This window comes from Pelophylax lessonae (assembly GCF_965119305.1).
Source record: "Pelophylax lessonae genome assembly, contig: HAP1_SCAFFOLD_270, whole genome shotgun sequence".
NCBI classification, from domain to species: Eukaryota; Metazoa; Chordata; class Amphibia; order Anura; family Ranidae; genus Pelophylax; species Pelophylax lessonae.
Window position 1 is genome coordinate 22,599 of NW_028120070.1, and position 143,658 is coordinate 166,256.

General features: G+C 44.8%; 21 protein-coding genes across 21 annotated transcripts; 6 read left to right on the forward strand and 15 right to left on the reverse strand.

The window, feature by feature from the left end:
- Positions 1-29,270: 29,270 nt before the first annotated feature.
- LOC309543621 (uncharacterized protein) lies at positions 29,271-29,927 on the forward strand (the record flags this gene model as incomplete). The annotated part of the gene is made up of 1 exon (XM_082276078.1): positions 29,271-29,927. One exon carries the CDS (start codon positions 29,271-29,273, stop codon positions 29,925-29,927), a length of 657 nt encoding a protein of 218 aa, XP_082132204.1.
- Positions 29,928-33,695: 3,768 nt separating this feature from the next.
- On the forward strand, positions 33,696-34,089 carry LOC309543629 (histone H2A type 1-like; the record flags this gene model as incomplete). The annotated part of the gene is made up of 1 exon (XM_082276085.1): positions 33,696-34,089. One exon carries the CDS (start codon positions 33,696-33,698, stop codon positions 34,086-34,088), a length of 393 nt encoding a protein of 130 aa, XP_082132211.1. The 3' UTR covers position 34,089.
- Positions 34,090-35,586: 1,497 nt separating this feature from the next.
- On the reverse strand, positions 35,587-35,898 carry LOC309543636 (histone H4; the record flags this gene model as incomplete). The annotated part of the gene is made up of 1 exon (XM_082276090.1): positions 35,587-35,898. One exon carries the CDS (start codon positions 35,896-35,898, stop codon positions 35,587-35,589), a length of 312 nt encoding a protein of 103 aa, XP_082132216.1.
- Positions 35,899-49,152: 13,254 nt separating this feature from the next.
- LOC309543640 (histone H2B 1.1) lies at positions 49,153-49,533 on the reverse strand (the record flags this gene model as incomplete). Its single annotated transcript, XM_082276094.1, has 1 exon — positions 49,153-49,533. The coding sequence occupies one exon, from the start codon at positions 49,531-49,533 to the stop codon at positions 49,153-49,155; it is 381 nt and encodes a 126-aa protein (XP_082132220.1).
- Positions 49,534-55,122: 5,589 nt separating this feature from the next.
- LOC309543641 (histone H3.2) lies at positions 55,123-55,541 on the forward strand (the record flags this gene model as incomplete). Its single annotated transcript, XM_082276095.1, has 1 exon — positions 55,123-55,541. The coding sequence occupies exon 1, from the start codon at positions 55,131-55,133 to the stop codon at positions 55,539-55,541; it is 411 nt and encodes a 136-aa protein (XP_082132221.1). The 5' UTR covers positions 55,123-55,130.
- A 2,655-nt stretch (positions 55,542-58,196) lies between these two features.
- Positions 58,197-58,841, reverse strand: LOC309543626 (histone H1B-like; the record flags this gene model as incomplete). The annotated part of the gene is made up of 1 exon (XM_082276082.1): positions 58,197-58,841. One exon carries the CDS (start codon positions 58,839-58,841, stop codon positions 58,197-58,199), a length of 645 nt encoding a protein of 214 aa, XP_082132208.1.
- A 6,321-nt stretch (positions 58,842-65,162) lies between these two features.
- Positions 65,163-65,543, reverse strand: LOC309543632 (histone H2B 1.1; the record flags this gene model as incomplete). The annotated part of the gene is made up of 1 exon (XM_082276088.1): positions 65,163-65,543. One exon carries the CDS (start codon positions 65,541-65,543, stop codon positions 65,163-65,165), a length of 381 nt encoding a protein of 126 aa, XP_082132214.1.
- A 4,452-nt stretch (positions 65,544-69,995) lies between these two features.
- LOC309543642 (histone H2B 1.1) lies at positions 69,996-70,376 on the reverse strand (the record flags this gene model as incomplete). The annotated part of the gene is made up of 1 exon (XM_082276096.1): positions 69,996-70,376. One exon carries the CDS (start codon positions 70,374-70,376, stop codon positions 69,996-69,998), a length of 381 nt encoding a protein of 126 aa, XP_082132222.1.
- A 2,138-nt stretch (positions 70,377-72,514) lies between these two features.
- On the reverse strand, positions 72,515-72,826 carry LOC309543637 (histone H4; the record flags this gene model as incomplete). Its single annotated transcript, XM_082276091.1, has 1 exon — positions 72,515-72,826. One exon carries the CDS (start codon positions 72,824-72,826, stop codon positions 72,515-72,517), a length of 312 nt encoding a protein of 103 aa, XP_082132217.1.
- Positions 72,827-75,783: 2,957 nt separating this feature from the next.
- On the forward strand, positions 75,784-76,202 carry LOC309543628 (histone H3.2; the record flags this gene model as incomplete). The annotated part of the gene is made up of 1 exon (XM_082276084.1): positions 75,784-76,202. Exon 1 carries the CDS (start codon positions 75,792-75,794, stop codon positions 76,200-76,202), a length of 411 nt encoding a protein of 136 aa, XP_082132210.1. The 5' UTR covers positions 75,784-75,791.
- A 2,655-nt stretch (positions 76,203-78,857) lies between these two features.
- LOC309543627 (histone H1B-like) lies at positions 78,858-79,502 on the reverse strand (the record flags this gene model as incomplete). The annotated part of the gene is made up of 1 exon (XM_082276083.1): positions 78,858-79,502. The coding sequence occupies one exon, from the start codon at positions 79,500-79,502 to the stop codon at positions 78,858-78,860; it is 645 nt and encodes a 214-aa protein (XP_082132209.1).
- A 6,321-nt stretch (positions 79,503-85,823) lies between these two features.
- Positions 85,824-86,204, reverse strand: LOC309543643 (histone H2B 1.1; the record flags this gene model as incomplete). Its single annotated transcript, XM_082276097.1, has 1 exon — positions 85,824-86,204. The coding sequence occupies one exon, from the start codon at positions 86,202-86,204 to the stop codon at positions 85,824-85,826; it is 381 nt and encodes a 126-aa protein (XP_082132223.1).
- Positions 86,205-88,340: 2,136 nt separating this feature from the next.
- LOC309543638 (histone H4) lies at positions 88,341-88,652 on the reverse strand (the record flags this gene model as incomplete). Its single annotated transcript, XM_082276092.1, has 1 exon — positions 88,341-88,652. The coding sequence occupies one exon, from the start codon at positions 88,650-88,652 to the stop codon at positions 88,341-88,343; it is 312 nt and encodes a 103-aa protein (XP_082132218.1).
- A 2,004-nt stretch (positions 88,653-90,656) lies between these two features.
- On the reverse strand, positions 90,657-91,037 carry LOC309543630 (histone H2B 1.1; the record flags this gene model as incomplete). The annotated part of the gene is made up of 1 exon (XM_082276086.1): positions 90,657-91,037. The coding sequence occupies one exon, from the start codon at positions 91,035-91,037 to the stop codon at positions 90,657-90,659; it is 381 nt and encodes a 126-aa protein (XP_082132212.1).
- Positions 91,038-93,175: 2,138 nt separating this feature from the next.
- Positions 93,176-93,487, reverse strand: LOC309543635 (histone H4; the record flags this gene model as incomplete). The annotated part of the gene is made up of 1 exon (XM_082276089.1): positions 93,176-93,487. One exon carries the CDS (start codon positions 93,485-93,487, stop codon positions 93,176-93,178), a length of 312 nt encoding a protein of 103 aa, XP_082132215.1.
- Positions 93,488-96,443: 2,956 nt separating this feature from the next.
- On the forward strand, positions 96,444-96,859 carry LOC309543644 (histone H3.2; the record flags this gene model as incomplete). The annotated part of the gene is made up of 1 exon (XM_082276098.1): positions 96,444-96,859. Exon 1 carries the CDS (start codon positions 96,449-96,451, stop codon positions 96,857-96,859), a length of 411 nt encoding a protein of 136 aa, XP_082132224.1. The 5' UTR covers positions 96,444-96,448.
- Positions 96,860-99,555: 2,696 nt separating this feature from the next.
- On the reverse strand, positions 99,556-100,200 carry LOC309543625 (histone H1B-like; the record flags this gene model as incomplete). Its single annotated transcript, XM_082276081.1, has 1 exon — positions 99,556-100,200. One exon carries the CDS (start codon positions 100,198-100,200, stop codon positions 99,556-99,558), a length of 645 nt encoding a protein of 214 aa, XP_082132207.1.
- Positions 100,201-106,525: 6,325 nt separating this feature from the next.
- Positions 106,526-106,906, reverse strand: LOC309543631 (histone H2B 1.1; the record flags this gene model as incomplete). The annotated part of the gene is made up of 1 exon (XM_082276087.1): positions 106,526-106,906. One exon carries the CDS (start codon positions 106,904-106,906, stop codon positions 106,526-106,528), a length of 381 nt encoding a protein of 126 aa, XP_082132213.1.
- Positions 106,907-109,048: 2,142 nt separating this feature from the next.
- Positions 109,049-109,360, reverse strand: LOC309543639 (histone H4; the record flags this gene model as incomplete). The annotated part of the gene is made up of 1 exon (XM_082276093.1): positions 109,049-109,360. One exon carries the CDS (start codon positions 109,358-109,360, stop codon positions 109,049-109,051), a length of 312 nt encoding a protein of 103 aa, XP_082132219.1.
- Positions 109,361-112,289: 2,929 nt separating this feature from the next.
- On the forward strand, positions 112,290-112,705 carry LOC309543645 (histone H3.2; the record flags this gene model as incomplete). The annotated part of the gene is made up of 1 exon (XM_082276099.1): positions 112,290-112,705. The coding sequence occupies exon 1, from the start codon at positions 112,295-112,297 to the stop codon at positions 112,703-112,705; it is 411 nt and encodes a 136-aa protein (XP_082132225.1). The 5' UTR covers positions 112,290-112,294.
- A 2,838-nt stretch (positions 112,706-115,543) lies between these two features.
- Positions 115,544-116,188, reverse strand: LOC309543624 (histone H1B-like; the record flags this gene model as incomplete). Its single annotated transcript, XM_082276080.1, has 1 exon — positions 115,544-116,188. The coding sequence occupies one exon, from the start codon at positions 116,186-116,188 to the stop codon at positions 115,544-115,546; it is 645 nt and encodes a 214-aa protein (XP_082132206.1).
- Between the last annotated feature and the right edge of the window lie 27,470 nt (positions 116,189-143,658).

Genomic DNA, 143,658 nt, shown 5'->3' on the forward strand with positions numbered 1-143,658 from the left:
CTTTCAACAGCCAATCAACAAGCATTTAACTGGTGTGCCTAAGCCATCCCAGCCATGCCTACAAATGTATTAGTAGCTGTGATTGGCCGTCTGAAGCATGTGACCAAGTCTTTATAAGTTCGAGGCAGCGCCGCTGCGGCGTCATTCTGCTGTGTACTAGTTCAGGGACAGAGCACACATAAGTGCTGGCTGCTGATTAGGGACAGACAGGCAGGCAAAACTCATTTGTGTCCGCATAGAATTGAGGGACAGGTCGGAGTGTGTTAGGCAGGGCGAGTTGTAGGCATTTTAGGGTGAGGCTGCTGCTGATTTTTAGGGTCAGTGTGTGTCTGGATAGAATTGAGGAACAGGTCGGAGTGTGTTAGGCAGGGCGAGTTGTAGGCATTTTAGGGTGAGGCTGCTGCTGATTTTTAGGGTCAGTGTGTTCTACAAACTACAATCGATATTGCTGTGTGGGGTGGGGTTTTCAGTCACCCGATCTACGATCATCATCTTATCAATCCTTTTAGGGAGAGAGTCTGCTGATTTTTAGGGTCAGTGTGTTCTACAAACTACAATCAATATTGCTGTGTGGGGTGGGGTTTGCAGTCACCCGATCTACGATCATCATCTTATCAATCCTTTTAGGGAGAGAGTCTGCTGATTTTTAGGGTCAGTGTGTTCTGCAAACTACAATCAATATTGCTGTGTGGGGTGGGGTTTGCAGTCACCCGATCTACGATCATCATCTTATCAATCCTTTTAGGGAGAGAGTCTGCTGAATTTTAGGGTCAGTGTGTTCTACAAACTACAATCGATATTGCTGTGTGGGGTGGGGTTTGCAGTCACCCGATCTACGATCATCATCTTATCAATCCTTTTAGGGAGAGAGTCTGCTGATTTTTAGGGTCAGACAGTGTGTTCTACAAACTACAATCGATATTGCTGTGTGGGGTGGGATAGGAGATAGGCAGGTGTCAGTGGTCCACATCCATTTTGCTGTGTGTGGGCTGCAGTGAACACAATCTTTTTGGGGTGCAGTGAACACAATCTTTTGGGGTGCAGTGAACACAATCTTTTTGGGGTGCAGTGAACACAATATTTTTTGCCCACTGAGGAGGAGGGAGAAAAGTATTTTTCTATCAGTCACTGTGTGCAGCATTTTTCCTTCAGTTGTGCTGTGCTGACTGATCATACACTGCTGTGTTCAGTTCACATGTGCTATTATTGAGTGGTTTCAAAAATCATACACTTTTTTCTATTCCACTATTCAATATACAGCCTTGGGTTAAAAAAAAATTAAATTGTGGCCTGAAGCAGAGCTGAATGATATTTGGGGTTTTTGGGGTTCATCTCATACTTCTGAAGATTTGAGGGTGCTGCCTGTTCCATACTCCTCCTACTCCTCATTCAGCCTTTTAGGGGTACAAACAATAGTAATTGGGGCCTAGTGTGCTTCTGTACGTGTGAGATACATACACTTTTTTTGATCATATTTCCTATTCCGCTATTCAATAAAAACCTTTGGGGATCAATTAAATTGCGGGATAGTTTGTGTTGGTACGTGTGAGATCCACCTTTCCAAGTTTTTGGGGTTCATCTCATACTTCTGAAGATTTGAGGGTGCTGCCTGTTCCATACTCCTCCTACTCCTCATTCAGCCTTTTAGGAGTACAAACAATAGTAATTGGGGCCTAGTGTGCTTCTGTACGTGTGAGATACATACACTTTTTTTGATCATATTTTCTATTCCGCTATTTAATCAAAACCTTTGGGTATAAACAATTAAATTGCGGGATAGTCTGTGTCGGTACGTGTGAGATACACCTTTCCAATTTTTGAGATGCATCTCATACTGCCGAGGATTTGAGGGTGCTTCAGTCTGCCTCCTGCCTGTTCCGAACTCCTCCTACTCCTCATCCTGCCTTTAGGGTACAAAAAATTGTAATCGGGGCCTAGTTGGTGTTTGTACGTGTGAGATACACCATTTTGTAAAATTTGTCCTATTCCGCTATTCAATATACACCCTGTTTGAGTGTAAAAAATGAAATTGCGGGATAGTCTGTATCGGTACATGTGAGATACACCTTTTTAAATTTGTTTGGCGCATCTCCTTCTACCGCCGAGGATTGCAGGGCGCTTCAGTTTGCCTCCTGTTCCCAACTCCTCCTACTCCTCTTCCTCATCCTGCCTTTAGGGTACAAAAAATTGTAATCGGGGCCTAGTTGGTGTTTGTACGTGTGAGATACACCGTTTTGTAAAATTTGTCCTATTCCGCTATTCAATATACACCCTGTTTGAGTGTAAAAAATGAAATTGCGGGATAGTCTGTATCGGTACATGTGAGATACACCTTTTTAATTTTTTTTGGCGCATCTCCTTCTACCGCCGAGGATTGCAGGGCGCTTCAGTTTGCCTCCTGTTCCCAACTCCTCCTACTCCTCTTCCTCATCCTGCCTTTAGGGTACAAAAAATTGTAATCGGGGCCTAGTCTGTGTTTGTACGTGTGAGATACACCGTATTATAACATTTTTCCTATTCCGCTATTCAATATACACCCTTTTGGAGTGTAAGAAAATTAAATTACGGCATAGTTTGCATATTTGACTGTCAGATACACCCGTGCAATACTGTTGTTGTTTTGTTCCGCTATTCAATAAACACCTTTCTAGGGCAAGATCATAAATTACAGAAATATGAGGAGACTGTCAAATAGGGGCCGTGGCCTGGGTCGTGGTGCTGCTGGTAGAGCTCCTGTTGCAAGGAGAGGACGTAGTCGATCTGTGCCAGCTACACGCACAAGTGAAACACCTTCCTCAAGTGTTAGTAGGCGACAAAACCTGCATCAGTATTTGGTAGGGCATCATACGCCTCTAGAAGTGATGAGGCCAGAACACAGAGAGGCGATAGTAGATTGGTTTGCTGCTGACAGTGCCTCCAGTTCCTTCACATTGTCTCCCACCCAGTCTACTGCAGAAAGGTCAGAGTTGGCACCTGCAGCCAATGTCCAACTGTCTTTCACCTCACCCCCTTGCAAATCAGGCAAGCAGTCTGAGCCCCAAGCCATACAGCAGTCTCTTCTTCTTTTTGAGGACTCTGTCAGCAGGGTTTCCCAGGGCCATCCACCTAGCCCTGCCCCAGAAGTGGAAGAGATTGAGTGCAGCGATGCCCAACCACTCATTTCTCAAGATGAGTACATGCAAGGACCATCGCAGCACGTCTCCGATGATGTCGAAACGCAGGTGCCAACTGCTGCGGCGTTCAGCATTGTGGAGACCGACAAGGAGGGCAGGGGTGAAGACTGGGTGGAAGATGATGTGGAGGACGATGAGGTCCTCGACCCCACATGGAATGAACGTCATGCAGGTGACCTGAGTAGTTTGGAGGAAGAGGCGGTGGTCGCACAGAGCCACCAGCACAGCAGAAGAGGGAGCAGGGTGCAGAAGCGGAGCGCCCGTGCCCTAGACACTACGCCTGCTACTGCCCAACGCAGCAAGGGAACGAGCGCACCAAAGTCAGCTCAAAGGAGTTCTCTAGCGTGGAAGTTCTTTAGAAAATGTGCTGATGACAGGACACGAGTGGTTTGCACCCTGTGCAATCAGAGCCTGAAGCGAGGCATAAACCTTCTCAACCTGAGCACAACCTGCGTGATCAGGCATCTAAGTGCAAAGCACGAGCTGCAGTGGAGTAGACACCTTCAAAACCAAGAAACGTCTCTGGCTCATCCTGCTTCCTCTTCTGCTGCAGTCTCGGCATTACAAACATGAGCTCACATGGGTTGAACTGACAGTAAAGAACATAGTATATGATGGCTAGAGGTACAGTAGGCGTTCACAGTATACACAAGTTGGTGGCGGGCTGTTTAGGCCGCAAACATGAGCTCACATGGGTTGAACGGACATCTTTTTTTTTCGCTCCAACATTTGAGCCACAGAAGCCTGCCTTTTTCCAGACCAACGTGACGACGGCATCATGGAAGGTTGAGTGTTAGACAACTGTGAGGAGAAGTAGAAGGGGGAGGAGAAAGAGAAGAGGCTGGACGGTGAGAGCATGGAGTGTGGCTTTATGGGTTCTGACAGTTTTGCTCCCACTGGGCTTGGTGATGGGATTTCAGGTGCCTTCTTAAGGCGGTTGTCCCTAGGTGAGTGTTGGGCTTACCGCGACTTATGCATTGACTGCAAAGGCTGCAGATGGCAACACTGGTGTCAGCAACGGACACCCCCCCTCCCATACCCACCACTGTGCACAGTGCAGCTATGCATGAACCTCACCCAGCACTCTACCATCCAGCACCATTCTCCATCCATTGCCACTTGCCAGCCCACTAGCCCAGTACAGTACTGTCTGCTTTGAAGGTGGCACGCACACTGCATTGAAAGGGGGCATGCTGGTCACTACATTGAGGGGCATGTATGCTGGTCACTACATTGAAAGGGGCATGTACAGTGCGCATGCGCGCGGGCACGAGAACGGACATTTTCTAGTCGCGTTCCGCACATCACCACAGACAATCCAGCTAAATACAGCGGCGGGAGGCTAAGTGGTGGCTGGGCTCTCTCCCGGAAGGTTCGTGAGGTGGTCATGCGGCGGGGATCGGGTGGACTGCCCAGGAAAAGGCCCTACAAGCGCGGCAACCAGAGGGATGGACTGCGGCCTATCTCCTCCGGGAAAACTCCCTCCCCAAAGATGGCGCCGGGCAAGCAGAGCGCTCCGTGCGGTCGGGACGCGGCCCTGGAACGGCCTCCCACACCAGCATCTCCCAACTTGGCAGCCGATTCCCCCTCAGCGGAGGACATGGGTGACCCCTTCTCCTCACAGGCATCGGGGGCATCCGGGAGATCTCCGGGCGCCGGGGTGAGTTACCAGCTACCCTCCCACCGCCCCCTCTTACAGCAGGCCCGAAATGTCAGGCTCCCCGGGCTCCTCGATGGACCGGAACATGGCTGAAATGGCGGATTCACTGTTCAGCCAGCCTTTTCGGCTTTGTGGTCCACTCAGGGTCCTTCTCCGTGGCGGCTTAATGCGGCTTTACTTAATGACCCTGGGGTCCTGGGGGAAATTGAACTAGATATTAAACAGTTTTTCCAGGAAAATAGGCCGGGTGATACGTCCCCAACCATTACCTGGGCGGTCCATAAGGCTACTATTCGCGGTAAATTGATTCGGATAGCGGCTAGACTAAAACGTAACCGGGAGAGCACAATAAGAGCGCAAGAGCAAACACTGAGTGCACTACTCCTTGAGCAACGGACACACCCCCACGTAGATATTAGACACAAAATTGATGCGGCCAGGCTGGCGCTGAATTTGACTCTCACGACCCAAGCGGAGAAGTACCTTCGGTGGTCCCGTCATAGATACTATACTATGGGAGATAGGCCTACCACTCTATTGGCGCGGAAGCTGGCCCCTCGCCCCTTTACGGCTGCCCTACCCAGGTTACGGTTGCAGACAGGGGTCCTCTCTCGCAATCCTACCCTGCTTACATCTGAATTCACGAGGTTCTATTCCAAACTTTACCGGGCTCCAACGACCTACGATCGGAGACTAGCCGACGCATTTTTTGCCGACCTGAATCTGCCCTCGCTGTTACAGTCCCACGTCGATCTCATGAATGAGCAGATCACGGAATCGGAGGTACTACAGGCGATTAAGGGATTACATCCCACCAAGGCCCCTGGGCCTGACGGTTTTCCGGGGTGTTTGTGTTCCTGGCCAACGAGTTCAACCTGGTTTTTAATGCAGACTTTAGCGTGTTTGTCCTTTGTGTATACTCCTATGTACCACATATATGCAACCCCATTATATACTTTCTCAGAAACAAGGACATCAAAATGACATTTATGAGTTCTGCTATAAGATTTATGAGTTTTAAAGTGAAGAATGATGTCAGAGTTAACACAATAACTAAATAAACAGAATGATTCATTCATAATCAATAAATCTGGGAATTGGGAATTCTTGTAATTTAAAAATAAGTTTAACACTCAAGTGGACTGGAGCTCAAGCACATGGCGATCTTGGTGACAGCTTTCTAGTTTTGCGCATGTATTCTGTTGTTATTTTACATCTTAAGACTGGATGTTATCATTTGCAGTCCTGACATGAAACTACAAGTGAAGGGCTAACAATGGCAGTACAAGTGAAGGGCTAGAGAAAGTAAGGAAAGGGCCCAAAAGTACACAATGAGGTGTTTCTTAGTTGTGGAGCCTGGCCTCCTATACTATCTGCTGGTTCTAAAAATATTCTTTTATCCCTGCCTGTTGGTCCTGGAATGTTATCTCTTGTGCCATCTATGGGTGCTAGCAGGCTGTTTACACAGACATAGGTGCAACAACTGTACTCAGGTAAACTGTGTTTAGTACTTTCTGCTAGGTGGTAGTGGGTTGTACAATGTGGTGTAATCTAATGTAAAGTCCTTCAGACTTTAGATGGCTAGATTGTGGCCAGTAAGAGTAGAAAATCCTCTGGCAACTCTGAAAATAAACACTGCCTTAGGCTTGATGGTCAATGGGAGTAAATCAAATTACATAGAATCTGTAGTATGTAGGAGGGAGACTATTGCGCCATCACTGGTATCAGAGAGAAGAACAGTACTCCATCATTGGTGTGAGTGGGAGGTTTAGTGCCCCATCATTGGCATCAGTGGGAGGAATAGTGTCCCATCATTAGTATTGACAGTGAGAGAAATAGTGTCCTATCGTTGGTATCAGGGGCAGGAATAGTGTTCCTATCATTGGTATCAGCGAGAGGAATAGTGAACCATCCTTGTTGTTAGTGAGAGGAATAGTGCCACGTTATTGGCATCAGTGGGAGGAATAGTGCCCCATCATTGCTATCATGGGGGGAATCTTGCCCTATCACTGGTATTAGTGGGAGGAACAGTACCCCATCATTGGTATTAGTGGGAGAAATAGTGTCCCATCATTGGTATCAGTGGCAGGAATAGTGCCCCATTATTTTTATCAGTTGGAGGAATAGTGCCCCATCATTGGTGTAGGTGGGAGGAATAGTGTCCCATCATTGTTGTCAGTGGGAGGAATAGAGCCCCATCATTGGTATCAGTGGGAGGAATAGTGTCCCATCATTGGCATCAGTGGGAGGAATAGTGTCCCATCATTGGTATCAGTGGGGGAAATAGTGCCCCATCATTGGTATCAGTGGAGTGGAAGGAAATAGTGCCACATCATTGGTATCAATGAGAGCAATAGTGCCCCATCATTGGTATCAGTGGGAGGAATAGTGTCCTATCATTGGTATCAATGAAAGGAATAGTGCCCTGTCATTGGCATCAGTGGGAGGAATAGTACTCTATTCTTGGTCTCAGCAGGAGGAATAGTGTCCCATCATTGCTATCGGTGGGAGGAATAGTGACCCATCATTGACATCAGTGGGAGGAATAGTACTCTATTCTTGGTCTTAGCAGGAGGAATAGTGCCCCATCATTGGTATCAGTGTGAGGAATAGTGCCCCATCATTGGCATCAATTGGAGGAATAATGCCCCATCATTGGTATCAATGAGAGGAATAGTGTCCGATCATTGGTATCAGTGGGAGGAATAGTGTCCCATCATTGGTATCAATGAAAGGAATAGTGCCTCCATCACTTGTGTTAGTGAGAGGAATAGTGCTCCATCACTTGTGTTAGTGAAATGAATAGCGCCCCATCTTTGGGGCACATATTGATGTGTCCACTCTGTTCACTCCTCTCCTTCCTGTCTCTATCCTCTTGTAGTATTGTGAGCTTGGTTTCTCCCTGACTAAAGAGTGCCCATTGAAAATTGGAAAGAGGCAACCGGTGACCCTAAAACATTGTGAGTACTGACCAGAATTCTGTGCCCCATTGAATACATGCAGATTCTCTTTACTCCAGAAGGCCCTTATATTTGCTGGCTTTGTGGTGTTCTCTTACATGGATTGTTTCAGTTATAATCTTCTGCTCTAGTGTACAGAGACTGCCTAGGAGAAAGAGAAGTGTCCTCTTGTTCTTCATTCTTCCTGGGGTATTCTCTAGTCTACTCTTGTATCTTTTCCAGGTTGTGATTTCATATAAAGTAACAATGTAAGGTGGGTGATTTAAAATTGTAACAATGTTTCTGAGTGCAGCATAAATGTTCACTCAGTGCTGACACCTAGTGGTCAGTCGGGGTATAACACTTTGGTGCGTGTGCAGTAGAATAGAGGAATATATACAGTCAGAATGTGGAGATGATCTCCACGATCCAGAGAGAATCAGGATGCGACTAGAAGAAAATCTGGAGGCATCCAGAGCCCTGCAGAGGAGAGGACACAGCTGAGGCATGAAAGAGGCAGAAATCACAAACGTACAATAAAAATAAATGACTTAAATGTCATAAAAAAAAAAAAAAAAAAAAAAAAAACCTTAATTCTTTTTTTTTATTCCCCCAAACATACCTCAATTCTAATACTGAGCTCCATATTGCTCTGATCGGACAGTTACAGTATTTAGGGGAAATACTGGCACAAAAGATCAACACAACACTGCCACCGTGCGGCCATTTCATCAAACAGCAACAGGATGATTTATTTGTTTACGCTGTAATCGTAGAACAAAGACAATAAATGCGGCTCCAAAGGAAATACATAAAAATCATTGGATCAAACCATTTAAAAATTAAAAAAAAAAAATCTGATTGTTTCAACCCCCTTTAAGTGTGTGTCTACACATTTGTTCATCATTATTATTTTTTTTTCCTAGCAGGAATGTCATTTTCTGATCGTGATGAGTGATTTAATATATTTATTATTACCAAATGTGCATACAATGAAAGTTAGTGAATGTTATAGTGCATGGGGATGGGATGAGAGCTGTGATAGTAGAAATATCGGCTTAGAAGAGTCTTTAGGAGAATGTATTTCCACCCAACCATACAAAGAGCCCCACATATGTGTTTTTTTGTCTCATTTTTTTTTTTTTTTCAAATATCATTTTATTGAAAAGTTTTCCTTCTCTTTTATAAAAAAAAAACAAAAAATCAACAGTACGACCACAATACATGTTTCTCTCATTCTTTATTAATGTGATAAATTGTATTATTACTGTCAGGAAAAGGGCACTCTAAAGGCAAACACTTTGTCTTCTTATTCACACTCAGACTTGTAATACAGGTGAATAGTAATGAGGGGAAATCTCTCATCTCTTTTCATTACAATATATCAGCATTGTTGTTGGGGGATGGGATTGGATCTTCTTATTGTACCAGTGGCGTATTTAGGTTTTGTGCTGCCCTAGGCCTGACTAAACTTGTGCAACCCATAATTTAAATATGCCCCACCCCTTCCTGTAAATGCCACACCCCTTCCTGTTTATGACCCACCCTGTCATCTGTAAACCACAGATCAGTGCCCATCAAGATAGCGTCATCAATTCCCATAAGTTCAGCCTCATCAGTGCAGCCTTATCAGTGCCGCCTTTTTACTGCCCATCAGTGTAGCCTCATCAGTGGTCACCAGTGCAGCCCCATCAGTGCCCATTAGTACAGCCTTATGTCATGGGATTAGTAAGATTACTCTTTTAAGATATTTGGACTTGTGTTTGCTGCCACTAATTATAGGATTATTTCACTTATTTGTATAATAAATAGAAAGTCCATAGTCATTATACAAATAATGAAATATTTTTTCTGCTGCCCCCCTGCAAAGTGCCGCCCTAGGCCTGGGCCTTGTTGGCCTAGGTCAGGATACAGCACTGTATTGTACAACATTACAGGGACTGATCCTCATTGCTCTCCATCCTTTACTTCTGATGGATGATTACATATTCTATACATTCCAAACAAGAATCCTTCCAACTGAAAAGGAACACAAATCTCATCACCTCCTTCACACTCATCAGAAGACAAAATCCTATCTGAAGGAATCTCCCACAACTGCGATTGGATCAACTTTCCAATTCCTTCTTATAAATGGATCCCAGGAATTCCATAGACCGTTACAGTCATCTCCGATCCACTCAGCCGACCTTACCGGGAACATTGATCAACTCAGGGGGATTCATGAACCGAGAATAAGAAATACGTTGGAAATAATAATTTCAGGATGTTTCATTTCACAATACAGAATCCGCCCTGCTATAGAGATCAATGGAAAGTCTACAGAACAAGTATTTTCTGGGCTGAGAACAGAGAGATCTCACAATACATTTCTTTGGACTCCTCATAAGAAGACATTATTACTGGCTGATGAAGGAGACGCCCACAGCTGTGATTGGCTCAGATTTCCAATAGCAGTTTTCAAATTTGCCCGCCAGAATTGTGTAGATCGTTACATAGAAATATTCAGCCCTTTTATACCGCCAAATCCGACACGGAGGAGATCATCAGATGAGACATTTATCGGCTAAATCCCATTATTACTCCAATGCCATTCGTACAGAAGGATTCTCTGTTACTAAACCATGAGAAAACACTTCAATATGTTCTCAGAATCCAGGATCTCACCACTGCTACACACACAGCATGATAGAGAAATGTATTCTATTATAGATCTCTACTTTTCTATATATGATGGGGAAATCATCACATACAGATCTGATCATCAATTTATGTCTCTTTCAGACATTTATCAGTGAAAGATTGTCCTCATATCACAAGCAGAATATGTATAACAAGAAATGTCTGGTAGTAACCATGACACATAAATATGTACAATGAATGAATAAAGAAACTATTTCATGCCTTAAGAACCAGATCGGTTTCCTCTTTGTATCACACAATCCGCCAAATGTTACAAGGTTCTAGAACGTAAAATTCTCTACAGAATACGAATATGTTGTGGCCACGCCCCTTTCGATTAGTCTCCTATCAGGTCCGCTCAGGTTTAATCAGGGAAGAGGTGTTATTCGTATATATAATTTCTTTTTTAGAGTAATATTCTATAAATATGACATCGTTTTTGACAATAATATCTGGTGATTCGGAGGATAAACGCCAACACCTACCCACTTCACCCCAACAAAGGTCCTTCTCAGGGCCACCCACCTTCTCATACAAAGGGCTGTCTATGTTGATATTTATACATTGCTACCGGAGTTATGTGAGTTTCTAGCAATTTTAGTACAAATTTGTGGAGAAAGAAGGTTCTTTTTAGCTGAACATACACTATAAGATCCGATTGTACATTTTTCTTTAGTACAAAACTAAAAGGCACTTTATAGCTAACCGGCGATTTTTAAAAAGATTGCATAGTGTGTGGCCAGTATTTAGAATGGCAGCAGATTTCCGTTAGTATTTGCTGGCTGGAGGTACAGTAGGCATTCACAGTATACAGAAGTGTCGGCCTGTATAGGCTGCAAAAAAATAGCTCACATGGGTTGAACTGACAGCAAAGAACATAGTATTTGATGGCTAGAGGTACATTAGGCATTCACACAGTATACAGAAGTGTGGACCTGTATAGGCTGCAAAAATTAGCTCACATGGGTTGAACTGACAGCAAAGAATGTAGTATTTGCTGGCTGGAGGTACAGTAGGCATTCACAGTATACAGAAGTGTCGGCCTGTATAGGCTGCAAAAAATTAGCTCACATGGGTTGAACTGACAGCAAAGAACATAGTATTTGATGGCTAGAGGTTGTAATGTTCTGGTACCTTTGGGTACCCTAATTACTCTTTCATAAGTGTATGCGCCCCACCATTCTCTTTTGGTAAGATGCGCATACACCTTTAAGACTGATGCTGTCATCACTGAGCGCCGGACTGATGGCTATTTAGATCCCTGGCTCTCACTCACATGTGTTCGTTCAAACTGCTTTGTGCCTTGATGCTAACCTGTCTTGAAGCTCTCATGCTTGCAAGCTTACCTCGCTGTCGGAACCACGCTGCGCTGATCCCTGTATCCCGCTACGGGATCATCCGCTCTTGCCGAACCTCTCCTCTGCTACATTGCTATTAGTGATGAGTACCCCGTAGGGGAAACCTCTATAACTTTCATACTAAAGCTTACACTATCTAGCTCTGCATACTAAGGACTATTACTACATCTGCATTATCTAAGATTGCTAGCTCTTGAGCCTACTACCACCTGTTCTTGCACTGGGTTGATCTCTCTTGTATGTCCACCTGCTACTCTGTCATCTGCTACCATACATGATTGCTAAACCTATCTGCATCTCATCTGCTACTATCTTACTTTCAAGAACATTTCCTTTCAAGTGTCTGTCATCTACCATCTCTACCCAACCTGTCTCTTCAGCCTATCATCACTGTGTTACTATATACATAAGCCACTCTAGGAAACATCTTATTGAGTGTGTGTATTTACTTGCTGAATTGAGATCCTCCACACATGAGGAGTCATTGAGAGTTGGGAATGGTGTCTCAGCGTTTCTCTACATGACTACTGAAGTGGAATATTTCTGCAGCTGAAAATCCACATCATACATAAAACGCAGGAGTGTTACACAAGGACCCTACAGACTGCTGTAGTTACCGCCCCATTTCCCTTTTGAACATAGACCTTAAGTTATACTCCAAAGTGTTAGCTAATAGACTACTACCCCTCATCCCCTCCTGGATTTCCACGGATCAAACCGGATTCATCCCTGGGAGAGAGGCTCGGGACAATTCCCTTCGCGCCCTCTCCTTACTTCATTTTGTCCGCAGTCAATCCCAGCCCACCCTGTTTCTGTCTACGGATGCTGAAAAAGCGTTTGACCGGGTGGACTGGGATTATTTGTTGACAACTCTGCGCTTTTTCGGCTTGGGCCCGCGGGCACTGCACCGTTTTGCGGCCCTTTACGCTCAGCCGACTGCGCAGGTACGCGTTAATGGCCTCCTGAGTACCCCCTTTCCATTACATAATGGCACACGGCAGGGGTGCCCTTTGTCCCCCCTGCTCTTTGCCATTTCCCTCAAACCCTTCTTATCCACTGTTAGACAGTCTGCTGATATCCACGGTGTCAAGGTCGGGCATACAACGCACAAATATGCAGCGTACGCGGATGATATCCTCTTTTTTCATTCAACAACCCCGCATTTCACTGCCAGTGCTACTGCTGGCCTTTGCCGACTTCCGCCAGCTCTCCAATTTTAAAATCAACATGTCTAAATCTGAAATTCTAAATATCAATCTCCCACGCACCTTAGTTGACTCCCTCTCCCCACATTTTCCTTTCCAGTGGTGCCCGTCTAAACTAAAATATCTTGGCATCTATTTAACTCCTAACTTGCACTCCCTATTTCAACATAACTATATCCCCTTGCTGAATGCAATTAAATCAGATCTGAGGAGATGGTCCTCCCTACACCATTCGTGGTTGGGGAGGACCAATATTGTAAAAAATGAATATTTTACCCCGTATTCTTTTCTTTTTCCAAATGCTACCGCTGGGTGTGCCTATTGGCCTCTTTACTTTACTACAATCCCTGATTGCGAAATATGTGTGGCAAGGTAGGCGCCCCAGGATTGCTAGGGCAACACTTTATCGCCCAAAGCGAACTGGGGGGCTTGCACTCCCTAGTATACGTGACTACTTCCGGGCGATCTCGCTCACCCGGGTGTCCGACTGGAAGTATTCATCTCAATCCAAATTGTGGGTTCAGCTGGAATATGACATGTGTGGTGTTGACCTGTCTGTAGCTCCCTGGATCCCTGGATCCGCCCGTGCACTCTCTCCAACCACCTCCCCACTGACCTTAGCTACTTTGTCAGTTTGGGACAGCCTCCATAAGAAGTTCGCCTGGGCCCACAACTCCCCTCTCATGCCACTTTTAAATCATACCTACTTCACCCCTGGTTCTCTGGACACTGGATTTAAACAATGGTCCCCGTAAACCCCACTATTGCTTCATCATGTGATACACTCCAATGCTTTGAAACCTTTACACCTAATTCTGGGCTCCAGATCTGCTACTAATATGGACCGTTGGAGACATAGACAACTGGGTACATTCATTGGTTCTTTGCCACGCCCCTTGCGGGACCTCAAAGACCTTAACCCTATTGAGGCCATCTTACACCCTCGGGACGCCCCTCTCCACTCTACATCTCAGTTTTACAAAGCTCTTCTATCACTGCAAAGTCCACCCTACCCGGACTTTATCCACCAGTGGGAACGGGACCTTGACTCTCAGGTATCTGATGGTAGAAAGGACAAGGTACTCGCCTTAGCACATATTTCTTCTATTTCGACCAGGATGGCTGAGTCCAACTATAAGCTGCTCTCCAGGTGGTATTACACTCCACGGAAATTGCATGGTATTTCTCCGGCCATCTCCCCATTATGTTGGAGGAGCTGCGGAGAAGCCGCCTCACATGCGCACATCTGGTGGCATTGTCCTGTGATTCAGCCATTCTGGTCAGAAATTCTACAGATTATCCAGGATATTACGGAAGAAAAGATCCCTGCTGACCCTATGGTGGTCTTGTTGCATGGTACTACCTTGCCTCTTTCCAAATATAAACGTTCAGTCATACCCCATATGCTTAATGCTGCGAAGGCTTTGATACCTGTCCACTGGGGCACTCCTACCATTCCCACAGTGCGGCATTGGTTACTAAAAGTAGATGCAACTTGTCAGCTGGAAGAACTCACTTTTATTGCCCAAGACAAACTGGACCGCTTCCAATCTACCTGGTACTCATGGTCCACCTTTAAAACCTCCCCGGTTTATATCTCTTTAATCACAAATGGCACCTCCAATACCGCCCCACCCGATTAATGTGTATAGGCTTAAACTTTAGTAGCTCGTGGTCTACCTACCCTCTTCCTTCCCCTTCCTCCCCACTCCCCCACCCTTCTTATCTCCTCTTTTTCTTTTTCTCTTTCTTCTGCTTTTCCTCCGACATGGTTTACGCCTCTCTGCTCATATTGTTTATGATCTGATTGCTCGTCTCTAATTAGAGCTGTGCAGGATATGATGTATGCATTTGTGTTCTGTAGTACTTGCTGGCACTGGCATACGTTGGTCATTTGTACTTCTATTGTTATGACTTTGTAGTTTACCCGCACTTTGCTGTGTTGTATTGTGTTGTTTATGTTCTGTTTAACCATTTTCAATAAAAACAAATTAAACAAAAAAAAAAAACAGGATTTATAAGATCGTAGATCGGGTGACTGCAAACCCCACCCCACACAGCAATGTCGATTGTAGTTTGTAAAACGCACTGTCCCTAAAATCAGCAGACTCTCTCCCTAAAATGCCTACAACTCACCCTGCCTAACACACTCCGACCTGTCCCTCAATTCTATGCGGACACAAATTAGTTTTGCCTGCCTGTCTGTCCCTAATCAGCAGCCAGCACGTTGATGTGTGCTCTCTCCCTGATCTAAACAGCAGAATGACGCCGCAGCGGCGCTGCCTAGAACTTATAAAGACTTGGTCACATGCTTCAGACGGCCAATCACAGCTACTGATACATTTGCAGGCATGGCTGCATGGCTGGGATGGCTTAGGCACACCAGTTAAACGCTTGTTGATTGGCTGTTGAAAGCCCGCCATGAAAAGCGCGCCAAAGCATGCAAAACCCGGAAATAAAACGACCGAACACGGATTTTTACCCGAATATACAGTAAAGTGTTTGTGTCCGTGTTCGGGTAAAAAAATCCAATTATTCGGTACGAACACGAATAATACAGTCCGTGTTCGCTCAACACTAATCGGGAGTGGTATTAGTGTCGAAGAATTCTCGCAATTGGGCCTGTATGTGTGTGAGTGACTCAGGATCAGAGAGGAGAGAATTATTGCATCGCCATACAAAGGAAGAAGGGGTAGTGGGGCTAGTGGATAGTGACATGAGAACCGCAGCGTGGTCGGACCACGTGATAGGGGATATAGAAGTGTCCAGCACAAGCGGTAACAATGTAGAGTCCACTAGGAACATGTCTATCCTAGTGTACGTATTATGGCAAGGTGAAAAAAAGGAATAGTCCCGCTCTTCCGCGTGTTGGTAACGCCACACGTCATGGAGCCCCTCAGCGTGTGCCAGAGAAGCTAGAGAAGGCAGTTTTGATGCGCCCCTGGAGGAGGAGTCCATGACATGGTCCATCACCAAGTTGTAATCACCGCACATGATCAGTCTACCCACTTTTAGTTTAGATACCTTCATACAAAGTTTACGTAAGAACCGTAGTTGGTGTCTATTGGGGGCATACACGTTAACTAAGGTGTACGGACAATTATCTATGACACAAACAAGAATGATGTATCTGCCCTCTGCGTCCTGCACCAGCTTGGAGTAGGAGAAGGATACAGAAGAACGAAGCGCCAGCATCACACCCCTCTTTTTCTCTGTAGAGGAGGCCTGGAAGATGTGAGGATAGTCCGGGTGTGTGCAACGAGGACTGTGGTCTTGTTTAAAGTGCGTCTCTTGTACCGCTAGTACATCTGCCCTAGCTGTAGTCGCCTCCCGCCACATAGAGTAGCGCTTCACGGGGTGATTTAGCCCCTTAGCGTTCAGAGAGAGAAGTTGAAGGGTCATGGTAGCATTGGGTAAAGGGTATGATTGAAGCAGGAGGTGTTGTGCAAAAGTTCAGGAGGCAGCTCCTCCGGCGATGGGTTGCGGCTGGGATGAATGTCATTCCAGTAACAGATGGAATGTGGGAAGGAGCAGATAAGAGAGAGTACCTGAGGCGCCAGTCGTCGTGGGTCTTCGGACAGGATAGTAGCAGTGCATTGCAGGAGCACAAAGAGACAACTCTGGTCCACCCCTGGAGGAAGGCGAAGATGGTGACTCGAGCGAGTGTCAACGAAAGGTTCCAAACCAGGAATCACAGGATGTAACTGCAAAAAATTGGCAAAAACAAAAACGACACACAAAAAACAAGAAAAGAGTAGGGTAGGGTAAAAAATACTTGGCCTTTTACGACCAGGTGTGCAACAGGGGTTGCAAAGGCATCGGGGGTGAAAAGCACGGTGGTATGTGCTCATTCAGCAAATTGGGGTCTGATGCACCCAGAGAGGATAAGGAAAACTGCTGTCACTTGTGGCGTGATCTGGATCTAGAGGATCTTGACACGACGTTCCACTCGGGTTGAACATGCCGGGGCGGAAGTGTGGTGGTGTTGCGTTGGGGATCCTGAGGTTCTGGTACAATTCCCCATTGGCGGAGCAATCGGATCCCTTGATCCAGGGAAGTGATATGGGATGTAGTACCTTGGTGAGTCACGCAGAGTCTCGCAGGATATTTCCATTTATAAACAACTTTGTGGTTGCGGAGGGCCTTGGTGACGGTGTTCAAATTGCGCCTAAGTTGCAGAGTGTATTGAGAATAGTCTGGAAGAACCTGCAGTGATCCAATTTGGTCAGGTAGGCGATCTCTGCGCCTGAAAGCTTCCAGAATTTTTTCTTTGGCTTGAAAGAAATGGATCCTGAGCAGCAGGTCTTTTTGAAAAAGGTCCCTCGCGAAAGACGGTAGTTGGTTAGGTAAAAGTGACTCCGGGACGCCACGGATCTTAAGATTGTTGCGTCTGGATCTGTTTTCCAGATCTGCAATTTTTGCTTGGATTTTGTGGATGTCTTCCTGATGGGAGGCGTGAGAGTCCACTAATACATTATAGGAGGATGTGAATTCCTCCATCTTGTCTTCCAGATTGTGTACCCGGTCCCCCAAGCCATGCAGCTCTTTCTGGCAGTAGGAGATAGATGCAGCAATGTTAGCCTGCATGGAGTTGTTAAGCATGGACATCATCTCCTTGAGCGTGGTGTCCGACACTGGCTGCCCTGTGGTGGTAATGGCAGCAAAGGGGTCTGGAGGCGGTATATAGGCCCAAGGCAGAGGGCTGGTGGATGATTGAGTGCTCACCTCCATGTCCGGTGTTTCATATGTCGCGTGGCTGCTGTCCCATCTAGGCCTGGATTTTGCAGGGCTTTGCGTGGAGGGAGTGGATGGAGAGGAGTCCCCTGTGCGGGATGATCGCATCTGGGTCGGTGAGCCGTGCTGCCCGGGGCTCGCTGTGGCGCCGTCTGATGATGCAGGTGCGGCCGCCGCTAGAGGGCTGGCGCGCTGCAGCAATGACTGGGCAGCCGGCACCATTTTTTTTTAAGACTGGGAGTCGCCGGCCGAAAGAAGTCAGAGAGTTTGCGGACTGTTGGGGCCTCGGTCTTCCGTCTTGCCATCTCTGGGGTGTGCGGGGAGTGATCACGCACTCGTTCACGAAGATCAGGAGCTCCGGCTCTATGCGGCCATACTAGTTGGTGGTCGCCACGCCCCCCCTCTGCCTGTCATGTTTTTTAATTACCCTGTGACAAAAGTCTCTAGAGAATTGCAGTATATCTGGAAAAAGGTATACAACACCTCACTTCAATCTGTGGTATTGGGGGGGCCACAGTTTTATCACACCAGTTATACAAATAATTGGCTAGTAACTGTTGTCACTGTGTGTAGCACAGTTAATACAGCAACAGAGGCCAAATGTTTACAGGACTAAAATACACTCTTAGAAAAGTATACTGTTAAATAACATGCCACTTCAATATGTGGTTTTGGGGGCCACTGGTCTATCACACCAGTTGTTCAAAAAATTGGCCAGGGAGTTTGGCACTGTGTATATCAGATTGAATGCAGCAAAAGAGGCAATATTGTTGCAGGACACAAATACACTCGTAAAAGTATACTCAGATAACACCCCACTGCAATACGTGGTATTGGGGGGGGGGGGGGGCAATTGGTCTATCACACCAGTTATAATACATTAAAAGTGCTTTTGTCACTGTTTGTAGTCAGGGCTAACCTTAGGTGTTCAGGCGCCCTGTGCGAGCTAATCCTGTGCACCTTTTTTGCACTTTATTTGACTTTTCTTTTTTATGATCACTAATAACTTAGCCCCCCTTACATCAGAGAACCCCCGCACACCAGAGACCCCCCACACAAAGTCCCCTTAATTTAGAGCCCCCCTACATCAGAGAGCCCCCCTCACATCAGCGACCCACCTCACATCAGAGACCCCCACACAGAGCCCCCTCACATCAGAGACCCTACACACAGAGCCCTCCCCTAAGGCCGGTCCTGTTTGTAGTATTGCTGCAGCAACGCTCAGTCATCACACTTGTCACAATGCTGCACAGTGCACAATAATACCACTAATCCACTATAATATGCTTTCTACGAACTATATTATACCGTGGATTACCCCCCCCCCCCCCCCCCTATATAGTGCACTGCACAGCAATACCAAAAAAATTGCAGCCCTTTAAATGGCTTTTGTGGACATTAACAGAGTGATTTGTGTGACTGTTGCCGATCTCTAACTTCCCCTAAAGCACAGACTGGATACCTGTCCTTAAACTCAAAAGAGACTGTAGTAGACCTATACCAAAATACCAGCCCTGAAAAGGACTTTTGTGGACATTAACAGAGCGTTTTGTGTCACTGCTGCCGATCTCTAACTGCCCCTAAAGCACCGACTAGTGGATACTAGTAGACCTATACCGAAATACCAGCCCTGAAAAGGACTTTTTTGGATCTTAACAGAGCTATTTTTCCCTTGCAATCTCTCCCTGATGCATACAGCAGACCTCTCCCTACGCTGACAAAAAGCAGAATGTGAAATGGCCGCCTGCTCTGGTCTATTTATAGGATAGGAGGCATGTACATGTGCTGAAATGTTTCAATAACTGTCCCGTTCCACCTGATGGCTGTGTCATGGGTCAAAATTCTCCCCAATGTAAACTAATATGGCCGCCACAAACAACACCATGTGTTCGCAAAATTGGCGGGTAGCGAGCAAGCAAAATTTGCCGCGAACTGACCACCTGGCGAACCGCAAGGCCATCTCTAGTGGGCACCCCTCCAATCAGATATGGTCACTTCTGTTGTCATACAGGTACCTCTGCTGTGACATGGGCCATGTCACAGCAGAGGTACCTGTATGACAACAGAAGTGACCATATTTGATTGGAGGTGCCCACATCACATCAGCATGCCATATTCACACCAGGCCAGCAGTCCTCAAATCACACCAAAAGTGTCCAGACCATACATAGAGCTAAGTGCCTGTAACAAAGCTGTATTAGTCCAGACAAGTAACTGTTATGATTGATCCGTTATGACCATAGACACACATGTTTTCAGCATGGCTCTTTATGATGGAGCAGATGGCAGAGCAGGAGGATGACAGCAAAATGAGGAGTTTTTAATACAGTGGCCTGTGGGTGTCAAACTGGTGGCCCTGCAGCTGTTGCGGAACTACAAGTTCTATCATGCTTCTGCCTGTGGGAGTCATGCTTGTAACTGTCAGCCTCGCAATTCCTCATGGGACTTGTAGTTCTGTAACAGCTGGAGGGCCGCCTGTTTGACACCTGTACAAGGAACCACAGAACCCAGCACTGCCCTGCTACCCTATACTGTATGCTGTAACTAGGATAGATTTACAAATCTTACAGAGCAGAAGATATGTATGTCTGCAGAAAGATGGTCTGTGGGTGGTACTACATTGTTCCTCATTGGTTCTAAAATCATCCTAATAGAGACTATTGTATTAATAAACTCAGAATTCTGTAAAAAAAAAAAAAAAAACATATAAAAAAAATTTGAAAAAAAAAAAAAAATGTGTAGATATTAGTAAAGGTGCTACACATGTCCAATGATAAAGGAAACATTTTCTACTTCAAACTTCTATAAAGGATTGTCTGCTGTCCGAGGTGATATTGTGATCAGATTTGTATGTAGCTGATACTTTGTACATATTTTGTGTCATTTACCTATCAGGCAGCTTATGGCTTTATCTATGGACATCAATCTGCTGTTGATGATGGAAATAGATACAAATAGACTGGGCTGGGCTGATGGAATAGATACAATGTTTCGTTTTTCTTGCTTGTTTTCTCTTGTAAGAATGTGTGAGCGCGGCATAAATGTTTATTCAGCTCTGCCACCTTGTGGCGATTCCTGGTAGAACAGTTGGGTATGTGTGCAGTACAAGGCGATGAATAGGGAATGTATAGAGGCAGAAAGTGGAGATGATCTTCGCAATAAATCTAGAATCAAGATGGGAATAGAAGGAAGGTTCGATCCATTCCCCACAGTACTTCTCTACTAAATGTCATTATTATTAGTTTTCCACCCAAGAGCCGGACATAATTGGGTTTAATTTATTTTCTTTATTAAGTAATATTTTATTGTGATAAATTGTATAATTAAAGTGCACTCTACAGGCAAACACTTTGTCTTCTTATCACACTCAGACTTGTAATACAGGTGAGTAGTAATGAGGGGAAATGTGATCACATAACTTCATTCTCTCATCTCTTTTACTTCCAATCTATCTATGCTGATCGTCTACTCACCGCTAAACTCCTCCATTCAAATCCATCCCTCCTACGTCACATCACATTATAATTCATAGTTCAGGACATTATTTACTCTCTTGGCTATTAATAGACCACGCCTATGATGGATCAGAGTTGCTTCTTTTAAATCTCCCGCCGTTATTCGACTGGCCAATAGGAAGATTCAGCCGCATTATCCCGCTAAACTCGACATTGTAGAAGTTCTATTCATAGATTCGCTCATCTTCCTCCAAATCACATCACTTGTGTCGCTTTTCAGGTTCCAAATATTCAATCAATTATTTTCTATTCCCAAACCCCTCCATCCTTTAATTCTGCTGAATATTTTCTGGAGATCAGAGATCATTGAATATTAAATACCAAACAAACATCCCCCATCTGAAAAGGAACACAGATCTCAGATCCCCCTTCACACTCCTTGGAAGAAAAATACATTTTATTATGGGAAGAAACCGCCCAGAACTGTGATTGGTGCAATTTTCACATTTTATAATTTAAATTTCCCGCCGGAATTCTATGGAACGTTCCAATTATCTCAGATAGAATAATCCGACACTAAAATCTGATATCTTTTCCTCCGGGAACATCGATCATCCGTCCTCTGAATTGTCGGGCAGTTTATCTAACCATAATTAAAGATTAGGTTCAGTTCCAACATAAACGATATATTCTCCTCACCCAGCTCGGAAAATCGGCTCCAACACCTGGAGTGCGGACTCTAAAATCAACTATAACAATACATCAACTGCCCAACCAATGTAATTTGTAATATTGTTCTGTTCTTCCATAGCTTTGGTAAACGTAAAACAGATCGAACAATCAGATCGCAGAGTGTATGGGCAGCTAGACATCCCAGCACTCCATTTCTTAGTGAAAAGAATGAGCGGCAGTTCCTATGGTTACACAATAAATGTGTAGAAATGAGTGTTGGGAGTTGTGAATGATCAGCCCTTTGTGTGAGAAGGTGGGTGGCCCTGAAAAGGACCTTTGTTGTGATGAAGTGGGTAAGCGGTGGGGTTTTTTAACCTCCGAATCCGTAGAGAGTGCGCCCCTGGCGTTTGAGAGCATAGACGACATCCATGGCGGTGACGGTCTTCCTCTTGGCGTGCTCGGTGTAGGTGACGGCATCGCGGATGACATTCTCCAGCAGAGCTGGGACAAGGCCATCCAGCGCCCAGGGCGAAGACACCAAACTGCGCCCCCCCAAGATGTAGGAACATAATGTTTTAGCAATATAAAAAAGAGAATTGAGCACTAATTGGCACACTTAGCCCTAAGAAGATATTCCCTTTCCAAGCCAAATATTTCCACAAACAAATATCCTCCCTCCTCCCAGTACACATCTCTCCCTGCTGAAATCCCCCTCCCTGCACAAATCTTTCCCCCCATCCTCTCTAAGCTCAAAGCCTCTCTCTTCCCAAATGTTCCCTGCTAGCACAACTATCACTACTCAAAAAAGCTCTGTTAGCGCACATTCTCACCCCTCAAATTTCCCCTCCAAACACAAATTCTCCCCTCTCCAAATCCCCCCTCCCAGCACAAATCTTCTCCTCCCCCAAATGTCCCCTCCTAACACAAATACCCATCAATTTTCCTACTAGCACAAATCCTCTCCCCCAAATCCCCCCCCCCCCTCCAAAAAAAATGTTTTCCCTTCTTGCACGAATCCCCCCTCCTAGCACAAATCCTCTTCCCCATCCCCCCAGCACAAACCCCCCAAATTCCTCCTCCTAGCCCATCCCACCAAATCCCCCATCCTAGCACAAATCCCCCCTCTTAGCACAAATCCTCTTCCCCCATCCCCCCAGCACAAACCCCCCAAATTCCTCCTCCTAGCACATCCCACCAAATTCCCCCTCCTAGCACAAATCCTACCCCCAAATTTCCCCTCTAGCACAAATACCCCCAATCATCCCTACTAGCATAAATCCCCCCCTTTCCCATTTCTAACAGCCCAAAAACTCCCCATCCTGGCACAAATACCCCATCACCTCTTCTAGCCAAACCCCCCAAATACCCTCTTAGCCCAAATCCCCCCCATCCCCCCAGCACAAATCCCCCCTCCTGGCACAAATCCTCTTCCCTCCATCCCCACAGCAAAAAATACCCCCTCCTGGCACAAATCCTCTGCCCCCCCCCCTTCCCACAGCACAAATATCCCTCCTGGCACAAATTCTCTTCCCTCCATCCACACAGCAAAAATCCCCCCTCCTGGCACAAATCCTCTCCCCCCCCCCCATCCCAGCAGCACAAATCCCCCCTCCTAGCACAAACCCTCTTCCCCCATCTACCCAGCACATATCCCCCCTCCTGGCACAAATCCTCTTCCCCCAACCCCACCGCATAAGTCCCCCCCTCCTGGCACAAATCCTCCCCCCCCCCCCATCTCCCTAAATCACCCTCCTAGTACCCCCCAAATGTTCCCCTTCTAGAACAAGTCTTAATTTCCCCCTAGCACAAATCCCCCCATCATTCCTACTGGCACAACCCCCCCCCCCCCAAATACCCCTTTTTAACAGCCCCAAGACTTCCTGTTCTGGCACAAATCCCCCCACCCCATCCCAATAATCTCTTCAAAGACAATCCCCAAGTCCCCCCTCCTGGCACAAATCCTCACCCCCCCAGCACCCTCCCCCCAATTTCCCTGCTAGAAGAAATCTTATCTTGTCATCTCTCAAATTCCCCATCCCAGCACATTCCCCCCCCCCCCCCAGGGGAGGACTGGCAAGGGGGGCAGGGTGGCAATTGCCCCCCGGGCCACTCTGAAAAGTGGTAAAAACTAGTAAAAAGGCCACACTCGGGGCTGGATTAATGTAGGGGCCAGACACTGTATACAGCTGTCAGTCCAAACCAGGTGGGCATGGATGGTGAGCTGATTCCATGGTTCAATAGGCCACTTGACTGGACTTGCCCCCCAGGCCTAAGGCTGCCAGCCCTCCCCTGCCCCCCCCCCCCCATATCGATCCCACCTAGAAGTAATCATCTTCTCCCCACCCCTCCTAGTACAAATACTTTTGGGGGGATTGTCCTGGGGGGGGGGGGGAATAAGAGAATTTGTACTAGGAGGGGTGGGGAGGAGATGATTACTTCATGGTGGGATCGATATGGGAGAGGGGGGGGGGGGGATTGTGCTGAGATGGTGGAATTTGAGAGGTGACAGGATAAGATTTGTGCCCCCGGTGCAGACAGTTCACCCTTTCCTCCAGACCTCAGATACAGCGCGGCACATCAATCTGTGATCCTCCTCTTCTGACTGGCTCCTTCTCATCTTCATATGTCAGAGCGGAGGAGGAGCCTAGGAGAAGACAATTCCTCAAGCTTTGCACGGAGAGATGCGGCTGCAGAAGGGGAGAAGATTGCGGCTCAGGAATGACACTGGATGTCAGATCGGGACTATACAGAGTTTGTTATCCCCTCTCCTCCCAGCAAAAAATGTGGAAAGGGGGCGGGTAACAAACTCTGTATAGTCCCGATCTGACATCCAGTGTCATTCCTGAGCCGCAATCTTCTTCCCCTTCTGAAGCCGCATCTCTCCGCTAGCCCAGCTGTCCGTGCAAAGGTTTAGGAAATGTCTTCTCCTAGGCTCCTCCTCCGCTCTGACATATGAAGATGAGAAGGAAAAGCCGAAGTCCCGATCTGACGACCGCTACAGTGATAGGAGTCAGTGTGAAGCCTGGCGAGAAGAGAGAGAGAGAGTACATCCCGCTCTCTCCTCTCAACTAATAGCCACAGAAACACTCTTGGCAGCGCCCCCTCCACCTCCCATGCTAACGACGCCCAGGGCAGCCGACCCTGCCGCCCACCCCTTGTACCGGCCCTGTTCTCCAGGAAAACCTTCAGCACTCCGCGGGTCTCCTCATAGATGAGTCCGGAGATGCGCTTGACACCCCCTCTGCGGGCCAAACGTCGGATGGCGGGTTTGGTGATGCCCTGGATGTTGTCCCGGAGCACCTTCCTGTGCCGCTTGGCGCCTCCTTTCCCCAGACCCTTCCCTCCTTTACCGCGACCAGACATGATGATTCTCTGCTACAAAGACAGACTGAGCTCAGCTGTCTGCCCGCCCTCCTTATATACAGCCTGAGCGGACCAGATGGAAACCTTCCTGGGAAAGAGGCGGAGTCACACCGTTCATACAAAAATAAGACAATTTAATTCATTTATAAGGCACCTAATTATTATATTATATTCCGATACATTAATGCAACAGCAATACATTTCCGGAAGATGCATTTATTCCTTCTTATCATGTATTTCTATTTATAGCTGGAGATTACACAGAGAAAGGGAATCTTTAACACTTCATAACAGAAACACAATCACCAGTTTTAATTGTTCAAAGTAATTTAATATTTATAAAATATTGTTTTGAAAAGGAAACAATGACACGTTTTCCCGACATCTCACCTTCCTGGGTGTAAGGCTGGGCGGACCTGATGGGAGACATGCTGAGAAGGGGGCGCTGTCAGTCATTTATTACACTGCAGATAATTGCATTTATTTAGAATATTTTCATGAATGGAAACGGATGTAATTTATCAGAAGCGAGATATTTTCTTTATTGATTCATTGTACATTTTTTTCTGACATGTCATAATTTGATATATTTATATAAGTTTTTTTCTTTCTTCATTTACTAGTTGGAAACATTGTTAACAGTTTGCTGATTTTAAAGTTACAAAGAGGGAGCCGATCAGACATGAAACATTTGTTTCATTGTACATATGTATCTGGCAGTGTAATCATTGCTACATATCTCTACCAGCACTTTCACTTTTTTATTCTAGTTTTAATATGGGGAAAATCTGTAACTGTTACATCTCTGAAAAAGGGAACATTAATTATCGGCCAGTTCCACGATCATATACAGATGTGATGACGAAACGTGTAATACTTCTTATCCCATCATATAGAAAGGTAGAGATCTATGAGAGAAGTCATCTCACTATCATGTTCTCTGTGTAGCAGTGTGTGTGTGTGTGTGGGGGGGGGGGGGTTGGATTCTGCATTCTGAGGACTTGGAATAAAAGAGAACATATGGAAATGTTTTACATTATTCAATCATCTTCACATTCCATTTCTATTCATCTTCTTGATAATAAAGCATTGATAAGATTTCTCGGATAAATGTCTCATCTGATGATCTCAGGTCTCAGTGTCGGATTTGGCGGTATAATAGGGCTGATTATTTCTCTGTAACGTTCTTTACAATTCAGGCGGCAAATTTAAAAAAGGAGCTATGTGAAATCTGGGCCAATCAGAGCTGTGGGCGTTTCCCTCTTAAGCCAGTTATGTCTTTCTTATGAGGATTTCATAGAAATCTATTCTGAGATCTTTCTCCGTTTCCCCCCTAGAAAATACTTGTTCAGTAGACTTTTCTTTGATCTCTATAGGAAACATTCTCTAGCAGGGCGGAGTCTGTATTGTAAAGTAAAAGAAAAGCTTGGAAGAAATGTGACATTTATATTTCTAACGTATTTATTATTCTTGGTTAGATAAACTGTCCGACAATTCAGAGGACGGATGATCGATGTTCCCGGAGGAAGAGATATCAGATTTTAGTGTCTGATTATTCTTTGTGAGATAATTGGAACGTTCCATAAAATTCCGGCGGGAAATCTAAATTTTAGAATGTTAAAATTGCACCAATCACAGTTCTGGGCGTTTTCTTCTGATAATAAAATGTATTTTTCGTCCAAGCAGTGTAAAGGAGGATCTGAATTTTTTGTTGCTTTTCAGATGAGGGATGTTTGTTTGGTATTTAATACTGAAAGATCTCTGATCTCCAGAGGATATTCAGCAGAATTAAAGGATGACGGAAAATGAAAACTAACCCCTATAAGGAGATCACATCGTTCCTTATACGATATAAACAATTAGATGCTATATATATATATATTCTAATTTGAACAGACAGGTGTCATTATAGCACATTGTCCCCCCACCCGGATCACAATCTTAGGTGTATAAATATACGATCAGATCTCCTAAACATGTATGTCCGGCTCCTTCTTAGGCTCTGGGAAGATCTGTTGGATTTGGAAATAGAAAATAATTGATTCGGATTACTTGGCGCCAGACTTGTGTCAGTAATCATCGAGAATTTAACCGGTTTGGAAGAAATATTTGGAACCTGAAAAGCGACACAAGTGATGTGATTTTGAAGAAGATGAGCAGATCTATGAATAGAACTTCTACAATGTCGAGTTTAGCGGGATAATGCATCTGAATCTTCCTATCGTCCAGAAGGAGCACCTTTACTAATATATACACATTTATAGATGAATCAACATTAGCAGATTAAAAACGTAAAGTGTTAGTAATAAAGGAGCTAAGGAATAAAGGCATCCTCGTAGGGTGGTACTGTAAATGCGAGCATAAAAAGGTGCCACATCCCAAATTGAATAGCAAAATTGATCAGTGAACTCTTATGGCCTGTTTAGGCACCAAACTACACAAAATGTCTTACAAATGATACATTTTATTGCATTTTGTTCTTGAAATAGAAAGAGCAAATAAAATACTTGCGGTATGATACAACCCAAATATTCATAGCCACATGACCTTATATATACAGACCAATAGCTTACATGCCCGTACTTCTTGAATTGTATATTTGTTTGCTCTCTGAGCAATCCAATTTGTATACATGCTATACTTTGAGAATGTATCTTCTCATTTCATTTTTTGTTTCCTTTACATCTTTTTAAAAAAAAAAAAAATCAAATACAAAATTAAAGTAATAATAATAATTAAAAAAAAAAAAAAAAAAAAAAAAAGATCACTTAAGACACATACTTTTTTCTTTATTTTAGTTGGAGTGGAAAGGGATAGGACCCCCGGACAGGTTTTTAATTCTGCTTGTGTCCCCATTGAGGGGGGTATTTACCCTCTCTATCTGTCCTGTTTACCATTTTCACTGAGCTTGAAAGTAAAAGAAAATCTCAAATGTTGGGTTATCACCGGAACAGTAGTAGAGTGGAATTCTTTCACACTGGACACTAGTTCTGGTGTGAATCAGGGATCCCCTCACTTTGCAAGGATTTCTTCTCACTCCCCGTTTAGCTATGGGACCAAAGATGGTAAAAATACATTTTTCATGGGGTTTATTATAACCCTCCCTTATTTTATATATTGAAATAAAATGGAAAAATAAATAAAAAATGATTATTAATAATAATAATAATAATAATAATAAAGACGATTAACACCAACCTCTGCCTTACTTACATCCTCTTTTTGCCCCGTGTGAAGGAATGTGTAGATTTTACCTCTGATTCTAGATACAAGGAAACATTCTACCTGAGTAGTCTATATAACTGTGTAGTAATATGTGCTAATAAAGTTACTCAGAATATCCAGTGACAATATATTTGTAATGATGAGCAGAAAATGATACAAAGATGATGAGAACATGTAATGTTTAATGTACTGACACCTTCGAAATCTCTAACAATCTCTCCCATCACATCACACAGGGATCTGATGTCCCCGGCTGATGTTTTTGTTCCAGGCTCCTTCTACTCAGCTATAGACGAGCAGATTTGTGTGTTGGAGGGAAATGTTTCCTGATCTTCTCTCTTCACTCAAGTCATGTGGAGATGATTGTAGTTGGAGATGTGAGAAGATTGATTTCTGATAGGAATGTGTGTAGAAAAGCAGGTAGAAGGAAGAATGAGACACACACTCAGGAGGTTGGAGGTGTTTGCAGCCTCTGTGTTCAGCCTCCTGAGCAGATGATGAGAGCGGTAAGTGAGAGATCGATAAGTGACAGTCCAGTGAGCAGATCGGGTCCCCGATAAAGATCGGCCATCCTTCCATTTCATATTAAAATCGTTTATCTCTCTGACGGGGAAACACAAGAAGAGAGAGAAGATTCTCCAACACTGAAATAAGAATTAGTGGGCGTGTTTAAGGTGTAACCAATAGCAGCGCAGAAGACAAATTCTATATCAACCAATAGCGGCGCAGAACGTCTGTATATAAGGCAGAGCGCCATCCCAGAATGATGTTTCTATTATCTGTTTTAAAAACTCCCTGAGAATCATGACGGAGACTGAGAGCGCCCCAGCCGCCGCTCCTCCAGCGGAGCCCGCCGCCAAGAAGAAGGCGACTAAGAAGGCGACAGCCGGAGGAGGGAAGAAAGGCAGCAAGAAGCCGTCCGGTCCCAGCGTGTCCGATCTCATCGTCACAGCCGTGGCCGCTTCCAAGGAGCGCAGCGGGGTCTCCCTGGCCGCCCTCAAGAAGCTCCTGGCCGCCGGAGGATACGATGTAGAGAAGAACAACAGCCGTCTGAAGATCGCCGTCAGGGCGCTGGTGACCAAGGGGAACCTCGTCCAGGTGAAAGGACATGGAGCCTCCGGATCCTTCAAGATCAACAAGAAGCAGCAAGAGGGCGACAAGGCCAAGAAAACCGCCAAGAAGCCATTGGCTGCTGCTAAGAAGCCGGCCAAGTCCCCCAAGAAACCGGCGGCCAAATCACCCAAGAAGCCGGCGAAGTCCCCTAAGAAGAAGGCGGCCAGCAAAGCGGCCAAGAGCCCCAAAAAACCGGCAAAGGCTGCAGCTGCCAAGAAGGCGACAAAGAGCCCCAAGAAGCCCAAAGCTGCAGCCAAACCGAAAAAAGCCGCCAAGAGTCCGGCTAAGAAGGCGGCCAAAGCCAAGACAGCAGCCAAGCCCAAGAAGGCCGCTCCGAAGAAGAAATAAATCCCAGCAGCCGGAGATCTCCATCTACACCCCCCAAAGGCTCTTCTCAGAGCCACCCACCTCCTCCTAACAGAGCTACACATACCTGCCTACACCCCACCTCCTAACAGCTACACCTACCTACACCCATCTCCTCCTATCAGAGCTACACCTACCTACACCCATCTCCTCCTATCAGAGCTACACCTACCTACATACACCCATCTCCTCCTATCAGAGCTACACCTACCTACATACACCCATCTCCTCCTATCAGAGCTACACCTACCTACATACACCCACCTCCTCCTAACAGAGCCACATATGATATTTCATATGATATTTTATAAAGTCGTTTTTTTCTTAGTGATCAGTAAGGTGTCAGAGTTTAGATTTGATTTTCAGGTAAAATCTCTAATGAAGGTTTCTATGAAACGTGTAATACTTCCTATCCCATCATATAGAAAGGTAGAGTTCTATGAGAAAAGTCATCTCACTATCATGTTCTGTATGTAGCAATGGGGGAGGGGATTCTGCATTCTGAGGACTTGGAATAAAAGAGAAGATATGGAAATGTTTTACATTATTCAATCATCTTCACATTCCATTTCTATTCATCTTCTTGATAATAAAGAATTGATGAGATTTCTCGGTTAAATGTCTCATCTGATGATCTCAGGTTTCAGTGTCGGATTTGGCGGTATAATAGGGCTGATTATTTCTCTGTAACGTTCTTTACAATTCAGGCGGCAAATTTAAAAAGGAGCAATTTGAAATCTGAGCCAATCACAGCTGTGGGCGTTTCCTTCTTCAGTCAATAATGTCTTTCTTATAAGGATTTTAAAGAAATGCATTCTGAAATCTTTAATCGTTTCCCCCCCCCCCCCCAAAAAAAATACTTGTTCAGTAGACTTTTCATTAATTTCTATAGGAAACCTTCTCTAGCAGGGCGAATTCTGGATTGTGAAGTAAAAGAAAAGACTGGAAGAAATGAACATTTATATTTCTAACGTATTTATTATTCTTGGTTAGATAAACTGCCCGACAATTCAGAGGACGGTTGATCGATGTTCCCGAAGGAAGAGATGTCAGATTTTAGTGTCGGATTATTCTATTTGAGATAATTGCAACGTTCCATAGAATTACGGCGGGAAATTTGAATTATATAATGTGAAAATTTCACCAATCACAGTTCTCTGTCTCTAATTCTGCTGAATATCTTCTGGAGATGAAAGGATGGAGGGAAATGTCAGCCAGTCCCTGTAAGGAGATCACATCCTTCCTTCGCATTAAATACGATATAAACAAATATAATAACTAAATAAATATATAGCACGTTGTTCCCTCAGCCGGGTCACAATCTTAGGTGAGGAAATCTACAATCAGATCTCCTAAACATCTATATGCCGCACTCACACATTCTTACAATAAAACATCCTCCACAATCTCCCGCCTTACATTGTTACTTTATCTCAAATCACACGTATGGAAGATCGCGGAGCTTTTATCCCACAACACAATGGAGGAGAGAAGCAAGAGAAACGATACATTGTATCTATTCAATCAGCCCAGCCAAATCTTTGTCTATTTGTATCTATTTCCATCACCAACAGCAGATCGATGTCCATAGATAAAGCCATAAGCTGCCTGATAGGTAAATGACACAAAATATGTACAAAGTATCAGCTACATACAAATCTGATCACAATATCACCTCAGACAGCACACAGTCCTTTATAAAAGTTAGAAATAGAAAAATGTTCCTACGTCATTCCACATGTTTAACACAATTACTAATATCTACACATTTATAGATGAATCATCATTAGCAGATTAAAAACTTAAAGTGTTAGTAATAAAGGAGCTAGGGAATAAAGGCCTCCTCACAGGGTGGTGCTGTGAATGCGAGCATAAAAAGGTGCCACATCCCAAATATAATAGTAAATTGATCAGTGAACTCTTATGGACTTTTTAGGCACCAAACTACACAAAATGTTTTAAAAATTATACCTGTTGTTACATTTTGTTCTTAAAACTAGTGATCGACCGTTATAGTTTTTTTTTTTTTTTTTTTTTTTTTTTTTTTATTGCCGATACCGATAGTTTGGTCATCGCATATCGGTAAATATCAACCGATATTTTCGTACATTAAAATAAAAAAAAAAATAATATATATATATACATATATGTTTTATTATTATTTTTTTTACAGGTACTCTTGTGGAGGGATCTGGGGGTCTAAAAGACCCCAAACCCCTCCTCTGCGCTTGGAAACATTCAAAACGCCACGTTTGGCTGTTTTATATGCTGTAATTTATTAGAATTTTGCGCAGAATGTGGGGAAGTCCCCTCCCCCTCCTTGTAATGGCAGGCTGTCCAATGACTTCATTGGAGAATTGTCTTCTTCTATAAAGGACTGTGTGCTATCCGAGGTGATATTGTGATCAGATTTTTGTGTAGCTGATACTTTGTACATATTTTGTGTCATTTACCTATCAGGCAGCTTATGGCTTTATCTATGGACATCGATTTGCTGTTGGTGATGGAAATATATACAAATAGACAAAGATTTGGCTGGGCTGATTGAATAGATAAATGTTTCATTTTTCTTGTTTCTCTCCCCCATTGTGTTGTGGGATAAAAGCTCCGCGATCTTCCCAACGTGTGATTTGAGATAAAGTAACAATGTAAGGCGGAGGATGTTTTATTGTAAGAATGTGTGAGTTCGGCATATACATGTTTATTCAGCTCTGCCGCCTTGTGGTGATTCCTGGTAGAACAGTCGGGTGTGTGTGCATTACGAGGCGATGAATAGGGAATGTATAGAGGCAGAAAGTGGAGATAGATCTCCGCAATAAATCTAGAATCAGGATGGGAATAGAAGGAAGGTTCGATCCACTCCCCTCCCAGTCTAGGCGATCTACAGTACTTATCTAAAGATAATTTAAAGAGAAAAGTTTTCTATTTTCTAAAAATTAATTAACTTCCTAAATGACAAAACACAAAGATCGGAGTAGAGCTCTGCTGTGATGTCTGTGGGTGGCTCTTAGAAGAGCCTTTGTGTATTGTTGGGGTGATGGGTGGGGGAGGGGTATTACTTGGCGCTGGTGTACTTGGTGACAGCCTTGGTGCCCTCGGAGACGGCGTGCTTGGCCAGCTCTCCGGGCAGGAGGAGGCGGACGGCGGTCTGTATCTCCCGGGAGGTGATGGTGGAGCGCTTGTTGTAATGAGCCAGGCGGGAAGCTTCGCCGGCGATGCGCTCGAAGATGTCATTGACGAAGGAGTACATGATGCTCATGGCCTTGGAGGAGATGCCGGTGTCGGGGTGGACCTGCTTGAGCACCTTGTAGACGTAGATGGCATAACTCTCCTTCCTGCTCTTCCTCCGCTTCTTGCCGTCCTTCTTCTGGCTCTTGGTCACGGCTTTCTTGGAGCCCTTCTTGGGCGCCGGGGCGGACTTGGCTGGTTCAGGCATGATAAAGGATAAGAATGTTTTCTCCGCTCTGAAAAGAGAAAGTGTACTGGCGCCGCCCTCATGTGCTGCTTATATAGGCGGTCCTATGCAAATGAGCCTCCTCCCTCCTCACTCTTCTATTGGAGGACTCAGCCATGTGACGTCATGCTTTCCTACCTCTTTTACCGATTGGTCTAGATACAAACCTAGAGGTTATTGGCTGGCTTCAAACGTGGCCAATCACAGGGCGAGACGTCATATAATTCAGAGTATAACAGGAAAGGGAGCGGCTGCAGCCATTCACAACTCTTTGAGAACTCCAATATCACAGAGACATGTCTGGCCGCGGTAAACAAGGAGGAAAGGTTCGGGCTAAGGCCAAGACCCGATCATCCCGGGCTGGTCTGCAGTTCCCAGTCGGTCGTGTTCACCGCCTGCTCAGGAAGGGTAACTATGCCGAGCGGGTCGGGGCCGGAGCTCCCGTCTATCTCGCCGCCGTCCTCGAGTATCTCACCGCTGAAATCCTCGAGCTGGCCGGCAACGCCGCCCGCGACAACAAGAAGACCCGCATCATCCCCCGACACCTCCAGCTGGCCGTCCGCAACGACGAGGAGCTCAACAAGCTGCTCGGGGGCGTCACCATCGCCCAGGGAGGAGTCCTGCCCAACATCCAGGCCGTGCTGCTGCCCAAGAAGACCGAGAGCCACAAGGCCGCCAAGACCAAGTAATCCCCAACTCCTCTTCCTCACCAAACACAAAGGCTCTTCTCAGAGCCACCCACAACTACATACAAAGAGCCTCATACCTCATTCTGTGTCTTACAACAAATCACATCTATCACTCAGTAGGAAAAGTTTTTCATTCTTACAAATACCTCTAAAAAGCAAACAACTTGCTTATTAACCCTTCTAATACCGGGGACTTGTAGTGAGAACATTTCCTACATCTAAAGAGAGCCTTCCACTCATTATTGGAGAATCTCCTTTCTAAAGTTCTCATCTCCCTCCAGGAACTCCTCGTCATTCCCCATCCTTTATTCCTGCTGAATGGATTCTACAAATCAGCAATTACCAAACAAAACATCTTCCCAAGGATCTCCAATATCATCCAAGTCAGGATTCTCCTGTAAAGGAAGAAAAAACGTTCAGAACTGTGATTGGCTCAAATTTCCCGCAGGAATAGCATGGAAAGTTACAATCCTCTCTGATTGGCTGATCTGACATAAAATCTCCCTTCCGGGGAAAATTCATCAACGGTCACCCTCTGCTTCCAGGCAGTTTTATAAGCATTGAAATGTTACATTGTTTTAGGGTTTGATTTTACTACAGAATCCTCAGCCATTACTGGCGGATGAAAGGAACGCCCACAGCTCTGATTGGCTCAGATTTTAAATTTGCCCGCCTGAATTGTGGAGAACGTTACAGAGAAATAATCAGCCCTATTATACCGCCAAATCCGACATTTATCCGAGAAATATCAACACTTCATAGTTTTATTTTCACCGCTTAGTGAGGAATGACTACAAATGGAATCTGAAGATGAAAGAAAAGAGAACATATGAAAATGTTTAACATTATTTAAAGTCCTCAGAATCCCCCTCCCCCACACACAACATGAGGACTTCTCTCATAGATCTCTACCTTTCTATATGATGGGAAATAAAGGATTGCATGTTTCATTATCAGATCTGTGTAGAACTATATCTCCCCTCTGCCTGATATACAATTTGTACATATAGCAGATGCACAGATTTCTTCTTCCTGTATTACAATCGGAATGTTCACAAAAATTCTATTTCTAGAATCATCTCAGTATTAGTGATCTCCATTCTTTTCATAATGAAATATAAATTTTTAGGTTCAGTTCCAGGATAAACTATGATCTATTCTCCTGACTCAGCAATCGGCTCCACCACCCTGAGTGCTGACTGTACAATCTCCTATAGATCTACTGACCGCCCAATAAGATTCCACATATAATATTGTCCTGTTCTAACATCTATTGTTCAATCTGCTTTATGTTTAGCAGAGTGTATGGGCAGCCAGACATCGCTCCATTCCATTTCTTACTGAAACAATTAGCGGAAGTTCTTATTGTTACACGATAAATATATAGAAATTACATTTCTGAGTTGTGAATCATCATCAGCCCTTTGTGTGAGAAGGTGGGTGGCCCTGCGAAGGACCTTTGTTGGGGTGAAGTGGGGTAAGCGGTGGGTGTCAGGGTTTAGCCTCCGAATCCGTAGAGAGTGCGGCCCTGGCGTTTTAGGGCATAGACGACATCCATGGCGGTGACGGTCTTCCTCTTGGCGTGCTCGGTGTAGGTGACGGCATCGCGGATGACATTCTCCAGGAAGACTTTGAGCACTCCGCGGGTCTCCTCATAGATGAGTCCGGAGATGCGCTTGACACCCCCTCTGCGGGCCAAACGTCGGATGGCGGGTTTGGTGATGCCCTGGATGTTGTCCCGGAGCACTTTCCTGTGGCGCTTAGCGCCTCCTTTCCCCAGACCCTTTCCTCCTTTACCGCGCCCAGACATGATGATTCTCTGCTACAAAGACAGACTGAGATCAGCTGTCTGCCCGCCCTCCTTATATACAGCCTGAGCGGACCAGATGGAAACCTTCCTGCGAAAGAGGCGGAGTCACACCATTCATACAAAATAAAGATAATCTTATTCATTTATAAGGCTCCTAATCATTATATTATATTCAGATACATTAATGTTGCATTACATACACAGCAATACATTTCCAGAAGATTCATGTATTCCTTCTTCTCATTTATTTTCGATTTATTCCTGGAGATTACACGAACAGGAAACTTAACACTTTATTACCAGAAACAAAGTAACCAGTTTCATGAAATTGTTCATAGTAATTTCATATAATTTAAATTGATAAATATTGTGAAAAGGAAACAAAGACACACATCTTCAGACATTTCACAGGCTGAGCGGACCTGATGGGAGACATGCTGAGAAGGGGGCGGGGTTCAGTCATTTATTACACTGCAGAGAAGTTAATTTATTTAGAAGCTTTTAAATGTTTTACTGAATAGAAACGAGTGTAATTTATCAGAAGCGCAACGTTTCCTTTATTGATCCACTGTACATTTTTTTCTGACATATCATGATGATATATGTATATATATATTTATTTCCCTTACTTAGAAACATTGTCAATATTTTTCTATTTACAAAACGGGACCGATAAAATAGAAACATTTGTTTTATTAATTCATTGTACATATGTATCTGGCAGTGTCATTATTACTACATATTTATACCAACACTTTCACTTTTTTATTCTGGTTTTAATATGAAGGAAATCTGTAACTACTTCATCTCTGAAAGACAGAACACTAATTATCGACCAGTTCCACGATCATATACAGAAGTGTATATGTTAATTTTCTCGGATATATGTCTCATCTGATGATCTCAGTGTCGGATTTGGCGGTATAATAGAGCTGATTATTTCTCTGTAACGTTCTTCACAATTCAGGCGGCAAATTCAAAACAGAGCAATATAAAATCTGAGCCAATCAGAGATGTGGACGTTTCCTTCTTTAGCCAGTAATGTCTTTCTTATAAGGATTTCAAAGAAATGTATTCTGAGATCTTTCTCCGTCCCCCCCTCCCCAGAAAATACTTGTTCAGTAGACTTTTCTTTGATCTCTATAGGAAACATTTTCTAGCAGGGCGGATTCTGTATTGTGAAGTAAAAGAAAAAAGACTGGAAGAAATGTGACATTAATATTTCTAACGTATTTATTATTCATGGTTAGATAAACTGCCCGACAATTCAGAGGACGGTTGATCGATGTTCCCGGAGGAAGAGATATGAGATTTTTGTGTGGGATTATTCTATCTGAGATAATTGGAACGTTCCATAGAATTCCGGCGGGAAATATGAGTTATAAAATGCGAACATTGCACCAATCACAGTTCTGGGCGTTTTCTTCCGATAATAAAATGTATTTTTCCTTCCTAGGAGTGTGAAGGGGATCTGAGATCTGTGTTCCTTTTCAGATGGGGGATGTTTGTTTGGTATTTAATATTCAATGATCTCTAATGCTGTTGAATATCTTCTGGAGATCAAAGGATGGAGGAAAATGACAGCCAGTCCCTGTAAGGAGACCACATCCTTCCTTCACACATAAATACGATATAAACAAATATAAATAAATAAATATATAGCACGTTGTTCCCTCACCCGGATCACAATAGGAAACCTACAATCAGATCTCCTAAACATCTATATGCCGCACTCACACATTCTTACAATAAAACATCCTCCACAATCTCCCGCCTTACATTGTTACTTTATCTCAAATCACACGTTGGGAAGATCACGGAGCTTTTATCCCACAACACAATGGGGGAGAGAAGCAAGAAAAACTAAACATTATATCTTTGTCTATTGGTATCTATTTCCATCATCAACAGCAGATCGATGTCCATAGATAAAGGCATAAGCTGCCTGATAGGTAAATGACACAAAATATGTACAAAGTATCAGCTACATACAAATCTGATCACAATATCACCTCGGACAGCACACAGTCCTTTATAGAAGTTAGAAGTAGGAAATTGTCCAATAAAGTCATTTGACATGTTTACTAACATCTACATATCTGCATCTACATGCATTTCTTGTTTTGGATAAAATGTCACTTCTCCTGCAGTGAGATAGTCTTGCGGTCCCACTACTGCTTTATTTTTCTCTGTTCTTGTTATTTTGAATTACCTTTTTATTCACAATAAAATATATTGAGGAGAAAAAAAAGGCCTGCATTCTTGCTTATAAGAAAAAACTGACCTGATGGAAGACTGATGGAAGGGGCGGGGTCACATCCATTCAATGATCTGCAGAGAATTTAATTTACTTAGACACATTGTTAAAATGTTTCCGATTTCTATTTACAAATAAGAGACTGAAATGAAACAACTGTGTTTATTGATTCGTTGTATATATATTTATCTGGCAGTGTCATGATTACTACAGATTTCTACCAGCCCTTTCACTTTTTGTTTATTTTAGGATGTAGGGGGGAATCCGTAACGGCTACATGTCATGTCTGAAAGATGAAGCATTAATTATCGGTCAGTTCCCCGATCACATACAGATCTGATAATGAAACATGTAATACTTTATTTCCCATCATATAGAAAGGTAGAGATCTATGAGAGGAGTCATCTCACTATCATGTTCTGTATGTAGCAGTGGAAGGGGGGGGGGGGGGGGGTTCTGCATTCTGAGATCATATGGAAATGCTTTACACTATTCAATAATCTTCCAATTTTATTTCTGTTTATTCCGTACTAATCAATTAATCTGCCTGAAAATAAAGTGTTACAGATATTTATTGGATACATATCTCATCTGATTATCTCAGTTCTCAGTGTGGGATTTGGTGTTATAATGGGACTGGTTATTTGTCTGTAATGTTTTTCAGAATTCAAGCGGGAAGATTTGAAAATGGCTAATTCAGATCTGAGCCAATCAGAACTGTGAGCGGTTTCATTATCAGCCTTCATTGGTCAGCGATGTCTTTATGAGGAATCCAAAGAATTGTATTCGGAGATTTTTCTCCGTTTTCAGCCCAGAAAAGATTTGTTCCATAGACTTTTTATAGATCTCTATAACAAACTATCTCTATAACAGAGCAAATTCTGTATTCTGATGTGCAAAATCAAACCTTAAAACAGAACAATAATATTTCTACATATATATTTCCTGGAAGTGAAGGGACAGTCCCGGAAAGAGTGATATTTTCTATGAATAATTTTCAGTGTCGAATTAGCCGATCTGAGATGATTGAGCAGATACAATGTTTCACTTCTCTTGCTTCTATCCTCCATTGTGTTGTGGAATAAAAGCTCCTTTTCAAAAAAGTTTTTTTTCAGCAAAAACATGCCCCCCTTCTCCTGGGCACCCAGTTCTTCCATGACATATTTGGGCATTCAACTCACCTCCCAGTCCTGGGCAGCACCCTCAAATCTTCAGAAGTATGAGATGAACCCCAAAAACTTGGAAAGGTGGATCTCACACGTACCAACACAGACTATCCCCCAATTTAACTGATCCCCAAAGGTTTTTGATTAAATAGCGGAATAGAAAATATAATCCAAAAAAGTGTATGTATCTCACACGTACACAACCACACTAGGCCCCAATTACTATTGTTTGTACCCCTAAAAGGCTGGATGAGGAGTAGGGGGAGTATGGAACAGGCAGCACCCTCAAATCTTCAGAAGTATGAGATGAACCCCAAAAACTTGGAAAGGTGGATCTCACACGTACCAACACAGACTATCCCCCAATTTAACTGATCCCAAAAGGTTTTTGATTAAATAGCGGAATAGAAAATATGATCCAAAAAAGTGTATGTATGTCACACGTACACAACCACACTAGGCCCCAATTACTATTGTTTGTACCCCTAAAAGGCTGGATGAGGAGTAGGGGGAGTATGGAACAGGCAGCACCCTCAAATCTTCAGAAGTATGAGATGAACCCCAAAAACTTGGAAAGGTGGATCTCACACGTACCAAAACAGACTATCCCCCAATTTAACTGATCTCCAAAGGTTTTTGATTAAATAGCGGAATAGAAAATATGATCCAAAAAAGTGTATGTATCTCACACGTACACAACCACACTAGGCCCCAATTACTATTGTTTGTACCCCTAAAACGCTGGATGAGGAGTAGGGGGAGTATGGAACAGGCAGCACCCTCAAATCTTCAGAAGTATGAGATGAACCCCAAAAACTTGGAAAGGTGGATCTCACACGTACCAACACAGACTATCCCCCAATTTAGGGGAAAAATATATAATAGACAGATAGAGGGAGAGCCGAGACTCAGGAGGATTAGCACAATGTATTTTGGGGTGTCATTTTTGCTATGTGCATACTATGTGTTTGAAATATCTTATAAATCAGGGGTCTTCAAACTATGGCCATCCAGTTGTTTAGGAACTACAATTCCCATCATGCCTAGTCATGTCTGTGAATATCAGAGTTTTACAATGCTTCATGGGACATGTAGTTCCGCAACAGCTGGAGGGCCATCGTTTGAGGATCCCTGTTATAAATGAACAACTTTGTGTAAAAAAAATGCACTTTAATTTTCTTTTCATATTTTCCAAAAACTTGAAAAGAAATTACATGTTCAAAAGACTCATTATGCTTAACAGAATATACGTTTGGGTGTTTACTTTGCTAAATGGGGTAATTTTGTGGGCGTTTCATTTGCACTGGTGCTCAAGGGCCTTCTTTTTTTTTTAAACATAAATTTTTATTGAAAGTTTTTCAGATAATACAGTAATAACAAAGTATTGGGTAAGGCCGTGATTACATAAACAGAAGCATTAACATCAGCTTCAAATGTGCAAATACAGGAAAAATTGTCAATGAGCAAAAAAAGGCATGTTGAGAGCCCCTAACATAGGGAACCCCCAACCATAATTGCATTATAGGCATACCAGTAAGAGTAGTACCTCAATAAACCATGGGCGAGGGCGGACCTAGAACCCGAACGGAGTGGGAAGATGAAAAGAGGAGTACCTGTCCCCCCCAATGGGAACACACTGTGAACAGGTAGTCCCCAGCGTCGCTTACTGGACAAAGCGGGCTGCCACTACCCGCCCCCTCACTCCGGGGTCCAGGCCGCCAGCGTGTGGTGAGCCCATTACAAAGCAAATGGTGAGCACCATTTACTACTAGCAGACAATTGGAAACCTCAAAACATGCCAGACTTGTTGATTACAATGAGAATCGCCATCGCAGCCTGGAGGGAACTACATAAACACACAAATGTAGGAGATGCCCATTGTAAACAAAGACTACCTATCCGACTACTAGACATCTTGATCCCATGTCTATCTACCCTAAAATGGAAGGACAGTGACATCCACTGGATTGACGACCTCTTTAGCGACATCGACTGAAACCATTTACTTCCCTCACTCAACAATACCAAATCCCTCGTTCGGAACTATAGACTTACACTCGTATCTCCACATTCCTGACTAAAAACCCACCAGCACCCATCACTATTCCATACCCAGTATACCAGTTCCTCACAACCCCTCCTGGGTCGATAAAAGGCATCACCTTCTTCTATAACATATTCCATGCCAAAAAAAAAAACTTTTCAAAAATGAAATCCCATGATTAAGTGGGAGGGCGACCTCCAACGACCTTTCTCACCACAACAGTGGACCCACACCTTCCGGCACTCGTACGGGGTGTCGAAATGCACCAACCACTGGGAACTGTCGTAGAAAATTCTCTCCCGCTGGTACCTTACACCATATAGGCTGTCTCAATTCTACCCAGCACACTCCCCGCTCTGCTGGCGAGAGTGTGGCCAGGTTGGCAACTTATACCACATCTTGTGGACATGTAAAAACCTTACAAGCTTCTGGAACCAGGTCTTTGGCCTCATCTCCTCTGTAACACAATCGCCCATTAAGCTAAATCCGGCTTTGGCACTCAATACCCTGGCCATCGATCTGCTTCCTAGTAAGGTCAGATGGGTTGTTTCACACATTTTGCTGGCCGCTAGGGCCACCATTACTAGGAGATGGAAAAAAAAAAGAAGCACCAAACCTATTGGAGGTTGTAGCCTCAGTGACACTCACGTTTGAATTTAAGAAATCACTAGCATTACAGTGTCATTCTCTTAGGACACATACCAAACACTGGGAACCATGGATCACTTGGAATGATAAATGAGTGTTAATTGTTTCTGACTATATCTCTCGAATAACAATACCTTGTATTACTTGTTGTTTATGTAAATTTATTTTTTCTGTTGTGTCTTTTGACACCTTGAATGCATTTCTTGTATCTGCTGTTTAAAACCAATAAAAATCTGTTTGGGAAAAAAAAAAGAAGTAAGTGTCGGCCATAAAAGGCCCCAAAAATTAGCCCACATGGGTTTAACTGACAGCAAAGAACTTAGTATTTGATGGCTAGAGGTACAGTAGGCATTCACAGTATACAGAAGTAAGTGTCGGCCTGTATAGGCTCCAAAAAAATTAGCTCACATGGTTTGAACTGACAGCAAATAACTTAGTATTTGATGGCTAGAGGTACAGTAGGCATGCACAGTATACAGAAGTAAGTGTTGGCCTGTATAGGCTCCAAAAATTAGCTCACATGGGTTTAACTGACAGACCATTGTTAGACCATGTGTCTGTGGTCAGATGTATCTTGGCACCAACACTGTGTGCCAGAGATATATTCACTTGCCGCTGAACATGGCCATACAGCTCTGGAATGCCCTTTTGCGAGAAATATTTCCTGCTTGGGACCTCCCATTGTGTTGTTCCAATGGCCACAAATTTACAAAAGGCCTCCGAGTCCCACAGTTGATATGGCAGTAGTTTGCGGGCTATCAGTTCCGACAAGCCAGCAGTCAAACGTTGGGCAAGAGGGTTATCCGGCATCATTATTTATTTCCGCTCCAACATTTGGACCACAGAAGCCTGCCTTTTTCCAGAACAACGTGATGACGGCATCATGGAAGGGGGAGTGGAGGGCAAATGTGAGGAGAGATGAGAAGGAGAAGGGGCTGGACGATGAGAGCCTGGAGTGTTGCTTTGTGGGTTCTGATGGTGTTGCTCCCACTGGGCTCGGTTATGGGAGTTCAGGTGCCTTCTTAAGGCGGTGGTCCCTAGTTGAGTGTTGGGCTTACCGCGACTTATGCATGGACTGCAAAGGCTGCAGATGACAACACTGTTGTCAGCAACGGACACATTAAAAAAAACCCACACTGCGGAGCCATGTGCCGGCGTCCTGCTAATGCCAGATGTGACTGTACATGGTTGATGGCTCACTCCTGATACATTTGCAGTCTGCTTTCTACCTCTTGTGCAATGCAAATTCTGCCTGCCTCTCCTCCCTATCTGCCGGCCCGTCTCCCCCTCTGAACTCCCTTCCTCTTTCTCTCTTGTGGACTCCCACGTGATGTCCATAGGCTCGTCATCATCCACGTCACCTTCCCCACTACTAACATTCAAGATCTCTGAGTAGGCAGCAACAGCGGGAACCAACCTCCTTGGGCTGATCTGGGTACTGTCGTCAGACTGCTGAGTGGCGGCTGTTGCTACCTCCTCTTCCTGATCCAATGCCAACAATGGCTGTGCATCGCAAACGTCTTGTGATGGATTGGAAAATAATTCCAGTGACTCAAATGGAGGGTATGTGGTGGTGGTGTCTTTGGGGGTGCACACAGCAGAGCGTGAAGAGGGTGCAGATAGAGAGGATGAGGAGGGTGCAGAAGAGGAAGGCTGAGTGACCCACTCAACCAAGTCTGGTGCGTCCTTTGCCGTAATTGCACGCGCCTTTTGAAACTTCACAGTTAGGCTCCGGCCTATTGCTCCTGCCCTACCACTACCACCCCTGCATACGTCTCTGTCTCTTCCTCTGCCTGTCATGTTTTTTAATTACCGTGTGACAAAAGTCTCTAGAGAATTGCATTATATCTGGAAAAAGGTAGATAACACCCCACTTCAATATGTGGTATTGGGGTATCTATCACACCAGTTCTACAAATAATTGGCCAGTAACTGTTGTCACTTTGTGTAGCACAGTCAACACAGCAAGAGAGGACAATTTTTTGCAGGACTAAAGTACACTCTTAGAAAAGTATACTGTTAAAAAACACCCCACTTCAATATGTGGTATTGTGGGGCCACTGGTCTATCACACCAGTTGTTGAAAAAAATGGCCAGGGAGTTTATCGCTGTGTGTATCAGACTTAACTCAGCAAAAGAGGCAATATTGTTGCAGGACACAAATGCACTTGTAAAAGTATACTCAGATAACACCCCACTTCAATATGTGGTATTGGGGGGCCACTGGTCTATCACACCAGTTCTACAAATAATTGGCTAGGGAGTTTGTCACTGTGTGTAGTATTGCTGCAGCAATGCTCAGTCAGCACACCTGTCACAATGCTGCACAGTGCACAATACTACTACTAATCCACTATAATATGCTTTCTACAAAGTATATTATACTGTAGATTAACCCCCTCCCCCACCCCCTTTTTAGTGCACTGCACAGCAATACCAAAAAAATTGCAGCCCTTTAAATGACTGTTGTGGACATTAACAGAGCAATTTGTGTCACTGCTGACGATCTCTAACTGCCCCTACAGCACAGACTGGATACTTGCCCCCAATACTAAAGAGACTGTAATAGACCCTATACCGACATTGCAGCACTTTAAATGACTTTTGTGGACATTAACAGAGCGATTTGTGTCACTGCAGATGACGATCTCTAACTGCCCCTACAGCACAGACTGGATAACATGTCCCTATACTGAAGAAAGACTGGACCTATACCGATATACCAGCCCTGAAAAGGACTATTGTGGACATTAACATAGCAATTTGTGTGACTGCAGCCAATCTCTAACTACCCCTAAAGCAACCCCTGGATACCTGTCCCTAACCTGAAAAGAGACTGTAGAAGGCCTATACGGAAATACCAGCCCTGAAAAGGACTTTTGTGGATCTTCACAGTGCTATATGTGTCTAGCAAACTCTCACTGATGAGCACAGCAGACCTCTCCCTACACTGGCAAAAAGAGGAACGTGAAATGGCCGCCAGGTCAGGTCTATTTATAGGGTAGGGGGACTGTCCATGTGCTGAAATGTTTCAATTGGCTGTCCTGTTCCACCTGACGGCTGTGTCATGGGTCAAAGTTCTCCCCAATGTAAACTAATATGGCCGTCGCAAACTACGCCATGTGTTTGCAAATTTGTCGGGTAGCAACCAAGCAAAATTTGCCGTGAACCGACCGCTGGGCGAACCGCAAGGCCATCTCTATTAAGTGGTTAATGTTAGCAGCAATATACTGTTTGAACCAATAATGTGTTAGTTTATAGACAATATTTGAGCAGCAAACACCACTTGTTGAAGATTTCATTGCTTGGTGGGTGAACCTTCTCGAAAGGGGCAAACTTGATCTTTGGACACATTTGTGTGTGTGTGTGTGTGTGTGTGTGGGGGGGGGGGGTGATTTTTGTATAATTTTCAGGTCATTAATCTCTTTTCTTGTGCTTTTCAGGGGTTTTATTGCTCTAGTTGACTAAATTCAAATGTCCATATTTACTCTGTAGCACTTAAAACCCTAACTAAAAAAAAAACAAAAAAAAAAAAAAAAACATAAATTATAATACATTTAAAAAAGAGCACTTTTTATTTTTTTATTTTCCCAGCCTTGTTCCCAGAGACTTTAATGACGTTCGTTGTTCAGCTCCGAAGTTATGTGATGTTCGGAAGTTATGGAACGATGGGGGGGTCCAGGATTGGAGATTATATGTAACTTCACCAATAAATGAGCTAAACATTTCAGTGAAACAATTTTCTACTTCTAACTTATATAAAGGACTGTTATCCGAGGTGATATTATTGTAATCAGATTTGTATGTAGCTGATACTTTGTACATATTTTTGTCATTTACATATCAGGCAGCTCATTGATTTAGCTATGTACAATGATCTGTTGCTTATTCATTAAATAGATACAGATAGACAAAGATTTGACTGGGCTGACCGAGTAGATACAATGTTTCGTTTTTCTTGCTTCTATTCCCCATTGTGTTGCGAGTTAAAAGCTCCACGATCTTCCCAAATACAAAGTAACAAATTTATGGCGGGAGATTGTTGAGAATCTGTTATTGTAACAATGTTTGAGTGAGGCATAAAAGTTTAGTAACCTCTGCCACCTTGTGGTCATTCCAGGTACAACACCTCGGTGTGTGCAGTACAAGGAGATGAATAGGAAATGGCTAGAAAGTGGAGATGATCTCCGCAAAAAAATATAGAATATATAGAAATAAATTATTATGACTATTATATATTTATTGAAGCCTCACAAACATGTCACTCACATCTCTGTACAAAGAGCCGGACATACGCAGCATTTATTCCTATTCTTAAATAAGGATATATTTTATTAATGTGATAAATTGTATTATTACTGTCAGATGAAGTGCACTCTAAAGGCAAACACTTTGTCTTCTTATCGCACTCAGACTTGTAATGCAGGTGAATAGTAATGAGGGGAAATGTGATCACAGGACATCATTCTCTCATCTCTTTTACTTCCAATCTTTTCTATGCTGATCGTCTACTCACCGCTAAACTCCTCCAACCAAAACCATGCACACCTACATAGAGCTCCAATGTCAGAACACATTGTACTCCATATTTCCAGAAATTATTTCCCCAATTTGCTATTAATAGACCACGCCTATGATGGCTCCGAGTTGCTATATTTAAATCTCCCGCCATAATTCTACTGGCCGTTAGGAAGATTCAGCCGCATTATACCGCTAAAGCCGACATTGTAGAAGTTCTATTCATAGATCTGTTCATCTTCCTCCAAAATGACGTCACTTGTGTCGGTTTTCAGCTTTCAAATATTTTCTCCAAAGCGGTAAAATCCTCGAATATTACTGCCACAAGCCCGCCAAGTAAACCCAATCATTTTTTTTTTTTTTTTTTTAATTACCAAACCCAACGGATCTTCTCAGAGTCACCCACTTCTATCTAAGAAGGAGCCGGACATACATGTGTGGGAGATCTGATTGTATAATTAGACACCGAAAATTGTGATCCGGGTGGGGGGACAATGTGCTATAATGACACCTGTCCGTCCTAACAGCAATTAAGTTTTTTTTTTTTTATATGATTTTAAAGTCTAATATAACACATTGAATTGATGTGAGTTTAGATAAGCAGGTGATCTCCTTGGTGTCCATTGCCCTCCATCCTTTAGATTAGACACATTGTTGGGATATGGGACCCATAATCCAATGATAAGGTGCAGAGAACCGTTTGATGGATCAGTAGATGACTCCGGGGTGACATAGTCGGAGCTCAGCACTAACTGCAATACATTTTGCTGTTTTTAAACATATTTGTGATGATCTAATAGAGACAACATTGATTGATTTTTCTTCCACCTATTCTGGAGCTGTTGTAGGGTCAGGAAAATTCGCATTACCCTAATTCTATTTTTCACATTATATGGGGGAGGGGGTGGGACTACAACAATAAATAGAAGACTTTACTTGCACAAGTAATAGAAATGAAGGAAACAGTGAATTGTACAGAAATCCTCTCTTCATCCATTCCCTGTTCATATTTGGCGCTATTCTTCCTTTACTGCGGTTTCCTCGTTCTTCCTTGGAGATTACACAGAAAACATTCATCTGTCACACATCATAACAATTTCATATTTATACAATATTACTGTAAAAAAAAAAAAAAAAAAAAAAAGGCCTGCATTCTTGCTTATAAGAAAAAGCTGACCTGATGGAAGACTGATGGAAGGGGCGGGGTCACAGCCATTCAATACTCTGCAGAGAATTTCACTTACTTAGACACATTGTTAACATTTTTCTGATATCTAGTTACAAAAACTGTGTTTATTGATTATTTGTATATATTTATCTGGCAGTGTTGTGATTACTACAGATTTTTACCAGCCCTTTCACTTTTCCTTTATTTTAGGATGTAGGGGGGAAATCCGTAACGGCTACATGTCATGTCTGAAAAATGAAACATTAATTATCGGCCAGTTCCCCGATCATATACAGATCTGATAATGAAACATGTAATACTTTATTTCCAATCACATAGAAAGGTAGAGATCTATGAGAGAAGTAATCTCACTATCATGTTCTGTATGTAGCAGTGTGTGTGTGTGGGGGGGGGGCGGGGGGGTAGGGATTCTGCATTTTGAACATATGGAAATGTTTTACATTATTCAATAATCTTTCATTTCTATTTCTGTTTATTCCATATTAATCGAATCTGCCTGAAAATAAAGTGTTAAAGATGTTTATCGGATAAATATCTCCTCTGATGATCTCAGTGTGGGATTTGGTGTTATAATGGGGTTGATTATTTCTCTGTAACGTTTTCACAATTCAGGCGGGAAATTTGAAAATAGCTATTTCAGATCTGAGCCAATCAGAACTGTGAGCGGTTTCATTATCAGTCTTATTTAGGCAGGGATGTCTTTATGAGGAATCCAAAGAATTTTATTAGGAGATTTATCTCCGTTTTCAGCCTAGAAAATATTTGTTCCGTAGACTTCTCATAGTTCTCTATAACAAACATCCAATAACAGAGCAACTTCTGTATTCTGATGTGCAAAATCAAACCTTAAAACAGAACAATAATATTTCTACATATATATTTCCTGGAATTGAAGGGACTGTCCGGGAAAGAGTGATATTTTCTATGAATAATTGTCAGTGTCGGATTAGCCGATCTGAGATGACTGAGCAGATATAATGTTTCACTTTTCTTGCTTCTATCCCCCATTGTGTTGCGGAATAAAAGCTTCACGATCTTCCCAGATAAAGGAACAATGTAAGGCGGGAGATTGCGGAGAATCTCTCATTGTAACAATGCAGCAGAGGTGATTAGAGCAGTTGGGTGTGTGCAGTACAAGGCGAGGAATAGGAAATGTATAGAGCCAGAAAGGGGAGACGATCTCTGCAATAAAGAAGGATGAGATTAGAAGGTTTTATTCATTCCCCTTCCAGTCTGACCGACCTACTTCTCATCTCAAGATTATTAATGATGCTATTTTGAGTTCATTTTAAATTATCCGAAGAGCTAAAACTTGTAAAAGTAATAAATTGTACGATACATAAAAATTGTATGACAGCTCGGTTGTTTAGTATGTGGGTGGCTCTTAGAAGAGCCTTTGTGTGTTGTTGGGGTGATGGATGGGGGAGGGGTATTACTTGGCGCTGGTGTACTTGGTGACAGCCTTGGTGCCCTCGGAGACGGCGTGCTTGGCCAGCTCTCCGGGCAGGAGGAGGCGGACAGCGGTCTGTATCTCCCGGGAGGTGATGGTGGAGCGCTTGTTGTAATGAGCCAGGCGGGAAGCTTCGCCGGCGATGCGCTCGAAGATGTCATTGACGAAGGAGTTCATGATGCTCATGGCCTTGGAGGAGATGCCGGTGTCGGGGTGGACCTGCTTGAGCACCTTGTAGACGTAGATGGCATAACTCTCCTTCCTGCTCTTCCTCCGCTTCTTGCCGTCCTTCTTCTGGCTCTTGGTCACGGCTTTCTTGGAGCCCTTCTTGGGCGCAGGGGCGGACTTGGCTGGTTCAGGCATGATAAGGGATAAGAATGTTTTCTCCGCTCTGAGAAGATAAAGTGTACTGGCGCTGCCCTCATGTGCTGCTTATATAGGCTGTCCTATGCAAATGAGCTGCCTTCCTCCTCACTCTTCTATTGGAAGACATGGTCATGTGATGGGGAGTGACGTCATGCTTTCCTTCCTCGTTTACCGATTGGTCTAGATGCAAACCTAGAGAGCATTGGCTGGCTTCAAACGTGGCCAATCATAGAGCGAGACGTCATATCATTCAAAGTATAACAGGAAAGGGAGCGGCTGCAGCCATTCATATCTCTTTGAGAACTCCAATATCACAGAGACATGTCTGGCCGCGGCAAACAAGGAGGAAAGGTTCGGGCTAAGGCCAAGACCCGATCATCCCGGGCTGGTCTGCAGTTCCCAGTCGGTCGTGTTCACCGTCTGCTCAGGAAGGGTAACTATGCCGAGCGGGTTGGGGCCGGAGCTCCCGTTTATCTGGCCGCCGTCCTCGAGTATCTCACCGCTGAGATCCTCGAGCTGGCCGGTAACGCCGCCCGCGACAACAAGAAGACCCGCATCATCCCCCGACACCTCCAGCTGGCAGTCCGCAACGACGAGGAGCTCAACAAGCTGCTCGGGGGCGTCACCATCGCCCAGGGAGGAGTCCTACCCAACATCCAGGCCGTGCTGCTGCCCAAGAAGACCGAGAGCCACAAGGCCGCCAAGACCAAGTAATCCCCACCGGTTCATCCACGTCACCCAACACAACGGCTCTTTTAAGAGCCACCCACCCATCCATACATAGAGCTGCATACATCTACATTGTTATTCGGAGATCTAATTGTAACAATGAAAGATTGCATTTATTTTCCAGGTAGGAAATATAATACTTACTATGACTAGAAGGTGTGATTCCCCATGGGGGGGAACAATGTCTTAGGATGACACGTGGCAGTAATAAGAAATGATGATAGATGTTTATATTGGAACGCTTTCAGTGTCCCTTTTTATAGAGCAATGTCCTCTCATTACAGGGACTCCTCTTCATTCTCCTCCATCCTTTACTTCTCATCATCACAAATCATTCTAGAAATAACAATTCCCCCCCCCCCCCCTCCTTCACTCTCACCGCAACACAAATATACATTGTCATGTCATCTCTCATGGAATCTCACAGTTCTGATTGCTGCAATCTTCATGTTTCCCGCCACAATTCTCTTTACACTTCCCATCTACCATCACGATAATACAGCAGCTTCTATTGTGGAACATTCATCAACGGTCCCTTTATTTCACAACGATAATCCATACATTGATAAACGTCCGTTTTGTTGTTTGATACTTCAGAGTCCGCCCTGCTGTAGAGATGATTAGAAAGTCACTGAACACGTGACCTCTACTCTGAGAAAGGAGAGGGAGCGCACACTTTCTTTGTACTCATAGGAAAGACATTAGTGGCTGGCTGTGGGATCTCCCACAACTCTGATTGGCCAATATTTCAAATTTCACCCGCCTGAATTGTGTAAATCGTTACACAAAAATCCATTTCTTTTATACCGCCAAATCCGACCCTGAATACTGAGATCAGCAGAGGAGAACTTTGATTGGAAAAACATCAACACTTTAATTTCAATCAGATTAGAGAGGGGTGACCGGATTATTACTGACCAAAAAATGTCCTTTATTGCAAGTGCTCGGAATCCACCGCTATACACAGAACACGACAGTCACATGACTTCTACCTTTCTTTATGATGAGAAAATAGAGTAATGATCATCTAGAAATGTCACTGAGCGATATTTATTGTCCCCTTATCACACCCCGAATTTTTCTATAAAGAAATGTGAGGTGACTGGAAATAATGCCTAAGAAAGGGGTTTATCGGTGTCTCAACAAGCTAGCTGAAAAATAATAAAGTGATCTAACGATATTGTAAGCGGAGAGAATATAAACACTAGATCGCTTCGATCTGTTGTATTCCAAGTAAAATAAAGTTGTACAATCGGATTAATATGTGTTTAGCTAAAAAGCTTTCATTCCGACATGATAAAAGTTGATCTAAGAGAAATAAATGGTTACAGCTCTTTGTAGGAGAAGGTGGGTGGCCCTGAGAAGGACCTTTGTTGGGGTGAAGTGGGTAAGCGGTGGATGTTGGGGTTTAGCCTCCGAATCCGTAGAGAGTGCGGCCCTGGCGTTTGAGCGCATAGACGACATCCATGGCGGTGACGGTCTTCCTCTTGGCGTGCTCGGTGTAGGTGACGGCATCGCGGATGACATTCTCTAGGAAGACTTTGAGCACTCCGCGGGTCTCCTCATAGATGAGACCGGAGATGCGCTTGACACCCCCTCTGCGGGCCAAACGTCGGATGGCGGGTTTGGTGATGCCCTGGATGTTGTCCCGGAGCACCTTCCTGTGGCGCTTAGCGCCTCCTTTCCCCAGACCCTTTCCTCCTTTACCGCGACCAGACATCTCCAAGCTCTTCGTGTATCAGACGAATGTGAAGTAAAAGCACCCAGCCTCGCTTTATATGCAGCATATGCGGACCTGATGGAGAATAAGGGGGAGGGGTTGGAGGAGGGCGCGTCCAGACGTCACAATAAGTCCGCCTCTCTGTGCTCTCAATCATCCAATCCTCAGCAGTTCCGTGATTTGAATTTCCCGCTCGATGATGCTCTTTGTTCAATAGAAAGAACAACATTTCACTCCTTTTGGGTGACCATTGGATGTTACCTGATCATCATTACTGGTGAGGTCATGTCTCTGACGTCACCCAGGATCCTCCAAATAAATGTCCTCACTACATACTCAGACATCGGAATATTCACATTCAGTGAATAAAATATAATAGTATCCTAATATAAAAAAAGAATATATAAAATAATATATTATGAAGTACATAGAAATCGCAAAAATACCATAAAATGCAGCATTTGTAACACCCCCACCCCACCCAAAACGAGACATAATACCTCCCAGCTTTTAGTAGAGTGCAGATCTCCTAGATAAATGACCCCAACCGGAAAAAAGAAAGAAGAATACCAGAGATGTGAGCGCACTCAAATGTCCATACAACTGCCCTCCCCCTTTTTTTTCCATCAATATGGAAACTAAAATTCTTCTAGCCACCCCAACATTTAGACAATGGTCTTATGAAGAATTATCAGTTTTCCAATATTTTCTAGAAATCCATTTCCTTCCCAATAATTATCACAATCGTTTAGCCGACTTTTTATTACATATTTTGACCAGAGAAGACTTCATAGACCATTAACGCTTCCTGCATATAAAGTTCTCCCCTCAATCCATCCTCCTGTTTATAACAGATGTTCTAACACCTTCCACTGGTGACCTTCCTATCCAGATTACTATATAAAGTCCCCACAATGAACGCTCGGCTCTGGGTTCCTTCCGGTCATACACTGCACGGATAGATTGTGACATCTAGAACCCTTTGCTGATCTCTCACAAGTCATGTTCCCCCAGAGTCCTGGAACAGATGAGATGTCACACAATGTATTATGTCTCCAGAATCCCGGATCTCTCATCATCTTCTATTAGAATGGGATAGGACCCTGCACAGCTGCTGCACATAACCAGAGGGGTACAAACCAATTCCATCCCTCAGTGCTCATACACCAACCAATCTCACCACATCATTGCACTGTATCAGTTAATGTGTTATTCTGCAGCAATACACCCTGGATCAAACATGCCCCATTCTCAGCAATCAGATCTTTTAGCCTACTTGTTTAATTAGATGTGTACCACTGTATAGACAAATTGATCATTCATTACAGATCGATCTTAGATCCACATAAGATGATAGACAGACAGATAGATAGATAGATAGATAGATAGATAGATAGATAGATAGATAGATAGATAGATAGATAGATAGATAGATAGATAGATAGATAGATAGATAGATAGATAGATAGATAGATAGATAGATAGATAGATAGATAGATAGATAGATAGATAGATAGATAGATAGATAGATAGATAGATAGATAGATAGATAGATAGATAGATAGATAGATAGATAGATAGATAGATAGATAGATAGATAGATAGATAGATAGATAGATAGATAGATAGATAGATAGATAGATAGATAGACCGAAAATCTATCTATCTATGTGTGAAAGGTGCAGTAGCGGCACACCTATTATAATTATTACACAGGGATTTGATTGAAAGGGGAATTCAGCAATAGGTGTTAGGATTTAATACTGATCCACATGGGACATCTAGAAATAATGATCGCACCGAGCGATCCCTCATCTGCCGACTTCTAAAGGTTTTATCTGACACAAAAAAAACATGCAAAATAATCCGATAAATTTTGCAGTCTGGATGCCATTTCCTCAGATCTTCAGCTATGAATTGTAATTCTGTTATCAAACTGCACACACTTATCCGTTTTATTCTGTTCCTATGGATTCGGAAAGGAAGCCATGAAATTACATTGTATCTCTTCACAGATCCCCGCACGGAAGTCATTCCTCTTTTTACCAGCAGGTGTCAGTGTTTCTCCTCCATAGAGAATACATTGGAGCAGTTTAGTTCAATTTCATTCAAATGGATCTGATAGAAAACTTCCTGAGCGCTGATCCATCTGGAAACAATGACACCGACTGATCCCAGATCTGCCCGGAGCAGGGAGGGCAATGCTGGGGGGACGATTCATTGTCTGCTCAGAGATCTGTCCCTCCATGTTAGTACAGAATTGTGCTGGATGGAATAAGCTGTGCAAGTCAACTTTCTACTTGTTATTCACTAAGAACGGAATAATCAGATCAGTGAGATCGGAGGAGGATTTTCTGTCATCTCATTTACTGTATTATGGAGAAAAACTGTCCAATCTCAGATCTTCTAATTCTTACACCGATTAGGAATCTCCGATCTTTTTTTATTTTATATCATATTTCTGATGAATATTTTCTCATTTGGCAGGAAGGAAAACTGATAGAAAGGATCCTCAGCCATTCAATACTCCGAAGAGAATTTCATTTACTTTGTAACTAGAAACCAGCAACATGTTTACAATGTTTCTAAGAGGGGACAGATCTGCTTCTTCAGACATGAAATATTTGTGTTATTGATTCATTGTACATATCTGGCAGTGCCATGATTTCTACCAGTCATTTCACTTTTTTCTTATTCTAGTTTTAATATGAGGAAATCTATAACTGCTACATGTCTGATAGAGGTCAGTTCCATGATCCTACACAGATCTGATAATGAAACATGGAATCCTTTATTTCCCATCATATAGAAAGGTAGAGATCTACCGCCAGTCCATTCTCACAGTCTATAATTCCTAAATCTATAAAGATATGTCTGATGAATGTTTTCTCTTTTTGAGAATAGAGATCGCTTGTATGATGTAAAGTAACTCCCCTCCCCCATCCCACACAAAGATGGTGACTCTACTTACAAAGATAACGTGCAGATTTTGGCGGGCATTTTAAAAATGCCGCTTTTTTTAAGAAAACCAATCATTGAAAGGCGTGTGAGTTACTTGTCCAATCGGAAGGCAGTGCTGTGTATAAATGGCTCCGCAGAGCGGCAATGCCTCACATTCACTGTTCCAGCAGAGAGTTGAGTAAAGATGGCGAGAACCAAGCAGACCGCCCGGAAGTCCACCGGAGGGAAAGCTCCCCGCAAGCAGCTGGCCACCAAAGCCGCCCGCAAGAGCGCCCCGGCCACCGGCGGAGTCAAGAAGCCTCACCGCTACAGGCCCGGCACCGTGGCTCTCCGAGAGATCCGCCGCTACCAGAAATCCACCGAGCTGCTCATCCGCAAGCTGCCCTTCCAGCGCCTCGTCCGAGAGATCGCCCAGGACTTCAAGACCGACCTGCGCTTCCAGAGCTCCGCCGTCATGGCTCTGCAAGAGGCTTCAGAGGCTTATCTCGTCGGACTCTTCGAGGACACCAACCTCTGCGCCATCCACGCCAAGAGAGTCACCATCATGCCCAAAGACATACAGCTGGCACGCCGCATCCGCGGAGAGAGGGCATAGAAGGGGAGGGCACCACCACTTCTACTACTACTCCCATCATCCCAACACAAAGGCTCTTTTCAGAGCCACCACATCCTCCTATATACAGAGCTCTATATATATATATATACTACCTCATCACACCGACTACATGCTGGAAAATACCGGCTACTACATTCCTATACATTCCCCGGGATCACCTTCACCACATCTTTCTTTTCTCTCCCTTCTCTGCGCTCCGAAGCTCAGTGTGGAAGTAAAGCTCACCTCTAATATAATTACACAGAAAACATTCACATTTCTCATCTAGAAGGGACATCCTTTCTCTTGCCGATTTATTGTAATAAATACAATGGAACTCATCTGTAACACAATTAACACTTCCTCTATATCTTCCCTAATAGATACAATGTTACAATATTTAACGGTAAAACACACTTTCCTAGGAACAGATTAAACAATCTTTGTCTCTTTGGTTCCCATTCTCTCAGGAGACACATAGTTGCATTTTCTAGAAACGTAATAATTTCTTATTTCAAACAATGGAATCGATTTCGAGTCATTAGGAATCGTGCTTAGAGAGCTGATGACCAATCAGCCCATTTAATTTGTGGGGGGAGGGGGGTAAACCTTACACAGTCCACATGGAGATGTCACTATGGGGATCAGGAGGGATTTTCCTCTATCTCCCCTCCCCCCATACTAGAACTGTGTCATCACAGGAGATCACACACGGACACATTACAGGGAAGAATACATCCGGGATTGGAGAGGAAAACAATTCATCTGTATGGAGATTCATTTTCCTGCCCATCCCTCACTCAGCACTATTGTGTACGGATATGAGGATGGGGGGGGGGGGGGGGGGGGATTACGAGCAGTAGTTTCTCTTTACTTATTATCGCACGACGCCCATGTTGGGGGTTCCACTGTTACTGCAAATATTTTAAACCATTAAAATATTGGCAGGCAATTGAATATAAATTATATATATATATATCAGCCAATAGGAGCTTTTAGGTAATCATACAGATTTATCTTCTCAAAAAGTTAACATTCTCAACACAGGAGACTTCCTAATCATTGTAAGATGAGCGGAGGATGAGATCTCCCGATCATTAGAATGATTCTCCTTTAAACTTTTACATACTAAAACAAGTGAATGATCTAGAAGAGGAAATATTGATCAGCGCCCATCTCTGATGTCTGTGTGCTATTAGATGTGTAGAAGAGATGCGGAGCACTGTGTGCCGTGGGTGTAGGTAGGTATGTGTGGCTCTGTTAGGAGGAGGTGAGTGTAGGTAGGTATGTGTGGCTCTGTTAGGAGGAGGTGGGTGTAGGTAGGTATGTGTGGCTCAGTTAGGAGGAGGTGGGTGTAGGTAGGTATGTGTGGCTCAGTTAGGAGGAGGTGGGTGTAGGTAGGTATGTGTGGCTCAGTTAGGAGGAGGTGAGTGTAGGTAGGTATGTGTGGCTCTGTTAGGAGGAGGTGGGTGTAGGTAGGTATGTGTGGCTCTGTTAGGAGGAGGTGGGTGTAGGTAGGTATGTGTGGCTCTGTTAGGAGGAGGTGGGTGTAGGCAGGTATGTGTAGCTCTGTTAGGAGGAGGTGGGTGTAGGTAGGTATGTGTGGCTCTGTTAGGAGGAGGTGGGTGTAGGTAGGTATGTGTGGCTCAGTTAGGAGGAGGTGAGTGTAGGTAGGTATGTGTGGCTCTGTTAGGAGGAGGTGGGTGTAGGTAGGTATGTGTGGCTCTGTTAGGAGGAGGTGGGTGTAGGTAGGTATGTGTGGCTCTGTTAGGAGGAGGTGGGTGTAGGTAGGTATGTGTGGCTCTGTTAGGAGGAGGTGGGTGTAGGTAGGTATGTGTGGCTCTGTTAGGAGGAGGTGGGTGTAGGTAGGTATGTGTGGCTCAGTTAGGAGGAGGTGGGTGTAGGTAGGTATGTGTGGCTCTGTTAGGAGGAGGTGGGTGTAGGTAGGTATGTGTGGCTCTGTTAGGAGGAGGTGGGTGTAGGTAGGTATGTGTAGCTCTGTTAGGAGGAGGTGGGTGTAGGTAGGTATGTGTGGCTCTGTTAGGAGGAGGTGGGTGTAGGTAGGTATGTGTGGCTCAGTTAGGAGGAGGTGGGTGTAGGTAGGTATGTGTGGCTCTGTTAGGATGATGTGGGTGTAGGTAGGTATGTGTGGCTCTGTTAGGAGGAGGTGGGTGTAGGTAGGTATGTGTGGCTCTGTTAGGAGGAGGTGAGTGTAGGTAGGTATGTGTGGCTCAGTTAGGAGGAGGTGGGTGTAGGTAGGTATGTGTAGCTTTGTTAGGAGGAGGTGGGTGTAGGTAGGTATGTGTGGCTCTGTTAGGAGGAGGTGGGTGTAGGTAGGTATGTGTGGCTCTGTTAGGATGATGTGGGTGTAGGTAGGTATGTGTGGCTCTGTTAGGAGGAGGTGGGTGTAGGTAGGTATGTGTGGCTCTGTTAGGAGGAGGTGAGTGTAGGTAGGTATGTGTGGCTCAGTTAGGAGGAGGTGGGTGTAGGTAGGTGTGGCTCTGTTAGGATGAGGTGAGTGTAGGTAGGTATGTGTGCCTCTGTTAGGATGAGGTGGGTGTAGGTAGGTATGTGTAGCTCTGTTAGGAGGAGGTAGGTGGCTCTGAGAAGAGCCTTTGGGGGGTGTAGATGAAGGAGATCTTTGCCTGCTGGGATTTATTTCTTCTTCGGAGCGGCCTTCTTGGGCTTGGCTGCTGCCTTGGGTTTGGCCGCCTTCTTAGCCGGACTCTTGGCGGCTTTTTTGGGCTTGGGTGCAGCTTTGGGCTTCTTGGGGCTCTTTGTCACCTTCTTGGCAGCTGCAGCCTTTGCCGGTTTCTTGGGGCTCTTGGCCGACTTCTTGGGGGATTTTACTGCCTTCTTGGGGGACTTGGCCGCCGGTTTCTTAGGGGACTTGGCTGGCTTTTTGGCCGCAGCTGATGGCTTCTTTTTGGGGGCTTTCTTGGCCTTGTCGCCCTCTTGCTGCTTCTTGTTGATCTTGAAGGATCCGGAGGCTCCATGTCCTTTCACCTGGACGAGGCTCCCCTTAGTCACCAGCGCCCTGATGGCGACCTTGAGGCGGTTGTTGTTCTTCTCTACATCGTATCCTGAGGCGGCCAGGAGCTTCTTGAGGGCGGCCAGGGAGACCCCGCTGCGCTCCTTGGAAGCGGCCACGGCTGTGACGATGAGATCGGACACGCTGGGACCGGACGGCTTCTTGCTGCCTTTCTTCCCTCCTCCGGCTGCCGCCTTCTTAGTCGCCTTCTTCTTGGCGGCGGGCTCCGCTGGAGGAGCGGCGGCTGGGGCGCTCTCAGTCTCAGACATGATTCTAGAAAGTCTATTGGACAGATAAACTTCCCCACTCACCTCTTCTGGGATTATATAGTTAAACGTCCTGCACTGCTATTGGTCGGTACACAACAATCCTCCTGCTCTGCTATTGGTTACACATCAGACACGCCCACTCAGTATCATGGAGTAGTTGGAGAATCTTCTCTCTCTTGTTGTGTTTCCCCAGTAGATAGAAAACCGACTTTTATGTGAAATAGAACGCTGTCCGATCTTCATCGGGGACCCGATCTGCTCACTGGACTGTCACTTATCGGGGGTCACTTACAGCTGTCAGGAGCTGCTGAGGAGGCTGAACACAGAGGCTGCAAACACCTCCATCCTCCTGAGTGTGTGTCCCATTCTTCCTTCTATCTTCTTTTCTACACAAATTCTACACAGAAAACAATCTTCTCACATCTCCCTCTAGAATGATCTTCACATTAGATGAGTAAAGAGTGACCACCAGGAAACATTTCCCTCTAATACAGAACTCTGCTCATTTATAGCTGAGTAGAAGGAGCCTGGAAGAAAAACATCAGCCGGTGACATGAGATCCTTGTGTGATGTGATGGGAGAGATTGTTATACATACAAATGTCTCAGCTGATTACACAATGTCATGTTTAATATACAATGTATCATTATCTGCTCACCATGATAAACATGTTTTTATACAAATACTCTGAGTATGTTTATTGTCACATATTGCTGCAAATCTATACTGGCGGCTACTCAGGTATAATGTCATATAGAGGTAAAGAAGTCACTCTGGAAGACCTCGCCTCTATTAAAATGTAATCTGCCCCCCTCCATTCCAAGCACCGCTCTTCTAGTGTTAATCAATTCCGGCTAATCCGGAAAATATACAGCGCCAAGAAAAAAGCTTTCCATGATCCTAATCACATCAAAAGTCCATGTATCTCATAATTCAACAAATTTCCAAATTTACAGTGAAAGGAGGAAAATAGTCAAATACGATATATTTATCGAAGCATCACAAACGTGTCACCCACATCTCTGTACAAAGAGCCGGACATACGCAGTTTTTATTCCTATTCTTCAAAAAGGATATATTTTATCAATGTGATAAATTGTATTATTACTGTCAGATGAAGTGCACTCTAAAGGCAAACACTTTGTCTTCTTATCGCACTCAGACTTGTAATGCAGGTGAATAGTAATGAGGGGAAATGTGATCACAGGACATCATTCTCTCATCTCTTTTCATTCCAATCTTTCTATGCTGATCGTCTACTCCCCGCTAAACTCATCCAACCAAAACCATGCACACCTACATAGAGCTCCAATGTCAGAACACATTGTACTCCATATTTCCAGAAATTATTTTCCCTCTTGGCTATTAATAGACCACGTCTATGATGGCTCCTAGTTGCTATATTTAAATCTCCCGCCATAATTCTACTGGCCGTTAGGAAGATTCAGCCGCATTATACCGCTAAATCCGACATTGTAGAAGTTCTATTCATAAATCTGTTCATCTTCCTCCAAATGACATCACTTGTGTCGGTTTTCAGCTTCCAAATATTTCCTCCAAAGCGGTAAAATCCTCGAAGATTCCTTCCACAAGCCCGCCAAGTAAACCCAATCAATTATTTTCTATTACCAAACCCAATGGATCTTCTCAGAGCCACCCACTTCTATCTAAGAAGGAGCCGGACATGCATGTTTGGGAGATCTGATTGTATAATTAGACACCGAAGATTGTGATCCGGGTGGGGGCAATGTGTTATAATGACACCTGTCTGTCCTAACAGCAATTATGAGTCTCTATGATTTTATTGTCTAATATAACACATTGAATTGATGTGAATTTAGATAAGCAGATGATCTCCTTATAGGGACTGGTTTCCATTGTCCTCCATCCTTTGGATTAGACACATTGCTAGGATATGGGACCCAAATCCAGGTTCAGGATTCAGAGTAAAGCTGGATACACACTATCCAACTTTTGTGGTTAGATTTCCTTCAGATTCACCTTTTCTATGTAGTGCAAGGGCCTGCCAGATTGCATACAAATTGAAAGTGTATAGGTATGACCTCATATTATATGGTTTTGGTAAGTCTGAAGGAAAAAAGTCTTCAGAAAATCTTATAGTGTGTATGGCCCTTTAGACGCTGTGCATGCAGATCTTAATTTATATATATATAATTGTCATTGCAGGTGAGAAGGAAATAGTGAGAGAGGGTCGGAAAGCATTGGATCAGATTCCTCTTTCTGCATTTTGATGAAAATGCATCCAATCAATGGGAGGAAAGGAGAGTAAGAGTATCCAGGAGACACCTTCATACCTCAGAAAGGGACTTTGCCACCTCTCCCTCGTCCTCCTGCACAGTGCTGGATGGAGGGCCCAGTCTGGATCCTCACTGCAAATGGCTTCTGAAAAGATAAGTGTGCCTTTATTTGCAGGTTAAGGAAATCTTAACCAACGGAAATCTGCTGCCATTCTAAACACTGGCCACATACTATGCAATCTTTTTTAAAAATCGTCGGTTAGCTATAAAGTGCCTTTTAGTTTTGTACTAAAGAAAAATGTACAATCGGATCTTTTAGTGTATGTTCAGCTAAAAAGAACCTTCTTTCTCCACAAATTTGTTCTAAAATTGCTAGAAACTCACATAACTCCGGTAGCAATGTATAAATATCAACATAGACAGCCCTTTGTATGAGAAGGTGGGTGGCCCTGAGAAGGACCTTTGTTGGGGTGAAGTGGGTAGGTGTTGGCGTTTATCCTCCGAATCACCAGATATTATTGTCAAAAACGATGTCATATTTATAGAATATTACTCTAAAAAAGAAATTATATATACGAATAACACCTCTTCCCTGATTAAACCTGAGCGGACCTGATAGGAGACTAATCGAAAGGGGCGTGGCCACAACATATTCGTATTCTGTAGAGAATTTTACGTTCTTAGAACCTTGTAACATTTGGCGGATTGTGTGATACAAAGAGGAAACCGATCTGGTTCTTAAGGCATGAAATAGTTTCTTTATTCATTCATTGTACATATTTATGTGTCATGGTTACTACCAGACATTTCTTGTTATACATATTCTGCTTGTGATATGAGGACAATCTTTCACTGATAAATGTATGAAAGAGACATAAATTGATGATCAGATCTGTATGTGATGATTTCCCCATCATATATAGAAAAGTAGAGATCTATAATAGAATACATTTCTCTATCATGCTGTGTGTGTAGCAGTGGTGAGATCCTGGATTCTGAGAACATATTGAAGTGTTTTCTCATGGTTTAGTAACAGAGAATCCTTCTGTACGAATGGCATTGGAGTAATAATGGGATTTAGCCGATAAATGTCTCATCTGATGATCTCCTCCGTGTCGGATTTGGCGGTATAAAAGGGCTGAATATTTCTATGTAACGATCTACACAATTCTGGCGGGCAAATTTGAAAACTGCTATTGGAAATCTGAGCCAATCACAGCTGTGGGCGTCTCCTTCATCAGCCAGTAATAATGTCTTCTTATGAGGAATCCAAAGAAATGTATTGTGAGATCTCTCTGTTCTCAGCCCAGAAAATACTTGTTCTGTAGACTTTCTATTGATCTCTATAGCAGGGCGGATTCTGTATTGTGAAATGAAACATCCTGAAATTATTATTTCCAACGTATTTCTTATTCTCGGTTCATGAATCCCCCTGAGTTGATCAATGTTCCCGGTAAGGTCGGCTGAGTGGATCGGAGATGACTGTAACGGTCTATGGAATTCCTGGGATCCATTTATAGGAAGGAATTGGAAAGTTGATCCAATCGCAGTTGTGGGAGATTCCTTCAGATAGGATTTTGTCTTCTGATGAGTGTGAAGGAGGTGATGAGATTTGTGTTCCTTTTCAGTTGGAAGGATTCTTGTTTGGAATGTATAGAATATGTAATCATCCATCAGAAGTAAAGGATGGAGAGCAATGAGGATCAGTCCCTGTAATGTTGTACAATAAGAAGATCCAATCCCATCCCCCAACAACAATGCTGATATATTGTAATGAAAAGAGATGAGAGATTTCCCCTCATTACTATTCACCTGTATTACAAGTCTGACTGTGAATAAGAAGACAAAGTGTTTGCCTTTAGAGTGCCCTTTTCCTGACAGTAATAATACAATTTATCACATTAATAAAGAATGAGAGAAACATGTATTGTGGTCGTACTGTTTATTTTTTTTGTTTTTTTATAAAAGAGAAGGAAAACTTTTCAATAAAATGATATTTGAAAAAAAAAAAAAAAAGAATGAGACAAAAAAAAAAAACACATATGTGGGGCTCTTTGTATGGTTGGATGGAAATACATTCTCCTAAAGACTCTTCTAAGCCGATATTTCTACTATCACAGCTCTCATCCCATCCCCATGCACTATAACATTCACTAACTTTCATTGTATGCACATTTGGTAATAATAAATATATTAAATCACTCATCACGATCAGAAAATGACATTCCTGCTAGGAAAAAAAAAAAAAAATAATAATGATGAACAAATGTGTAGACACACACTTAAAGGGGGTTGAAACAATCAGATTTTTTTTAATTTTTAAATGGTTTGATCCAATGATTTTTATGTATTTCCTTTGGAGCCGCATTTATTGTCTTTGTTCTACGATTACAGCGTAAAAAAATAAATCATCCTGTTGCTGTTTGATGAAATGGCCGCACGGTGGCAGTGTTGTGTTGATCTTTTGTGCCAGTATTTCCCCTAAATACTGTAACTGTCCGATCAGAACAATATGGAGCTCAGTATTAGAATTGAGGTATGTTTGGGGGAATAAAAAAAAAAAAAATAATTAAGTTTTTTTTTTTTTTTTTTTTATGACATTTAAGTCATTTATTTTTATGGTACGTTTGTGATTTCTGCCTCTTTCACGCCTCAGCTGTGTCCTCTCCTCTGCAGGGCTCTGGATGCCTCCAGATTTTCTTCTAGTCGCATCCTGATTCTCTCTGGATTGTGTTTATTGATTATTTGTATATATTTATCTGGCAGTGTTGTGATTACTACAGATTTTTACCAGCCCTTTCACTTTTCCTTTATTTTAGGATGTAGGGGGGAAATCCGTAACGGCTACATGTCATGTCTGAAAAATGAAACATTAATTATCGGCCAGTTCCCCGATCATATACAGATCTGATAATGAAACATGTAATACTTTATTTCCAATCACATAGAAAGGTAGAGATCTATGAGAGAAGTAATCTCACTATCATGTTCTGTATGTAGCAGTGTGTGTGTGGGGGGGGGGGGGCGGGGGGGTAGGGATTCTGCATTTTGAACATATGGAAATGTTTTACATTATTCAATAATCTTTCATTTCTATTTCTGTTTATTCCATATTAATCGAATCTGCCTGAAAATAAAGTGTTAAAGATGTTTATCGGATAAATATCTCCTCTGATGATCTCAGTGTGGGATTTGGTGTTATAATGGGGTTGATTATTTCTCTGTAACGTTTTCACAATTCAGGCGGGAAATTTGAAAATAGCTATTTCAGATCTGAGCCAATCAGAACTGTGAGCGGTTTCATTATCAGTCTTATTTAGGCAGGGATGTCTTTATGAGGAATCCAAAGAATTTTATTAGGAGATTTATCTCCGTTTTCAGCCTAGAAAATATTTGTTCCGTAGACTTCTCATAGTTCTCTATAACAAACATCCAATAACAGAGCAACTTCTGTATTCTGATGTGCAAAATCAAACCTTAAAACAGAACAATAATATTTCTACATATATATTTCCTGGAATTGAAGGGACTGTCCGGGAAAGAGTGATATTTTCTATGAATAATTGTCAGTGTCGGATTAGCCGATCTGAGATGACTGAGCAGATATAATGTTTCACTTTTCTTGCTTCTATCCCCCATTGTGTTGCGGAATAAAAGCTTCACGATCTTCCCAGATAAAGGAACAATGTAAGGCGGGAGATTGCGGAGAATCTCTCATTGTAACAATGCAGCAGAGGTGATTAGAGCAGTTGGGTGTGTGCAGTACAAGGCGAGGAATAGGAAATGTATAGAGCCAGAAAGGGGAGACGATCTCTGCAATAAAGAAGGATGAGATTAGAAGGTTTTATTCATTCCCCTTCCAGTCTGACCAACCTACTTCTCATCTCAAGATTATTAATGATGCTATTTTGAGTTCATTTTAAATTATCCGAAGAGCTAAAACTTGTAAAAGTAATAAATTGTACGATACATAAAAATTGTATGACAGCTCGGTTGTTTAGTATGTGGGTGGCTCTTAGAAGAGCCTTTGTGTGTTGTTGGGGTGATGGATGGGGGAGGGGTATTACTTGGCGCTGGTGTACTTGGTGACAGCCTTGGTGCCCTCGGAGACGGCGTGCTTGGCCAGCTCTCCGGGCAGGAGGAGGCGGACAGCGGTCTGTATCTCCCGGGAGGTGATGGTGGAGCGCTTGTTGTAATGAGCCAGGCGGGAAGCTTCGCCGGCGATGCGCTCGAAGATGTCATTGACGAAGGAGTTCATGATGCTCATGGCCTTGGAGGAGATGCCGGTGTCGGGGTGGACCTGCTTGAGCACCTTGTAGACGTAGATGGCATAACTCTCCTTCCTGCTCTTCCTCCGCTTCTTGCCGTCCTTCTTCTGGCTCTTGGTCACGGCTTTCTTGGAGCCCTTCTTGGGCGCCGGGGCGGACTTGGCTGGTTCAGGCATGATAAGAGATAAGAATGTTTTCTCCGCTCTGAGAAGATAAAGTGTACTGGCGCCGCCCTCATGTGCTGCTTATATAGGCTGTCCTATGCAAATGAGCTTCCTTCCTCCTCACTCTTCTATTGGAAGACATGGTCATGTGATGGGGAGTGACGTCATGCTTTCCTTCCTCGTTTACCGATTGGTCTAGATGCAAACCTAGAGAGCATTGGCTGGCTTCAAACGTGGCCAATCATAGAGCGAGACGTCATATCATTCAAAGTATAACAGGAAAGGGAGCGGCTGCAGCCATTCATATCTCTTTGAGAACTCCAATATCACAGAGACATGTCTGGCCGCGGCAAACAAGGAGGAAAGGTTCGGGCTAAGGCCAAGACCCGATCATCCCGGGCTGGTCTGCAGTTCCCAGTCGGTCGTGTTCACCGTCTGCTCAGGAAGGGTAACTATGCCGAGCGGGTTGGGGCCGGAGCTCCCGTTTATCTGGCCGCCGTCCTCGAGTATCTCACCGCTGAGATCCTCGAGCTGGCCGGTAACGCCGCCCGCGACAACAAGAAGACCCGCATCATCCCCCGACACCTCCAGCTGGCAGTCCGCAACGACGAGGAGCTCAACAAGCTGCTCGGGGGCGTCACCATCGCCCAGGGAGGAGTCCTACCCAACATCCAGGCCGTGCTGCTGCCCAAGAAGACCGAGAGCCACAAGGCCGCCAAGACCAAGTAATCCCCACCGGTTCATCCACGTCACCCAACACAACGGCTCTTTTAAGAGCCACCCACCCATCCATACATAGAGCTGCATACATCTACATTGTTATTCGGAGATCTAATTGTAACAATGAAAGATTGCATTTATTTTCCAGGTAGGAAATATAATACTTACTATGACTAGAAGGTGTGATTCCCCATGGGGGGGAACAATGTCTTAGGATGACACGTGGCAGTAATAAGAAATGATGATAGATGTTTATATTGGAACGCTTTCAGTGTCCCTTTTTATAGAGCAATGTCCTCTCATTACAGGGACTCCTCTTCATTCTCCTCCATCCTTTACTTCTCATCATCACAAATCATTCTAGAAATAACAATTCCCCCCCCCCCACTCCTTCACTCTCACCGCAACACAAATATACATTGTCATGTCATCTCTCATGGAATCTCACAGTTCTGATTGCTGCAATCTTCATGTTTCCCGCCACAATTCTCTTTACACTTCCCATCTACCATCACGATAATACAGCAGCTTCTATTGTGGAACATTCATCAACGGTCCCTTTATTTCACAACGATAATCCATACATTGATAAACGTCCGTTTTGTTGTTTGATACTTCAGAGTCCGCCCTGCTGTAGAGATGATTAGAAAGTCACTGAACACGTGACCTCTACTCTGAGAAAGGAGAGGGAGCGCACACTTTCTTTGTACTCATAGGAAAGACATTAGTGGCTGGCTGTGGGATCTCCCACAACTCTGATTGGCCAATATTTCAAATTTCACCCGCCTGAATTGTGTAAATCGTTACACAAAAATCCATTTCTTTTATACCGCCAAATCCGACCCTGAATACTGAGATCAGCAGAGGAGAACTTTGATTGGAAAAACATCAACACTTTAATTTCAATCAGATTAGAGAGGGGTGACCGGATTATTACTGACCAAAAAATGTCCTTTATTGCAAGTGCTCGGAATCCACCGCTATACACAGAACACGACAGTCACATGACTTCTACCTTTCTTTATGATGAGAAAATAGAGTAATGATCATCTAGAAATGTCACTGAGCGATATTTATTGTCCCCTTATCACACCCCGAATTTTTCTATAAAGAAATGTGAGGTGACTGGAAATAATGCCTAAGAAAGGGGTTTATCGGTGTCTCAACAAGCTAGCTGAAAAATAATAAAGTGATCTAACGATATTGTAAGCGGAGAGAATATAAACACTAGATCGCTTCGATCTGTTGTATTCCAAGTAAAATAAAGTTGTACAATCGGATTAATATGTGTTTAGCTAAAAAGCTTTCATTCCGACGTGATAAAAGTTGATCTAAGAGAAATAAATGGTTACAGCTCTTTGTAGGAGAAGGTGGGTGGCCCTGAGAAGGACCTTTGTTGGGGTGAAGTGGGTCGGTGGATGTTGGGGTTTAGCCTCCGAATCCGTAGAGAGTGCGGCCCTGGCGTTTGAGCGCATAGACGACATCCATGGCGGTGACGGTCTTCCTCTTGGCGTGCTCGGTGTAGGTGACGGCATCGCGGATGACATTCTCTAGGAAGACTTTGAGCACTCCGCGGGTCTCCTCATAGATGAGACCGGAGATGCGCTTGACACCCCCTCTGCGGGCCAAACGTCGGATGGCGGGTTTGGTGATGCCCTGGATGTTGTCCCGGAGCACCTTCCTGTGGCGCTTAGCGCCTCCTTTCCCCAGACCCTTTCCTCCTTTACCGCGACCAGACATCTCCAAGCTCTTCGTGTATCAGACGAATGTGAAGTAAAAGCACCCAGCCTCGCTTTATATGCAGCATATGCGGACCTGATGGAGAATAAGGGGGAGGGGTTGGAGGAGGGCGCGTCCAGACGTCACAATAAGTCCGCCTCTCTGTGCTCTCAATCATCCAATCCTCAGCAGTTCCGTGATTTGAATTTCCCGCTCGATGATGCTCTTTGTTCAATAGAAAGAACAACATTTCACTCCTTTTGGGTGACCATTGGATGTTACCTGATCATCATTACTGGTGAGGTCATGTCTCTGACGTCACCCAGGATCCTCCAAATAAATGTCCTCACTACATACTCAGACATCGGAATATTCACATTCAGTGAATAAAATATAATAGTATCCTAATATAAAAAAAGAATATATAAAATAATATATTATGAAGTACATAGAAATCGCAAAAATACCATAAAATGCAGCATTTGTAACACCCCCACCCCACCCAAAACGAGACATAATACCTCCCAGCTTTTAGTAGAGTGCAGATCTCCTAGATAAATGACCCCAACCGGAAAAAAGAAAGAAGAATACCAGAGATGTGAGCGCACTCAAATGTCCATACAACTGCCCTCCCCCTTTTTTTTCCATCAATATGGAAACTAAAATTCTTCTAGCCACCCCAACATTTAGACAATGGTCTTATGAAGAATTATCAGTTTTCCAATATTTTCTAGAAATCCATTTCCTTCCCAATAATTATCACAATCGTTTAGCCGACTTTTTATTACATATTTTGACCAGAGAAGACTTCATAGACCATTAACGCTTACGACCATTAATTATCGGCCAGTTCCCCGATCATATACAGATCTGATAATGAAACATGTAATACTTTATTTCCAATCACATAGAAAGGTAGAGATCTATGAGAGAAGTAATCTCACTATCATGTTCTGTATGTAGCAGTGTGTGTGTGTGGGGGGGGGGCGGGGGGGTAGGGATTCTGCATTTTGAACATATGGAAATGTTTTACATTATTCAATAATCTTTCATTTCTATTTCTGTTTATTCCATATTAATCGAATCTGCCTGAAAATAAAGTGTTAAAGATGTTTATCGGATAAATATCTCCTCTGATGATCTCAGTGTGGGATTTGGTGTTATAATGGGGTTGATTATTTCTCTGTAACGTTTTCACAATTCAGGCGGGAAATTTGAAAATAGCTATTTCAGATCTGAGCCAATCAGAACTGTGAGCGGTTTCATTATCAGTCTTATTTAGGCAGGGATGTCTTTATGAGGAATCCAAAGAATTTTATTAGGAGATTTATCTCCGTTTTCAGCCTAGAAAATATTTGTTCCGTAGACTTCTCATAGTTCTCTATAACAAACATCCAATAACAGAGCAACTTCTGTATTCTGATGTGCAAAATCAAACCTTAAAACAGAACAATAATATTTCTACATATATATTTCCTGGAATTGAAGGGACTGTCCGGGAAAGAGTGATATTTTCTATGAATAATTGTCAGTGTCGGATTAGCCGATCTGAGATGACTGAGCAGATATAATGTTTCACTTTTCTTGCTTCTATCCCCCATTGTGTTGCGGAATAAAAGCTTCACGATCTTCCCAGATAAAGGAACAATGTAAGGCGGGAGATTGCGGAGAATCTCTCATTGTAACAATGCAGCAGAGGTGATTAGAGCAGTTGGGTGTGTGCAGTACAAGGCGAGGAATAGGAAATGTATAGAGCCAGAAAGGGGAGACGATCTCTGCAATAAAGAAGGATGAGATTAGAAGGTTTTATTCATTCCCCTTCCAGTCTGACCGACCTACTTCTCATCTCAAGATTATTAATGATGCTATTTTGAGTTCATTTTAAATTATCCGAAGAGCTAAAACTTGTAAAAGTAATAAATTGTACGATACATAAAAATTGTATGACAGCTCGGTTGTTTAGTATGTGGGTGGCTCTTAGAAGAGCCTTTGTGTGTTGTTGGGGTGATGGATGGGGGAGGGGTATTACTTGGCGCTGGTGTACTTGGTGACAGCCTTGGTGCCCTCGGAGACGGCGTGCTTGGCCAGCTCTCCGGGCAGGAGGAGGCGGACAGCGGTCTGTATCTCCCGGGAGGTGATGGTGGAGCGCTTGTTGTAATGAGCCAGGCGGGAAGCTTCGCCGGCGATGCGCTCGAAGATGTCATTGACGAAGGAGTTCATGATGCTCATGGCCTTGGAGGAGATGCCGGTGTCGGGGTGGACCTGCTTGAGCACCTTGTAGACGTAGATGGCATAACTCTCCTTCCTGCTCTTCCTCCGCTTCTTGCCGTCCTTCTTCTGGCTCTTGGTCACGGCTTTCTTGGAGCCCTTCTTGGGCGCCGGGGCGGACTTGGCTGGTTCAGGCATGATAAGAGATAAGAATGTTTTCTCCGCTCTGAGAAGATAAAGTGTACTGGCGCCGCCCTCATGTGCTGCTTATATAGGCTGTCCTATGCAAATGAGCTTCCTTCCTCCTCACTCTTCTATTGGAAGACATGGTCATGTGATGGGGAGTGACGTCATGCTTTCCTTCCTCGTTTACCGATTGGTCTAGATGCAAACCTAGAGAGCATTGGCTGGCTTCAAACGTGGCCAATCATAGAGCGAGACGTCATATCATTCAAAGTATAACAGGAAAGGGAGCGGCTGCAGCCATTCATATCTCTTTGAGAACTCCAATATCACAGAGACATGTCTGGCCGCGGCAAACAAGGAGGAAAGGTTCGGGCTAAGGCCAAGACCCGATCATCCCGGGCTGGTCTGCAGTTCCCAGTCGGTCGTGTTCACCGTCTGCTCAGGAAGGGTAACTATGCCGAGCGGGTTGGGGCCGGAGCTCCCGTTTATCTGGCCGCCGTCCTCGAGTATCTCACCGCTGAGATCCTCGAGCTGGCCGGTAACGCCGCCCGCGACAACAAGAAGACCCGCATCATCCCCCGACACCTCCAGCTGGCAGTCCGCAACGACGAGGAGCTCAACAAGCTGCTCGGGGGCGTCACCATCGCCCAGGGAGGAGTCCTACCCAACATCCAGGCCGTGCTGCTGCCCAAGAAGACCGAGAGCCACAAGGCCGCCAAGACCAAGTAATCCCCACCGGTTCATCCACGTCACCCAACACAACGGCTCTTTTAAGAGCCACCCACCCATCCATACATAGAGCTGCATACATCTACATTGTTATTCGGAGATCTAATTGTAACAATGAAAGATTGCATTTATTTTCCAGGTAGGAAATATAATACTTACTATGACTAGAAGGTGTGATTCCCCATGGGGGGGAACAATGTCTTAGGATGACACGTGGCAGTAATAAGAAATGATGATAGATGTTTATATTGGAACGCTTTCAGTGTCCCTTTTTATAGAGCAATGTCCTCTCATTACAGGGACTCCTCTTCATTCTCCTCCATCCTTTACTTCTCATCATCACAAATCATTCTAGAAATAACAATTCCCCCCCCCCCCCACTCCTTCACTCTCACCGCAACACAAATATACATTGTCATGTCATCTCTCATGGAATCTCACAGTTCTGATTGCTGCAATCTTCATGTTTCCCGCCACAATTCTCTTTACACTTCCCATCTACCATCACGATAATACAGCAGCTTCTATTGTGGAACATTCATCAACGGTCCCTTTATTTCACAACGATAATCCATACATTGATAAACGTCCGTTTTGTTGTTTGATACTTCAGAGTCCGCCCTGCTGTAGAGATGATTAGAAAGTCACTGAACACGTGACCTCTACTCTGAGAAAGGAGAGGGAGCGCACACTTTCTTTGTACTCATAGGAAAGACATTAGTGGCTGGCTGTGGGATCTCCCACAACTCTGATTGGCCAATATTTCAAATTTCACCCGCCTGAATTGTGTAAATCGTTACACAAAAATCCATTTCTTTTATACCGCCAAATCCGACCCTGAATACTGAGATCAGCAGAGGAGAACTTTGATTGGAAAAACATCAACACTTTAATTTCAATCAGATTAGAGAGGGGTGACCGGATTATTACTGACCAAAAAATGTCCTTTATTGCAAGTGCTCGGAATCCACCGCTATACACAGAACACGACAGTCACATGACTTCTACCTTTCTTTATGATGAGAAAATAGAGTAATGATCATCTAGAAATGTCACTGAGCGATATTTATTGTCCCCTTATCACACCCCGAATTTTTCTATAAAGAAATGTGAGGTGACTGGAAATAATGCCTAAGAAAGGGGTTTATCGGTGTCTCAACAAGCTAGCTGAAAAATAATAAAGTGATCTAACGATATTGTAAGCGGAGAGAATATAAACACTAGATCGCTTCGATCTGTTGTATTCCAAGTAAAATAAAGTTGTACAATCGGATTAATATGTGTTTAGCTAAAAAGCTTTCATTCCGACGTGATAAAAGTTGATCTAAGAGAAATAAATGGTTACAGCTCTTTGTAGGAGAAGGTGGGTGGCCCTGAGAAGGACCTTTGTTGGGGTGAAGTGGGTCGGTGGATGTTGGGGTTTAGCCTCCGAATCCGTAGAGAGTGCGGCCCTGGCGTTTGAGCGCATAGACGACATCCATGGCGGTGACGGTCTTCCTCTTGGCGTGCTCGGTGTAGGTGACGGCATCGCGGATGACATTCTCTAGGAAGACTTTGAGCACTCCGCGGGTCTCCTCATAGATGAGACCGGAGATGCGCTTGACACCCCCTCTGCGGGCCAAACGTCGGATGGCGGGTTTGGTGATGCCCTGGATGTTGTCCCGGAGCACCTTCCTGTGGCGCTTAGCGCCTCCTTTCCCCAGACCCTTTCCTCCTTTACCGCGACCAGACATCTCCAAGCTCTTCGTGTATCAGACGAATGTGAAGTAAAAGCACCCAGCCTCGCTTTATATGCAGCATATGCGGACCTGATGGAGAATAAGGGGGAGGGGTTGGAGGAGGGCGCGTCCAGACGTCACAATAAGTCCGCCTCTCTGTGCTCTCAATCATCCAATCCTCAGCAGTTCCGTGATTTGAATTTCCCGCTCGATGATGCTCTTTGTTCAATAGAAAGAACAACATTTCACTCCTTTTGGGTGACCATTGGATGTTACCTGATCATCATTACTGGTGAGGTCATGTCTCTGACGTCACCCAGGATCCTCCAAATAAATGTCCTCACTACATACTCAGACATCGGAATATTCACATTCAGTGAATAAAATATAATAGTATCCTAATATAAAAAAAGAATATATAAAATAATATATTATGAAGTACATAGAAATCGCAAAAATACCATAAAATGCAGCATTTGTAACACCCCCACCCCACCCAAAACGAGACATAATACCTCCCAGCTTTTAGTAGAGTGCAGATCTCCTAGATAAATGACCCCAACCGGAAAAAAGAAAGAAGAATACCAGAGATGTGAGCGCACTCAAATGTCCATACAACTGCCCTCCCCCTTTTTTTTCCATCAATATGGAAACTAAAATTCTTCTAGCCACCCCAACATTTAGACAATGGTCTTATGAAGAATTATCAGTTTTCCAATATTTTCTAGAAATCCATTTCCTTCCCAATAATTATCACAATCGTTTAGCCGACTTTTTATTACATATTTTGACCAGAGAAGACTTCATAGACCATTAACGCTTCCTGCATATAAAGTTCTCCCCTCAATCCATCCTCCTGTTTATAACAGATGTTCTAACACCTTCCACTGGTGACCTTCCTATCCAGATTACTATATAAAGTCCCCACAATGAACGCTCGGCTCTGGGTTCCTTCCGGTCATACACTGCACGGATAGATTGTGACATCTAGAACCCTTTGCTGATCTCTCACAAGTCATGTTCCCCCAGAGTCCTGGAACAGATGAGATGTCACACAATGTATTATGTCTCCAGAATCCCGGATCTCTCATCATCTTCTATTAGAATGGGATAGGACCCTGCACAGCTGCTGCACATAACCAGAGGGGTACAAACCAATTCCATCCCTCAGTGCTCATACACCAACCAATCTCACCACATCATTGCACTGTATCAGTTAATGTGTTATTCTGCAGCAATACACCCTGGATCAAACATGCCCCATTCTCAGCAATCAGATCTTTTAGCCTACTTGTTTAATTAGAGGTGTACCACTGTATAGACAAATTGATCATTCATTACAGATCGATCTTAGATCCACATAAGATGATAGACAGATAGATAGATAGATAGATAGATAGATAGATAGATAGATAGATAGATAGATAGATAGATAGATAGATAGATAGATAGATAGATAGATAGATAGATAGATAGATAGATAGACCGAAAATCTATCTATCTATGTGTGAAAGGTGCAGTAGCGGCACACCTATTATAATTATTACACAGGGATTTGATTGAAAGGGGAATTCAGCAATAGGTGTTAGGATTTAATACTGATCCACATGGGACATCTAGAAATAATGATCGCACCGAGCGATCCCTCATCTGCCGACTTCTAAAGGTTTTATCTGACACAAAAAAAACATGCAAAATAATCCGATAAATTTTGCAGTCTGGATGCCATTTCCTCAGATCTTCAGCTATGAATTGTAATTCTGTTATCAAACTGCACACACTTATCCGTTTTATTCTGTTCCTATGGATTCGGAAAGGAAGCCATGAAATTACATTGTATCTCTTCACAGATCCCCGCGCGGAAGTCATTCCTCTTTTTACCAGCAGGTGTCAGTGTTTCTCCTCCATAGAGAATACATTGGAGCAGTTTAGTTCAATTTCATTCAAATGGATCTGATAGAAAACTTCCTGAGCGCTGATCCATCTGGAAACAATGACACCGACTGATCCCAGATCTGCCCGGAGCAGGGAGGGCAATGCTGGGGGGACGATTCATTGTCTGCTCAGAGATCTGTCCCTCCATGTTAGTACAGAATTGTGCTGGATGGAATAAGCTGTGCAAGTCAACTTTCTACTTGTTATTCACTAAGAACGGAATAATCAGATCAGTGAGATCGGAGGAGGATTTTCTGTCATCTCATTTACTGTATTATGGAGAAAAACTGTCCAATCTCAGATCTTCTAATTCTTACACCGATTAGGAATCTCCGATCTTTTTTTATTTTATATCATATTTCTGATGAATATTTTCTCATTTGGCAGGAAGGAAAACTGATAGAAAGGATCCTCAGCCATTCAATACTCCGAAGAGAATTTCATTTACTTTGTAACTAGAAACCAGCAACATGTTTACAATGTTTCTAAGAGGGGACAGATCTGCTTCTTCAGACATGAAATATTTGTGTTATTGATTCATTGTACATATCTGGCAGTGCCATGATTTCTACCAGTCATTTCACTTTTTTCTTATTCTAGTTTTAATATGAGGAAATCTATAACTGCTACATGTCTGATAGAGGTCAGTTCCATGATCCTACACAGATCTGATAATGAAACATGGAATCCTTTATTTCCCATCATATAGAAAGGTAGAGATCTACCGCCAGTCCATTCTCACAGTCTATAATTCCTAAATCTATAAAGATATGTCTGATGAATGTTTTCTCTTTTTGAGAATAGAGATCGCTTGTATGATGTAAAGTAACTCCCCTCCCCCATCCCACACAAAGATGGTGACTCTACTTACAAAGATAACGTGCAGATTTTGGCGGGCATTTTAAAAATGCCGCTTTTTTTAAGAAAACCAATCATTGAAAGGCGTGTGAGTTACTTGTCCAATCGGAAGGCAGTGCTGTGTATAAATGGCTCCGCAGAGCGGCAATGCCTCACATTCACTGTTCCAGCAGAGAGTTGAGTAAAGATGGCGAGAACCAAGCAGACCGCCCGGAAGTCCACCGGAGGGAAAGCTCCCCGCAAGCAGCTGGCCACCAAAGCCGCCCGCAAGAGCGCCCCGGCCACCGGCGGAGTCAAGAAGCCTCACCGCTACAGGCCCGGCACCGTGGCTCTCCGAGAGATCCGCCGCTACCAGAAATCCACCGAGCTGCTCATCCGCAAGCTGCCCTTCCAGCGCCTCGTCCGAGAGATCGCCCAGGACTTCAAGACCGACCTGCGCTTCCAGAGCTCCGCCGTCATGGCTCTGCAAGAGGCTTCAGAGGCTTATCTCGTCGGACTCTTCGAGGACACCAACCTCTGCGCCATCCACGCCAAGAGAGTCACCATCATGCCCAAAGACATACAGCTGGCACGCCGCATCCGCGGAGAGAGGGCATAGAAGGGGAGGGCACCACCACTTCTACTACTACTCCCATCATCCCAACACAAAGGCTCTTTTCAGAGCCACCACATCCTCCTATATACAGAGCTCTATATATATATATATACTACCTCATCACACCGACTACATGCTGGAAAATACCGGCTACTACATTCCTATACATTCCCCGGGATCACCTTCACCACATCTTTCTTTTCTCTCCCTTCTCTGCGCTCCGAAGCTCAGTGTGGAAGTAAAGCTCACCTCTAATATAATTACACAGAAAACATTCACATTTCTCATCTAGAAGGGACATCCTTTCTCTTGCCGATTTATTGTAATAAATACAATGGAACTCATCTGTAACACAATTAACACTTCCTCTATATCTTCCCTAATAGATACAATGTTACAATATTTAACGGTAAAACACACTTTCCTAGGAACAGATTAAACAATCTTTGTCTCTTTGGTTCCCATTCTCTCAGGAGACACATAGTTGCATTTTCTAGAAACGTAATAATTTCTTATTTCAAACAATGGAATCGATTTCGAGTCATTAGGAATCGTGCTTAGAGAGCTGATGACCAATCAGCCCATTTAATTTGTGGGGGGAGGGGGGTAAACCTTACACAGTCCACATGGAGATGTCACTATGGGGATCAGGAGGGATTTTCCTCTATCTCCCCTCCCCCCATACTAGAACTGTGTCATCACAGGAGATCACACACGGACACATTACAGGGAAGAATACATCCGGGATTGGAGAGGAAAACAATTCATCTGTATGGAGATTCATTTTCCTGCCCATCCCTCACTCAGCACTATTGTGTACGGATATGAGGATGGGGGGGGGGGGGGGGGGGGATTACGAGCAGTAGTTTCTCTTTACTTATTATCGCACGACGCCCATGTTGGGGGTTCCACTGTTACTGCAAATATTTTAAACCATTAAAATATTGGCAGGCAATTGAATATAAATTATATATATATATATCAGCCAATAGGAGCTTTTAGGTAATCATACAGATTTATCTTCTCAAAAAGTTAACATTCTCAACACAGGAGACTTCCTAATCATTGTAAGATGAGCGGAGGATGAGATCTCCCGATCATTAGAATGATTCTCCTTTAAACTTTTACATACTAAAACAAGTGAATGATCTAGAAGAGGAAATATTGATCAGCGCCCATCTCTGATGTCTGTGTGCTATTAGATGTGTAGAAGAGATGCGGAGCACTGTGTGCCGTGGGTGTAGGTAGGTATGTGTGGCTCTGTTAGGAGGAGGTGAGTGTAGGTAGGTATGTGTGGCTCTGTTAGGAGGAGGTGGGTGTAGGTAGGTATGTGTGGCTCAGTTAGGAGGAGGTGGGTGTAGGTAGGTATGTGTGGCTCAGTTAGGAGGAGGTGGGTGTAGGTAGGTATGTGTGGCTCAGTTAGGAGGAGGTGAGTGTAGGTAGGTATGTGTGGCTCTGTTAGGAGGAGGTGGGTGTAGGTAGGTATGTGTGGCTCTGTTAGGAGGAGGTGGGTGTAGGTAGGTATGTGTGGCTCTGTTAGGAGGAGGTGGGTGTAGGCAGGTATGTGTAGCTCTGTTAGGAGGAGGTGGGTGTAGGTAGGTATGTGTGGCTCTGTTAGGAGGAGGTGGGTGTAGGTAGGTATGTGTGGCTCAGTTAGGAGGAGGTGAGTGTAGGTAGGTATGTGTGGCTCTGTTAGGAGGAGGTGGGTGTAGGTAGGTATGTGTGGCTCTGTTAGGAGGAGGTGGGTGTAGGTAGGTATGTGTGGCTCTGTTAGGAGGAGGTGGGTGTAGGTAGGTATGTGTGGCTCTGTTAGGAGGAGGTGGGTGTAGGTAGGTATGTGTGGCTCTGTTAGGAGGAGGTGGGTGTAGGTAGGTATGTGTGGCTCAGTTAGGAGGAGGTGGGTGTAGGTAGGTATGTGTGGCTCTGTTAGGAGGAGGTGGGTGTAGGTAGGTATGTGTGGCTCTGTTAGGAGGAGGTGGGTGTAGGTAGGTATGTGTAGCTCTGTTAGGAGGAGGTGGGTGTAGGTAGGTATGTGTGGCTCTGTTAGGAGGAGGTGGGTGTAGGTAGGTATGTGTGGCTCAGTTAGGAGGAGGTGGGTGTAGGTAGGTATGTGTGGCTCTGTTAGGATGATGTGGGTGTAGGTAGGTATGTGTGGCTCTGTTAGGAGGAGGTGGGTGTAGGTAGGTATGTGTGGCTCTGTTAGGAGGAGGTGAGTGTAGGTAGGTATGTGTGGCTCAGTTAGGAGGAGGTGGGTGTAGGTAGGTATGTGTAGCTTTGTTAGGAGGAGGTGGGTGTAGGTAGGTATGTGTGGCTCTGTTAGGAGGAGGTGGGTGTAGGTAGGTATGTGTGGCTCTGTTAGGATGATGTGGGTGTAGGTAGGTATGTGTGGCTCTGTTAGGAGGAGGTGGGTGTAGGTAGGTATGTGTGGCTCTGTTAGGAGGAGGTGAGTGTAGGTAGGTATGTGTGGCTCAGTTAGGAGGAGGTGGGTGTAGGTAGGTGTGGCTCTGTTAGGATGAGGTGAGTGTAGGTAGGTATGTGTGCCTCTGTTAGGATGAGGTGGGTGTAGGTAGGTATGTGTAGCTCTGTTAGGAGGAGGTAGGTGGCTCTGAGAAGAGCCTTTGGGGGGTGTAGATGAAGGAGATCTTTGCCTGCTGGGATTTATTTCTTCTTCGGAGCGGCCTTCTTGGGCTTGGCTGCTGCCTTGGGTTTGGCCGCCTTCTTAGCCGGACTCTTGGCGGCTTTTTTGGGCTTGGGTGCAGCTTTGGGCTTCTTGGGGCTCTTTGTCACCTTCTTGGCAGCTGCAGCCTTTGCCGGTTTCTTGGGGCTCTTGGCCGACTTCTTGGGGGATTTTACTGCCTTCTTGGGGGACTTGGCCGCCGGTTTCTTAGGGGACTTGGCTGGCTTTTTGGCCGCAGCTGATGGCTTCTTTTTGGGGGCTTTCTTGGCCTTGTCGCCCTCTTGCTGCTTCTTGTTGATCTTGAAGGATCCGGAGGCTCCATGTCCTTTCACCTGGACGAGGCTCCCCTTAGTCACCAGCGCCCTGATGGCGACCTTGAGGCGGTTGTTGTTCTTCTCTACATCGTATCCTGAGGCGGCCAGGAGCTTCTTGAGGGCGGCCAGGGAGACCCCGCTGCGCTCCTTGGAAGCGGCCACGGCTGTGACGATGAGATCGGACACGCTGGGACCGGACGGCTTCTTGCTGCCTTTCTTCCCTCCTCCGGCTGCCGCCTTCTTAGTCGCCTTCTTCTTGGCGGCGGGCTCCGCTGGAGGAGCGGCGGCTGGGGCGCTCTCAGTCTCAGACATGATTCTAGAAAGTCTATTGGACAGATAAACTTCCCCACTCACCTCTTCTGGGATTATATAGTTAAACGTCCTGCACTGCTATTGGTCGGTACACAACAATCCTCCTGCTCTGCTATTGGTTACACATCAGACACGCCCACTCAGTATCATGGAGTAGTTGGAGAATCTTCTCTCTCTTGTTGTGTTTCCCCAGTAGATAGAAAACCGACTTTTATGTGAAATAGAACGCTGTCCGATCTTCATCGGGGACCCGATCTGCTCACTGGACTGTCACTTATCGGGGGTCACTTACAGCTGTCAGGAGCTGCTGAGGAGGCTGAACACAGAGGCTGCAAACACCTCCATCCTCCTGAGTGTGTGTCCCATTCTTCCTTCTATCTTCTTTTCTACACAAATTCTACACAGAAAACAATCTTCTCACATCTCCCTCTAGAATGATCTTCACATTAGATGAGTAAAGAGTGACCACCAGGAAACATTTCCCTCTAATACAGAACTCTGCTCATTTATAGCTGAGTAGAAGGAGCCTGGAAGAAAAACATCAGCCGGTGACATGAGATCCTTGTGTGATGTGATGGGAGAGATTGTTATACATACAAATGTCTCAGCTGATTACACAATGTCATGTTTAATATACAATGTATCATTATCTGCTCACCATGATAAACATGTTTTTATACAAATACTCTGAGTATGTTTATTGTCACATATTGCTGCAAATCTATACTGGCGGCTACTCAGGTATAATGTCATATAGAGGTAAAGAAGTCACTCTGGAAGACCTCGCCTCTATTAAAATGTAATCTGCCCCCCTCCATTCCAAGCACCGCTCTTCTAGTGTTAATCAATTCCGGCTAATCCGGAAAATATACAGCGCCAAGAAAAAAGCTTTCCATGATCCTAATCACATCAAAAGTCCATGTATCTCATAATTCAACAAATTTCCAAATTTACAGTGAAAGGAGGAAAATAGTCAAATACGATATATTTATCGAAGCATCACAAACGTGTCACCCACATCTCTGTACAAAGAGCCGGACATACGCAGTTTTTATTCCTATTCTTCAAAAAGGATATATTTTATCAATGTGATAAATTGTATTATTACTGTCAGATGAAGTGCACTCTAAAGGCAAACACTTTGTCTTCTTATCGCACTCAGACTTGTAATGCAGGTGAATAGTAATGAGGGGAAATGTGATCACAGGACATCATTCTCTCATCTCTTTTCATTCCAATCTTTCTATGCTGATCGTCTACTCCCCGCTAAACTCATCCAACCAAAACCATGCACACCTACATAGAGCTCCAATGTCAGAACACATTGTACTCCATATTTCCAGAAATTATTTTCCCTCTTGGCTATTAATAGACCACGTCTATGATGGCTCCTAGTTGCTATATTTAAATCTCCCGCCATAATTCTACTGGCCGTTAGGAAGATTCAGCCGCATTATACCGCTAAATCCGACATTGTAGAAGTTCTATTCATAAATCTGTTCATCTTCCTCCAAATGACATCACTTGTGTCGGTTTTCAGCTTCCAAATATTTCCTCCAAAGCGGTAAAATCCTCGAAGATTCCTTCCACAAGCCCGCCAAGTAAACCCAATCAATTATTTTCTATTACCAAACCCAATGGATCTTCTCAGAGCCACCCACTTCTATCTAAGAAGGAGCCGGACATGCATGTTTGGGAGATCTGATTGTATAATTAGACACCGAAGATTGTGATCCGGGTGGGGGCAATGTGTTATAATGACACCTGTCTGTCCTAACAGCAATTATGAGTCTCTATGATTTTATTGTCTAATATAACACATTGAATTGATGTGAATTTAGATAAGCAGATGATCTCCTTATAGGGACTGGTTTCCATTGTCCTCCATCCTTTGGATTAGACACATTGCTAGGATATGGGACCCAAATCCAGGTTCAGGATTCAGAGTAAAGCTGGATACACACTATCCAACTTTTGTGGTTAGATTTCCTTCAGATTCACCTTTTCTATGTAGTGCAAGGGCCTGCCAGATTGCATACAAATTGAAAGTGTATAGGTATGACCTCATATTATATGGTTTTGGTAAGTCTGAAGGAAAAAAGTCTTCAGAAAATCTTATAGTGTGTATGGCCCTTTAGACGCTGTGCATGCAGATCTTAATTTATATATATATAATTGTCATTGCAGGTGAGAAGGAAATAGTGAGAGAGGGTCGGAAAGCATTGGATCAGATTCCTCTTTCTGCATTTTGATGAAAATGCATCCAATCAATGGGAGGAAAGGAGAGTAAGAGTATCCAGGAGACACCTTCATACCTCAGAAAGGGACTTTGCCACCTCTCCCTCGTCCTCCTGCACAGTGCTGGATGGAGGGCCCAGTCTGGATCCTCACTGCAAATGGCTTCTGAAAAGATAAGTGTGCCTTTATTTGCAGGTTAAGGAAATCTTAACCAACGGAAATCTGCTGCCATTCTAAACACTGGCCACATACTATGCAATCTTTTTTAAAAATCGTCGGTTAGCTATAAAGTGCCTTTTAGTTTTGTACTAAAGAAAAATGTACAATCGGATCTTTTAGTGTATGTTCAGCTAAAAAGAACCTTCTTTCTCCACAAATTTGTTCTAAAATTGCTAGAAACTCACATAACTCCGGTAGCAATGTATAAATATCAACATAGACAGCCCTTTGTATGAGAAGGTGGGTGGCCCTGAGAAGGACCTTTGTTGGGGTGAAGTGGGTAGGTGTTGGCGTTTATCCTCCGAATCACCAGATATTATTGTCAAAAACGATGTCATATTTATAGAATATTACTCTAAAAAAGAAATTATATATACGAATAACACCTCTTCCCTGATTAAACCTGAGCGGACCTGATAGGAGACTAATCGAAAGGGGCGTGGCCACAACATATTCGTATTCTGTAGAGAATTTTACGTTCTTAGAACCTTGTAACATTTGGCGGATTGTGTGATACAAAGAGGAAACCGATCTGGTTCTTAAGGCATGAAATAGTTTCTTTATTCATTCATTGTACATATTTATGTGTCATGGTTACTACCAGACATTTCTTGTTATACATATTCTGCTTGTGATATGAGGACAATCTTTCACTGATAAATGTATGAAAGAGACATAAATTGATGATCAGATCTGTATGTGATGATTTCCCCATCATATATAGAAAAGTAGAGATCTATAATAGAATACATTTCTCTATCATGCTGTGTGTGTAGCAGTGGTGAGATCCTGGATTCTGAGAACATATTGAAGTGTTTTCTCATGGTTTAGTAACAGAGAATCCTTCTGTACGAATGGCATTGGAGTAATAATGGGATTTAGCCGATAAATGTCTCATCTGATGATCTCCTCCGTGTCGGATTTGGCGGTATAAAAGGGCTGAATATTTCTATGTAACGATCTACACAATTCTGGCGGGCAAATTTGAAAACTGCTATTGGAAATCTGAGCCAATCACAGCTGTGGGCGTCTCCTTCATCAGCCAGTAATAATGTCTTCTTATGAGGAATCCAAAGAAATGTATTGTGAGATCTCTCTGTTCTCAGCCCAGAAAATACTTGTTCTGTAGACTTTCTATTGATCTCTATAGCAGGGCGGATTCTGTATTGTGAAATGAAACATCCTGAAATTATTATTTCCAACGTATTTCTTATTCTCGGTTCATGAATCCCCCTGAGTTGATCAATGTTCCCGGTAAGGTCGGCTGAGTGGATCGGAGATGACTGTAACGGTCTATGGAATTCCTGGGATCCATTTATAGGAAGGAATTGGAAAGTTGATCCAATCGCAGTTGTGGGAGATTCCTTCAGATAGGATTTTGTCTTCTGATGAGTGTGAAGGAGGTGATGAGATTTGTGTTCCTTTTCAGTTGGAAGGATTCTTGTTTGGAATGTATAGAATATGTAATCATCCATCAGAAGTAAAGGATGGAGAGCAATGAGGATCAGTCCCTGTAATGTTGTACAATAAGAAGATCCAATCCCATCCCCCAACAACAATGCTGATATATTGTAATGAAAAGAGATGAGAGATTTCCCCTCATTACTATTCACCTGTATTACAAGTCTGACTGTGAATAAGAAGACAAAGTGTTTGCCTTTAGAGTGCCCTTTTCCTGACAGTAATAATACAATTTATCACATTAATAAAGAATGAGAGAAACATGTATTGTGGTCGTACTGTTTATTTTTTTTGTTTTTTTATAAAAGAGAAGGAAAACTTTTCAATAAAATGATATTTGAAAAAAAAAAAAAAAAGAATGAGACAAAAAAAAAAAACACATATGTGGGGCTCTTTGTATGGTTGGATGGAAATACATTCTCCTAAAGACTCTTCTAAGCCGATATTTCTACTATCACAGCTCTCATCCCATCCCCATGCACTATAACATTCACTAACTTTCATTGTATGCACATTTGGTAATAATAAATATATTAAATCACTCATCACGATCAGAAAATGACATTCCTGCTAGGAAAAAAAAAAAAAAATAATAATGATGAACAAATGTGTAGACACACACTTAAAGGGGGTTGAAACAATCAGATTTTTTTTAATTTTTAAATGGTTTGATCCAATGATTTTTATGTATTTCCTTTGGAGCCGCATTTATTGTCTTTGTTCTACGATTACAGCGTAAAAAAATAAATCATCCTGTTGCTGTTTGATGAAATGGCCGCACGGTGGCAGTGTTGTGTTGATCTTTTGTGCCAGTATTTCCCCTAAATACTGTAACTGTCCGATCAGAACAATATGGAGCTCAGTATTAGAATTGAGGTATGTTTGGGGGAATAAAAAAAAAAAAAATAATTAAGTTTTTTTTTTTTTTTTTTTTATGACATTTAAGTCATTTATTTTTATGGTACGTTTGTGATTTCTGCCTCTTTCACGCCTCAGCTGTGTCCTCTCCTCTGCAGGGCTCTGGATGCCTCCAGATTTTCTTCTAGTCGCATCCTGATTCTCTCTGGATTGTGTTTATTGATTATTTGTATATATTTATCTGGCAGTGTTGTGATTACTACAGATTTTTACCAGCCCTTTCACTTTTCCTTTATTTTAGGATGTAGGGGGGAAATCCGTAACGGCTACATGTCATGTCTGAAAAATGAAACATTAATTATCGGCCAGTTCCCCGATCATATACAGATCTGATAATGAAACATGTAATACTTTATTTCCAATCACATAGAAAGGTAGAGATCTATGAGAGAAGTAATCTCACTATCATGTTCTGTATGTAGCAGTGTGTGTGTGGGGGGGGGGGGGCGGGGGGGTAGGGATTCTGCATTTTGAACATATGGAAATGTTTTACATTATTCAATAATCTTTCATTTCTATTTCTGTTTATTCCATATTAATCGAATCTGCCTGAAAATAAAGTGTTAAAGATGTTTATCGGATAAATATCTCCTCTGATGATCTCAGTGTGGGATTTGGTGTTATAATGGGGTTGATTATTTCTCTGTAACGTTTTCACAATTCAGGCGGGAAATTTGAAAATAGCTATTTCAGATCTGAGCCAATCAGAACTGTGAGCGGTTTCATTATCAGTCTTATTTAGGCAGGGATGTCTTTATGAGGAATCCAAAGAATTTTATTAGGAGATTTATCTCCGTTTTCAGCCTAGAAAATATTTGTTCCGTAGACTTCTCATAGTTCTCTATAACAAACATCCAATAACAGAGCAACTTCTGTATTCTGATGTGCAAAATCAAACCTTAAAACAGAACAATAATATTTCTACATATATATTTCCTGGAATTGAAGGGACTGTCCGGGAAAGAGTGATATTTTCTATGAATAATTGTCAGTGTCGGATTAGCCGATCTGAGATGACTGAGCAGATATAATGTTTCACTTTTCTTGCTTCTATCCCCCATTGTGTTGCGGAATAAAAGCTTCACGATCTTCCCAGATAAAGGAACAATGTAAGGCGGGAGATTGCGGAGAATCTCTCATTGTAACAATGCAGCAGAGGTGATTAGAGCAGTTGGGTGTGTGCAGTACAAGGCGAGGAATAGGAAATGTATAGAGCCAGAAAGGGGAGACGATCTCTGCAATAAAGAAGGATGAGATTAGAAGGTTTTATTCATTCCCCTTCCAGTCTGACCAACCTACTTCTCATCTCAAGATTATTAATGATGCTATTTTGAGTTCATTTTAAATTATCCGAAGAGCTAAAACTTGTAAAAGTAATAAATTGTACGATACATAAAAATTGTATGACAGCTCGGTTGTTTAGTATGTGGGTGGCTCTTAGAAGAGCCTTTGTGTGTTGTTGGGGTGATGGATGGGGGAGGGGTATTACTTGGCGCTGGTGTACTTGGTGACAGCCTTGGTGCCCTCGGAGACGGCGTGCTTGGCCAGCTCTCCGGGCAGGAGGAGGCGGACAGCGGTCTGTATCTCCCGGGAGGTGATGGTGGAGCGCTTGTTGTAATGAGCCAGGCGGGAAGCTTCGCCGGCGATGCGCTCGAAGATGTCATTGACGAAGGAGTTCATGATGCTCATGGCCTTGGAGGAGATGCCGGTGTCGGGGTGGACCTGCTTGAGCACCTTGTAGACGTAGATGGCATAACTCTCCTTCCTGCTCTTCCTCCGCTTCTTGCCGTCCTTCTTCTGGCTCTTGGTCACGGCTTTCTTGGAGCCCTTCTTGGGCGCCGGGGCGGACTTGGCTGGTTCAGGCATGATAAGAGATAAGAATGTTTTCTCCGCTCTGAGAAGATAAAGTGTACTGGCGCCGCCCTCATGTGCTGCTTATATAGGCTGTCCTATGCAAATGAGCTTCCTTCCTCCTCACTCTTCTATTGGAAGACATGGTCATGTGATGGGGAGTGACGTCATGCTTTCCTTCCTCGTTTACCGATTGGTCTAGATGCAAACCTAGAGAGCATTGGCTGGCTTCAAACGTGGCCAATCATAGAGCGAGACGTCATATCATTCAAAGTATAACAGGAAAGGGAGCGGCTGCAGCCATTCATATCTCTTTGAGAACTCCAATATCACAGAGACATGTCTGGCCGCGGCAAACAAGGAGGAAAGGTTCGGGCTAAGGCCAAGACCCGATCATCCCGGGCTGGTCTGCAGTTCCCAGTCGGTCGTGTTCACCGTCTGCTCAGGAAGGGTAACTATGCCGAGCGGGTTGGGGCCGGAGCTCCCGTTTATCTGGCCGCCGTCCTCGAGTATCTCACCGCTGAGATCCTCGAGCTGGCCGGTAACGCCGCCCGCGACAACAAGAAGACCCGCATCATCCCCCGACACCTCCAGCTGGCAGTCCGCAACGACGAGGAGCTCAACAAGCTGCTCGGGGGCGTCACCATCGCCCAGGGAGGAGTCCTACCCAACATCCAGGCCGTGCTGCTGCCCAAGAAGACCGAGAGCCACAAGGCCGCCAAGACCAAGTAATCCCCACCGGTTCATCCACGTCACCCAACACAACGGCTCTTTTAAGAGCCACCCACCCATCCATACATAGAGCTGCATACATCTACATTGTTATTCGGAGATCTAATTGTAACAATGAAAGATTGCATTTATTTTCCAGGTAGGAAATATAATACTTACTATGACTAGAAGGTGTGATTCCCCATGGGGGGGAACAATGTCTTAGGATGACACGTGGCAGTAATAAGAAATGATGATAGATGTTTATATTGGAACGCTTTCAGTGTCCCTTTTTATAGAGCAATGTCCTCTCATTACAGGGACTCCTCTTCATTCTCCTCCATCCTTTACTTCTCATCATCACAAATCATTCTAGAAATAACAATTCCCCCCCCCCCACTCCTTCACTCTCACCGCAACACAAATATACATTGTCATGTCATCTCTCATGGAATCTCACAGTTCTGATTGCTGCAATCTTCATGTTTCCCGCCACAATTCTCTTTACACTTCCCATCTACCATCACGATAATACAGCAGCTTCTATTGTGGAACATTCATCAACGGTCCCTTTATTTCACAACGATAATCCATACATTGATAAACGTCCGTTTTGTTGTTTGATACTTCAGAGTCCGCCCTGCTGTAGAGATGATTAGAAAGTCACTGAACACGTGACCTCTACTCTGAGAAAGGAGAGGGAGCGCACACTTTCTTTGTACTCATAGGAAAGACATTAGTGGCTGGCTGTGGGATCTCCCACAACTCTGATTGGCCAATATTTCAAATTTCACCCGCCTGAATTGTGTAAATCGTTACACAAAAATCCATTTCTTTTATACCGCCAAATCCGACCCTGAATACTGAGATCAGCAGAGGAGAACTTTGATTGGAAAAACATCAACACTTTAATTTCAATCAGATTAGAGAGGGGTGACCGGATTATTACTGACCAAAAAATGTCCTTTATTGCAAGTGCTCGGAATCCACCGCTATACACAGAACACGACAGTCACATGACTTCTACCTTTCTTTATGATGAGAAAATAGAGTAATGATCATCTAGAAATGTCACTGAGCGATATTTATTGTCCCCTTATCACACCCCGAATTTTTCTATAAAGAAATGTGAGGTGACTGGAAATAATGCCTAAGAAAGGGGTTTATCGGTGTCTCAACAAGCTAGCTGAAAAATAATAAAGTGATCTAACGATATTGTAAGCGGAGAGAATATAAACACTAGATCGCTTCGATCTGTTGTATTCCAAGTAAAATAAAGTTGTACAATCGGATTAATATGTGTTTAGCTAAAAAGCTTTCATTCCGACGTGATAAAAGTTGATCTAAGAGAAATAAATGGTTACAGCTCTTTGTAGGAGAAGGTGGGTGGCCCTGAGAAGGACCTTTGTTGGGGTGAAGTGGGTCGGTGGATGTTGGGGTTTAGCCTCCGAATCCGTAGAGAGTGCGGCCCTGGCGTTTGAGCGCATAGACGACATCCATGGCGGTGACGGTCTTCCTCTTGGCGTGCTCGGTGTAGGTGACGGCATCGCGGATGACATTCTCTAGGAAGACTTTGAGCACTCCGCGGGTCTCCTCATAGATGAGACCGGAGATGCGCTTGACACCCCCTCTGCGGGCCAAACGTCGGATGGCGGGTTTGGTGATGCCCTGGATGTTGTCCCGGAGCACCTTCCTGTGGCGCTTAGCGCCTCCTTTCCCCAGACCCTTTCCTCCTTTACCGCGACCAGACATCTCCAAGCTCTTCGTGTATCAGACGAATGTGAAGTAAAAGCACCCAGCCTCGCTTTATATGCAGCATATGCGGACCTGATGGAGAATAAGGGGGAGGGGTTGGAGGAGGGCGCGTCCAGACGTCACAATAAGTCCGCCTCTCTGTGCTCTCAATCATCCAATCCTCAGCAGTTCCGTGATTTGAATTTCCCGCTCGATGATGCTCTTTGTTCAATAGAAAGAACAACATTTCACTCCTTTTGGGTGACCATTGGATGTTACCTGATCATCATTACTGGTGAGGTCATGTCTCTGACGTCACCCAGGATCCTCCAAATAAATGTCCTCACTACATACTCAGACATCGGAATATTCACATTCAGTGAATAAAATATAATAGTATCCTAATATAAAAAAAGAATATATAAAATAATATATTATGAAGTACATAGAAATCGCAAAAATACCATAAAATGCAGCATTTGTAACACCCCCACCCCACCCAAAACGAGACATAATACCTCCCAGCTTTTAGTAGAGTGCAGATCTCCTAGATAAATGACCCCAACCGGAAAAAAGAAAGAAGAATACCAGAGATGTGAGCGCACTCAAATGTCCATACAACTGCCCTCCCCCTTTTTTTTCCATCAATATGGAAACTAAAATTCTTCTAGCCACCCCAACATTTAGACAATGGTCTTATGAAGAATTATCAGTTTTCCAATATTTTCTAGAAATCCATTTCCTTCCCAATAATTATCACAATCGTTTAGCCGACTTTTTATTACATATTTTGACCAGAGAAGACTTCATAGACCATTAACGCTTACGACCATTAATTATCGGCCAGTTCCCCGATCATATACAGATCTGATAATGAAACATGTAATACTTTATTTCCAATCACATAGAAAGGTAGAGATCTATGAGAGAAGTAATCTCACTATCATGTTCTGTATGTAGCAGTGTGTGTGTGTGGGGGGGGGGCGGGGGGGTAGGGATTCTGCATTTTGAACATATGGAAATGTTTTACATTATTCAATAATCTTTCATTTCTATTTCTGTTTATTCCATATTAATCGAATCTGCCTGAAAATAAAGTGTTAAAGATGTTTATCGGATAAATATCTCCTCTGATGATCTCAGTGTGGGATTTGGTGTTATAATGGGGTTGATTATTTCTCTGTAACGTTTTCACAATTCAGGCGGGAAATTTGAAAATAGCTATTTCAGATCTGAGCCAATCAGAACTGTGAGCGGTTTCATTATCAGTCTTATTTAGGCAGGGATGTCTTTATGAGGAATCCAAAGAATTTTATTAGGAGATTTATCTCCGTTTTCAGCCTAGAAAATATTTGTTCCGTAGACTTCTCATAGTTCTCTATAACAAACATCCAATAACAGAGCAACTTCTGTATTCTGATGTGCAAAATCAAACCTTAAAACAGAACAATAATATTTCTACATATATATTTCCTGGAATTGAAGGGACTGTCCGGGAAAGAGTGATATTTTCTATGAATAATTGTCAGTGTCGGATTAGCCGATCTGAGATGACTGAGCAGATATAATGTTTCACTTTTCTTGCTTCTATCCCCCATTGTGTTGCGGAATAAAAGCTTCACGATCTTCCCAGATAAAGGAACAATGTAAGGCGGGAGATTGCGGAGAATCTCTCATTGTAACAATGCAGCAGAGGTGATTAGAGCAGTTGGGTGTGTGCAGTACAAGGCGAGGAATAGGAAATGTATAGAGCCAGAAAGGGGAGACGATCTCTGCAATAAAGAAGGATGAGATTAGAAGGTTTTATTCATTCCCCTTCCAGTCTGACCGACCTACTTCTCATCTCAAGATTATTAATGATGCTATTTTGAGTTCATTTTAAATTATCCGAAGAGCTAAAACTTGTAAAAGTAATAAATTGTACGATACATAAAAATTGTATGACAGCTCGGTTGTTTAGTATGTGGGTGGCTCTTAGAAGAGCCTTTGTGTGTTGTTGGGGTGATGGATGGGGGAGGGGTATTACTTGGCGCTGGTGTACTTGGTGACAGCCTTGGTGCCCTCGGAGACGGCGTGCTTGGCCAGCTCTCCGGGCAGGAGGAGGCGGACAGCGGTCTGTATCTCCCGGGAGGTGATGGTGGAGCGCTTGTTGTAATGAGCCAGGCGGGAAGCTTCGCCGGCGATGCGCTCGAAGATGTCATTGACGAAGGAGTTCATGATGCTCATGGCCTTGGAGGAGATGCCGGTGTCGGGGTGGACCTGCTTGAGCACCTTGTAGACGTAGATGGCATAACTCTCCTTCCTGCTCTTCCTCCGCTTCTTGCCGTCCTTCTTCTGGCTCTTGGTCACGGCTTTCTTGGAGCCCTTCTTGGGCGCCGGGGCGGACTTGGCTGGTTCAGGCATGATAAGAGATAAGAATGTTTTCTCCGCTCTGAGAAGATAAAGTGTACTGGCGCCGCCCTCATGTGCTGCTTATATAGGCTGTCCTATGCAAATGAGCTTCCTTCCTCCTCACTCTTCTATTGGAAGACATGGTCATGTGATGGGGAGTGACGTCATGCTTTCCTTCCTCGTTTACCGATTGGTCTAGATGCAAACCTAGAGAGCATTGGCTGGCTTCAAACGTGGCCAATCATAGAGCGAGACGTCATATCATTCAAAGTATAACAGGAAAGGGAGCGGCTGCAGCCATTCATATCTCTTTGAGAACTCCAATATCACAGAGACATGTCTGGCCGCGGCAAACAAGGAGGAAAGGTTCGGGCTAAGGCCAAGACCCGATCATCCCGGGCTGGTCTGCAGTTCCCAGTCGGTCGTGTTCACCGTCTGCTCAGGAAGGGTAACTATGCCGAGCGGGTTGGGGCCGGAGCTCCCGTTTATCTGGCCGCCGTCCTCGAGTATCTCACCGCTGAGATCCTCGAGCTGGCCGGTAACGCCGCCCGCGACAACAAGAAGACCCGCATCATCCCCCGACACCTCCAGCTGGCAGTCCGCAACGACGAGGAGCTCAACAAGCTGCTCGGGGGCGTCACCATCGCCCAGGGAGGAGTCCTACCCAACATCCAGGCCGTGCTGCTGCCCAAGAAGACCGAGAGCCACAAGGCCGCCAAGACCAAGTAATCCCCACCGGTTCATCCACGTCACCCAACACAACGGCTCTTTTAAGAGCCACCCACCCATCCATACATAGAGCTGCATACATCTACATTGTTATTCGGAGATCTAATTGTAACAATGAAAGATTGCATTTATTTTCCAGGTAGGAAATATAATACTTACTATGACTAGAAGGTGTGATTCCCCATGGGGGGGAACAATGTCTTAGGATGACACGTGGCAGTAATAAGAAATGATGATAGATGTTTATATTGGAACGCTTTCAGTGTCCCTTTTTATAGAGCAATGTCCTCTCATTACAGGGACTCCTCTTCATTCTCCTCCATCCTTTACTTCTCATCATCACAAATCATTCTAGAAATAACAATTCCCCCCCCCCCCCACTCCTTCACTCTCACCGCAACACAAATATACATTGTCATGTCATCTCTCATGGAATCTCACAGTTCTGATTGCTGCAATCTTCATGTTTCCCGCCACAATTCTCTTTACACTTCCCATCTACCATCACGATAATACAGCAGCTTCTATTGTGGAACATTCATCAACGGTCCCTTTATTTCACAACGATAATCCATACATTGATAAACGTCCGTTTTGTTGTTTGATACTTCAGAGTCCGCCCTGCTGTAGAGATGATTAGAAAGTCACTGAACACGTGACCTCTACTCTGAGAAAGGAGAGGGAGCGCACACTTTCTTTGTACTCATAGGAAAGACATTAGTGGCTGGCTGTGGGATCTCCCACAACTCTGATTGGCCAATATTTCAAATTTCACCCGCCTGAATTGTGTAAATCGTTACACAAAAATCCATTTCTTTTATACCGCCAAATCCGACCCTGAATACTGAGATCAGCAGAGGAGAACTTTGATTGGAAAAACATCAACACTTTAATTTCAATCAGATTAGAGAGGGGTGACCGGATTATTACTGACCAAAAAATGTCCTTTATTGCAAGTGCTCGGAATCCACCGCTATACACAGAACACGACAGTCACATGACTTCTACCTTTCTTTATGATGAGAAAATAGAGTAATGATCATCTAGAAATGTCACTGAGCGATATTTATTGTCCCCTTATCACACCCCGAATTTTTCTATAAAGAAATGTGAGGTGACTGGAAATAATGCCTAAGAAAGGGGTTTATCGGTGTCTCAACAAGCTAGCTGAAAAATAATAAAGTGATCTAACGATATTGTAAGCGGAGAGAATATAAACACTAGATCGCTTCGATCTGTTGTATTCCAAGTAAAATAAAGTTGTACAATCGGATTAATATGTGTTTAGCTAAAAAGCTTTCATTCCGACGTGATAAAAGTTGATCTAAGAGAAATAAATGGTTACAGCTCTTTGTAGGAGAAGGTGGGTGGCCCTGAGAAGGACCTTTGTTGGGGTGAAGTGGGTCGGTGGATGTTGGGGTTTAGCCTCCGAATCCGTAGAGAGTGCGGCCCTGGCGTTTGAGCGCATAGACGACATCCATGGCGGTGACGGTCTTCCTCTTGGCGTGCTCGGTGTAGGTGACGGCATCGCGGATGACATTCTCTAGGAAGACTTTGAGCACTCCGCGGGTCTCCTCATAGATGAGACCGGAGATGCGCTTGACACCCCCTCTGCGGGCCAAACGTCGGATGGCGGGTTTGGTGATGCCCTGGATGTTGTCCCGGAGCACCTTCCTGTGGCGCTTAGCGCCTCCTTTCCCCAGACCCTTTCCTCCTTTACCGCGACCAGACATCTCCAAGCTCTTCGTGTATCAGACGAATGTGAAGTAAAAGCACCCAGCCTCGCTTTATATGCAGCATATGCGGACCTGATGGAGAATAAGGGGGAGGGGTTGGAGGAGGGCGCGTCCAGACGTCACAATAAGTCCGCCTCTCTGTGCTCTCAATCATCCAATCCTCAGCAGTTCCGTGATTTGAATTTCCCGCTCGATGATGCTCTTTGTTCAATAGAAAGAACAACATTTCACTCCTTTTGGGTGACCATTGGATGTTACCTGATCATCATTACTGGTGAGGTCATGTCTCTGACGTCACCCAGGATCCTCCAAATAAATGTCCTCACTACATACTCAGACATCGGAATATTCACATTCAGTGAATAAAATATAATAGTATCCTAATATAAAAAAAGAATATATAAAATAATATATTATGAAGTACATAGAAATCGCAAAAATACCATAAAATGCAGCATTTGTAACACCCCCACCCCACCCAAAACGAGACATAATACCTCCCAGCTTTTAGTAGAGTGCAGATCTCCTAGATAAATGACCCCAACCGGAAAAAAGAAAGAAGAATACCAGAGATGTGAGCGCACTCAAATGTCCATACAACTGCCCTCCCCCTTTTTTTTCCATCAATATGGAAACTAAAATTCTTCTAGCCACCCCAACATTTAGACAATGGTCTTATGAAGAATTATCAGTTTTCCAATATTTTCTAGAAATCCATTTCCTTCCCAATAATTATCACAATCGTTTAGCCGACTTTTTATTACATATTTTGACCAGAGAAGACTTCATAGACCATTAACGCTTCCTGCATATAAAGTTCTCCCCTCAATCCATCCTCCTGTTTATAACAGATGTTCTAACACCTTCCACTGGTGACCTTCCTATCCAGATTACTATATAAAGTCCCCACAATGAACGCTCGGCTCTGGGTTCCTTCCGGTCATACACTGCACGGATAGATTGTGACATCTAGAACCCTTTGCTGATCTCTCACAAGTCATGTTCCCCCAGAGTCCTGGAACAGATGAGATGTCACACAATGTATTATGTCTCCAGAATCCCGGATCTCTCATCATCTTCTATTAGAATGGGATAGGACCCTGCACAGCTGCTGCACATAACCAGAGGGGTACAAACCAATTCCATCCCTCAGTGCTCATACACCAACCAATCTCACCACATCATTGCACTGTATCAGTTAATGTGTTATTCTGCAGCAATACACCCTGGATCAAACATGCCCCATTCTCAGCAATCAGATCTTTTAGCCTACTTGTTTAATTAGAGGTGTACCACTGTATAGACAAATTGATCATTCATTACAGATCGATCTTAGATCCACATAAGATGATAGACAGATAGATAGATAGATAGATAGATAGATAGATAGATAGATAGATAGATAGATAGATAGATAGATAGATAGATAGATAGATAGATAGATAGATAGATAGATAGATAGACCGAAAATCTATCTATCTATGTGTGAAAGGTGCAGTAGCGGCACACCTATTATAATTATTACACAGGGATTTGATTGAAAGGGGAATTCAGCAATAGGTGTTAGGATTTAATACTGATCCACATGGGACATCTAGAAATAATGATCGCACCGAGCGATCCCTCATCTGCCGACTTCTAAAGGTTTTATCTGACACAAAAAAAACATGCAAAATAATCCGATAAATTTTGCAGTCTGGATGCCATTTCCTCAGATCTTCAGCTATGAATTGTAATTCTGTTATCAAACTGCACACACTTATCCGTTTTATTCTGTTCCTATGGATTCGGAAAGGAAGCCATGAAATTACATTGTATCTCTTCACAGATCCCCGCGCGGAAGTCATTCCTCTTTTTACCAGCAGGTGTCAGTGTTTCTCCTCCATAGAGAATACATTGGAGCAGTTTAGTTCAATTTCATTCAAATGGATCTGATAGAAAACTTCCTGAGCGCTGATCCATCTGGAAACAATGACACCGACTGATCCCAGATCTGCCCGGAGCAGGGAGGGCAATGCTGGGGGGACGATTCATTGTCTGCTCAGAGATCTGTCCCTCCATGTTAGTACAGAATTGTGCTGGATGGAATAAGCTGTGCAAGTCAACTTTCTACTTGTTATTCACTAAGAACGGAATAATCAGATCAGTGAGATCGGAGGAGGATTTTCTGTCATCTCATTTACTGTATTATGGAGAAAAACTGTCCAATCTCAGATCTTCTAATTCTTACACCGATTAGGAATCTCCGATCTTTTTTTATTTTATATCATATTTCTGATGAATATTTTCTCATTTGGCAGGAAGGAAAACTGATAGAAAGGATCCTCAGCCATTCAATACTCCGAAGAGAATTTCATTTACTTTGTAACTAGAAACCAGCAACATGTTTACAATGTTTCTAAGAGGGGACAGATCTGCTTCTTCAGACATGAAATATTTGTGTTATTGATTCATTGTACATATCTGGCAGTGCCATGATTTCTACCAGTCATTTCACTTTTTTCTTATTCTAGTTTTAATATGAGGAAATCTATAACTGCTACATGTCTGATAGAGGTCAGTTCCATGATCCTACACAGATCTGATAATGAAACATGGAATCCTTTATTTCCCATCATATAGAAAGGTAGAGATCTACCGCCAGTCCATTCTCACAGTCTATAATTCCTAAATCTATAAAGATATGTCTGATGAATGTTTTCTCTTTTTGAGAATAGAGATCGCTTGTATGATGTAAAGTAACTCCCCTCCCCCATCCCACACAAAGATGGTGACTCTACTTACAAAGATAACGTGCAGATTTTGGCGGGCATTTTAAAAATGCCGCTTTTTTTAAGAAAACCAATCATTGAAAGGCGTGTGAGTTACTTGTCCAATCGGAAGGCAGTGCTGTGTATAAATGGCTCCGCAGAGGGGCAATGCCTCACATTCACTGTTCCAGCAGAGAGTTGAGTAAAGATGGCGAGAACCAAGCAGACCGCCCGGAAGTCCACCGGAGGGAAAGCTCCCCGCAAGCAGCTGGCCACCAAAGCCGCCCGCAAGAGCGCCCCGGCCACCGGCGGAGTCAAGAAGCCTCACCGCTACAGGCCCGGCACCGTGGCTCTCCGAGAGATCCGCCGCTACCAGAAATCCACCGAGCTGCTCATCCGCAAGCTGCCCTTCCAGCGCCTCGTCCGAGAGATCGCCCAGGACTTCAAGACCGACCTGCGCTTCCAGAGCTCCGCCGTCATGGCTCTGCAAGAGGCTTCAGAGGCTTATCTCGTCGGACTCTTCGAGGACACCAACCTCTGCGCCATCCACGCCAAGAGAGTCACCATCATGCCCAAAGACATACAGCTGGCACGCCGCATCCGCGGAGAGAGGGCATAGAAGGGGAGGGCACCACCACTTCTACTACTACTCCCATCATCCCAACACAAAGGCTCTTTTCAGAGCCACCACATCCTCCTATATACAGAGCTCTATATATATATATATACTACCTCATCACACCGACTACATGCTGGAAAATACCGGCTACTACATTCCTATACATTCCCCGGGATCACCTTCACCACATCTTTCTTTTCTCTCCCTTCTCTGCGCTCCGAAGCTCAGTGTGGAAGTAAAGCTCACCTCTAATATAATTACACAGAAAACATTCACATTTCTCATCTAGAAGGGACATCCTTTCTCTTGCCGATTTATTGTAATAAATACAATGGAACTCATCTGTAACACAATTAACACTTCCTCTATATCTTCCCTAATAGATACAATGTTACAATATTTAACGGTAAAACACACTTTCCTAGGAACAGATTAAACAATCTTTGTCTCTTTGGTTCCCATTCTCTCAGGAGACACATAGTTGCATTTTCTAGAAACGTAATAATTTCTTATTTCAAACAATGGAATCGATTTCGAGTCATTAGGAATCGTGCTTAGAGAGCTGATGACCAATCAGCCCATTTAATTTGTGGGGGGAGGGGGGTAAACCTTACACAGTCCACATGGAGATGTCACTATGGGGATCAGGAGGGATTTTCCTCTATCTCCCCTCCCCCCATACTAGAACTGTGTCATCACAGGAGATCACACACGGACACATTACAGGGAAGAATACATCCGGGATTGGAGAGGAAAACAATTCATCTGTATGGAGATTCATTTTCCTGCCCATCCCTCACTCAGCACTATTGTGTACGGATATGAGGATGGGGGGGGGGGGGGGGGGGGGGATTACGAGCAGTAGTTTCTCTTTACTTATTATCGCACGACGCCCATGTTGGGGGTTCCACTGTTACTGCAAATATTTTAAACCATTAAAATATTGGCAGGCAATTGAATATAAATTATATATATATATATCAGCCAATAGGAGCTTTTAGGTAATCATACAGATTTATCTTCTCAAAAAGTTAACATTCTCAACACAGGAGACTTCCTAATCATTGTAAGATGAGCGGAGGATGAGATCTCCCGATCATTAGAATGATTCTCCTTTAAACTTTTACATACTAAAACAAGTGAATGATCTAGAAGAGGAAATATTGATCAGCGCCCATCTCTGATGTCTGTGTGCTATTAGATGTGTAGAAGAGATGCGGAGCACTGTGTGCCGTGGGTGTAGGTAGGTATGTGTGGCTCTGTTAGGAGGAGGTGAGTGTAGGTAGGTATGTGTGGCTCTGTTAGGAGGAGGTGGGTGTAGGTAGGTATGTGTGGCTCTGTTAGGAGGAGGTGGGTGTAGGTAGGTATGTGTGGCTCAGTTAGGAGGAGGTGGGTGTAGGTAGGTATGTGTGGCTCAGTTAGGAGGAGGTGGGTGTAGGTAGGTATGTGTGGCTCAGTTAGGAGGAGGTGAGTGTAGGTAGGTATGTGTGGCTCTGTTAGGAGGAGGTGGGTGTAGGTAGGTATGTGTGGCTCTGTTAGGAGGAGGTGGGTGTAGGTAGGTATGTGTGGCTCTGTTAGGAGGAGGTGGGTGTAGGCAGGTATGTGTAGCTCTGTTAGGAGGAGGTGGGTGTAGGTAGGTATGTGTGGCTCTGTTAGGAGGAGGTGGGTGTAGGTAGGTATGTGTGGCTCAGTTAGGAGGAGGTGAGTGTAGGTAGGTATGTGTGGCTCTGTTAGGAGGAGGTGGGTGTAGGTAGGTATGTGTGGCTCTGTTAGGAGGAGGTGGGTGTAGGTAGGTATGTGTGGCTCTGTTAGGAGGAGGTGGGTGTAGGTAGGTATGTGTGGCTCTGTTAGGAGGAGGTGGGTGTAGGTAGGTATGTGTGGCTCTGTTAGGAGGAGGTGGGTGTAGGTAGGTATGTGTGGCTCAGTTAGGAGGAGGTGGGTGTAGGTAGGTATGTGTGGCTCTGTTAGGAGGAGGTGGGTGTAGGTAGGTATGTGTGGCTCTGTTAGGAGGAGGTGGGTGTAGGTAGGTATGTGTAGCTCTGTTAGGAGGAGGTGGGTGTAGGTAGGTATGTGTGGCTCTGTTAGGAGGAGGTGGGTGTAGGTAGGTATGTGTGGCTCAGTTAGGAGGAGGTGGGTGTAGGTAGGTATGTGTGGCTCTGTTAGGATGATGTGGGTGTAGGTAGGTATGTGTGGCTCTGTTAGGAGGAGGTGGGTGTAGGTAGGTATGTGTGGCTCTGTTAGGAGGAGGTGAGTGTAGGTAGGTATGTGTGGCTCAGTTAGGAGGAGGTGGGTGTAGGTAGGTATGTGTAGCTTTGTTAGGAGGAGGTGGGTGTAGGTAGGTATGTGTGGCTCTGTTAGGAGGAGGTGGGTGTAGGTAGGTATGTGTGGCTCTGTTAGGATGATGTGGGTGTAGGTAGGTATGTGTGGCTCTGTTAGGAGGAGGTGGGTGTAGGTAGGTATGTGTGGCTCTGTTAGGAGGAGGTGAGTGTAGGTAGGTATGTGTGGCTCAGTTAGGAGGAGGTGGGTGTAGGTAGGTGTGGCTCTGTTAGGATGAGGTGAGTGTAGGTAGGTATGTGTGCCTCTGTTAGGATGAGGTGGGTGTAGGTAGGTATGTGTAGCTCTGTTAGGAGGAGGTAGGTGGCTCTGAGAAGAGCCTTTGGGGGGTGTAGATGAAGGAGATCTTTGCCTGCTGGGATTTATTTCTTCTTCGGAGCGGCCTTCTTGGGCTTGGCTGCTGCCTTGGGTTTGGCCGCCTTCTTAGCCGGACTCTTGGCGGCTTTTTTGGGCTTGGGTGCAGCTTTGGGCTTCTTGGGGCTCTTTGTCACCTTCTTGGCAGCTGCAGCCTTTGCCGGTTTCTTGGGGCTCTTGGCCGACTTCTTGGGGGATTTTACTGCCTTCTTGGGGGACTTGGCCGCCGGTTTCTTAGGGGACTTGGCTGGCTTTTTGGCCGCAGCTGATGGCTTCTTTTTGGGGGCTTTCTTGGCCTTGTCGCCCTCTTGCTGCTTCTTGTTGATCTTGAAGGATCCGGAGGCTCCATGTCCTTTCACCTGGACGAGGCTCCCCTTAGTCACCAGCGCCCTGATGGCGACCTTGAGGCGGTTGTTGTTCTTCTCTACATCGTATCCTGAGGCGGCCAGGAGCTTCTTGAGGGCGGCCAGGGAGACCCCGCTGCGCTCCTTGGAAGCGGCCACGGCTGTGACGATGAGATCGGACACGCTGGGACCGGACGGCTTCTTGCTGCCTTTCTTCCCTCCTCCGGCTGCCGCCTTCTTAGTCGCCTTCTTCTTGGCGGCGGGCTCCGCTGGAGGAGCGGCGGCTGGGGCGCTCTCAGTCTCAGACATGATTCTAGAAAGTCTATTGGACAGATAAACTTCCCCACTCACCTCTTCTGGGATTATATAGTTAAACGTCCTGCACTGCTATTGGTCGGTACACAACAATCCTCCTGCTCTGCTATTGGTTACACATCAGACACGCCCACTCAGTATCATGGAGTAGTTGGAGAATCTTCTCTCTCTTGTTGTGTTTCCCCAGTAGATAGAAAACCGACTTTTATGTGAAATAGAACGCTGTCCGATCTTCATCGGGGACCCGATCTGCTCACTGGACTGTCACTTATCGGGGGTCACTTACAGCTGTCAGGAGCTGCTGAGGAGGCTGAACACAGAGGCTGCAAACACCTCCATCCTCCTGAGTGTGTGTCCCATTCTTCCTTCTATCTTCTTTTCTACACAAATTCTACACAGAAAACAATCTTCTCACATCTCCCTCTAGAATGATCTTCACATTAGATGAGTAAAGAGTGACCACCAGGAAACATTTCCCTCTAATACAGAACTCTGCTCATTTATAGCTGAGTAGAAGGAGCCTGGAAGAAAAACATCAGCCGGTGACATGAGATCCTTGTGTGATGTGATGGGAGAGATTGTTATACATACAAATGTCTCAGCTGATTACACAATGTCATGTTTAATATACAATGTATCATTATCTGCTCACCATGATAAACATGTTTTTATACAAATACTCTGAGTATGTTTATTGTCACATATTGCTGCAAATCTATACTGGCGGCTACTCAGGTATAATGTCATATAGAGGTAAAGAAGTCACTCTGGAAGACCTCGCCTCTATTAAAATGTAATCTGCCCCCCTCCATTCCAAGCACCGCTCTTCTAGTGTTAATCAATTCCGGCTAATCCGGAAAATATACAGCGCCAAGAAAAAAGCTTTCCATGATCCTAATCACATCAAAAGTCCATGTATCTCATAATTCAACAAATTTCCAAATTTACAGTGAAAGGAGGAAAATAGTCAAATACGATATATTTATCGAAGCATCACAAACGTGTCACCCACATCTCTGTACAAAGAGCCGGACATACGCAGTTTTTATTCCTATTCTTCAAAAAGGATATATTTTATCAATGTGATAAATTGTATTATTACTGTCAGATGAAGTGCACTCTAAAGGCAAACACTTTGTCTTCTTATCGCACTCAGACTTGTAATGCAGGTGAATAGTAATGAGGGGAAATGTGATCACAGGACATCATTCTCTCATCTCTTTTCATTCCAATCTTTCTATGCTGATCGTCTACTCCCCGCTAAACTCATCCAACCAAAACCATGCACACCTACATAGAGCTCCAATGTCAGAACACATTGTACTCCATATTTCCAGAAATTATTTTCCCTCTTGGCTATTAATAGACCACGTCTATGATGGCTCCTAGTTGCTATATTTAAATCTCCCGCCATAATTCTACTGGCCGTTAGGAAGATTCAGCCGCATTATACCGCTAAATCCGACATTGTAGAAGTTCTATTCATAAATCTGTTCATCTTCCTCCAAATGACATCACTTGTGTCGGTTTTCAGCTTCCAAATATTTCCTCCAAAGCGGTAAAATCCTCGAAGATTCCTTCCACAAGCCCGCCAAGTAAACCCAATCAATTATTTTCTATTACCAAACCCAATGGATCTTCTCAGAGCCACCCACTTCTATCTAAGAAGGAGCCGGACATGCATGTTTGGGAGATCTGATTGTATAATTAGACACCGAAGATTGTGATCCGGGTGGGGGGGGGGGGGCAATGTGTTATAATGACACCTGTCTGTCCTAACAGCAATTATGAGTCTCTATGATTTTATTGTCTAATATAACACATTGAATTGATGTGAATTTAGATAAGCAGATGATCTCCTTATAGGGACTGGTTTCCATTGTCCTCCATCCTTTGGATTAGACACATTGCTAGGATATGGGACCCAAATCCAGGTTCAGGATTCAGAGTAAAGCTGGATACACACTATCCAACTTTTGTGGTTAGATTTCCTTCAGATTCACCTTTTCTATGTAGTGCAAGGGCCTGCCAGATTGCATACAAATTGAAAGTGTATAGGTATGACCTCATATTATATGGTTTTGGTAAGTCTGAAGGAAAAAAGTCTTCAGAAAATCTTATAGTGTGTATGGCCCTTTAGACGCTGTGCATGCAGATCTTAATTTATATATATATAATTGTCATTGCAGGTGAGAAGGAAATAGTGAGAGAGGGTCGGAAAGCATTGGATCAGATTCCTCTTTCTGCATTTTGATGAAAATGCATCCAATCAATGGGAGGAAAGGAGAGTAAGAGTATCCAGGAGACACCTTCATACCTCAGAAAGGGACTTTGCCACCTCTCCCTCGTCCTCCTGCACAGTGCTGGATGGAGGGCCCAGTCTGGATCCTCACTGCAAATGGCTTCTGAAAAGATAAGTGTGCCTTTATTTGCAGGTTAAGGAAATCTTAACCAACGGAAATCTGCTGCCATTCTAAACACTGGCCACATACTATGCAATCTTTTTTAAAAATCGTCGGTTAGCTATAAAGTGCCTTTTAGTTTTGTACTAAAGAAAAATGTACAATCGGATCTTTTAGTGTATGTTCAGCTAAAAAGAACCTTCTTTCTCCACAAATTTGTTCTAAAATTGCTAGAAACTCACATAACTCCGGTAGCAATGTATAAATATCAACATAGACAGCCCTTTGTATGAGAAGGTGGGTGGCCCTGAGAAGGACCTTTGTTGGGGTGAAGTGGGTAGGTGTTGGCGTTTATCCTCCGAATCACCAGATATTATTGTCAAAAACGATGTCATATTTATAGAATATTACTCTAAAAAAGAAATTATATATACGAATAACACCTCTTCCCTGATTAAACCTGAGCGGACCTGATAGGAGACTAATCGAAAGGGGCGTGGCCACAACATATTCGTATTCTGTAGAGAATTTTACGTTCTTAGAACCTTGTAACATTTGGCGGATTGTGTGATACAAAGAGGAAACCGATCTGGTTCTTAAGGCATGAAATAGTTTCTTTATTCATTCATTGTACATATTTATGTGTCATGGTTACTACCAGACATTTCTTGTTATACATATTCTGCTTGTGATATGAGGACAATCTTTCACTGATAAATGTATGAAAGAGACATAAATTGATGATCAGATCTGTATGTGATGATTTCCCCATCATATATAGAAAAGTAGAGATCTATAATAGAATACATTTCTCTATCATGCTGTGTGTGTAGCAGTGGTGAGATCCTGGATTCTGAGAACATATTGAAGTGTTTTCTCATGGTTTAGTAACAGAGAATCCTTCTGTACGAATGGCATTGGAGTAATAATGGGATTTAGCCGATAAATGTCTCATCTGATGATCTCCTCCGTGTCGGATTTGGCGGTATAAAAGGGCTGAATATTTCTATGTAACGATCTACACAATTCTGGCGGGCAAATTTGAAAACTGCTATTGGAAATCTGAGCCAATCACAGCTGTGGGCGTCTCCTTCATCAGCCAGTAATAATGTCTTCTTATGAGGAATCCAAAGAAATGTATTGTGAGATCTCTCTGTTCTCAGCCCAGAAAATACTTGTTCTGTAGACTTTCTATTGATCTCTATAGCAGGGCGGATTCTGTATTGTGAAATGAAACATCCTGAAATTATTATTTCCAACGTATTTCTTATTCTCGGTTCATGAATCCCCCTGAGTTGATCAATGTTCCCGGTAAGGTCGGCTGAGTGGATCGGAGATGACTGTAACGGTCTATGGAATTCCTGGGATCCATTTATAGGAAGGAATTGGAAAGTTGATCCAATCGCAGTTGTGGGAGATTCCTTCAGATAGGATTTTGTCTTCTGATGAGTGTGAAGGAGGTGATGAGATTTGTGTTCCTTTTCAGTTGGAAGGATTCTTGTTTGGAATGTATAGAATATGTAATCATCCATCAGAAGTAAAGGATGGAGAGCAATGAGGATCAGTCCCTGTAATGTTGTACAATAAGAAGATCCAATCCCATCCCCCAACAACAATGCTGATATATTGTAATGAAAAGAGATGAGAGATTTCCCCTCATTACTATTCACCTGTATTACAAGTCTGACTGTGAATAAGAAGACAAAGTGTTTGCCTTTAGAGTGCCCTTTTCCTGACAGTAATAATACAATTTATCACATTAATAAAGAATGAGAGAAACATGTATTGTGGTCGTACTGTTTATTTTTTTTGTTTTTTTATAAAAGAGAAGGAAAACTTTTCAATAAAATGATATTTGAAAAAAAAAAAAAAAAGAATGAGACAAAAAAAAAAACACATATGTGGGGCTCTTTGTATGGTTGGATGGAAATACATTCTCCTAAAGACTCTTCTAAGCCGATATTTCTACTATCACAGCTCTCATCCCATCCCCATGCACTATAACATTCACTAACTTTCATTGTATGCACATTTGGTAATAATAAATATATTAAATCACTCATCACGATCAGAAAATGACATTCCTGCTAGGAAAAAAAAAAAAAATAATAATGATGAACAAATGTGTAGACACACACTTAAAGGGGGTTGAAACAATCAGATTTTTTTTAATTTTTAAATGGTTTGATCCAATGATTTTTATGTATTTCCTTTGGAGCCGCATTTATTGTCTTTGTTCTACGATTACAGCGTAAAAAAATAAATCATCCTGTTGCTGTTTGATGAAATGGCCGCACGGTGGCAGTGTTGTGTTGATCTTTTGTGCCAGTATTTCCCCTAAATACTGTAACTGTCCGATCAGAACAATATGGAGCTCAGTATTAGAATTGAGGTATGTTTGGGGGAATAAAAAAAAAAAAAATAATTAAGTTTTTTTTTTTTTTTTTTTTATGACATTTAAGTCATTTATTTTTATGGTACGTTTGTGATTTCTGCCTCTTTCACGCCTCAGCTGTGTCCTCTCCTCTGCAGGGCTCTGGATGCCTCCAGATTTTCTTCTAGTCGCATCCTGATTCTCTCTGGATTGTGTTTATTGATTATTTGTATATATTTATCTGGCAGTGTTGTGATTACTACAGATTTTTACCAGCCCTTTCACTTTTCCTTTATTTTAGGATGTAGGGGGGAAATCCGTAACGGCTACATGTCATGTCTGAAAAATGAAACATTAATTATCGGCCAGTTCCCCGATCATATACAGATCTGATAATGAAACATGTAATACTTTATTTCCAATCACATAGAAAGGTAGAGATCTATGAGAGAAGTAATCTCACTATCATGTTCTGTATGTAGCAGTGTGTGTGTGTGGGGGGGGGCGGGGGGGTAGGGATTCTGCATTTTGAACATATGGAAATGTTTTACATTATTCAATAATCTTTCATTTCTATTTCTGTTTATTCCATATTAATCGAATCTGCCTGAAAATAAAGTGTTAAAGATGTTTATCGGATAAATATCTCCTCTGATGATCTCAGTGTGGGATTTGGTGTTATAATGGGGTTGATTATTTCTCTGTAACGTTTTCACAATTCAGGCGGGAAATTTGAAAATAGCTATTTCAGATCTGAGCCAATCAGAACTGTGAGCGGTTTCATTATCAGTCTTATTTAGGCAGGGATGTCTTTATGAGGAATCCAAAGAATTTTATTAGGAGATTTATCTCCGTTTTCAGCCTAGAAAATATTTGTTCCGTAGACTTCTCATAGTTCTCTATAACAAACATCCAATAACAGAGCAACTTCTGTATTCTGATGTGCAAAATCAAACCTTAAAACAGAACAATAATATTTCTACATATATATTTCCTGGAATTGAAGGGACTGTCCGGGAAAGAGTGATATTTTCTATGAATAATTGTCAGTGTCGGATTAGCCGATCTGAGATGACTGAGCAGATATAATGTTTCACTTTTCTTGCTTCTATCCCCCATTGTGTTGCGGAATAAAAGCTTCACGATCTTCCCAGATAAAGGAACAATGTAAGGCGGGAGATTGCGGAGAATCTCTCATTGTAACAATGCAGCAGAGGTGATTAGAGCAGTTGGGTGTGTGCAGTACAAGGCGAGGAATAGGAAATGTATAGAGCCAGAAAGGGGAGACGATCTCCGCAATAAAGAAGGATGAGATTAGAAGGTTTTATTCATTCCCCTTCCAGTCTGACCGACCTACTTCTCATCTCAAGATTATTAATGATGCTATTTTGAGTTCATTTTAAATTATCCGAAGAGCTAAAACTTGTAAAAGTAATAAATTGTACGATACATAAAAATTGTATGACAGCTCGGTTGTTTAGTATGTGGGTGGCTCTTAGAAGAGCCTTTGTGTGTTGTTGGGGTGATGGATGGGGGAGGGGTATTACTTGGCGCTGGTGTACTTGGTGACAGCCTTGGTGCCCTCGGAGACGGCGTGCTTGGCCAGCTCTCCGGGCAGGAGGAGGCGGACAGCGGTCTGTATCTCCCGGGAGGTGATGGTGGAGCGCTTGTTGTAATGAGCCAGGCGGGAAGCTTCGCCGGCGATGCGCTCGAAGATGTCATTGACGAAGGAGTTCATGATGCTCATGGCCTTGGAGGAGATGCCGGTGTCGGGGTGGACCTGCTTGAGCACCTTGTAGACGTAGATGGCATAACTCTCCTTCCTGCTCTTCCTCCGCTTCTTGCCGTCCTTCTTCTGGCTCTTGGTCACGGCTTTCTTGGAGCCCTTCTTGGGCGCAGGGGCGGACTTGGCTGGTTCAGGCATGATAAGGGATAAGAATGTTTTCTCCGCTCTGAGAAGATAAAGTGTACTGGCGCTGCCCTCATGTGCTGCTTATATAGGCTGTCCTATGCAAATGAGCTGCCTTCCTCCTCACTCTTCTATTGGAAGACATGGTCATGTGATGGGGAGTGACGTCATGCTTTCCTTCCTCGTTTACCGATTGGTCTAGATGCAAACCTAGAGAGCATTGGCTGGCTTCAAACGTGGCCAATCATAGAGCGAGACGTCATATCATTCAAAGTATAACAGGAAAGGGAGCGGCTGCAGCCATTCATATCTCTTTGAGAACTCCAATATCACAGAGACATGTCTGGCCGCGGCAAACAAGGAGGAAAGGTTCGGGCTAAGGCCAAGACCCGATCATCCCGGGCTGGTCTGCAGTTCCCAGTCGGTCGTGTTCACCGTCTGCTCAGGAAGGGTAACTATGCCGAGCGGGTTGGGGCCGGAGCTCCCGTTTATCTGGCCGCCGTCCTCGAGTATCTCACCGCTGAGATCCTCGAGCTGGCCGGTAACGCCGCCCGCGACAACAAGAAGACCCGCATCATCCCCCGACACCTCCAGCTGGCAGTCCGCAACGACGAGGAGCTCAACAAGCTGCTCGGGGGCGTCACCATCGCCCAGGGAGGAGTCCTACCCAACATCCAGGCCGTGCTGCTGCCCAAGAAGACAGAGAGCCACAAGGCCGCCAAGACCAAGTAATCCCCACCGGTTCATCCACGTCACCCAACACAACGGCTCTTTTAAGAGCCACCCACCCATCCATACATAGAGCTGCATACATCTACATTGTTATTCGGAGATCTAATTGTAACAATGAAAGATTGCATTTATTTTCCAGGTAGGAAATATAATACTTACTATGACTAGAAGGTGTGATTCCCCATGGGGGGGAACAATGTCTTAGGATGACACGTGGCAGTAATAAGAAATGATGATAGATGTTTATATTGGAACGCTTTCAGTGTCCCTTTTTATAGAGCAATGTCCTCTCATTACAGGGACTCCTCTTCATTCTCCTCCATCCTTTACTTCTCATCATCACAAATCATTCTAGAAATAACAATTCCCCCCCCCCCCCCCCTCCTTCACTCTCGCCGCAACACAAATATACATTGTCATGTCATCTCTCATGGAATCTCACAGTTCTGATTGCTGCAATCTTCATGTTTCCCGCCACAATTCTCTTTACACTTCCCATCTACCATCACGATAATACAGCAGCTTCTATTGTGGAACATTCATCAACGGTCCCTTTATTTCACAACGATAATCCATACATTGATAAACGTCCGTTTTGTTGTTTGATACTTCAGAGTCCGCCCTGCTGTAGAGATGATTAGAAAGTCACTGAACACGTGACCTCTACTCTGAGAAAGGAGAGGGAGCGCACACTTTCTTTGTACTCATAGGAAAGACATTAGTGGCTGGCTGTGGGATCTCCCACAACTCTGATTGGCCAATATTTCAAATTTCACCCGCCTGAATTGTGTAAATCGTTACACAAAAATCCATTTCTTTTATACCGCCAAATCCGACCCTGAATACTGAGATCAGCAGAGGAGAACTTTGATTGGAAAAACATCAACACTTTAATTTCAATCAGATTAGAGAGGGGTGACCGGATTATTACTGACCAAAAAATGTCCTTTATTGCAAGTGCTCGGAATCCACCGCTATACACAGAACACGACAGTCACATGACTTCTACCTTTCTTTATGATGAGAAAATAGAGTAATGATCATCTAGAAATGTCACTGAGCGATATTTATTGTCCCCTTATCACACCCCGAATTTTTCTATAAAGAAATGTGAGGTGACTGGAAATAATGCCTAAGAAAGGGGTTTATCGGTGTCTCAACAAGCTAGCTGAAAAATAATAAAGTGATCTAACGATATTGTAAGCGGAGAGAATATAAACACTAGATCGCTTCGATCTGTTGTATTCCAAGTAAAATAAAGTTGTACAATCGGATTAATATGTGTTTAGCTAAAAAGCTTTCATTCCGACATGATAAAAGTTGATCTAAGAGAAATAAATGGTTACAGCTCTTTGTAGGAGAAGGTGGGTGGCCCTGAGAAGGACCTTTGTTGGGGTGAAGTGGGTAAGCGGTGGATGTTGGGGTTTAGCCTCCGAATCCGTAGAGAGTGCGGCCCTGGCGTTTGAGCGCATAGACGACATCCATGGCGGTGACGGTCTTCCTCTTGGCGTGCTCGGTGTAGGTGACGGCATCGCGGATGACATTCTCTAGGAAGACTTTGAGCACTCCGCGGGTCTCCTCATAGATGAGACCGGAGATGCGCTTGACACCCCCTCTGCGGGCCAAACGTCGGATGGCGGGTTTGGTGATGCCCTGGATGTTGTCCCGGAGCACCTTCCTGTGGCGCTTAGCGCCTCCTTTCCCCAGACCCTTTCCTCCTTTACCGCGACCAGACATCTCCAAGCTCTTCGTGTATCAGACGAATGTGAAGTAAAAGCACCCAGCCTCGCTTTATATGCAGCATATGCGGACCTGATGGAGAATAAGGGGGAGGGGTTGGAGGAGGGCGCGTCCAGACGTCACAATAAGTCCGCCTCTCTGTGCTCTCAATCATCCAATCCTCAGCAGTTCCGTGATTTGAATTTCCCGCTCGATGATGCTCTTTGTTCAATAGAAAGAACAACATTTCACTCCTTTTGGGTGACCATTGGATGTTACCTGATCATCATTACTGGTGAGGTCATGTCTCTGACGTCACCCAGGATCCTCCAAATAAATGTCCTCACTACATACTCAGACATCGGAATATTCACATTCAGTGAATAAAATATAATAGTATCCTAATATAAAAAAAGAATATATAAAATAATATATTATGAAGTACATAGAAATCGCAAAAATACCATAAAATGCAGCATTTGTAACACCCCCACCCCACCCAAAACGAGACATAATACCTCCCAGCTTTTAGTAGAGTGCAGATCTCCTAGATAAATGACCCCAACCGGAAAAAAGAAAGAAGAATACCAGAGATGTGAGCGCACTCAAATGTCCATACAACTGCCCTCCCCCTTTTTTTTCCATCAATATGGAAACTAAAATTCTTCTAGCCACCCCAACATTTAGACAATGGTCTTATGAAGAATTATCAGTTTTCCAATATTTTCTAGAAATCCATTTCCTTCCCAATAATTATCACAATCGTTTAGCCGACTTTTTATTACATATTTTGACCAGAGAAGACTTCATAGACCATTAACGCTTCCTGCATATAAAGTTCTCCCCTCAATCCATCCTCCTGTTTATAACAGATGTTCTAACACCTTCCACTGGTGACCTTCCTATCCAGATTACTATATAAAGTCCCCACAATGAACGCTCGGCTCTGGGTTCCTTCCGGTCATACACTGCACGGATAGATTGTGACATCTAGAACCCTTTGCTGATCTCTCACAAGTCATGTTCCCCCAGAGTCCTGGAACAGATGAGATGTCACACAATGTATTATGTCTCCAGAATCCCGGATCTCTCATCATCTTCTATTAGAATGGGATAGGACCCTGCACAGCTGCTGCACATAACCAGAGGGGTACAAACCAATTCCATCCCTCAGTGCTCATACACCAACCAATCTCACCACATCATTGCACTGTATCAGTTAATGTGTTATTCTGCAGCAATACACCCTGGATCAAACATGCCCCATTCTCAGCAATCAGATCTTTTAGCCTACTTGTTTAATTAGAGGTGTACCACTGTATAGACAAATTGATCATTCATTACAGATCGATCTTAGATCCACATAAGATGATAGACAGATAGATAGATAGATAGATAGATAGATAGATAGATAGATAGATAGATAGATAGATAGATAGATAGATAGATAGATAGACCGAAAATCTATCTATCTATGTGTGAAAGGTGCAGTAGCGGCACACCTATTATAATTATTACACAGGGATTTGATTGAAAGGGGAATTCAGCAATAGGTGTTAGGATTTAATACTGATCCACATGGGACATCTAGAAATAATGATCGCACCGAGCGATCCCTCATCTGCCGACTTCTAAAGGTTTTATCTGACACAAAAAAAACATGCAAAATAATCCGATAAATTTTGCAGTCTGGATGCCATTTCCTCAGATCTTCAGCTATGAATTGTAATTCTGTTATCAAACTGCACACACTTATCCGTTTTATTCTGTTCCTATGGATTCGGAAAGGAAGCCATGAAATTACATTGTATCTCTTCACAGATCCCCGCACGGAAGTCATTCCTCTTTTTACCAGCAGGTGTCAGTGTTTCTCCTCCATAGAGAATACATTGGAGCAGTTTAGTTCAATTTCATTCAAATGGATCTGATAGAAAACTTCCTGAGCGCTGATCCATCTGGAAACAATGACACCGACTGATCCCAGATCTGCCCGGAGCAGGGAGGGCAATGCTGGGGGGACGATTCATTGTCTGCTCAGAGATCTGTCCCTCCATGTTAGTACAGAATTGTGCTGGATGGAATAAGCTGTGCAAGTCAACTTTCTACTTGTTATTCACTAAGAACGGAATAATCAGATCAGTGAGATCGGAGGAGGATTTTCTGTCATCTCATTTACTGTATTATGGAGAAAAACTGTCCAATCTCAGATCTTCTAATTCTTACACCGATTAGGAATCTCCGATCTTTTTTTATTTTATATCATATTTCTGATGAATATTTTCTCATTTGGCAGGAAGGAAAACTGATAGAAAGGATCCTCAGCCATTCAATACTCCGAAGAGAATTTCATTTACTTTGTAACTAGAAACCAGCAACATGTTTACAATGTTTCTAAGAGGGGACAGATCTGCTTCTTCAGACATGAAATATTTGTGTTATTGATTCATTGTACATATCTGGCAGTGCCATGATTTCTACCAGTCATTTCACTTTTTTTCTTATTCTAGTTTTAATATGAGGAAATCTATAACTGCTACATGTCTGATAGAGGTCAGTTCCATGATCCTACACAGATCTGATAATGAAACATGGAATCCTTTATTTCCCATCATATAGAAAGGTAGAGATCTACCGCCAGTCCATTCTCACAGTCTATAATTCCTAAATCTATAAAGATATGTCTGATGAATGTTTTCTCTTTTTGAGAATAGAGATCGCTTGTATGATGTAAAGTAACTCCCCTCCCCCATCCCACACAAAGATGGTGACTCTACTTACAAAGATAACGTGCAGATTTTGGCGGGCATTTTAAAAATGCCGCTTTTTTTAAGAAAACCAATCATTGAAAGGCGTGTGAGTTACTTGTCCAATCGGAAGGCAGTGCTGTGTATAAATGGCCCCGCAGAGCGGCAATGCCTCACATTCACTGTTCCAGCAGAGAGTTGAGTAAAGATGGCGAGAACCAAGCAGACCGCCCGGAAGTCCACCGGAGGGAAAGCTCCCCGCAAGCAGCTGGCCACCAAAGCCGCCCGCAAGAGCGCCCCGGCCACCGGCGGAGTCAAGAAGCCTCACCGCTACAGGCCCGGCACCGTGGCTCTCCGAGAGATCCGCCGCTACCAGAAATCCACCGAGCTGCTCATCCGCAAGCTGCCCTTCCAGCGCCTCGTCCGAGAGATCGCCCAGGACTTCAAGACCGACCTGCGCTTCCAGAGCTCCGCCGTCATGGCTCTGCAAGAGGCTTCAGAGGCTTATCTCGTCGGACTCTTCGAGGACACCAACCTCTGCGCCATCCACGCCAAGAGAGTCACCATCATGCCCAAAGACATACAGCTGGCACGCCGCATCCGCGGAGAGAGGGCATAGAAGGGGAGGGCACCACCACTTCTACTACTACTCCCATCATCCCAACACAAAGGCTCTTTTCAGAGCCACCACATCCTCCTATATACAGAGCTCTATATATATATATATACTACCTCATCACACCGACTACATGCTGGAAAATACCGGCTACTACATTCCTATACATTCCCCGGGATCACCTTCACCACATCTTTCTTTTCTCTCCCTTCTCTGCGCTCCGAAGCTCAGTGTGGAAGTAAAGCTCACCTCTAATATAATTACACAGAAAACATTCCCATTTCTCATCTAGAAGGGACATCCTTTCTCTTGCCGATTTATTGTAATAAATACAATTGAACTCATCTGTAACACAATTCACACTTCCTCTATATCTTCCCTAATAGATACAATGTTACAATATTTAACGGTAAAACACACTTTCCTAGGAACAGATTAAACAATCTTTGTCTCTTTGGTTCCCATTCTCTCAGGAGACACATAGTTGCATTTTCTAGAAACGTAATAATTTCTTATTTCAAACAATGGAATCGATTTCGAGTCATTAGGAATCGTGCTTGGAGAGCTGATGACCAATCAGCCCATTTAATTTGTGGGGGGAGGGGGGTAAACCTTACACAGTCCACATGGAGATGTCACTATGGGGATCAGGAGGGATTTTCCTCTATCTCCCCTCCCCCCATACTAGAACTGTGTCATCACAGGAGATCACACACGGACACATTACAGGGAAGAATACATCCGGGATTGGAGAGGAAAACAATTCATCTGTATGGAGATTCATTTTCCTGCCCATCCCTCACTCAGCACTATTGTGTACGGATATGAGGATAGGGGGGGGGGATTACGAGCAGTAGTTTCTCTTTACTTATTATCGCACGACGCCCATGTTGGGGGTTCCACTGTTACTGCAAATATTTTAAACCATTAAAATATTGGCAGGCAATTGAATATAAATTATATATATCAGCCAATAGGAGCTTTTAGGTAATCATACAGATTTATCTTCTCAAAAAGTTATAACATTCTCAACACAGGAGACTTCCTAATCATTGTAAGATGAGCGGAGGATGAGATCTCCCGATCATTAGAATGATTCTCCTTAGAACTTTTACATACTAAAACAAGTGAATGATCTAGATGAGGAAATATTGATCAGCGCCCATCTCTGATGTCTGTGTGCTATTAGATGTGTAGAAGAGATGCGGAGCACTGTGTGCCGTGGGTGTAGGTAGGTATGTGTGGCTCTGTTAGGAGGAGGTGAGTGTAGGTAGGTATGTGTGGCTCAGTTAGGAGGAGGTGGGTGTAGGTAGGTATGTGTGGCTCTGTTAGGATGATGTGGGTGTAGGTAGGTATGTGTGGCTCTGTTAGGAGGAGGTGGGTGTAGGTAGGTATGTGTGGCTCTGTTAGGAGGAGGTGGGTGTAGGTAGGTATGTGTGGCTCAGTTAGGAGGAGGTGGGTGTAGGTAGGTATGTGTGGCTCAGTTAGGAGGAGGTGGGTGTAGGTAGGTATGTGTGGCTCAGTTAGGAGGAGGTGAGTGTAGGTAGGTATGTGTGGCTCAGTTAGGAGGAGGTGGGTGTAGGTAGGTATGTGTGGCTCAGTTAGGAGGTGGGTGTAGGTAGGTATGTGTAGCTTTGTTAGGAGGAGGTGGGTGTAGGTAGGTATGTGTGGCTCTGTTAGGAGGAGGTGGGTGTAGGTAGGTATGTGTGGCTCAGTTAGGAGGAGGTGGGTGTAGGTAGGTATGTGTAGCTCTGTTAGGAGGAGGTGGGTGTAGGTAGGTATGTGTGGCTCTGTTAGGAGGAGGTGGGTGTAGGTAGGTATGTGTGGCTCTGTTAGGAGGAGGTGGGTGTAGGTAGGTATGTGTGGCTCAGTTAGGAGGAGGTGGGTGTAGGTAGGTATGTGTAGCTCTGTTAGGAGGAGGTGGGTGTAGGTAGGTATGTGTGGCTCTGTTAGGAGGAGGTGGGTGTAGGTAGGTATGTGTGGCTCAGTTAGGAGGAGGTGGGTGTAGGTAGGTATGTGTGGCTCAGTTAGGAGGAGGTGAGTGTAGGTAGGTATGTGTGGCTCTGTTAGGAGGAGGTGGGTGTAGGTAGGTATGTGTAGCTCAGTTAGGAGGAGGTGAGTGTAGGTAGGTATGTGTGGCTCTGTTAGGAGGAGGTGGGTGTAGGTAGGTATGTGTGGCTCTGTTAGGAGGAGGTGGGTGTAGGTAGGTATGTGTGGCTCTGTTAGGAGGAGGTGGGTGTAGGTAGGTATGTGTGGCTCAGTTAGGAGGAGGTGGGTGTAGGTAGGTATGTGTGGCTCTGTTAGGAGGAGGTGGGTGTAGGTAGGTATGTGTGGCTCTGTTAGGATGAGGTGGGTGTAGGTAGGTATGTGTGGTTCTGTTAGGAGGAGGTGGGTGTAGGTAGGTATGTGTGGCTCTGTTAGGATGAGGTGGGTGTAGGTAGGTATGTGTGGCTCTGTTAGGATGAGGTGGGTGTAGGTAGGTATGTGTGGCTCTGTTAGGAGGAGGTGGGTGTAGGTAGGTATGTGTGGCTCTGTTAGGAGGAGGTGGGTGTAGGTAGGTATGTGTGGCTCTGTTAGGAGGAGGTGGGTGTAGGTAGGTATGTGTGGCTCTGTTAGGAGGAGGTGGGTGTAGGTAGGTATGTGTGGCTCAGTTAGGAGGAGGTGGGTGTAGGTAGGTATGTGTGGCTCAGTTAGGAGGAGGTGGGTGTAGGTAGGTATGTGTAGCTCTGTTAGGAGGAGGTGGGTGTAGGTAGGTATGTGTAGCTCTGTTAGGAGGAGGTGGGTGGCTCTGAGAAGAGCCTTTGGGGGGTGTAGATGAAGGAGGCCTCCGGCTGCTTGGATTTATTTCTTCTTCGGAGCGGCCTTCTTGGGCTTGGCTGCTGCCTTGGGTTTGGCCGCCTTCTTAGCCGGACTCTTGGCGGCTTTTTTGGGCTTGGGTGCAGCTTTGGGCTTCTTGGGGCTCTTTGTCACCTTCTTGGCAGCTGCAGCCTTTGCCGGTTTCTTGGGGCTCTTGGCCGACTTCTTGGGGGATTTTACTGCCTTCTTGGGGGACTTGGCCGCCGGTTTCTTAGGGGACTTGGCTGGCTTTTTGGCCGCAGCTGATGGCTTCTTTTTGGGGGCTTTCTTGGCCTTGTCGCCCTCTTGCTGCTTCTTGTTGATCTTGAAGGATCCGGAGGCTCCATGTCCTTTCACCTGGACGAGGCTCCCCTTAGTCACCAGCGCCCTGATGGCGACCTTGAGGCGGTTGTTGTTCTTCTCCACATCGTATCCTGAGGCGGCCAGGAGCTTCTTGAGGGCGGCCAGGGAGACCCCGCTGCGCTCCTTGGAAGCGGCCACGGCTGTGACGATGAGATCGGACACGCTGGGACCGGACGGCTTCTTGCTGCCTTTCTTCCCTCCTCCGGCTGCCGCCTTCTTAGTCGCCTTCTTCTTGGCGGCGGGCTCTGCTGGAGGAGCGGCGGCTGGGGCGCTCTCAGTCTCAGACATGATTCTAGAAAGTCTATTGGACAGATACACTTCCCCACTCACCTCTTCTAGGATTATATAGTTAAACGTCCTGCACTGCTATTGGTCGGTACACAACAATCCTCCTGCTCTGCTATTGGTTACACATCAGACACGCCCATTCAGTATCATGGAGTAGTTGGAGAATCTTCTCTCTCTTGTTGTGTTTCCCCAGTAGATAGAAAACCGACTTTTATGTGAAATAGAACGCTGTCCGATCTTCATCGGGGACCCGATCTGCTCACTGGACTGTCACTTATCGGGGGTCACTTACAGCTGCCAGGAGCTGCTGAGGAGGCTGAACACAGAGGCTGCAAACACCTCCATCCTCCTGAGTGTGTGTCCCATTCTTCCTTCTATCTTCTTTTCTACACAAATTCTACACAGAAAACAATCTTCTCACATCTCCCTCTAGAATGATCTTCACATTAGATGAGTAAAGAGTGACCACCAGGAAACATTTCCCTCTAATACAGAACTCTGCTCATTTATAGCTGAGTAGAAGGAGCCTGGAAGAAAAACATCAGCCGGTGACATGAGATCCTTGTGTGATGTGATGGGAGAGATTGTTATACATACAAATGTCTCAGCTGATTACACAATGTCATGTTTAATATACAATGTATCATTATCTGCTCACCATGATAAACATGTTTTTATACAAATACTCTGAGTATGTTTATTGTCACATATTGCTGCAAATCTATACTGGCGGCTACTCAGGTATAATGTCATATAGAGGTAAAGAAGTCACTCTGGAAGACCTCGCCTCTATTAAAATGTAATCTGCCCCCCTCCATTCCAAGCACCGCTCTTCTAGTGTTAATCAATTCCGGCTAATCCGGAAAATATACAGCGCCAAGAAAAAAGCTTTCCATGATCCTAATCACATCAAAAGTCCATGTATCTCATAATTCAACAAATTTACAGTGAAAGGAGGAAAATAGTCAAATACGATATATTTATCGAAGCATCACAAACGTGTCACCCACATCTCTGTACAAAGAGCCGGACATACGCAGTTTTTATTCCTATTCTTCAAAAAGGATATATTTTATCAATGTGATAAATTGTATTATTACTGTCAGATGAAGTGCACTCTAAAGGCAAACACTTTGTCTTCTTATGGCACTCAGACTTGTAATGCAGGTGAATAGTAATGAGGGGAAATGTGATCACAGGACATCATTCTCTCATCTCTTTTCATTCCAATCTTTCTATGCTGATCGTCTACTCCCCGCTAAACTCATCCAACCAAAACCATGCACACCTACATAGAGCTCCAATGTCAGAACACATTGTACTCCATATTTCCAGAAATTATTTTCCCTCTTGGCTATTAATAGACCACGTCTATGATGGCTCCTAGTTGCTATATTTAAATCTCCCGCCATAATTCTACTGGCCGTTAGGAAGATTCAGCCGCATTATACCGCTAAATCCGACATTGTAGAAGTTCTATTCATAAATCTGTTCATCTTCCTCCAAATGACATCACTTGTGTCGGTTTTCAGCTTCCAAATATTTCCTCCAAAGCGGTAAAATCCTCGAAGATTCCTTCCACAAGCCCGCCAAGTAAACCCAATCAATTATTTTCTATTACCAAACCCAATGGATCTTCTCAGAGCCACCCACTTCTATCTAAGAAGGAGCCGGACATGCATGTTTGGGAGATCTGATTGTATAATTAGACACCGAAGATTGTGATCCGGGTGGGGGGGGGCAATGTGTTATAATGACACCTGTCTGTCCTAACAGCAATTATGAGTCTCTATGATTTTATTGTCTAATATAACACATTGAATTGATGTGAATTTAGATAAGCAGATGATCTCCTTATAGGGACTGGTTTCCATTGTCCTCCATCCTTTGGATTAGACACATTGCTAGGATATGGGACCCAAATCCAGGTTCAGGATTCAGAGTAAAGCTGGATACACACTATCCAACTTTTGTGGTTAGATTTCCTTCAGATTCACCTTTTCTATGTAGTGCAAGGGCCTGCCAGATTGCATACAAATTGAAAGTGTATAGGTATGACCTCATATTATATGGTTTTGGTAAGTCTGAAGGAAAAAAGTCTTCAGAAAATCTTATAGTGTGTATGGCCCTTTAGACGCTGTGCATGCAGATCTTAATTTATATATATATAATTGTCATTGCAGGTGAGAAGGAAATAGTGAGAGAGGGTCGGAAAGCATTGGATCAGATTCCTCTTTCTGCATTTTGATGAAAATGCATCCAATCAATGGGAGGAAAGGAGAGTAAGAGTATCCAGGAGACACCTTCATACCTCAGAAAGGGACTTTGCCACCTCTCCCTCGTCCTCCTGCACAGTGCTGGATGGAGGGCCCAGTCTGGATCCTCACTGCAAATGGCTTCTGAAAAGATAAGTGTGCCTTTATTTGCAGGTTAAGGAAATCTTAACCAACGGAAATCTGCTGCCATTCTAAACACTGGCCACATACTATGCAATCTTTTTTAAAAATCGTCGGTTAGCTATAAAGTGCCTTTTAGTTTTGTACTAAAGAAAAATGTACAATCGGATCTTTTAGTGTATGTTCAGCTAAAAAGAACCTTCTTTCTCCACAAATTTGTTCTAAAATTGCTAGAAACTCACATAACTCCGGTAGCAATGTATAAATATCAACATAGACAGCCCTTTGTATGAGAAGGTGGGTGGCCCTGAGAAGGACCTTTGTTGGGGTGAAGTGGGTAGGTGTTGGCGTTTATCCTCCGAATCACCAGATATTATTGTCAAAAACGATGTCATATTTATAGAATATTACTCTAAAAAAGAAATTATATATACGAATAACACCTCTTCCCTGATTAAACCTGAGCGGACCTGATAGGAGACTAATCGAAAGGGGCGTGGCCACAACATATTCGTATTCTGTAGAGAATTTTACGTTCTTAGAACCTTGTAACATTTGGCGGATTGTGTGATACAAAGAGGAAACCGATCTGGTTCTTAAGGCATGAAATAGTTTCTTTATTCATTCATTGTACATATTTATGTGTCATGGTTACTACCAGACATTTCTTGTTATACATATTCTGCTTGTGATATGAGGACAATCTTTCACTGATAAATGTATGAAAGAGACATAAATTGATGATCAGATCTGTATGTGATGATTTCCCCATCATATATAGAAAAGTAGAGATCTATAATAGAATACATTTCTCTATCATGCTGTGTGTGTAGCAGTGGTGAGATCCTGGATTCTGAGAACATATTGAAGTGTTTTCTCATGGTTTAGTAACAGAGAATCCTTCTGTACGAATGGCATTGGAGTAATAATGGGATTTAGCCGATAAATGTCTCATCTGATGATCTCCTCCGTGTCGGATTTGGCGGTATAAAAGGGCTGAATATTTCTATGTAACGATCTACACAATTCTGGCGGGCAAATTTGAAAACTGCTATTGGAAATCTGAGCCAATCACAGCTGTGGGCGTCTCCTTCATCAGCCAGTAATAATGTCTTCTTATGAGGAATCCAAAGAAATGTATTGTGAGATCTCTCTGTTCTCAGCCCAGAAAATACTTGTTCTGTAGACTTTCCATTGATCTCTATAGCAGGGCGGATTCTGTATTGTGAAATGAAACATCCTGAAATTATTATTTCCAACGTATTTCTTATTCTCGGTTCATGAATCCCCCTGAGTTGATCAATGTTCCCGGTAAGGTCGGCTGAGTGGATCGGAGATGACTGTAACGGTCTATGGAATTCCTGGGATCCATTTATAGGAAGGAATTGGAAAGTTGATCCAATCGCAGTTGTGGGAGATTCCTTCAGATAGGATTTTGTCTTCTGATGAGTGTGAAGGAGGTGATGAGATTTGTGTTCCTTTTCAGTTGGAAGGATTCTTGTTTGGAATGTATAGAATATGTAATCATCCATCAGAAGTAAAGGATGGAGAGCAATGAGGATCAGTCCCTGTAATGTTGTACAATAAGAAGATCCAATCCCATCCCCCAACAACAATGCTGATATATTGTAATGAAAAGAGATGAGAGATTTCCCCTCATTACTATTTACCTGTATTACAAGTCTGAGTGTGAATAAGAAGACAAAGTGTTTGCCTTTAGAGTGCCCTTTTCCTGACAGTAATAATACAATTTATCACATTAATAAAGAATGAGAGAAACATGTATTGTGGTCGTACTGTTTATTTTTTTTGTTTTTTTATAAAAGAGAAGGAAAACTTTTCAATAAAATGATATTTGAAAAAAAAAAAAAAAAAGAATGAGACAAAAAAAAAAAAAAAAACACATATGTGGGGCTCTTTGTATGGTTGGGTGGAAATACATTCTCCTAAAGACTCTTCTAAGCCGATATTTCTACTATCACAGCTCTCATCCCATCCCCATGCACTATAACATTCACTAACTTTCATTGTATGCACATTTGGTAATAATAAATATATTAAATCACTCATCACGATCAGAAAATGACATTCCTGCTAGGAAAAAAAAAAAAATAATAATGATGAACAAATGTGTAGACACACACTTAAAGGGGGTTGAAACAATCAGATTTTTTTTAATTTTTAAATGGTTTGATCCAATGATTTTTATGTATTTCCTTTGGAGCCGCATTTATTGTCTTTGTTCTACGATTACAGCGTAAAAAAATAAATCATCCTGTTGCTGTTTGATGAAATGGCCGCACGGTGGCAGTGTTGTGTTGATCTTTTGTGCCAGTATTTCCCCTAAATACTGTAACTGTCCGATCAGAACAATATGGAGCTCAGTATTAGAATTGAGGTATGTTTGGGGGAATAAAAAAAAATAATAATTAAGTTTTTTTTTTTTTTTTTTTATGACATTTAAGTCATTTATTTTTATGGTACGTTTGTGATTTCTGCCTCTTTCACGCCTCAGCTGTGTCCTCTCCTCTGCAGGGCTCTGGATGCCTCCAGATTTTCTTCTAGTCGCATCCTGATTCTCTCTGGATTGTGGAGATCATCTCCACATTCTGACTGTATATATTCCTCTATTCTACTGCAAACACACCAAAGTGTTATACCCCGACTGACCACTAGGTGTCAGCACTGAGTGAACATTTATGCTGCACTCAGAAACATTGTTACAATTTTAAATCCCACAATCACCCACCTTACATTGTTACTTTATATGAAATCACAACCTGGAAAAGATACAAGAGTAGACTAGAGAATACCCCAGGAAGAATGAAGAACAAGAGGACACTTCTCTTTCTCCTAGGCAGTCTCTGTACACTAGAGCAGAAGATTATAACTGAAACAATCCATGTAAGAGAACACCACAAAGCCAGCAAATATAAGGGCCTTCTGGAGTAAAGAGAATCTGCATGTATTCACTGGGGCACAGAATTCTGGTCAGTACTCACAATGTTTTAGGGTCAGCGGTTGCCTCCTTCCAATTTTCAACGGGCACTCTTTAGTCAGGGAGAAACCAAGCTCACAATACTACAAGAGGATAGAGACAGGAAGGAGAGGAGTGAACAGAGTGGACACATCAATATGTGCCCCAAAGATGGGGCACTATTCATTTCACTAACACAAGTGATGGAGCACTATTCCTCTCACTAACACAAGTGATGGAGGCCAGGGCCGGTACAAGGGGTGGGCGGCAGGGTCGGCTGCCCTGGGCGTCGTTAGCATGGGAGGTGGAGGGGGCGCTGCCAAGAGTGTTTCTGTGGCTATTAGTTGAGAGGAGAGAGCGGGATGTACTCTCTCTCTCTCTTCTCGCCAGGCTTCACACTGACTCCTATCACTGTAGCGGTCGTCAGATCGGGACTTCGGCTTTTCCTTCTCATCTTCATATGTCAGAGCGGAGGAGGAGCCTAGGAGAAGACATTTCCTAAACCTTTGCACGGACAGCTGGGCTAGCGGAGAGATGCGGCTTCAGAAGGGGAAGAAGATTGCGGCTCAGGAATGACACTGGATGTCAGATCGGGACTATACAGAGTTTGTTACCCGCCCCCTTTCCACATTTTTTGCTGGGAGGAGAGGGGATAACAAACTCTGTATAGTCCCGATCTGACATCCAGTGTCATTCCTGAGCCGCAATCTTCTCCCCTTCTGCAGCCGCATCTCTCCGTGCAAAGCTTGAGGAATTGTCTTCTCCTAGGCTCCTCCTCCGCTCTGACATATGAAGATGAGAAGGAGCCAGTCAGAAGAGGAGGATCACAGATTGATGTGCCGCGCTGTATCTGAGGTCTGGAGGAAAGGGTGAACTGTCTGCACCGGGGGCACAAATCTTATCCTGTCACCTCTCAAATTCCACCATCTCAGCACAATCCCCCCCCCCTCTCCCATATCGATCCCACCATGAAGTAATCATCTCCTCCCCACCCCTCCTAGTACAAATTCTCTTATTCCCCCCCCCCCCCCCAGGACAATCCCCCCAAAAGTATTTGTACTAGGAGGGGTGGGGAGAAGATGATTACTTCTAGGTGGGATCGATATGGGGGGGGGGGCAGGGGAGGGCTGGCAGCCTTAGGCCTGGGGGGCAAGTCCAGTCAAGTGGCCTATTGAACCATGGAATCAGCTCACCATCCATGCCCACCTGGTTTGGACTGACAGCTGTATACAGTGTCTGGCCCCTACATTAATCCAGCCCCGAGTGTGGCCTTTTTACTAGTTTTTACCACTTTTCAGAGTGGCCCGGGGGGCAATTGCCACCCTGCCCCCCTTGCCAGTCCTCCCCTGGGGGGGGGGGGAAATGTGCTGGGATGGGGAATTTGAGAGATGACAAGATAAGATTTCTTCTAGCAGGGAAATTGGGGGGAGGGTGCTGGGGGGGGGGGGGGGTGAGGATTTGTGCCAGGAGGGGGGACTTGGGGATTGTCTTTGAAGAGATTATTGGGATGGGGTGGGGGGATTTGTGCCAGAACAGGAAGTCTTGGGGCTGTTAAAAAGGGGTATTTGGGGGGGGGGGTTGTGCCAGTAGGAATGATGGGGGGATTTGTGCTAGGGGGAAATTAAGACTTGTTCTAGAAGGGGAACATTTGGGGGGTACTAGGAGGGTGATTTAGGGAGATGGGGGGAGGATTTGTGCCAGGAGGGGGGGACTTATGCGGTGGGGTTGGGGAAAGAGGATTTGTGCCAGGAGGGGGGATATGTGCTGGGTAGATGGGGGAAGAGGGTTTGTGCTAGGAGGGGGGATTTGTGCTGCTGGGATGGGGGGGGGGAGAGGATTTGTGCCAGGAGGGGGGATTTTTGCTGTGTGGATGGAGGGAAGAGAATTTGTGCCAGGAGGGATATTTGTGCTGTGGGAAGGGGGGGGGGGGCAGAGGATTTGTGCCAGGAGGGGGTATTTTTGCTGTGGGGATGGAGGGAAGAGGATTTGTGCCAGGAGGGGGATTTGTGCTGGGGGGATGGGGGGGATTTGGGCTAAGAGGGTATTTGGGGGGTTTGGCTAGAAGAGGTGATGGGGTATTTGTGCCAGGATGGGGAGTTTTTGGGCTGTTAGAAATGGGAAAGGGGGGATTTATGCTAGTAGGGATGATTGGGGGTATTTGTGCTAGAGGGGAAATTTGGGGGTAGGATTTGTGCTAGGAGGGGGAATTTGGTGGGATGTGCTAGGAGGAGGAATTTGGGGGGTTTGTGCTGGGGGGATGGGGGAAGAGGATTTGTGCTAAGAGGGGGGATTTGTGCTAGGATGGGGGATTTGGTGGGATGGGCTAGGAGGAGGAATTTGGGGGGTTTGTGCTGGGGGGATGGGGAAGAGGATTTGTGCTAGGAGGGGGGATTCGTGCAAGAAGGGAAAACATTTTTTTTGGAGGGGGGGGGATTTGGGGGAGAGGATTTGTGCTAGTAGGAAAATTGATGGGTATTTGTGTTAGGAGGGGACATTTGGGGGAGGAGAAGATTTGTGCTGGGAGGGGGGATTTGGAGAGGGGAGAATTTGTGTTTGGAGGGGAAATTTGAGGGGTGAGAATGTGCGCTAACAGAGCTTTTTTGAGTAGTGATAGTTGTGCTAGCAGGGAACATTTGGGAAGAGAGAGGCTTTGAGCTTAGAGAGGATGGGGGGAAAGATTTGTGCAGGGAGGGGGATTTCAGCAGGGAGAGATGTGTACTGGGAGGAGGGAGGATATTTGTTTGTGGAAATATTTGGCTTGGAAAGGGAATATCTGCTTAGGGCTAAGTGTGCCAATTAGTGCTCAATTCTCTTTTTTATATTGCTAAAACATTATGTTCCTACATCTTGGGGGGGCGCAGTTTGGTGTCTTCGCCCTGGGCGCTGGATGGCCTTGTCCCAGCTCTGATGGAGGCACTATTCCTTTCATTGATACCAATGATGGGACACTATTCCTCCTACTGATACCAATGATCGGACACTATTCCTCTCATTGATACCAATGATGGGGCATTATTCCTCCCATTGATGTCAATGATGGGGCACTATTCCTCACACTGATACCAATGATGGGGCACTATTCCTCCTGCTGAGACCAAGAATAGAGTACTATTCCTCCCACTGATGTCAATGATGGGGCACTATTCCTCCCACCGATAGCAATGATGGGACACTATTCCTCCTGCTGAGACCAAGAATAGAGTACTATTCCTCCCACTGATGCCAATGACGGGGCACTATTCCTTTCATTGATACCAATGATAGGACACTATTCCTCCCACTGATACCAATGATGGGGCACTATTGCTCTCATTGATACCAATGATGTGGCACTATTTCCTTCCACTCCACTGATACCAATGATGGGGCACTATTTCCCCCACTGATACCAATGATGGGACACTATTCCTCCCACTGATGCCAATGATGGGACACTATTCCTCCCACTGATACCAATGATGGGGCTCTATTCCTCCCACTGACAACAATGATGGGACACTATTCCTCCCACCTACAAAAATGATGGGGCACTATTCCTCCAACTGATAAAAATAATGGGGCACTATTCCTGCCACTGATACCAATGATGGGGCACTATTTCTCCCACTAATACCAATGATGGGGTACTGTTCCTCCCACTAATACCAGTGATAGGGCAAGATTCCCCCCATGATAGCAATGATGGGGCACTATTCCTCCCACTGATGCCAATAACGTGGCACTATTCCTCTCACTAACAACAAGGATGGTTCGCTATTCCTCTCGCTGATGCCAATGATAGGAACACTATTCCTGCCCCTGATACCAACGATAGGACACTATTTCTCTCACTGTCAATACTAATGATGGGACACTATTCCTCCCACTGATGCCAATGATGGGGCACTAAACCTCCCACTCACACCAATGATGGAGTACTGTTCTTCTCTCTGATACCAGTGATGGCGCAATAGTCTCCCTCCTACATACTACAGATTCTATGTAATTTGATTTACTCCCATTGACCATCAAGCCTAAGGCAGTGTTTATTTTCAGAGTTGCCAGAGGATTTTCTACTCTTACTGGCCACAATCTAGCCATCTAAAGTCTGAAGGACTTTACATTAGATTACACCACATTGTACAACCCACTACCACCTAGCAGAAAGTACTAAACACAGTTTACCTGAGTACAGTTGTTGCACCTATGTCTGTGTAAACAGCCTGCTAGCACCCATAGATGGCACAAGCGATTACATTCCAGGACCAACAGGCAGGGTATAAAAGAATATTTTTAGAACCAGCAGATAGTATAGGAGGCCAGGCTCCACAACTAAGAAACACCTCATTGTGTACTTTTGGGCCCTTTCCTTACTTTCTTTAGCCCTTCACTTGTACTGCCATTGTTAGCCCTTCACTTGTAGTTTCATGTCAGGACTGCAAATGATAACAGCCAGTCTTAAGATGTAAAATAACAACAGAATACATGCGCAAAACTAGAAAGCTGTCACCAAGATCACCATGTGTTTGAGCTCCAGTCCACTTGAGTGTTAAACTTATTTTTAAATTACAAGAATTCCCAATTCCCAGATTTATTGATTATGAATGAATCATTCTGTTTATTTAGTTATTGTGTTAACTCTGACATCATTCTTCACTTTAAAACTCATAAATCTTATAGCAGAACTCATAAATGTCTGTTTGATGTCCTTGTTTCTGAGAAAGTATATAATGGGGTTGCATATATGTGGTACATAGGAGTATACACAAAGGACAAACACGCTAAAGTCTGCATTAAAAACCAGGTTGAACTCGTTGGCCAGGAACACAAACACCCCGGAAAACCGTCAGGCCCAGGGGCCTTGGTGGGATGTAATCCCTTAATCGCCTGTAGTACCTCCGATTCCGCGATCTGCTCATTCATGAGATCGACGTGGGACTGTAACAGCGAGGGCAGATTCAGGTCGGCAAAAAATGAGTCGGCTAGTCTCCGATCGTAGGTCGTTGGAGCCCGGTAAAGTTTGGAATAGAACCTTGTGAATTCAGATGTAAGCAGGGTAGGATTGCGAGAGAGGACCCCCTGTCCGCAACCGTAACCTGGGTAGGGCAGCCGTAAAGGGGCGAGGGGCCAGCTTCCGCGCCAATAGAGTGGTAGGCCTATCTCCCATAGTATAGTATCTATGACGGGACCACCGAAGGTACTTCTCCGCTTGGGTCGTGAGAGTCAAATTCAGCGCCAGCCTGGCCACATCAATTTTGTGTCTAATATCTACGTGGGGGTGTGTCCGTTGCTCAAGGAGTAGTGCACTCAGTGTTTGCTCTTGCGCTCTTATTGTGCTCTCCCGGGTACGTTTTAGTCTAGCCGCTATCCGAATCAATTTACCGCGAATAGTAGCCTTATGGACCGCCCAGGTAATGGTTGGGGACGTATCACCCGGCCTATTTTCCTGGAAAAACTGTTTAATATCTAGTTCAATTTCCCCCAGGACCCCAGGGTCATTAAGTAAAGCCGCGTTAAGCCGCCACGGAGAAGGACCCTGAGTGGACCACAAAGCCGAAAACAGCACTAATACCGGTGAATGATCGGACCAAGAAGTCGCCAGAATCTGTGCAGAGCACACGCATGAGGCAAGGGCAGAGCTGGCAAACACGTGATCTATGCGAGAGTAGGTACCATGGACATGAGAAAAATGTGTGTAGTCTCTCTGAGTCGGTTTATATTCCCTCCACAGGTCCAGCAAATCCCAGTCGTGAAGAAGTCGGGCCAATTTGGAACCGCTCTTCGGTGCATGTCTATACCTGGGCACGCCCCGGACGGACTTGTCCAGTGTATTCTCTAGAGGGAGGTTGCTATTCCCCCCTAGGATCACCCTGCCCTGCACTTTGGGAAGCAACGTGAGCAGAATATCCTGAAAAAATGCTATCTGACCTGTGTTAGGGGTATAATAAGAGACACAAGAGACCAGTTGATCATGAACAAGGCCCACCACCATGAGGTACCGACCCTCTCTATCCCCAACCACCGTGACCGGAGTAAATTGGACCCCACGAGAAAAACAGATAGCTACTCCCCGCTTCTTGTCCTGACCCGAGGATAGATAAAATTGGGGAAAATGAGCCGAGAGGTATTTAGGCGCAGAAGTTTTAGAAAAATTAGTTTCCTGCAACAGCAAAATGTCCGCTTTCTGGCGTTTGTATTGTAGGAAGGCCTTGGTGCGCTTCAGTGGAGAATTAAAGCCCTGCACATTATGTGATATCAGTGTGAATCTAGAGGAACCCGGGGGTGACATGGTGGTTTGGCAGTGCACTCTTACCTGGTCGCAGCGTAGTAAGTCCCAGCTTGGCAAAATTCAACATCCCTCCGTCCGGGGAGTCTGGGAGCAGCAGCACGGGGCTAGCACACAGAGCCTGGGTCCAAGAGAAGGAAAAAGAAAGTTAGAGAAAGAATAGGAGAGGGCAGGAGGATTTACCCCCCATGCCGATAAGGCACTAATGCAATACACAATAGAAAGTACTTGGGAATTGTGTTCCCCCAGTTCCCAAACCTGAGGCATGTGTCGTGAGGTTGCCCCCATCACAAGAGGAGGGCAAGTTCACAGGAGTGGCACACGGTAACATCCCGATCAACAATCCGAAAAACATATAAAGGCAGGGAGTCAAGGCGGCGCCGCCGGGATTGACAGGGAAGGGAATCAACATTTCAACGAACATAAGTCAGGTAAAATAGAAAAGCTTGGACAAGCAAAAGTAATCCTGGCTACATTTCAGGTCTTGCGCCCCTACCTGCCCCCTTGCTGCCCAGCGGAGGGGGTGCCTCGATGTGACCACACCGGGGATAGCGGGCGATCAGGCTGGGCAGCCGATGGTGACTGTGGAGAACGCGGTTCTCTGGACAAGATGCCTAGTTTCAGAAGCAAATCCTCTCCGGCATGGAAAATGGTGAATGAGTGGTTCTTGCCGTTGAAAGTAAATGACAGCCGAAAGGGGAAGGACCAACGATATTTGATATGATTGTCCATCAAACATTGAAGCAAAGGCTTAAGAGTGCGGCTCTTCTGCACTGTGGAAGGGGCAAGGTCCGTGAACAGCTGTATTGGGGAGCCAAGCAGAGTGAGGTCCCGGCGGTTCCTGGCCGCTGACATCATCTTCTCCTTAACTTTGTAGTAGTGCGGCTTTAAAATGATGTCACGGGGAAGACCATCCGGCCGCGGTGCAGTCAGGGCCCTCTGCACCCTGTCCACTTCCATTTGATGTGGAGAAATGTCCGGAATCAAGTCTCTCATAAGGTCCTGGACTGCCGTTTCCAGGTCTTGGTGCGTCTCAGGAAGACCCCTTATGCGCACATTATAACGGCCCGATCCGTTTTCCAGATCCTCAATTTTGAAATAGGCCTCCTCCAACCGTTCATGAAGCTCAGGCACTAATTTAGTATTCTGATTGACCTGGAGCAGAGAGCCATCCACCTTGCTTTTAATAGTGTCAAGTCTTGCCCCAAAACTCTGAAGATCCTGTTTGATATCAGTCGTGATGATGGAACATGCTTTGGACAGTTCCTGCTGGAGCATTGTGGAAAACCTTGCTAATAACACTGCATCACCCAAAAAGGGGCCTGGGGGGGGGGGGGCGCCAGATTATCTCCCGTGGGGCTAGGCTGGCTGGACAGTGAATCCGCCATTTCAGCCATGTTCCGGTCCATCGAGGAGCCCGGGGAGCCTGACATTTTCGGGGGCGGTGGGAGGGTAGCTGGTAACTCACCCCGGCGCCCGGAGATCTCCCGGATGCCCCCGATGCCTGTGAGGAGAAGGGGTCACCCATGTCCTCCACTGAGGGGGAATCGGCTGCCAAGTTGGGAGATGCTGGAGTGGGAGGCCGTTCCAGGGCCGCGTCCCGACCGCACGGAGTGCTCTGCTTGCCCCTCGCCATCTTTGGGGAGGGAGTTTTCCCGGAGGAGATAGGCCGCAGTCCATCCCTCTGGTTGCCGCGCTTGTAGGGCCTTTTCCTGGGCAGTCCACCCGATCCCCGCCGCATGACCACCTCACGAACCTTCCGGGAGAGAGCCCAGCCACCACTTAGCCTCCCGCCGCTGTATTTAGCTGGATTGTCTGTGGTGATGTGCGGAGCGCGACTAGAAAATGTCCGTTCTCGTGCCCGCGCTCATGCGCACTGTACATGCCCCCTTTCAATGTAGTGACCAGCATACATGCCCCTCAATGTAGTGACCAGCATGCCCCCTTTCAATGCAGCGTGCGTGCCCCCTTCAAAGCAGACAGTACTGTACTGGGCTAGTGGGCTGGCAAGTGGCAATGGATGGAGAATGGTGCTGGATGGTAGAGTGCTGGGTGAGGTTCATGCATGGCTGCACTGTGCACAGTGGTGGGTATGGGAGGGGGGGGGGGTGTCCGTTGCTGACACCAGTGTTGCCATCTGCAGCCTTTGCAGTCAATGCATAAGTCGTGGTAAGCCCAACACTCACCTAGGGACAACCGCCTTAAGAAGGCACCTGAAATCCCATCACCAAGCCCAGTGGGAGCAAAACTGTCAGAACCCATAAAGCCACACTCCATGCTCTCACCGTCCAGCCTCTTCTCCTTCTCCTCCTCCTTCTACTTCTCCTCACAGTTGTCTAACACTCAACCTTCCATGATGCTGTCGTCACGTTGTTCTGGAAAAAGGCAGGCTTCTGTGGCTCAAATGTTGGAGCGTAAAAAAAAAGATGTCCGTTCAACCCATGTGAGCTCATGTTTGCGGCCTAAACAGCCCGCCACCAACTTGTGTATACTGTGAACGCCTACTGTACCTCTAGCCATCATATACTACGTTCTTTACTGTCAGTTCAACCCATGTGAGCTCATGTTTGTAATGCCGAGACTGCAGCAGAAGAGGGAGCAGGATGAGCCAGAGACGTTTCTTGGTTTTGAAGGTGTCTACTCCACTGCAGCTCGTGCTTTGCACTTAGATGCCTGATCATGCAGGTTGTGCTCAGGTTGAGAAGGTTTATGCCTCGCTTCAGGCTCTGATTGCACAGGGTGCAAACCACTCGTGTCCTGTCATCAGCACATTTTCTAAAGAACTTCCACGCTAGAGAACTCCTTTGAGCTGACTTTGGTGCGCTCGTTCCCTTGCTGCGTTGGGCAGTAGCAGGCGTAGTGTCTAGGGCACGGGCGCTCCGCTTCTGCACCCTGCTCCCTCTTCTGCTGTGCTGGTGGCTCTGTGCGACCACCGCCTCTTCCTCCAAACTACTCAGGTCACCTGCATGATGTTCATTCCATTTCATTCCATGTGGGGTCGAGGACCTCATCGTCCTCCACATCATCTTCCACCCAGTCTTCACCCCTGCCCTCCTTGTCGGTCTCCACAATGCTGAACGCCGCAGCAGTTGGCACCTGCGTTTCAACATCATCGGAGACGTGCTGCGATGGTCCTTGCATGTACTCATCTTGAGAAATGAGTGGTTGGGCATCACTGCACTCAATCTCTTCCACTTCTGGGGCAGGGCTAGGTGGATGGCCCTGGGAAACCCTGCTGACAGAGTCCTCAAAAAGAAGAAGAGACTGCTGTATGGCTTGGGGCTCAGACTGCTTGCCTGATTTGCAAGGGGGTGAGGTGAAAGACAGTTGGACATTGGCTGCAGGTGCCAACTCTGACCTTTCTGCAGTAGACTGGGTGGGAGACAATGTGAAGGAACTGGAGGCACTGTCAGCAGCAAACCAATCTACTATCACCTCTCTGTGTTCTGGCCTCATCACTTCTAGAGGCGTATGATGCCCTACCAAATACTGATGCAGGTTTTGTCGCCTACTAACACTTGAGGAAGGTGTTTCACTTGTGCGTGTAGCTGGCACAGATCGACCACATCCTCTCCTTGCAACAGGAGCTCTACCAGCAGCACCACGACCCAGGCCACGGCCCCTATTTGACGGTCTCCTCATATTTTTGTAATTTATGATCTTGCCCTAGAAAGGTGTTTATTGAATAGCGGAACAAAACAACAACAGTATTGCACGGGTGTATATGTCAAATATGCAAACTATGCCGCAATTTAATGTTTTTTTACCCCAAAAGGGTGTATATTGAATAGCGGAATAGAAAAAAGGATAAAAAAACGGTGTATCTCACACGTACAAACACAGACTAGGCCCCAATTAAAATTTTTTGTACCCTAAAGGGAGGATGAGGAAGAGGAGTAGGAGGAGTTGGGGACAGGAGGCAAACTGAAGCGCCCTGCAATCCTTGGCGGTGGAAGGAGATGCGAAAAACAAATTTAAAAGGTGTATCTCACACGTACTGATACAGACTATGCCGTAATTTAATTTTCTTACACTCCAAAAGGGTGTATATTGAATAGCGGAATAGGAAAAATGTTATAATACGGTGTATCTCACACGTACAAACACAGACTAGGCCCCGATTACAATTTTTTGTACCCTAAAGGCAGGATGAGGAAGAGGAGTAGGAGGAGTTGGGAACAGGAGGCAAACTGAAGCGTCCTGCAATCCTCGGTGGTAGAAGGAGATGCGCCAAAAAAATTTAAAAAGTTGTATCTCACATGTACCGATACAGACTATCCCGCAATTTCATTTTTTACACTCAAACAGGGTGTATATTGAATAGCGGAATAGGACAAATTTTACAAAACGGTGTATCTCACACGTACAAACACCAACTAGGCCCCAATTACAATTTTTTGTACCCTAAAGGCAGGATGAGGAGTAGGAGGAGTTCGGAACAGGCAGGAGGCAGACTGAAGCACCCTCAAATCCTCGGCAGTATGAGATGCATCCCAAAAATTGGAAAGGTGTATCTCACACGTACCGACACAGACTATCCCGCAATTTAATTGTTTATACCCAAAGGTTTTGATTAAATAGCGGAATAGAAAATATGATCAAAAAAAGTGTATGTGGGGCATGGTCTGACCGCGCGGGTTGATGGCTGCTTGTTAGGAGAGCTCCCGCCGCCACGAGCCTACTACGCTTCTTAGCAGGGTCAGCTCACCTCCGATCGTGCCGGTAAGGATGTCCTCCACACCCCGGTCCTCTTCTGTCACTCGCTCCCGCTCCCCGAGAGATTCGGGCACCAGGCTCAGCCCCAGCATACCGGAGCTGTTCCGCTCCCAGACAGCAAACATGGCGCCGACGGGCCGCACCTCTCCTACCGCCACCGCCACGGCTCCATCCGCTCGATCCTATGCCGCTGTCACCTCAGGGGACCCTGATCCCGGCCCAGCTATACCACCACCGCCCAGACAACTCTGCATGGACGACCTCCGCGCCATTGCAGCAGACATAAAGGACACGCTGGGGGCCGCCATATTGGACCTGAAGGCAGACATTCACTCCCTCACTGGCAGGGTGCAGGAGACGGAGCGGGTGAATGCTCTGCAGGACTCAGCCATAAATGACTTGTATTACAGAGCTGACGCGCACACTGCCCAAATGAGGGACATGCAACGCCATATGGAGGACCTGGATAATCGTGGCAGACGCCACAACCTCCGGCTTAGAGGGGTGCCTGAATCGATAGAGGGGGACCTCTTGACCCCCACCATTACATCGCTGTTCAACTCACTCCTGGACAGGCCTCCCCAATCCCCCATCGATATGGAACGTATACATAGGGCCCTACGTCCAAAAGGTAGGGAGGGTGACCCCCCGAGAGACATAGTGTGCTGCTTGGTTGACTATCGCCTGAAGGAGGATATCCTGAGGAAGGCCAGGAACAGGCCGCGTATTGAGTTGGAAGGGGCCACTGTCCAGATTTACCAGGACCTCTCCGGCATCACATTACAGCACCGCAGGGAGCTGAGACCACTGCTGGAAACCCTGCAAGCCAAAAACATTGTATATCGCTGGAAATTTCCATTTTGTCTTTCGGCCTCCGCTAAGGGTCGCACAGCACTTCTCCGAGTCCCCGAGGATTTACCACACTTTTGTTCTACCCTGGGCATCCCCTACATGCCCCTGCCTAACTGGTACGCTGAGTTCCGCCCTGTCTCTTCCTCACTGGTCGCCTCTGCTATGGAACCCATGGACGCCCAGGATGTTCGCTTCAGACGACATCGCTCCCCATCTGAGTCCCGTCCAGCTAAGGCTCCCACATCTTCAGCTCACACCAACAGCCCTACCAAACCTCCGAAGGACCGCCGAGCTAGGCTGGAGGCCTAACTCAGGCTCTTTGCCGCCTATGGCATACAGACCTTGATACCGACAGGCCTCGTTCACTCCCATTACTTCCCCTGGTTTCTGTGTTTCTCAAACTCCGATGCTGTTTTTCTTTTTTTTTTTTTTTCTCCTTCCCTAACTGTCTGATGAACTTTCTCCATTAAGTGTCGTTTTTTCCACAGCTTGGAGGACTACTACAGCAAAAGCCTGACTCTGTGCCGTCGTGTCGTGCCGACACCTTACAACCGTTGAACTATGTCCACCAACCTCTCACTTTCCGGCTTCTGGATCAGTAACGTATCATCGACTCCCTGTTCCCATGCCTTTCCTTTTTTTTTGTGCCCGTCACCACTCTCCCCCTGTGATCCTCAATGCCCAGGACTCTACTTCCCTCTGACTGTGGGACCCACGTTTCTCCTGATTGTACGCAAATACTTGCATCGGGGCCTCTCCTCCATGTAGCCCCCCGATCTGCCTTTATGCATTGTACTGTCCTACATGATTTTTTTTTTTTTTCTGGAAAAAGTTGCAGTATTCCTATATGTTTTCCTTAAACTTTACCATTTTGTCTGCAATGCGTGGTGCCTTCCACGGGGGTCGGACACGATCATCTCCACCATGGTGGGGTGTGTGCTCTTGCCCCCTTTGGGAGACCTTACAATATTAACAAGCTCTGTGGGCAATGTATGCTGGTTTGCACCGTGTTAACTTACTGCTCACCTGGTGGGACTGACCGCTGTCTGACGCTGATCGCCCCTCCGTTGCTTTAGGGACGGTGGCGGACTTGGGGCCGGGGGCATCAATTCCGTCCTTGCCTGACTATGCCTGTACATACAGCCAGGTGATGCACAAACAATGCTTTATCTTGTTTCTCCCTTCGCAGAGACACGGCATACTCCTCTCACACTGGTTAATCGAAGTGGACTCTGCTCAGGCCCCCGGGTAACCTCGACACTCTTTTTTTTCTTTTCTTTCAACGGGACCCTTCTTTCTTGTGTTTGGACGTTTCCTCCACGTTTTTGCTGTCTCGTACCCCTCCTGCGCCGGTTTATATGGGCCCCCGGCAGGGTCTCTGCGAGCCTCCCTTTCACTCTCTGTACCCTTGGGGTTCCCATTGTTACCCTCCTGCCGAATTGCTACGGTCTACATTGACGTCACCGGGAACATGATTGAGCTACTCCATCTTCACGGTGTGACAGGACAATGCATGGGAATTTATTGGGTTTGGTATTAGCTCTACAGTTTTTTCAGGGTTTTTTTTTTTTTTTTTTCTCTTTCAAGTTTTGATATTGTCTATTATTATTCTCTGTTGCATGGTTAAGCTGACGGTTAATTTTTCCCTCACCACCTCCCGTTCCTATCACGGTTCTACTAACCTGGCCTTTTTGCTCCACTACCCCACCGGCTATGTCCGCAGCACAGACCCCTCATCCGTCACGGAGCTACACCCAGAACGTTTAGAGCCACCTGCCCTTCCATGGATCAGGGGTCGCTTGCACCCACGACTACCCTCCCGTAGGCTGCTCATACAATTGATTTTACGCCTGGTATTTATGGATACCCTGTGGTGCCTTCCCCCTCACCTTTCCGTACTTATGTGCTGCACCTTCACCCTGTCCTCCACGCTTCTCATCCGCTGATCTCTGGCTCGTGGCTGGGCTCCCCCTATCTGAGTGCCTACCGTAGCCTCCTCTTCCCGCTAGGCCCTCGCCAACCCCCGCTAGTGGCCCAAGTGAACCTCCTTTTTCTGGTTCTATTCCACCCCCTCTTAATCTGCCACTACCCCCGTGATTACATCCCACTCCACTCCGTTCAGTCCCGGCCGGCCGGACTAGGTAGTGGTCACCCCACCCGCTCCTGACTCCTTCCTCCCCTCCCGCTGTCCCCCCTATCTCACCCTCCCTGTGCTGTACACTTCCTCTTTCCCTTTGTGTCCACTTTCCCTCTTCCCCTCTTCCCTACCCACAGCCTTCCAGACACCCGACCTTATGCATACCACACTGAAACTCTACTACCTTAATGTACGGGGCCTTAACATTCCTGAAAAGCGCTCTAAACTCGCCATCGCCTTGCGTAAGGCGAAAGCAGACATCGTGCTCCTTCAGGAAACACACTACAGGTCAGATAGTATCCAAAAACTTCCGTCCTCAATCTATCTTGAAACTTTTCACGCTGCCTCTGCCGACTCCAAATCAAAGGGGGTCTCTATACTCCTCTCCAAACATTGCCAGTTCAGGGTCTCTGATTCCTTGGCTGACGACCAAGGTTGTTTCCTCTTCATCAAAGGAACGCTGCACGGACGCCCTCTTACACTGGCCAATATTTATGCCCCTAATAAAAATATAGTCCCCTTCTTCAGATCTACCCTCCAGCAACTTTCGGATTTCTGTTCCGGACAGATAATTCTGGGTGGGGACTTTAATGTCGCCTTGTCCCCGCTTGTTGACACGTCGGCGGGTTCCTCTTCTATGCCGTACGCTGCCCTGCGCTCCATCAAATCCCTACTTCTGAACCTTCTTCTCCATGACTCCTGGCGCACTTTACACCCGGACACCAAAGACTTTACCTTTTACTCGTCCCCTCATAACCGCTACTCCCACATTGACTACCTCTTCGTTTCCCAGGACCTCCTATCATCCCTCCACTCTGCCTCCATAGAGCCGATGTATCTTTCGGATCACAATCCACTTTGTGTTACCCTGGCATTCCCCACCCATTCACACACCTCGCGGGCGTGGCGTTTAGATAGTTCCCTTCTTTCGGATGCTGCCTGTGTCTCGGCACTTACAGATCGCCTTACCCATTACTTTGCTGAAAATAGGTCCTCGGACACTTCCGTTACCACACTCTAGGCTGCACACAAGTGCGTCATTCGGGGGGAACTCATAGCATTGGCATCTAAACGTAGAAAGGAACGAACGGCGCAAACTGAGTCCCTCCTTCTTAGAATTAACTCTCTCGAGCGAGCCCACAAGCGTTCCCTGGCATCATCTACCCTCGCAGACCTCACCCTAGCCCGAACTGAGCTGCTGGAGATCCTAGGGCGGTCGGTCCGCCGCAAATTTGCCCTTTCTCGGGTTTTTTTCTACGAGCATGCTAATAAATCGGGCAGGCTCTTGGCGAGAGCCCTTCAGAAAAAAAGGGCTGCTAATACAATTCATTCTATCACCGACCCCTCCGGCAAATCTTTGGTCTCAAACCCGGATATTGCCGCCCAATTTGTTGACTACTACTCCAAACTGTACAATTTGCCGGGGACGGACTCCCCGGGATCCCAGCAGTCCAGACTTCTCGCTATTCGGCAGTTCTTAAGTCAACATTCCCCTTCTCCCCTTGCGGACGATGTGCTTGTGGCTCTGGATGCTCCCATTAAATCGCAGGAGGTCCTCCTGGCACTGAAGCAATCTAAGCCGGGCAAATCCCCGAGCCCGGATGGCCTCCCAGTAGGCTATTACAAGACCTTCCAGGATCTCCTGGTGCCACACATGGTGAACGCGTTCAACGCTTTCCCTGACATGGATTCCCTTGGTCCGGATTTCCTGGAGGCACATATTGCAGTTATCCCTAAACCGGACAGGGATGCCTCCCTAGTCCCCAATTATCGACCTATATCCCTCCTTAACGTGGACGTCAAATTGTATGCTAAAGTCCTAGCCAATCGCCTCCTCCCTTCTGTCCCTGGTGTTATCTCTCTTAACCAAGTTGGGTTCGTCCCCGGTCGAGAAGCAAGAGATAACACCACCAAAGCCCTTCATCTCCATCACTGGCTCACCACTACCAACACCCCTGGCTTTTTCCTCTCGTTCGACGCGGAGAAGGCGTTCGACAGGGTTGCCTGGGATTATATGACGGAAACTCTCAAGGCTCTGGGCTTGACAGGCCGATTTTTACAATATGTCTCGATCCTTTATTCTAATCCTACGGCCAGAGTTCGAGTGAATGGCACCCTCTCGGACGCCTTCTCCGTGTCGAATGGGACAAGACAGGGCTGTCCCCTGTCCCCCTTGATTTATATTCTCACCCTGGAACCTTTGCTACGCCAAATCCAGGAGGACCCAAACATCAAGGGAGTTTCTCTCCATGGGAAAAACTACAAACTAGCAGCATACGTGAATGATGTCCTTTTGTTCATCACTGAGCCCTTAGTGTCCATCCGCAATCTCCTCTTGGCCCTTACATGATTTCGCACTCTTTCCAACTTAAAAATTAATTACTCCAAATCCCGTGCCCTTAATATTTCCTTGCCCCCATCGCTCTTGCGACTCTGCCAAACCAACTTCCCCTTTCAATGGGACCCCCGTGCCATCACATACCTAGGTGTCAGACTACCCAGTAACCTTGCAGACTTGTACGCTCAGAACCACCTAGCAATTCTACAATCGGTCAAAAGTGACCTCTTGTCTTGGTCGCCGGGCTCTTTCTCTTGGTTTGGCAGGGTCGCAATCGTGAAAATGAACATCCTCCCCCGTCTACTCTACATCCTGCAAGCTCTCCCTATACATGTCCCCCCAGCCTTCTTTAAATCCTACCAACGTCTCTGCTCTGACTTTGTCTGGGGTTCCCAGAAATCGAGGCTTCGATGGGACACGCTTACCCGCCCCAAATTAGAGGGAGGAGCGGGACTACCTCACCTGCTCAAATATTACTGGGCATGCCACCTTTCTCGCATAATCGACTGGCACGCCCATGCGAAATCCAAAGATTGGGTAAACTTAGAGTCTGCGATTGCCACTCTACCTGCACGTAACCTCCCTTGGGTGACTCCCTCTAACACGCCAGGCCCGATCCTACTTCATCCTGTTACCGGAGCAACTCTACGCCTCTTCCAAGTGATTCGTAAAAAACTAGACCTCTCACCGAAGTTTAGCCCGCTCTTATCATTATGCTCTTCCCCTGATTTCCGTCCGGATCTTCCGTACGTCCCCTCCACTGGTCCTTCCTCTGAGATACCCTTTCAAGCACGCCACTTTTTCACGGATTCCCGACCCCTTTCTTACCAGGACCTCCGCCTTAAGTACCCTTCAGCCAATATTCCTTTCTATAGCTTCTTACAAATAAGACACTTCCTTCACAACACGCAGCCCGTAGGGGATTGGACCCGATCCCTCACAGCTTTTGAACGACTTTGTGATGTTCCGGGTCCGCATCGCTATTTAGTGTCGATACTTTACACCATGCTCTTCCCGACTGCCCACGCCCACACTGATTTACTCCGCTCTCGTTGGGAGGGGGACCTGGGGCTGACCCTCTCCTCGGAGGACTGGGATAACATATATTATCACATGCACAAGGGATCCTTGAACGTACTTGCCCAAGAAACGGGGTTCAAACTTTACACCAAATGGTACAGAACACCTGAACTACTACACAGGTTTTCGACAACCAACTCTCCCAATTGTTGGAGATGTGGCTTGCATAGAGGCTCCCTTCTGCATGTATGGTGGGAGTGTCCCCTCATCCAGCCATTCTGCGCGGAGGTACACTCCATAATTCCCCGCATTACTACCTACACACCTGACTTTACCCCGGCGCAATATTTGCTTCACCACACCTCTTTATCCTTCTCCAGCTACAAAAAATCCCTTACTTTACACCTCATAAACGCAGCCAGGATGTGTGTACCCTGCCGCTGGTTATCCACCGCCCCTCCCACAGTCGCCCAATGGCTGAATCGAGTGAAAAGGGTTGCAGAGATGGAAGACATTGTTGCCCAGGCCAAAGACACCACTGACAAATACTACAAATCGTGGGCACCTTGGATACATTTTACGACCCTACCAGAATTTCAGAGTCTTAGTGCTGCCCCATAACCCGACACCACCGCCTGCTGCTTGCTTCCCTAAATCGGTATTTGGTATTCTCCCCTCAGGGTTAGCTGCTACAATTTTCTATATTTCACTGTCAGCTCCTCTGTAACCCTTTATTCCTTCACACCCCTTTTCAACCTCCCCCCACCCAGTTCTCCCTCCCTCAGTTCCCCCCTCCCATCTCCCCTCTCTCCTTTCCTCCCCCTCCTCCCTCTCCCCGCCCCTCACTGACAGACCCGTATCGCTTATGGGCCGCCAAGCTTTACCCTCACTGATGGTCCCTACCGGCCGGTTCTTGCCGATCAGCACTAGCTTGGGTACTATACCTGAATGGTGACTGCCCCCTGTGCTCTGACACAGCAAGTTCCCCGTTGGGGGTGTCGGTACACAGGTGGCACCGCCGCCGCCCGCATTTGCTCTAATACCCACTGCCTCCATGTTCCTGCGGAGGTTGTCGCTGCTGTGGCCCAGGGGACAAACCCTTAGCCCCAATCAGTACTACAGTCACCCACATGACTTCAGTACGATTGTGGTCGTACCATTGCAAACTCATAACCGTCATGTATGTTTCTGTGGTTTTGTAAGCGACCGAGTTCGGGTCTGTTTCACCCCGTCTCGTCTAGCACCATGTTCTTCTAACTCATGTTATTGTTCCTTCATTTAATGTGTGCTTTCCGACTGTCCGATTATCTGATGTTTTGTACATTTGCTTTACTGAGATTTCAATAAAATGTTTTTCCCTGCCTTCCTTCCCCTCCCCATGTTGTCCTTTCCCCCCCGTCCCCCCTAGACCTAACCTCATATTAGTGCTTTTGGGGCAACTCCCCATATTCTACACTTAGGGGTGATTTTCGTGCTCAAATTTTGCTATCTTTTGTTTTTTGTTATGAGGGTGCCGGGCTGGTGCCCTATGGCCGGAGAGGCTTTAATGTGCCTCCTCCTGTCAGACGTTAGATGATTTCATCTGGCCTCCCTCAGGGAATGTGTCCTGACTAGTTCAGGACGCATCCTTACACGTGATGCGGCTTTCTCATCCCTTGGCAAGTCTATGGACTTGCTACTTTCTTCTTCCTCTGGTGTCTTCTTTTTTCTCTTTTTCTCCCTTTACTGGTGTCTTTTTCTTCCCCTTAGGTTCCTGCGGTCCTTCTGGTTCCCTGTTGCTCCTGACAAGCCTGCTGACGCTGTGAATAGTCTCCTCCGAGGATGCTCTCGGGATCCCGCCGGATCACCTACACCAGCGTGCCTCCTCCCCGCGCAACATGCAGCCTAATGTGAGTACGGTCTCTTCTCTACAGGTGGCATCACACAACACCCAGGGCTTAAATTCACCTGTTAAGCATAGAAAGGCATTTCAACATTACCATTCTCAAGGATTGGGGGTCCTCCTGCTTCAGGAGACTCACTTCCCGGAATCCTACCAACCGACATATGTCCACCATAGATACCCCTTGTTTTACCTAGCCAATGCCCCCTCCAAACAGAGAGGGGTGGCCATATTTTTTGCTAAATCCCTTCCCTTCTCGCACCTGCACACCGTAAGGGACCCTCAGGGTCGATTTATTCTGGCCACATACAAGGAGTGTTATACACATTTATTTCTTACTATGCCCCTAACAAAGGTCAGGCGAAATTCCTCTCTGAGATGTTTCTCCTTCTCTCTCCCCACTTCGAGGGCCGCGTTCTCATTGGAGGGGATTCTAACTTAGCCCTCGACTGCTCCCTTGATAAATCCCAATCCTCCGGTGGTAAGCTTCGCCGACCATCGAAGCAAAGCCTTCGGGTGGCTAGATCGCTCCATGCATTGGGTCTGATAGATATTTGGCAGGAGTTGAACCCATCTACTCGAGATTACACACATTTCTCGGCCCCTCATGAAACGTTTGCGCGGATTGACCACATTTTCATCCCCACGACTGATATCCCTTCTGCCTAGAAGTCTAAAATTAGAGACGTCCCTTGGTCGGACCATTCCATGGTCACACTTCAGCTCTCCTGCTCTCTATTTCCCTGAGGCCCCTCTCCATGGAGAATTAATGAATCTATTCTGAGCGATCCGGCTAGATGCTCCATGATAGACACTGCACTTCGCGAATACTTCACGCTTAATGATCTCACAGACACGTCCCCTACTACCTTATGGGGGGCCCACAAGGCTGTCCTGCGAGGCTACCTCATCCAGCTGGGGGCGAAAATTAAAAAGGAAAGACTAGTTGATGTCACCCACTTGGAGTCAGAATATACTCGCCTCCGTAGAGCCCACAAGCGCTCCCCTAATCCTTCCTCTTGCCAAACTGGATGCGATTAAATTGTCACTTAACCTGGCCCCAACTTCCAGGGCCGAAAAGGCCTTGCGCTGGAAAGGGGCTCGCGCTTATGCTTTTAGAGATAAAATGGGTACGAAATTGGCATCGAAGCTCTCCCCTCAGTTTCGGGCGATTTCCATGCCCAAAATAAAATCCCCCTCTGGTGTTCTTTCGAGCAACCCTACATCCATCATGGATTCCTTCCACTCCTTCTATTCCCGACTTTATGCGGCCCCCACCCCCCATAAGGGGGACGATCCTGACTCGTTCCTAGATAACGTGCCTCTCCCCCGCCTCACGGATACGCATATATCCCTTTTGGAATCCCCTGTTGACGAACGGGAGGTGCTGGAAGTGATCAAGTCTCTTCGACCCAATTCCACCCCAGGTCCTGACGGTTTTTCCAATTCCTATTATAAGACATTTGCGTCGTTCCTGTCTCCTTATCTGGTCAGGTTCTTCAATGCCCACAGGGGCGGAGCTCGCCTGGATGAAGCCTCTAATAAAGCTTACATTTCAGTTATCCCCAAGCCGGGGAAGGATCCCTCCGATGTGGGCAATTACAGACCTATATCTCTCATTAATAATGATCTCAAGATATTGACCAAAATTTATGCTAATCGCTTATCCAGCTTTATTGCCAAATACATTCATAAGGATCAGGTGGGGTTCATTCCGGGTAGGCAGGGACCTGACCAGATAAGGAGGGTAGTTGATGTCATCTCTCTGCTAAATTCAGGGTGGGACGGCGGCCCTTCCCAACCTGGTTTTCTCCTGTCATTGGACCTACAAAAAGCCTTTGACTCCTTTTCATGGCCGTTCCTCTTCCGTACCCTCGAACAATGGGGTTTTGGTCCCTCTTTCATTACTACACTACGAGCCCTTTACTCCCAGCCGGCAGCTCAGGTCAGAATGCAGGGATACTACTCTGCAGACATTCAGATCCAGAGGGGAACGAGACAGGGATGCCCCCTCTCCCCGCTCCTTTTCGCTGTAGCCCTTGAATCTCTTGCTTCGGCGATCCGTCTTCACCCTGATATACATGGCATACAGTGCGGGTCCAAGTTCCACAAATGCGCGTTGTTCGTGGATGATATAATGCTCTTTGTTACGGCCCCTATTGATCTCTCTTCCCAATATTGTTTCCCTCTTGGACACCTTTGGGGCGGCTTCTGGCTTGCGAGTAAACATAACTAAGTCACTGGCCCTTAATATCACTCTCCCTGGGCCACTGGTGGATCGTCTGAAAGACCATTTCCCCTTCTCCTGGCAATCAAATTATATTCCTTACCTTGGAGTCTCCTTGACTCCCACCATAGATAAAATCTATTCGACCAACTATCCGCCCCTGATACAACGACAAAAAGGGGTCTCTCTGACTGGTCTCGCTGTCACATTTCCTGGTTAGGGAGAATCAATGCAGTTAAGATGACCCTCTTGCCACGTATTCTTTATTTTTTCCGGTCGCTCCCAATCCCGGTGCGGAAATCCCACATCCAAAACTTACAAGGACACATCTTTAAATGTATCTGGGGAGCGAAGGGATATAGAATTAATAGACTTACGCTTCTACGCTCCCGGAAACAGGGGGGCTTAGGAGTTCCGGACCTTTGGAAATATTATCTGGCAGCACAGTTGACTCAGTTTTCCGTCATTTATTCCAGAGGGGGGAAGCCTGACTGGTACTTTATGGAACGCCAAGCAGTCCCTCGACACACCATTGACTACCTGCTTTGGAGACCTGCTCAAGCCCGCCCCCCAGTGCTGGCCCCTACCCTTTCACATTCTTTATCCATCTGTGATCGCATACACAAAACACATAAAGTCACTTCGCCTTGGGCTCCCCTC